Source organism: Typopeltis vanoorti, chromosome 16 (genome assembly GCF_054136105.1).
Source record: "Typopeltis vanoorti isolate ZY-2024b chromosome 16, IOZ_Tvanoo_1.0, whole genome shotgun sequence".
Taxonomy (NCBI): Eukaryota; Metazoa; Arthropoda; class Arachnida; order Uropygi; family Thelyphonidae; genus Typopeltis; species Typopeltis vanoorti.
The window spans coordinates 95,050,497-95,194,675 of record NC_143564.1 but is presented as its reverse complement, the minus strand read 5'-3'; the positions used below and the strand labels follow the sequence as shown (position 1 = coordinate 95,194,675).

Genomic DNA, 144,179 nt, shown 5'->3' with positions numbered 1-144,179 from the left:
ACAATTTTAAAGCGTAAAACAGGAAAGAAAACATTTAGGGAAGAACATTTGAATATTTAAAATGCTTCAAGCATATACATTTGATATTTTAAACTCCTTTTTTCTACCATTGGCAACAACCACGAGGAAACCACTACGATTGTTTCCTATGAAAAGCATCTTTGGACACTCCTGCTCCTCCGTAGTAAATTCGCGATATTTGCCTTTTAGGAAAGATGTAGTTTCCAATCCCGTTTAGCGTGTGAAGAACCCTTATCAAGATCTTTCAAATGAACACGAGTTAGCTGATTTTATAAGGCGGTGGGGGAGTTTCCCCTTTCGTTAACTCGGGTTTTTCATCCCACAAACATGCACAATTTATAGATAAATATATTGACCTCATACCTTAGCTATTTCGGTCCTTTAGCTCAACCCAAATTCATTGACATCCATTTCGCTCAATACCTTTGTTTAGAGAGAGACAGAAAGGGGGAGGGGGATAGAAATTCCTAATTTTCACAGACTGTTTCCAATTTAATTATAAAATGTTCAGTTAAAATTTTACAATTAAATTTTATAATGATATTAACATATTAATTAATGAAACCTTTTATTTAATTAGAAAGAATACAATTTTAAATTGAAATGATTGTAGCTTTAATTAAAATTCAATTTTAATTAAAGCTATAATTAAAATTAATAACAGTTAACTTTACACTCGTTAGTAACATTTTTGACGGAACTTGCAAAAAAAAGAATCCTATTGGGCGTCACTTTCTTTGCGTTCTGTCTCTCTCTCTCTCTCTCTCTCTCTCTCTCGCTTGAAAGATTCATGAGGCTTGTCATTAATTTCGAAATGTTTGGTATGAAATAACTTTTTTTTTAATCAAGTAAGGTCTCATGCTGTCCGCAGCTAATATATCAACAGCATCTCACATCCACCCACACATCGAAGCCGTTACTCATCGCCAATCACTAAACTTGTGAAGCCGAAAAATAAATATGATTTATGTTTAGGCTATTTTTCATAAAATATCGAGTATTGAACTAAATAAATGTACAGTTCAATACCTTATTACATTTTCAACAGAAATAAAGATGGAAAAGTCTCTATGCTTATGATATGTTCCTTCTCTTACATACACAATTTCTCGTATTAATCATTTGAATCCCTGGAGAACATTACGAGCGTTCTAGTTATCATTCTCGTATGTTCTTCTTAATGTTCTCCAGGGATTCAAATGATTAATATAAATACAATGCAACTGCAGATACCAGAATGATACTGGTATCCGCAGTTGCACTGTATTCTCCCTATCAGTGGCGGCTCGTGGCTTGAAATCGTGGGGGGTGCTGAAACTTTCGAAATATACATACACACTGTAAGTACAGTGTATAAGTGTTTGGATAAAATATCAAAATTATGGTAAAAATTAAAAAAAAATTAAATATGAAAAAATATAGTTGATTATCGATAAAATTATACAGTTTAGTATAATTCAAAATTACTTAAAAATAAAATCCATTATCATAATCCCAATAATGTTCTAAAATAAAAACTATAACAAATGTTATGTCATTAATTGTAATGTCCAAATATTTAAAGAGACGGAGTAAACACGATAAGCATTACGAACACTCTAATACTGGCACAAACTGCATATAAACAACAGTGGAACTGCGCGACGGACAGTGCCGCATTACGCTAATAGCTCGCATCTCACTATAATGCATATGCTTGCGCGCGTAGCAGTATGACACTGTGGTAAACACAGTGCGTGCTGCTAGAGTCCTTCTTCCTCCTACGCACTACAAGATGGATTTTTATTACTTTTTATACAAAATAAGAGAATTGTACAAGATTGTTGATGATAAAATTAAATATTACAAGCAAATATAAATAAATTAATAAATATATTTATATATCGAGAAAAATTGGGGGTGCTGCAGTTCCGCAGTGCCTATGCACGAGCTGCCCATGCTTCCTATATACATCTACTTCCTTTTATTTACAAAAGACATTAAACTCAGTTAAATTTATGAATGTAGATAGCGAAATCTTAATGAAATATCATCTGTTGTCACATACAAATTAACGAAATGATATTGAGAATAATAAACTAGAAAAGTGAAAAAAAAAAAAAAAAAAACTGAACACACACACAAAGGGGGAAAAAAAATAGGAATCAAATCTCTGTAATATAATAGCCAAGAATGAATTTGTAAAAAATAAAACTATAAATAATTAAAAATGGACATAAATACGACATTTAATAAAAAAATAAATCCTAAAAAAACTAGGGTAATCCAGCATTTCGAAATTTTATTGAAAAAATTCGAGATCCGTTTATTTGATACTTACGAAAGATGCAAGCATCTATTCCATTCATTTTGTCCGTCTATTCGATTGAAAGCAAGTTTAGTTTTGTTTTTAATCGGATCATTTTTAGTGGTAAAATTATTTGAACTGGTATTAACAATTCCGCACCGATTGGATGGATTTGAATGAAATTTGGTATTTAGTAACTGTATTAGACCACAATCTATACTGCACAATGTATAAAATAGACTGTACAATCTATAGCTAACAATTGAAAGATCAACAATGGAGAATTAGAGAGAATCACGTGTTTCGATCGACTTTTTGGATGGAGACATTACTCATTTACATCAATTATATTATAACATTATGTTTTATTGATAAAAATGGAATTATACATAAAAAGAAAACAAATTCTTCAAATAGTGACGCAGTATATTGACAACGATTTTTCATAGAGTCATACTTGCAACTTTATGATGATTATAATAATATCACAGCAATATTTTAATATTCACCACCTTCTGGAAGTGTTATAACGCACGTATCAATACAAGTATTGATATCTGCGCATTATTTGGCCTTTTTAAAAGAGTTTAATAAAGTTGGAAAATTCTGTATTGATATTTAGAACTTTTTTTTTTCCTTTCAACTAAGTAGCGTTTTTCTCCTTTCTTAGATTTCCAGATACGTCCTAATTCTACCCAGGAAAGAAACATTCAGGGAAATATCAACCTAGCATTACACCCCTAAGCCATAGACTGAATGTAGCCTTTTAAATGATGTAATTACTACAGCTCGCTCAAAAATTACAGATTACATACATCGCAATATCCCCGTGCACATAATCACCAGTCTACTGATCTGACCACTGGCTATTGAATTCTGTACATGTCTACGGAGACATCCCACGCACATCAGCCGATTTATGGAATGTGAATGCACTTGAAGGTCGTGATCTATGACAGTGGTTTCCAAACGTCATGTAGTAGCGCCTCCCACCTGGGATTTTTTATTATTATTTTTTTTTTTTTTTATGACGACTCCCAAATTGGTATTTTTTTTTCATTTTTCTTGTTCTTTTTTTCCCCAATAAATTATTACATTTCAAAGTGTTGGATATCACTTCGAGCCTCCCTGACACAGCTCCCAATCCAAAGGACGCATTCCACATGAGTGAGTTCCAAAATATGGGAGCCAATGATTTATAATATGCCTTCATCTATTTTCTAAATTTCAAAATATTTAAAGTGATAATTAAACGCACCTAATTATTATTTTGAAATGTTATAACTATCGCACAGCAAAACTCAGAAGTTGGGAGGGGGGGATATACTGTTTGGGGGGAGGGCAGGAAAAGCTTTCGATCGTTTTCAATAAAGACTCTCATTAGGTCAAATGAAGGTTTGGTATGATGGTCCACAGGTGTGCCTACACCAGTATTTCTCCTCCAAGACTACTGCGCCTGGTCAGGATACGTTACATGTCGTATTTCATCCTTACTTGAAATGTAAAATTCATGTTTATTATTAACTGTTGTTAATTATATTAATTACAATAGAGGACATTTTCGTAGCGATCCGGGTATTTGACAGTAGGTGCGACAAAAAACAAATAAATAGAAATAAATACAATCCTATGTTTAAACAGCTTATTTATATATATTTATATCTCTTCTTCTTTGGTGCATCAATCCGAAAATTGGTAAATATAGCAGCACATCACAACATCCTGTCTTGTGACTTCCTTTTTATCTCTTCATAATTCTTAGCGCCAGTTAGCATCATGTGGGTGTATATATATATATATATATACCCACACAATAAACCCTCGATTTAACGGACTAATAGGGGCTAAGGGATGTCCGTTAAATCACGATTTTTTTTAAATAAAAATATCTGTAACATTATACTGCAATTTTATCAATATTAGCACTGTAATAACAAAAAAATTGTTTTACACACAATTTTTAACACCATTTTCACACTTTTAGGTAAGTTAATGTTCGATGTTGAGAAGCTTGGTTTAGGTAATCCTGCTTTGAAAAAACTATCAAGTTTTTTTTTTTGAACTTTTGAATTCCGTTTTTTTTTTTTTTTAATAAAATTAACTCCCTAAAATTACGAAAATGTGTGCAATAAAACTGGCACAGAAAGTCCCCGCCACGCGATTACAGCGTGCGATTGGTGTGATCACTTGCTAATCATTCGCCGAACATGTTTTATGAGCGGTGACTCATTTATGTCGGTTAAATTACTATAGTGTTTTTCCAACATATGATGGCCTATTCGCCAAAATTTGTTAAAAATAATAGAAAATTAATAACAAAAAATAACCTGTTAATTTAATTATAAGCAAATCTTGGTTAAAAGCATTTTAAAATTAACAGAATGTTAATTTTCACATGCGACATATGGACGGAAATTTTGTCCTTTAAATCCGAAGTCCGTTAAATCGAGGGTTTACTGTATATATATATACTCTATAATATAAAATGCTAAGCTTTTTTTTTGTAACGTTTATGTGTCACGTTTGGAAACTCAGGGGCTACCCTGAGTGTCGAGTCTTCAAAATTCGAGTCATCAGAATTCAAGGAGAACCGGCCTACCAGTCCGTAGGCGCAGGGGGGGAGGTGGAACCCCCCTTTCCAGTCTTCAAAATTCGGGTATCAGAATTCGAGGATAACCGGCCTACCATCCGGAACTTGGGGGGGGGGGGGATTGGGTAATTCTTAAGTCAAATGCTGTAATGAATCATTGGCTTCTTCTTGGCGTATGATGAGAAGTAAACACTCTTTATTAGAATTAGATTGCTATTAATCGAAATGTACTTTTACCTGTTAAATACTTTCTCAGATTGATTTACTTGTTTTATGTTGAGGGAAACCTGAGTTTTGGATCAGCGAACTCGGTTTCGTTGAAAAAGTGTTTTCATCACCTTACACGTGCTCTTTGGTTTGGTAAAATCATATGCTGTTTGATTGGATGAACTACGTTACTAGTAAAAGGCCTTACTAATAACGGAAAAACGAGTCAATTTCACTTGAAGGTTTTTTTTTTAATGGTCGAAAACTTTTTTTTACGCGTGGTGATACTTCGAAGTTGTTTGGGAAATAGTTTGTGTTGAGCTTTCTTGCGAACAGATTGCTCTAAGTCAATCTTTATCAAAATGTACATCGACTAGGAATGTCCAAATACTTTTATTTAATAGCCGAGTTACTTAAACTGTAAATATTCCTCTTCCTCCTCTATTATTCAATTTTATCTACTATTCCCAAAACAAGTTCAAAATAACTGGTACCAGGATTTGAAAACAAGAACGGTTTTCCACGTCACTTCGATGTTATTGATCAATAGGCTAATAATAACAAAGCGAGCCATCTAGTTGAATGGTTTCTGTCAAAATATTATCTCGATTAAAATATCTCTGATCATTCTATTCTAATAAGCATGAATGGTCAAATTAGGTATACTCAATGACCACGTTTCTTTTATTCGAATAGTTAAGGTATACGACACGATAATGTAAGATTACAAAAGAAAATAAAGTAAGACAATTATTGTAAAGTAAAGGAACGGTTAAAAGTTTCAAAATGATTTAAATACAAGATATTTTTCTTTTCAAAAAAAAAAGTAATTTTTCGCATATTTTTTCAGCCTTAAACAATAATAAAGGCAATAATTTTTGGATATAAAGAAGAGAGAAGCACAGTAGAAATCAGTATGAGATAAAGTTAATGAATTTTGATTAGAAACTTGATGAAATTTAAGAAAACAGCAAAAGTTAAAGGAATAAAAATGTGCACATAGATGATCTCGCCATGAAAGGTTGGAAAACTATAGTACGTGTATTTAATATTATACACCCTCTGTCCAAAACGAAACCGAACTTTTGATAGAAAAAAAAAAAAAACACAGGCCAATTATAATTATTCAAATCATTTATTTCAATCAATATACTCTCCCTCAGCTTCGATTCAGCGTTTGGCACGGTCGATTAATTCGTTAAATGAGTTTTTTATATCGGTTTTTGGGATACTGTTGAGTATCGTGGTTACTGCCTCTGTAACGTTTTCAATGGTGTCGTGTCGCTTTCCTTTCATCGACAAATGAAGTCGGGGGAAGAGAAAGAAGTCACAAGGTGTTAAATCAGGTGAATACGGCGAGTGATCCAACACACAAGCTTAGTTTTTCTCAAAAACTGTCTCACAATGTTCGAATGATGAGATGGTGCAAATCGCGAATTCAATTTACGAAGGACCAAACTCTCGGTCAAAATGTCGTGCACAGTTGATTTTGGAATCCCCAATTCATCTTCAATCTTAGACAATTTTGGGTTTTATTTGATGAAATCACGCACTTTTTGGATGTTAACTTCGCTCAGTCCAGTTTCTGGACGACCCGGCTTATCGTCGTCCTCAACGTCTCACGACCACTTTGAAATCGATTAAACCACTCGTAAACTTGAGTACGGGATAAGCATTCATCACCGTATGCTTTTTGAAGCATTTGATGCGTTTCGGTAAAACGTTTACCAAGTTTAGCACAAAAATCAATCGCAGCTCTCTGTTTGAAACTCATTTTTCGACCGTTCGTCAAAACACACTGTCACTCTTGACACTGTAACTCGGCTTCTAATGAAACAAATGTCATAAACAATTGACACAACACTAATGAAGGTTGCCACTTTCGACAATAAAAAGATACGATAGGTGGCGCCACTAGTTTCTTCTATTTTCGAAAAGCTCGGTTTCTTTTTGAACAGAGGGTGTATGTTAGCGTCCTTTTTCATAGCACTTTAGACCTCCAACAAGAAGTGGAGGATATTGATCTTATACCGAGCGATGTACTTCATCTAGCGCCTGAAGATATTCACAAAATATTCATGCCTACTGCAGGATATTCATGCCTAATAGGGCAGTAGTCAGCGATAAGCTAAAGAATTCGGAAATAAAGTCCGTGTTCTGTTGATATGCAATTTAGAAAAATATAAGGGAAAGCCAACAGAAATGTACCTCACATCATTGATCGACCTTTGACTGTAATGTCAATGTTTACTTTTTAAAAGAACAAAGACCGAGTTTTTATTTGGTAACCATATTAAGCATTTGCGAGAAGGAGCGAAAAGTGCCCCGATAGCTTTATATTTATAATGTTGCTGCTCTACGGAGCTCAGTTTGAATCACAACCGAAGATAATTTCGCAGGGATTTTCTAACTCTGCCCAGGCATGAAGAACAATGCAGATTCCACATCATAGCTGGCCTCATCGATCAAAACGATGGACAGAGTTGATTAGGGTGAAGTAAGGAATGGCAAATCTAGACGTGGATTACAATGTTATGAAGTGACGAATCATGCCTCAAGCTATCTCTCAGTCGGAAGCATTCACGTGGGTGTAGAGCAACAGCGGGATAGATACTACAACCTCGTGGTATCGTTGTGGTTACTACAGTTTCCTCACATTTGAGAAGTCTTGTTTTTATTTTTATTTTTTTTTTATTTGCTTAGTTAGATTCATCAAAGTATGTTCCACCCCTGTAATTTATTTTGACTTATCGAATAAGGATACCCTGCTGGCAGAAAATTTTGCTTATTAGTTCGATGGTACACAATAAGTAAGTCCATACATCCTTGCGTAGAATTATTGTACAAGCCAATAATTCCATGCAGGATGTATGGCATGAAACGAAATGGAATTCGGCATCTTAAAATTTTCATCTGAGGTGCGCAGAACACTGAAATGTGTTCTATTCTCTTAAATGTTGGTTCTAATCAGATCAGTGAAATTCGGCATCTTAAAATTTTCATCTGAGGTGCGCAGAACACTGAAATGTGTTCTATTCTCTTAAATGTTGGTTCTAATCAGATCAGTGAAATTCGGCATCTTAAAATTTTCATCTGAGGTGCGCAGTGTTTCTGCGCACCTCAGATGAAATGTTTAAGATGATATTTTGGTTCGAATCAGATCGTTTTTATAGGAAGAATGTTAAAATTGATAGCAATAATTCTGATCTGACTGATGAAATTTTATCAGTTTGATATTTCGAACATCGACTACAATTTTTCCGATCATTGCAATTTCGATTTCGGTCAGATTGATTTAATGGCAAAATGTATGTCAACAAACAAAGAAATAATTACATCATTCTTCTTATAGCGACACTATTATCACCACAAGCGAACTTAGAGCCTTGTTTGACATATGCACTATCGTCAATAACCTTAAATCCAGCCCTGAGTGTATGGCCAATCCTTTTATTGCATATAAAGTATGTAGGGGGGGGGGGGGGAGAAGAAGGCAGATACACGTATCTGTGTTTCTTTTCTTTATTCTACATATGCAACGTAAAAAACGACAATGGAGTGTAATGTGCAGTTATGATACTAGAACAATTGAGCTAATACATAGTTGTGGATTTGTTGATATGATATCCCATGTTAAACAGCTCATGAAGAAATCTGAGAAAGCTAAACGAATTAAAAATATGGGAATCCAGTCTTAGAGATTAAAATGTATAAATCTTTCGATTTTATTCTTTTAATACTCATGCTTATTGATATTATTTTTGCCCTTAAAGTATTTCTTTTTTGAAGATTTTCCTTCGCTGACATTTTTAAAATTTTCCAAATTTCTCAATAAAATTATTAATTATTTACTAAACGAAAAATATCCTATTTTTCACCCTTATAGTGATCCCTTTAAATGAGATACACTACTGGAAAATTTTCTTTCATTTTCTTGAGGAAGAGGCAAGGATGTTTTATTAGAAATATTCATAATCCATACAATTTTCAATGGTGAATCTGATACACAAAAATTAACGTTAATTGCACATTGAAAGAATCAGTCGGAAGCATTTTAGTAGTTGGTTTAAGACCTAGTATTTGCTCTTGGCTAAGTGTGAACAATATTATTAAGCATTTTGCATTCTTAAGCGGTACTTTTGTCGTATTAAAAATTTTTAATGACATTTTTAATTTTTAACTTAATTTCAAACCGAACATTTTCATGTAAACATTACCTCATTTAATTTTAGGTGTTTCTCAAAATGCTTTGCGTCTATTAGGAACCGTGTGTAAAATCTATATTGCATGAAATGTATTCCACTTTTTTAACTTAATGAAATGTCAGCATGTATTTTTTACATATATTTTAGTTCTCTTTATTATTCACTGAAAAAATGGAGACATACTATCTCTACTTCATATATCATTTCACATATCTTTATTTTATGCTATGTCACATACAATATTATTAGGAGCGGCTCGTGCATAGGCACTGCAGCTCCCAATTTTTCTCGATATATAAATATATTTATATTTGCTTGTAATATTTAATTTTATCATCAACAATCCTATATAATTCTCTTATTTTGTATAAAAATAATAAAAATCCATCTTGTAGCACTTTGGAGGGCGAAGGACGCTAGCAGCACTGTGTTTACCACAGTGTCATATTGCTACGCCCGCAAGCATATGCACGTCATAGTGAGATATGAGCTATTAGCATAATGCGCCACTGTCCATCGTTCAGTTCCACTGTTGTTTACATGCAGTTTGCGGCTGTAGTAGAGTGTTCGTAGTGCTTATCGTGTTTACTCCGTCTCTTTAAATATTTGAACATTACAATTAAAGACATAACATTTGTTATAATTTTTATTTTAGAACATTATTGGGATTATGATAATGGATTTTATTTTAAGTAATTTTGAATTATACTAAACTGTATAATTTTATCGATAATAAACAATATTTTTTCATGAAACAAAACAAGAAGAATATATTTTATTTTTAAGTAATTTTGAATGAATCATGAGCTTCCTCAATGAATTTTGAATAAATCATGAGCTATCATATATGAGAGAGAGAGAAACCAAGGGGTCCCACAGTAATGTCCCCCTCTCAGCAACTCTTTTTAATATTTAGCTAAATGAAATAATAATAAAATTCAATAAAAATTTACACCAAGGAATTAAACTTTCTCCTACTGTGAACTTAAACACTCTCCTCTTTGCAGACGACCAAATAATAATTACAAATTCTGAAGATAACTTACAGAAAGCTATTTTAGATCTAAATGAGATATCCAAAGATTATGGTATGATAATATCAACGGAAAAATCAAAAACTATGGCCTTTGAAGGACAAGATCCAGCAAGAACTAAAATAGTAATAGATAACAAGATATTAGAACATGTGAATTCATTTAACTCCCTAGGATGTATGATCATACATGAAAATGATAAAGATATAAACGTAAAAATTGCAAAATATTTAAAAATAACAGGTGTAATTAACTCTCTATTTAAATTAAATGAACCAAACCTAGTTCAAAAACAAATCGGACTAAAAGTATACAATATATTAGCCCTACCAGTCTTATTGTATGGAAGTGAAATCTGGACAATAAAATAAAAAGACAAACGAAGATTAATAACAGCAGAAATGAAGTTTATGAGAAAAACTGCAAAGTGTACTCTATTTGATCGCAAAAGAAACGAAGAAATTATGAAAGAATTACACCAACAATCAGTAATAGAAAAAAATTAAAAAATATAAACATAAATGGATGGAACACGTTCAAGGAATAAAAATAGAAAGATTACCAAAACAAGCCTTAAAGTACAAGCCATTAGGAAAAAGAAAACCAGGACATCCTCTTAAAAGATTCAACGATGACTTCTAAGGCCAGAACAGGCCACGCTAGGCCTAAATCCTTGATATGAATGATGATGATGAGTAATTTTGAATTATACCAAACTTTATAATTTTATCGATAATAAACAATATTTTTTCATGTTTATTTATTTTTATTTTTTTAATTTTTACCATAATTTTGATATTTTATCCAAACACGTATACGCTGTACTTACAGAGTGTATGTTATTTCGAAAGTTGCAGCACCCCCACGATTTCAAGCCACGAGCCGCCACCGGGTGAACAGATACGAGTTAACTGATTTATCGAGAAGTGTATCACAAGCTGCCATATTAGAAGCGGTTGCATTAAAAAAAAAAAAAAAAAAAAAACCTTTGGATATTCTATAGGTGATAAGTGGTTTTCAACGACAAGTATGATGAATGTCACTCATTTTATTGATAACATACATGATATTCCTTTATTATGACCAATTAATAGTTACGTGAAATTAAACTGAAAAAAAAAATTAATTTATAGTGCTTAGAATACTGAAGTAACCGATAATATCATGGACGCCACTATAACTATATAATCATACACGTTCAGTTATCTTATAAATCATAGTAATGCACTAATTTTATTTAACATTTTAGCCTTTTTTTTAGTAATAATTACAAGTAAACAACAACAACATCCTCTGGCTAGTGAAAGAATTCGCTCCAAACTGAAACTACAGCTGGGGAGCACGCGCCAGCAGTACAAGAAGCTATATAAAAAGCGGGGGTGGAGTCGAGATAGTCATCTGCCAGAACCCTCTACTGAATGCTCTAATTGAGTGGCTCCGGCCTTCCGGTCACAAGGCGGGATGTCAGTGATATAATCAGAGAAAGATGGATAACATGGTGTTGGCATTTAGGCCCTAAGCATCATTTAGTTAGTAAGCACCAACAAAGTTCTCCGCACACTGTCCCACTTATAGGACATCCGAAAGAAAGATGGTTGGCAGGCTGGATGCCACTAGTCACGGTGCGTTTCGTGTTTTTTTTTTTTCCTTTTTTTTTTTTTTAAGTAATGTTGAAATTTTGATTCTTATATACTACAGCATTCCGTATGTCTACCCTGTAAGTAAGCCATAATGAGAATCTCACTTGAAAGAAGTGAATGGCCTTTTTACATTCCTTTCTAGCTGACGAAAGCTAGTTTGCTTTACAGTATTTGGCTGCCTGCAGCTATTGCAACTCTGATAAAGGTAACGAATGGTTGGGCTTGATATTGGAAAGGACAAATTCTTTGTATTTTACTAAATGACTCTCTCAACCTTGAATAAGAACATTTGACGAGTTAAATATAGACCAAGATGGTGGTCCTTCTCATGCGGTTATACTTGAATTCTCGTTCCATTTATTATTTTACGCTTCAGTTCAGTTTCTCCAGTTAAGTCAGATAAATAGAGACAATTATGAGTCAAGCCAGTAACCATTATCTAGATGGATTAGATTTCTATAAAATCTCTCTGTCTTTCTCTCTCTCCACATCCGTTTTTAGGACATAGCCTTATACAGCAAAAGTTACATTATATTTTATATATTAGATTCCATGATCGCTTAGAATCGAACTCTTTTGAAAATTCTCGTTTTAAGTGTTCCTCGCGACCTACAAGGAATTCGAATCCAGGTATATCCCAATCAAACGGCCCCGCTTTGTAGGATACTGCTAGTTTACTTGCAAAAAAGCATGCTTATTTTAAATATTTATATTTAGAATTCAGTTTAATATATAAAAAAATACAGATCAGCATCAATAATCCAACACATCACTGTTTTTTCCCACTCCTTTATGTTTTGTTTTAGTGAGAAAATGTTAATCGATTTTATTTTGCAATTAATTGTTCCAAAGTCTCTTATAACGTTAAATATATATTCATGTAAGTTGTTTCTTACAACTAACTGCAATATACTTTTACCAAAAATTATACAGCGGTCTTCAACCTAAACTTATGGATGAGATTTTCTTCATTCTAATAATGTCAAATTTTCTATGCTGATTAAAAAAAAAAATACAGCATTTTAAAGAATATATAAAGATATTTTTGCAAATCCAGTGAATAATACGAATGCTTTGAAATACATCCAGACTATTTACGTAAACTCTTGATTTCATAATACATAAACTGCAAATCAAACACAGAAATAAAGACGATATACACCAAACGACATATGTACTGACAAAAATACAGAAACAATATTTATACTAGAACTTTCTGGCTGTGTTTCTAATGATCATGCGCAATGCTTCCATAGCATACACACACGTACTTTCACTATTAACACCTTGTGAGATCCTCATAACTATGTGGTTTATGCTGTTAAAGTGCAGAACCTTGTTATACAGCATCATCTGTACATACGCTACAAAAAAGCCGAAGAAGATAAACGATCTACTGATTCCGACTGTTGCTCCTGTGAATTTTTAATGATTATTGCAAATACGAGACATATAAGAGCTTGAAGGTCAAATCGATTTGCTATAAAACATACTCTTCTTCGGGGAGAAACATTACTAATAAGTTGTAAATCAAAACATTTGTTGCATTTGAATTCCTGTGTAAGAGGACACCAAAAGAGAAACATTAAAGCTCGAACTTGGCTTTTATTTATGATCCTTTCCACCACTTATGTTTCTTAATTAAACAGAAAGTATTCTAAAAGGAACCCGTTAATGCTTCTTTATAAATTTATCTCAAAGTCTTCATTCTTTTGGCTGCTGGTCAGGCAAAAGAAAGAATTCACACTTCACTTCTGGAGAAGGACAGCAGTTGAGATTTTAGAGGATAATTATCGTCCCCTTAAGGGGAAAACTGAAAAAGATGTATCGGTATTTCTTACATTTAGTTCATTAATATAATTTAATTCAGTTTGTCATTAATATCGTTAAATTTAAATTCTTTTTTATTTGTAAAATATATTTTAAAAGTAGATTGCATATATCGTAAAAACAGATCGATTTTTATTATTTAACTGAATCCTTAGGGACATCTGGCTAGATGTTTTGGGCAGTGGCGGCTCGTGGCTTGAAATCGTGGGGGTGCTGCAACTTTCGAAATATACATACACACTGTAAGTACAGCGTATACATGTTTGGATAAAATATCAAAAATTATGGTAAAAATTAAACATGAAAAAATGTTGTTTATTATCGATAAAATTATATACAGTTTAGTATAATTCAAAATTACTTAAAAATAAATCCATTCTTCTTGTTTTGTTTCGAACGAAAAGGTTTAAATAAAAAGCTTTAATTGTAATGTTCAAATATTTAAAGAGACGGAGTAAACTCAATAAGCACTACGAACACTCTACTACTGGCGCAAACTCCATATAAACAACAGTGGAACTGCATGACGGACAGTGCCGCATTACGTTAATATCTCGCATCTCACTGTGACGTGCATATGTTTGAGCGAGTAGCAATATGACACTGCTAAACACAGTGGTGTTAGCGTCCTTCGCCCCTCCTAAGTGCTACAAGATGGATTTTTATTATTTTTTATACAAAATAAGAGAATTGTATAGGATTGTTGATGATAAAATTAAATATTACAAGCAAATATAAATATATTTATATATCGAGAAAAATTGGGGGTGCTTCATTATTCATTATTCATGTCTAGGAGCGTCTTAAATAACAGCTGCAATAATTGTATAGCATTAATAATTTCAATTCTGATATTCGGTTTCTTCTTTTAATGGCCAAAATAAATATATAAAATTAAGTATCTTATATTTCCTTAAATATAATAAAGAGGTTATCAACAACTAATAAATGAACGGTGAATGTAATAAAACATTATTTTCTTACCTTTTCGTATGCTTAGAGGATTAGAATTATTCGCTTTTTATCTGTTTTATGCAAATTAATGATGAGAGACTCACGAAATTTCCTGGAGAAAAGCCATTCTTCTGATATGAAAAATAAGATTCACCTTCAGCAATTCGATTTACAAAAGTATAAAGAGACCAATTATAAACATAATAATGTTTTAATACGATGTAATAATCTATTAATGGTCAATTAAGCGTTTACGATTATATTTCAACCTATTTTCAAGAAGTTACATTTATTCAGGTGGAAAAAATAAAATGATGTGCAACACACAGAAATTGACAACGAATACACTAACTTTCCATTTACTTTCACTGAAAAGAAAAAAAAAAAGCTCAAATTATCCGTGTCCTTCTTTTGCACAATATACACATCCACTTTTATACGTCCCAGGCTACATGAAATTTTCTTCAATGTAGCCTTGGGACGTATGAAATTCCTCATAGTAAATGTTTTAAGATAGAGATCAGCTCTCTGCGACAAATCAAAGCTTCCAAACTTTATTTTTCTCCGGCTGCCTCGCCGATCTATATTTCAATAAAAGGATTTGCATAATAGATATTTGAAATATGTTTATTATTAAGAGAACCAAAGACGTTCGCTCCTTCAGTTGGTATTAAGAGTCTTCGTAGCTCAGTCAGTATAGACGAAGCCCTTTGGTTGGAAAGACCTGAATTCGATTCCCGTCAGTGACGTGTGGAACCTTCATCTGGTCTGTTTCGACTAAAGGCGAGTTAACCAGTCTCATAAGGAGGTAGGGGACTTTTTTTTTTTATTCGGAATCGCGAGTTTTTCGTCTTCCAGAACAGGCAAACAGGCCCCGTGAACACACATGGATTACAGTCAGGAATACGTCTCAGCCATATGCCGGTCTCGAGCCCCGATAAATGTGGGGGTTTGGGGAAAACAATGGTGAACTACTCTGTAAAAATCTCGCCAGGAATACTTTGTGGACAATACTTACAAAGTCACCTCGGAAACGACTGAAAGGGAAAACTAGCACTAGTAGATGGTATTTAAGTGGTGCGTACTACTTTTATAAATTTTCTATCACTTTCCTAAATGATGGTTTTCCTGCTTGATGAGAATGTATGTGTTTCGTAGAGCATAATGTATATTTGTATATACTAAATGTATATACTAAAATGAATAAAACAAAGAAAACACGCACTTTTGCATCTGTTAGTTTCCTCTATATATATAATTTTGCATCTGTTAGTTTCCTCTATATATATATATATATATATATATATATTTATTTATTTATTTATTTATTTCTTCACATAGAACTTTAAATACACATGAAAGTGTGATGGAGTACAATACATTCACTTGAATATAAAAAACGGAGGTTGCTAATGAATTTGGTAGTCACAATTTGCCATTCTGTTCTCAGATAGCAGACGTTTAACAAATACAAGATACTGGAAACTAGGTCAGTAGATTTATGTCTATTAACTAAGTATATTCTCCGGAAACAGAGTTTGTCTGTTTTGCAAAAGGAAAATTTCTACCACCTCTGTACTTGAGCGGTAAGTCGCTTCCAGATGAGAAGTCCTTGTAAAGGTTCCTCCCATCCCAAGACGGATTAAAACAAAGTTCTTTCCAACTGAAGATCAAATGCCAAGAAGTCCTCGGGACTGTACTAAATAGCAGCTCCATGTTAAAGAGAATTCATACTGTACAGTTTGCAAAAACGAGAGAGAGAGAGAGAGGTACATAGAAAATAAATAAAAAACTATCATTAATTCTCTCTCTGTCAATAATTGCTTCAAACTATTACATACGAGATGGTCTGTAACTATAAGATGTACAGTATAATGACGATTCATGAGCAAAAAGGATCACAACCCTTCCCCCCCCCCCTTTAATTGTTTTTAGGCAGCATCGTATAAATATTCAGTTTATTCCTTATTTAGAAAGGGTTTTAATAAACATCTAAGTCACAGAAAGAATGAATTTTTTTCCTGACAGAGAAATTATTTTTTTTACTCATTACTTTACACAAGGGGAAAACCCAGGAGACAAATTTTAATTTGACGAAATTTTCTAATGTTGTCAAATGTTCTCAGGACTTAAAAGTCGACTGCTACTGTTCTTGAATGCCAAATGACTCACATAAGTTTCTATAAAGTTTTTTTTGAATTGGTCCCATAACTGTTTAGCACAAGAAATGAAGCACTATTTGATATCAAATAATTTTATATTTGAAGTCTACAGCAGCGGTACCCAGAGTTAGACATCTCCTATTCCGTCAAGTTAGCTAAATTGACGAACCATGGACTAAAATCTAATACAATCTAAAGGATGAAATTATCTTCCTGTCATCCAATCACAGCAGTTCAAGTGTCCTAAGCAGATTTTATTTTTGGAGCTCGATGGATTTAAAAATTGTGTATTGTTGTACGTGAATTATTTGGTATCTAAGATTATCATTTATTATTATTATTATTATTATTTACTTTAATATACTTTAAAGTATATTAATCACTAGATGAGTGAAATTTGACATTTTATGTTTTTGTGTGATATTTAATGCAAGTAGCACTTTTGTCTCTTATTGTATGCTTTTAATCTCTATTTCTTTAAATGTATGCTTTTAATCATTTATATGCATTATCTTATATTTTCTATAGTTCGCACACGAAATAAATAAATAAATTATTTACTTTTTTTTCTCCAAAAACCCGATAATCAGGAAGTTCTAGTCGTTTTGTTTATTGAAAATATAATGGACTTTAAAATAATGGAAAAAAATAATCAACAGTTAACTTCTGCATTCCTTAATTCACTTTTGGGATAAATCCAATGAACATTACAGAAATTCCAGTAGCTATTTGATGCTCGATTAAGAAATTTAATTTTAATTGGTATAGAATAAGGGCTTCTAAGCATTCTTTAATCTTAAGGCTTTTTTTCTTTAATAACAACTGGATTTCTTTTGTCCTCTCTGGTTTTACAATGCCCGGACAATGATGGAATCAATATCCTTAAACTTCCCAATTAATGCTGGAGTACCACAGAGCTCCGCTTTTTTATCCATTTTCCATATATATTAACGATTTTCTCTTAACTGCAATCCAAGGTTTTGCGTCACACAACGATATAGATCACTCTTCTGTCTTATTTGACAGAACTTTCACTACATAAATCAACAAGATATGTATCATATCTACTTTTACAACTTCAGAAAAGGATCTTCAGGCTATTTTTGGTCACAGCCTGAAAATCTTGCTACTAAAACGTTAGTAGCAAGATTTAATACTCGCTACTAATATTAGCATCCTCAGAGAATAATACATTTCTCCATTTGAGATGACTTTAATTTGCAATATTTTAGCATCAACATGGAACATGCATCGTAATGCGTATTGTGTATTATAATATTCATCACATCTTACTCTCTCTTACATCCGAAATGAAAGAGGTTTTCTTTTTCGATCCAGATGGAAGGCTATTTCTGAACAACTACTAATTACAAATTCATCCATCGCTATAAAAGTATGTTCTTATTTGGACAGTGTTCCTGAGGCTGCCTAAAAGTTCTATATATTATCCGAAGGAGCAAGTAGATTGATTCAAAATCGTTTCCAAATGATTCACTCAGCTTACTTTTATACCTTCAGTTTCTGCTTCTTGCATTTTCTCCAAATTGACATCAATAGTTTCTTGATTTTCCTCTAAATCTTAGATACAAGCATCGGCAGTCATCTATCCCTTGAGGGTTCAATTCCAAACCTGCAGAACATTTATATTTCTTTTTCATTCATCTCCTGTAATGTCATTCCTTTTCGAAACAACCTGTCTTCTATTTATTTCAAAATAAATAAAAATAAAATTAAAGTAAAATAATATTAACACATTTCTTCTTTCTTTCTGACTTTTTACCCATCCACAGTATATCGTAATATTGTAAGTTGAACAATCTGGCGTTATCTTCATCAAAAATAAAAATAAATTTGTAATGCAAAGGAATTTCACTTGCGCCTCTTTATACACGAGTGACTCAATATAGGTATTCTTCACTGATTTTTGTTACACTTTTTTATTTTTTCGTCGTTCTGATTATTGGAAATCGTCTATTAACTAAAACACTTTTATAAATATTCATGTTATATTGGGATTAGCACGCATATCCTATTGGATGGAGAACACAGAAGCCCAGCAGGCATATAGAGATGTTGTTCAGTTGAATTTTATCTATTTGTTAAAAAAAATATGTAATTTAAAATCCGCTCAGCCAGTAATAGACTGAAATACAGAAAAGTAGGTTCCATAAAATATAATCAAGTGTTTAATGTTTAGATGACTCCCAGATCGAAAGAACATAGAATAATGGCTTCTACTTCAGCTTGTAATGTTTGAGGGTTGTTATTCATACTCGTACGGCATGATTATTTAGGATTAATACTAATATGTTACTACTTATTTATTCTAACAGTAAAATTACTTCATCTATGAATAATAGCAGATGATTCTTGCTATTAAAAATATAAACGTGATCCAGCAGGAAAGGATAATTCACAGAGGCCTCCCCTAAAATCATGGAATGTAGAATATAACGATGATGGATCCTCCTCCCGGATTCAGTATAAAAAAAAATACCCCCTACCGAAAAGATTCCTAGTTATTAAAACAAATTACTTTCTGGTAGTCTTTTGTTTTTTACCCCCTTTCATCTTGAAGAATCCTATTGTGTAAGGATTTCAATAATAATAAGGTTAGAAGTCAGCTTTTTTATATACAGGGGGTGGAGATTCTCTATTATCATATGGGATCGTTAATATCATCATAGAGTTGTCGTGACTTCCGGGTATGGGGGGCCCAAAAATGTTCTCTTTCATATTAGACCTTGAGTAGCAACAAGCAGCCGTATTGAGTAGTATATATTTAAAGTTATAATGTACTTAAGTACTGGACGGAATGAGAGTATCTTAATAAGAAGGGGTTGGCTGTTTTGAAATTACAGCCGAAGCAACTGACTGAGGCCAGTCTTAATAAAAAAACAGTAAAGAAATAATCTTTGATTATTTTACGATGTTACCTTTTTATCTTCCTACATTATGTATATATTACATCGATCTCTGTTATCAAAGAACCTGCTAATTAAAATATCTATTGACAACACAATTGGTAGTTTCTTCGACAACTACCTTCTCAGGTTTTCAACAATTTTATTCCCAAACATTGATTCGGCATCCTGAAACAACAGTAACATCTCGTTTTCTATACTTAAAAATATCCATATTATGATATCGTATAATCAATAATGTTCCTTTTATATTTGATCATTAAATGATAACCTATTCAATGTTGAAACTAGTGAAGAAAACTTTAATGTCGATAACAATAAAGGATAGAGAGGGAAAGTCAGAGTGCAATACCCAAACAAGCACGTGCAAGTTATGCATTCATAGCAGATTGTGTGGTTATGTGTTCCGATTTGCGAGGTAGTTCGAGTTGTTTCGAATTATTTCCTAAGCAACAACTCTTGTTATGAAGCCAGTGTGGTATGTCTGTTTAATTTCGTGTGTTTTTTAGCTGGTTTGAGGGATGAAAAGTCATTTTTTATCAGGAGAAAAATACCCTGTCATCAACTATGAAAAGGCTGACTCACTTTTAGCTAAAAATCCCTTATAAAAGTATTTCTCATCATATACGGGATTTGATCTCTGGTCTTCTAATCAAAGGGCATCGCTGTTACCGACTGAGCTAAGAAAACTTCCCGTAGGAGACAGAAAAGACTCTATTGATGCTATGTGAATTCACCAAGTACTTTTTTTTTTTTGTTGTTGTTATGCGTGTCCGGATACCTTACGCAATGTTCATCTATAATAAAAGCGACAAAACACGACTAATGTTTGTATTTTAGTTGTCATTTGGTAGATCAAGATCAAATTTGGAAATAGTGACTTCCATGTATGCTGGATGCTGCCTAGTTTATCATGTAAACCAGACGGAAATGGATGGAAAGACGAAACGCATGCAGTTTGTGGTTCCAATCGGGTGTGAACAGCCAGCCACATTGAAGATCGTCATTTCTCTTTGATCAAAATTGAGGGTTGTTCGAGTAAAAGTAAAAATAAATACATTATACAAGTATCTTGTCTACAATGAAGCCAGAGTCGCACGGAGAAGATTATACTCTCGCTCCATCATCCCATTTAGAGGAAGTAAGACAAATTCGCTGACTAAAGGTGGGAGAATATCCATATTTAGAAAACGAACTGTGAAACAGACTTTTATATGATATGCAGGATTTCTTTATGTATGTGTGTATAGCATCAACGAACTGACCCAAGAAATGGAAATGAACTTTCCAGGGAAGAATTTACTAGGAACACTTTTACATATTCACTTTTACAAGGGACACTGTTGCTAAATACAAGATGATTTCAAGATTATCACACTTTTGCTTATATCAAGGGGTGGAGGATTTCGTTAAGTATTGCTGCTTTCTTATGGGATATTCCAGTAAGAGAATACTGTCCAACCACATTTTCGAAACCCTCGGCTGGCACTGTGCCAAGAAGAGTCAACTCACGTTGAAGGGGAGAAAGGAATAAGGCGATGTACGAATTTGTTATCAACAAGCGAAATCACGTGATTTAAACGTAAATTTTCCGACTGTTGTATAAGCAAAATAGTTGCCACTTTAAAAACTAGAATTTTCATAAAAGAAAAGCAAATTTTCCGACGTATAATAATAAACACATCCACGAACCGCATTGATTACCCTATTATCAGAATGGATTCGCCTTCTTCTGCCATGCGCAGAAGTGTGGAGGAGTCTCGCATCTGTGGTCACACAGTAATAGTATATCGTAAAGGAATGGAAGAAGAAAAATTGTTTATTTAATTTATTCAGTTATTAATTTATTGTTTATTTCATTTATTTCAAGCGGCGAAATCTAGTATGTTAATGTATTTTACTGTAATTTACGACCAATAAAAATCTAGTTATTTTCAACATTGAATTTCACTGGTCGAAAGTCTTCTTATAAAAATTAATATTTTCTTTTTGGAAGGGTTAAAATGACATTCAAGGAACCCACAGATGAAAATCTACCGTATATTTTATTTTGCTTAATACAGTATTAAGTATTCATAAAGAATTTATCATATCACAAATGTGGCTTAATTAGATTTAATTAACCCTGAGTTATAGAGGAATACAAAAGTTAAGAATACTTATGTTTATAAAAAAACAACAACAACGGGGGAAAAAAAACCCAGTTAAACCGCTTAAATTTTGATATCTCACACGCGTTGTCATGGCAGCAGTGCAGAGCAACTCAAGTCTTATCAAACAACATGCAAATATATGCAATATAAGGATGTTGTTTTCTTTATAGTTTAGGAGAAAAGTCAATGACACGAGACAATTAAATATTTTATGTCCGTCAACTGGATGCGTTCTCCAGCTACTGTAGTTTATCTGTTTCATAGGGAGTGGAACAACAATTTCAAGGAGGAAAAACCTTATATGTACTTATTAATTCATCTTCAGTTGAAGAGCCCTTACAGAAGGCCATCAGTATCTAGAACGGAATGAGAATCAGATCTTTCCAGACAACAAACACACACAGTAATTAGCGGGGGGAAAAATGGGAACGCAATTTTCCAAACAGATCAAAACGTTTAGGGAACGTGCATTCAGCTATTAACTTCCACCTTCTTCCCCCCCCCCCCACCTCAGACCCACATTCCTCAGTAAACAAACTATAGAAGAACAAAGTTCACATTAAACTTAATAGTAAATTTTCCGAAAAAGAAAATTCTTTGTTATTCAATTCATTGTTATGTAGTGTTATCAAAGAAAACCTAGTGGAATGGTCAATATTATCACACGCTAGAATGCCATCTACTATCAATGAATGGATGGTTTATCTATTTTGCTTTGGGGAGAGGGGAGACTAACCGCTTTACGAGAACCCTTGTAAGGACTCAAAAGCGCTTACAAGGATTTCTTGCATTTTTAGGATTTGAAGTCTGGTTTTTTAACCAAATAGCGCTGTCACTGTTGATTGCGATACGAAAGTGCTTTAAAAAAAAAAAAAAAAAAATATAAAATAAACAGCGTACTGATCATTTTACATTTTCAACATTATGCTAAACCGGAGAAGTCATTTGTCTGATTTTAGATGGTTTTTTCTTGAAGAAAATAGCAGTTCTAAAATGTATTCTTAAAATGGTTGCTGGTATAAGCGATTCAAGGAGAAAGATAGTTGAAAACATTTCCATGATCTAAATTACCTTTGAATTGTACTGCTTATACCAGTAACCGTTTTAAGTAAAATTTAGAACTGTCCAAGCGTATTTTCAAGGTAAAGAAAATTTTAAATATTGAGAGTGGTATGATAAATTGATAGTCACAAGGTTTTCAAACTAAAATTCGATGAGTTGATAAATATATAAAAAACACATAATAAAAGTACACGATTTGAAACAGATTTTAAATATTACTATTTTTATTTATAACACAAATAATAACATGAAAAAAAATTGCCGTACTCACTTTCGGGGAATAAAAATAAACAATAAAAAACTTAAAAAAAAAAAAGAAAGAGCTCAGATAGCTTAGCTGAGTGACTGTTTCAAATATGACGCACTAACTCACACAGTTGATTACCATATACCACACTGTAGGCATACACAAATTGCTAGCGTGTGTGTGTGTGGGGGGGGGGGGATATCTACCGCACAAAATTTAAATTAGAATTCCTGAATTGCAACTCTTAGATTTGCGCACAACTAGCCCTCTTGATTATTCATATCTCCAGTGGCTGAATGTGTGTGTGGATTGGTGAATATATTTTCTGCTTCTACAGTCTCATATTATACACCATCAGAAATACTGGTAAATATTATTCGAAAGCGAGAAAACAAAGGTCTATCACTTCATACAGCAGTATGCATTTCTTGATATAATGTTATCACGAGGATTTTTCTCTCTTCTTCCCGAGGCTACGCTGATTGCTAACTTTTTTTTTTTAAATATATCTTTGTTATATCTAAACCATGGTAATAATATATCTAAACCTTTTGCACTGCGCTAAAAATAATTTGCTATGATGATAATCAACTATACATACATACAAACTAGATCCAGTGGCGGCTCGTGGCTTGAGATCGTGGGGTGCTGCAACTTTCGAAATATACATACACACTGTAAGTACAGTGTATACGTGTTTAGATAAAATAAAATTATGGTAAAAATTAAAAAAAAAAATTAAACATGAAAAATATTGTTTATTGATAAACAATATTTTTTAACAATATTCAATTAGATAAAATTATACAGTTTAGTATAATTCAAAATTACTTAAAAAATAAAATCCATTCCTTTAATTGTAATTAAAGGAATGGATTTACAATTTTTGGACATCACAATTAAATCATTTAATTGTAATGTCCAAATATTTAAAGAGACGGAGTAAACACGATAAGCACTACGAACACTCTACTACTGGCGCAAATTGCATATAAACAACAGTGGAACTGCGCGACGGACAGTGCCGCATTACGCTAATAGCTCTCACTATCAGTGCATATGCTTGCGCGCGTAACAATATGGCACTGTGGTAAACACAGTGCTGCTAGCGTCCTTCGCTCTCCTCATTGCTACTAGATGGATTTTTATTATTTTTTATACAAAATAAGAGAATTGTATAGGATTGTTGATGATAAAATTAAATATTACAAGCAAATATAAATAAATTAATAAATTTATTTATATATCGAGAAAAATTGGGGGTGCTACAGTTCCGCAGTGCCTATGCACGAGCCGCCCCTGCATACAGCCTATATCTTCAGGGGGATGCTATGCATTGATTTTGAATTCTCTCCGTAACCAGAATATTCAAAGTTGTCATATTCTGGACATATGAAATCTGTTTTTATCGTAATTCTCATACATTATATACCAAATCTGTATGATGATAAAATCGCTTTCCTGTTGCTAGCACTAAATTAAATAAAAACCAATGATGAGTATTACTTCATTACAGTCTGTGGGACGTAAAGAACTTTCCAACGTTACAAGAATTCTGATTACCCACTTCCGAATGAATTTTCGCTATTCTCTCAACATGCTGACCCCTCCCTGAAGATATAAATTATTAATTTACGCATTAATAACAGTTTTATTAATATGTACATTAATTTTACTAATGATTACGAAAGTTGAATGTGTTTAATATTCTTTTGTTGTTGGTCATTAATTCTTTGATTAATTCCTATGCTTTTAAATGATAATAAGTGTTCGTATTAAATCATCAAATCATTGAGAAAGTAAAAAGGGAGGAGCGCGAAGGTACGGCGAATCTTTTAATATGGGGGGGGGGTATCTATAGAGAAACATTTTCAATTAGCCCTGAGTTATTATTATTTCAGTCAGCTTGCTATAAATATTCGCAATTCAGTTCCGAAAATAAATTTTATCAGAACATAAAAATAGTTGACTGAATGACAACACACTAGCTGTTAACAATTACAGCGCTTTGGTCTCGAGGGTAACACGCTTACTTAGGAAAATTAAATTTGAAAACAAAGCAACATTATTAAAATTGCATATGCATATTTGATTGCGTGATAAGAGTCCGTTTGTTCATTAAAGAGCTGCAGTATATATCACGTTGTTTGTATTCATTACAAAATTACAGTTCGTTACGGGTATAGGTGCATTAAATCACTCGAAAGGCCAGCTTCATCTATTTAGATACCACACTGCAAAAATTAATGACTGATATCTAGTACTTATTTTTGTTAGGTATATGTTTGCATTAAAGTGGCTTCTACAAATGCCAAATGGTCTGATTAATATTTTAAAGTAATGCTACGCAGTAATTATCTATGTCCCTTAGTCATTTTAATCACTTCAGTTATACTGGCCTGCAGATACCCAATTATAACAGATTGTATAATTTTATTCATATAAACAATAATGTAGGATGGGGTGACTAGTTTAGCTTTGTGAATGTGCCCTTTATAATATCAGGAGTTGTGATCATTAACACATAAATATGCGGAAATTGCAAACGTTCAAAGTGATGTGCAGACTGTATATAATTATTAATTCACAGATAATTTTGCCTTGCTCTGGTCCGTCTATTTTTTTTTAAATTTTTTTATTTTTTTTACAGTATAATCGTATAATAATAATAATAATAATAATAATAATAATAATAATAATAATAATAATAATTAATACCAAACATTATTTCATTTGGGAGTATCGTCATACTAGAATCCTAAATATTTAAAAATAATTAATTATGCTAATTACCAAATTTCTCACTAATTACAATAAATTAATTTTGAAACTATTTTAACTAAATCTGTAGCGTCATAATGAACTTCCGTCAAAAGAGAATTAAAACTACAGTGCACTGGTAATAAACAAGAAGAAAATGACCGCCATTTATTTTAAATCAATGCAGATTTAAAGTTCTGGTAAAGATGGGTGGACGTTTGTTGCGTATAACAAAAGGGAAAAAAAAAATAGATAAATGAAAAGTACGATGGGTAGAATGGATAGTAATTGACTGCTGCTGTAGTTGTAATACATTTTGAGGAAATTGGAGGAACAATAAAATCAAGTTTAGATCTAAGTTCACTAAAATCAGCTTAGAAACAACTGAGATGATAATTTGGAAATGGTGTGAAATTCTCACTTAACAGAAGACTTTTGCAATCCAACTTCAGTAAACCCTATCATTCAAATAGTTAAGTGTCTGTATACCAGAGTGCTATGTTGCATTTCAAGAACGTTTGCCATGAAATTAGGATTAGTGTGCAGTAAAATGAGTAAATCAGTAAAGTAACTGAAGTTTATAAAGGGGACTAAGAGGGAAAAATTTAAGCAAGTAACACTGTCATGAATGAAACAGTGCCGAAAATCAACAGAATCTTCGTAACTCATTCGGATGACCTTTGGTGTCATATACAGAGGTAGCAGGATTATTCGTTACAGAAAATTCGGTTTCACATATGGCCTGTGTGGCCCTATGGAAATAACGAAAAGAGCGTTTATACCCATAGTACTAGACCACTCCAAAGCCGTTCTAACTTTGATTCGAAGAACTCTGACTAGAAGAACTTTTTGTCTAAGCTTTCCCTCAACGACTACCGTACATTCCTGGACTAAATCGATGTCTGGCATGGGCAAGTTTGATTTTTCTCGGAAACTCTGGTTTTTAATCACAGAAACTGAAGAAAATGGACAGTAGAACTCATAGTATTTCAGACAGTAACATATCGTCTCAGGGTTAAGGATCACGAGAGAGAAGCAGTTGACTGCTGTACTCTCTTCGCTCAATGCCATTTACAATCAATAGTCTTGGGCAAACTATCAGTAATTGGCTAAGGGTGGAAGATTGCTACCTTCAGTTTCCAAAATAAATAAATAAATAAATAACCTTAATTGTATGTAAGGGTAAGGTAATTTAGAACAGATAAGGTTTAAATAACCTTATCTCCTACCAGACAAAAGCTATGACAAGAAGAACAAATGCATTTAACAGATATAGGAAATACTGTCCTCATCACCTTACTTACTTCCAAAACAATCTAGCCCAGCTGATAATACGGTGTAGCCCAATTTTGAAATTTCACAATTTTGCCAGAAATGATCAAAAGTATAAATAGTATGTCGAAAATATGACCCCCAAATGAGAGTTTAATAATTCAAGACGATTGTCATTCAAAAATGAAAGATCCCCAGTATAAGAACTGGTGAGTAGTTTTTTTTATTTTATTTTAAAAAAAACCTGTTTCAAGATGTAACATTTGATTGAGGTTAGTCATCAGCAACTTATTGATAGCTGCATACATTCATTATGCTTAGATGACCAAGTAATGAATTTCTGACTATTTTGGTTTTGCCACAACATGCAGCCGAACTCAAAATATCTGATTATTTCTGCAAAGATTTGAAATTAATACTGTATTTCAATCTGTGCAAGGGGAAGAAAACATGTCTGGGCTTAATATGGGCAATACTAGTTACATTAGTGAAGTAAATAGTACAATATATTTAGCAGGATAGCTGGATATTTCGAAGTATACGGAAAATATTAATTACGCGTTCTCCTCCGCTGGATCGACTATTAAACAAATGCTGTTTTTGCTAACTCCATCGTATGGAACATACTGGTTTGGTTTTGATGTCTAGCAGGCCAAATCCACAGTAGGGTACCCGTCAGTAAAATGGATAACTCACTATCAGAAAATGTAATCGTCAAGTTATAATAGTCACATGTCTCAAGTTAAAAAACTGAATTAAATATCGGTAGAATGAATAAGACTCATCTCTAAGCTGTAGCTATTGGAAGTAGTAACCACTACTACATCCTTATTTCTGCTTCTGGCACCGAGATGTTACCATATTAAAATCACCCAAACTAAGGTAGTTCTTTTGTCATCAGTTTTCTTCCAACTATTGTATAGACAGTTAATACGAATGATCTCATGTTCACACCATGCTTTCTCTGATTATTTGCCCAAAGCACGGAAAAATCCTAATTAATTTTTATACCAATATATCTTAGTCCAGATGGTATTATCCATCCAATAATAATAATAATAAGCCAATGCCTTTATTCCTTCAAAGAGAGTAAGTGAGGCCTTTTAACCCTAACTGCCTTTTGGTGACTGAGTAGGGAGATAAATTTCAACTGGTAGCCAATCAGAGATAGCTGGCACATGACTATCACTAATTATAAGTGGCACCAGATGAAACATTGGGCAAACAAGTGCTGCCATTTCTTGATACCTAATCCTAAGATGATATGATACTGTTTGAAATAATGTGGTTCTAAGGTCGATTTGCTTGCGTTTATGAGAGAAAAAACTCGTGTTTCCGGGAGAAAATACCGCTTGCCCATGCCAGAGATCGACTAACTCGAGAATCGGTGGAAGATGGCCTTATGAAAAGTTTCTCCAGTCGGCGACTAGACTTGAACTGAAGTCTATCTTCGGGCAGCCTAGGGCAGAGGATGTAAGCACCACTTCCACTGTGCTACATTTGTGCTCACTAATTAACACACTACATGTATCATCTATATAAGCTGTTGTATTCTTATCCAGCCTATCCATAAAATAGGATATAAAAGACAGCTATTAGTGGCATAGGGATAACTTTATCCTCGATATGGTAGCAGTTAAGTGAACAGGAAATCCTTGACAGCGCAAGATAAAAGAGGAGGGAAGGAATAATAATAAGTTGGCTATCAAGCTTTTATCAAATTTATCATCCCCATTGCCCTCACCTTAATAGTCTCGAAGGAGATGAAGCTCTTCAGTAGACAGCTTCTTGACTACCTGAAAATTGATCAGTTAATTAGTGATAATCAATAATTTTATAAATCAAAGTATAGCCTGTGTATCTCAGCGGAAATGGCATGTGCAGTTTATGTTGCTAGACCGCCCAATGGAAGAGCGCCACAAGTTCTATTCTAGTCGCCTTCTAGAGGAACTTTTACTAAGCCCTTTTTCGACCAGTTCCCAAGTTAGTCGATTTCTGGTACCGTCGAAAAGATTTTTTTCTCCAACTCGGGTTTTTCGTCGCGTAAACTCAAGAACATCGACCGTAGAAGTCACACTGTTCTCAGACAGTAAAACATAGTGTTAGATTCAGGGAGCACGAATTGACCGTACTCGTCAGCCACATCTCTTTACCGGTGCCATGTATAATTAGTGATAGTCTTAGTCCAGCTATCTCTGATTGCTGACTAGCTGCTCCCTCAGTCTCCAAATGTTAGATAGGAACTAAAATGACCTCCCCCAGTCACTATAGGGGAATAAAAGGCATCAGCTGATTTTTTTAGATCTTTAAAGTTGTCGTTACGTTCTACAGATCTTCTCCCTAACCCTACCTACGTTTGAACATGGGCCATGGAAACATTTGAAAAAACTCATACGTGGACGTTATGTATATTCCAAGGGATTTGACGTGTCGAGCATTGAGACCAACTAAAGAAGCGACTATTTTGTGGTCTCCCTTCTGGATTGATCATTTATTGTGACTAGAACGCGAATCTTATTCTCGAAACATTATCGAAAGATAATGTTTCAATTTCTAATCAAAATCAGGTTTTCATTTCTGGGCTGACTTTCTTTTGTCCTAGAATAACCACAAGCGAAACTCAGCCCAGACATGGAAACCTACTGTTTTTAATTATATTATGATTATTTTGATTAAATTACAGTTTTTGAACATAAAAGAACACGAAACTTTTCGGAGGCTGGGTTGGCTATGGATGTTTGTCCAAAAACAGTAATTTTCTTCTTTCAAATGCAGCAATCCCTTTCAAATACTCTCCAAATGCAGCAATCTCTCGATTAATGTGCCTAATGTGTTCTTTAAAATAGGCGCATTAATCGTAAGCTCACTAATCGAATATAACCTATGGAAGACTATGTAGCTCAGTGGATGTAGCGTTTGCACACTGCGCTTGACCGCATGAAGGAAGACTTGTTTTCAAATCTAGTTGGCGAGTAGTGGAAATTTTTCTAAGCCGTTTTTCGACCAGTTCCTAAGTTAGTCGATCTCTGGTATGAGTAAGTGGTTTTTTTTCCCCAGGATCTCGGGTTTATCGTCCAGTAAACTCAAGAAAATCGAACGTAGAACCCACACTATTTCAGATATTAAATATATTGTATTAGGATTTGGGACCACGAGATTACAGCACTTGTTGAGCAGTCTCTTCACTGCATGCCACTTAATTAGTGATAGCCTTGGGCCAGCTATCTCTGATTGGCTACCAGTGGAGATTAAACTGCACACTCAGTCTCCAAAAGCTAGATAAGACTAAAAGGGCCTCGCTTACTCCTTATACGGGAATAAACGGTGTTAGTTGATTTTGATGGGAAAATGTATAATTTATTGCTCAAATTTCTTTTTTGAACCCTTATTTTTTTAATAAAAGAATTCGGGTATATCTCATGGCATAATTAAAGGAAAACCATGAGGCTGAAAGACAATAATATTCAGAATATAAATTTGTTATTCTATACTTAACAAAGATTTGAGCTAAAGTAGGCGGCGGCCATTCTGATTTTTTTTTTCATCCAACTGACGATATGGCCATATTGTCTCTTCTACTACTACTGCAAATTTTATTGCTTCTCTCTTCATTAGGGTTTGCCTCTAAGAAATGCTGCTTAAAAACTTCGACTGTACGAAAAATATTTTGAAATTGTTTCTGTGAAATCTATTTGGGCTTGTCAGTGATTAAATTTTCTTCATATTCCTCAGGATCTTCACGCTGTGCATCTAAATTTGCCAGGTCGGAATCACTCAGTTTCTCAGAATGAGATTTAATTAACTTAAATTCATTTGAAAATCCTCTAAAATCATTTACACAATGTCAAAGAATTTGCCCAAACGGCTCGCATATTGCTATTGGAAATAAGAACCCTGCGTATGTATAACCAGGAAGAGAATTTATTAGCAAGAAAAAACATGGGAACTAAAATGTATTTTTTAAAGATGCTTGAAAATGATCGATTCCTGCAATATATGGAAATGGAAATTGTCATATAGGGCAGAGTTCTTAGAAGACAAGGTTCTTGTTCTGCTTTAAGATCAGGGTTGAAGCAGAAAACATGTGCTCTATTTCTGATTTGGCCAGATAAGTCTTAGAAGGCATTCGATTCCAAAAAAGGCTGGTTTCTTGACCTTAAATAATTGTTAGTCACAATAGCTTTCTTCTTCCACAATTTTCTTCAAAATCTCTGAAAAATGTGTGGCTATCCCTTATGCCCTTGCAGTTTCGCCTGTGATTCGAACATTATAGAGGCTATTTTCTTTTTGAAACGCTCAAATCACCCAGCACTAGCGTGGAATTCTTCTTTTCCATCATTGATAGCCCTTTCTTTCAAGGTTGCAAAGAGACTTGATGCTTTTTGATTTAATGAGATCAGTGCTTCACGGGATCTGTTTTGGGATACAATCGTCGATCCATGTAAAAAGAAAGAAATTATCAATGCATTTCTTATTTTATCAAATACCCAATGGCGTCAAATTTAATAGCACACAAAGCTTTTACGTTACCCTTGATTAATGTTTTCTGTTCCTGATGATGTTTTCTTGTTTCTAATCACCAATTTATTTGTAGTAAATCAAAACGTCATATCTCAACGTAAATTCAATATATAAATAATGTTCATTTCTTGCATTCATCCTTAATTGTACCTTCAAATTTTAATTCTTACTGCAGTTCGACACTAATAATTGCTGAAAGTTGACCAATTTACTACTGTTCAAATGTGACCTGCACATTACTTTTACATGAAAAGTACAATGTTTTTTTCAAAGAGGAGTAAAGAGTGATTTTCCGCGATGAGTCCTCGGACTTCATGGAGGTGCTATGTAACATTAATAATAATAAAACAGAAATACTGTATACAGGCCTCATTAGTTTTTGTTATTTAATTATAAAGTAATAATATATTTTTGTTAGAATAAATAGGCAATCTTTCTCCCTGAATCAAACATCAGTGCCCATAAGCATTTTGATGAGTAATATATAGGAACATGTTTATTTCAGAAGAGGGCATGTCGTTTCCTCAAAAACGTTCATGTGAATTCTTTTGGTATGAGTATCTCAGTTATGAATATCTGAGATACAAAAGAAGTTACATTTTAATATATATGATGCTGAAAAAAGTTATATGGAAACCATTGTTTCTGTGTCATTTCTTTATCTTTCCACTAATGTATTTTGAATATATTGATCTTTTTCTCATACAACTTACTCTTACCAGAGCTACTTAGAGGGTTTCAGTTCCAAATCCCTCTGCTTTCTCAGTTTTAAACGACAACAACAACCAATCAGATAGTGCCTTTTATTCTCTTATAGGGATTAGGCAAGGCCAAGAAAAAAAAAATATATACATAAGCAGTCGTGGAAATGACAGTTGCATCCACAGTACTATGCCGCCCGAAGAAAGGTAGTTTTAAATCGACTAGTATATATTAGCATAGAGGAACATTTCTAAGAAAAGAACACTAAGGTATCTGGTAATCTGGTAACTCAAGATATATAGTTGTTAGAACAATATATTGTTGTTAGAATTAGGGATCATGAGATGGTAGCCATTGTCTATCATATTCTGTCTCTTCCCGGATGACAGTTAAAATAACTCATATTCTTGAGTCTGCTAGTTGTGATGATTGCTAAATGAGCTAGAGCTCATTTAGCCTAACAGCCAGTTAGGCTAAACGAGCTCTCCAAATCCATTTGAGGAATAAAAGACATTAACAGATATTTATTTATTGCTATTTATTTATATATGTAGCAATACCGTTTCCTCACAAGACATTTTCACAGCCTTTATAAAATGAAACGAAGCATCATATTGATAACCAACTATAGTTACCATATAAGTCATTTTTCTGGGACGATTCGGTATTAGGAATAGTCCAACACCGACGCGACATCCAGAAAAGAGAAGTGATCATACGCTTGTAAAACACATTTTCTTAACAAACGGGATGCAGAAAGATTTGATTCAAGTGAGTATTGTGAAGAAAACCATCTCTGGGAAATGCAGTGCAGAATTCTGATGTAAATGTTAATATAGCTATGCTGCCTCCTTCCTTGGGAAGTGATCATGTCGTCTTTACCTCGAAGATTGCTAAACATACAGAAGTTTCTGTTATGAAGGGGTATATGTGGAATTACAGGGCAGGTGATTATGACAAGCAGAGGAGTCAGCTTTCAGCAATGCCATGGCATAAGAATTAGGAAGGGAATGATATTGGTGGTGGTTGATCATGAGAGGTGGCCCCTGAAAGTAGAATCAGAAAGCATACCCAGACTCAGAAATATAAATCACTTAGAAGTTAGATTGATGAATAGCTTCATTAAGCAGGAGTTGCAGACAAGGAAATGTTGTGGAGGGATTGTAAAGATAAAAGTAACCATCATGCTCATGAGCAATACAAGACACGAGCAAGAAGGGCGACCCATATGGTAAGGAAGGAAGGCCAAAAGTAAATATGAGGGAAATAAAAGGAGAAATGTTTATGAAAGGATGACTTTAAAATGTGTTGATGGTGGGTGGGTGGCAACAGAAACAAACCAAACAGTTGAATCACTGAGTGTACATTTTTTCGGGGTACCATTTAGATGGTGATGTTGCCATGCCAGATGTGATATTGGCTATAGGAGAACAGAGGTTAAAGAAATGGAGGTGCTTAAAATATTGCAGAACCTAAATGCGAACACAACCATGGGATTAGATGGCATATTGGCCCATGTATTATGAGAGTTGTGCAAGGGATTTATCAACTCCTGTGCCCAAGCTGGTTAATTTAAGGCCCAATACTGGGAAAGTTTCAATGGAGAAGAAGCCCAAAACAGTCCCACAACAGTAGCAAATTATAGGCCAATTAGCATCTAGGGAGTGGTAGTTAAGGTAATGGAATACTCCCTGAAGAAATGGGTTCAAGACAGATTTCAGCAGGGTGAATAGTAAAATGTACTCTATGAGGGACAATCTGGTTTTGTCCCTTCTAGACAAAATGGATAAAATGGAACAAATCGAGATGGATATGAATCTGGTGATTTGAATTAGAGAGTGGCTGATGGACAGATATCAGAGAGTGGTTTATAAAGGAGTTGAGTCCAGGAGAAGGCAGGTGACCAGTTGTGCACTACAGGGCTCAGTATTTTTCCTCTGTTGTTTAATTTATACATGAATGATATGTGAAATGATTTGACAGAAAATATTCTGCCATTAAGGCCTGTGAAGCTCAGTAGAAGTGGCACTTGCATCATCTACGCTTGGTTGCACGAAGTGTGACTTAAGTTCAAGTCTAGTCGCCGACTGAAGGAACTTTTTCTAAGCCTTTCTTCGACCGGCTTCGGAATTAGTCAATCTCTGGCATGGGCAAGCGGGTTTTTCTTCCCCTAAACTCAAGAAAATCGACCGTAGTACCCACATTATTTCATACAGTGACATATCATGTTAGGGTTAGGTACTAAGAGATGGCAGCACTTGTTTGCCAGCTTCTTCATCGGTGGCTGCTATAATTAGTGATAGACATGGGCCAGCTATCTCTGATTGGATACTGGTGAAGATTTAACTGTCCACTCAGTCTACAAAAGCTAGATGGGGATATAGAGACATCGCCTACTCCCTATAAGGGAATAAAAGGCATTAGCTTATTTATTTATTTTATTTTATTTTATTCTGCCGTTTGCTGGTGATGATGCTAAAACTGGAAAGAGTGATGATAAATGAAGGTGATGTACAGATACTGAAGAAAGATTAAATAGAAAAAGTTTCTTCAGTTGGTGTCTAGACTTGAACTTAAATCTATCTTCAGGTGGCGTAGCACAGAGGTTGCAAGCACCACCTCCACCGGGCTACACAAGTCTCCTCTATGGAGGTGGGCGTCTCGAATTCCTGGTAGATAGAGTTCCCATTTGCAGGAGTGCAAGAAAGCAAATTTTTTTGCAGTACTCCGCTATCCCCTCTGCGCTAGGCAGCCATAAGATAGACTTAAGTTCAAGTCTAGACACCGACTAGAGGAACTTTTTCTATATAAGTCTTCCTGCAGGATCTGTACATCACCTTCATTTATCATCGCTCTTTCCAGTTTTAGCATCATCATCATCATCAGCAGCAAATGACAGAATATTTTCTGTCACATCATTTCACATATTATTCATGTATAAATATAAACAACAGAGGACAAAATACTGAGCCCTGTGGTACAACACCGGTCGCCTGCTTTTTCCTGGACTCAACTACTGTATAAACCATTCTCTGATATCTGTTCATCAGCCACGCTTTAATCCAAATCACCAGATTCATATCCATTTCTTTACAGTTTCTTATATATCCTTCTGCCATGATATTTCTATCTCATAATTACGTCAGTCAGAAATCATTTGAGATAAAGTGTTTCAGTTTTGATACAATTGCAAAATAACTGATTGTTTACTAATAATTGCGCATCTTTGAGTTTCACAAATCTCATTATGCTGTTAGGGTCATACGTGCCCAAAATCCCGTGTCTTTATTATATAATGCACAACAATAGTGCACTCAGGGTTTAATCTTGTGAGGTGGGGCAGAGTTGAGTAGACGATTTGAGAATACACACTAGGCATCGCATACGATCTATGACTGAGCATCTGCAATGATTGCTAATTCATAAGTAGTATAGAAATAGAAGACACGACGCAACATAAATAAAAAAAAAAGAATTTTAATTAGAAAATGATTTTTGGAAAATTTTCTAGTTTTCTTTCCTTTTTTTTGGGGGGGGGGGATCTTCCCCCCTCTGGGTGAGTCACTGGTGCACAACTATGGTTACTTCGTACGTTTATCTGATGTTTATCTCCGGTGTTCTTTATCTTGTCAGATAAAGAACACCGGAGAGAATGCAATCCAGCTAAATTTAACATGCAGAAAAATTACATTTTAGTTACTTAAATAAAGAGCCAATAGGCTTAATTTCGGCGATTACATTTTAGTTTATTTCTGTTTTAGCTCGGTAGGTGGCTCGCTTGGATATGAAAATGTGTTGAGTGTTTTTAACTCAATGTTGCTTAATTATCGCGATTATGGTTTGTTTATTGAAATTTGCAATTCACGAAAATTCACCATCGTAGGAGAAAAATAATTATTTTCAATATTTTGTTTTATAATTATTTTTAATTTAGGTGATCTCTTATTCTCAAGCGTGGGATGTAATGGCAGTGGATTGAGATAGTTTCAACAAGCATTTGGTATAGAATTATGAGGTTTGTTTTGACATTTGTAAAACGAAAATGCAAGAGAAATTTTTAATAACCCACCTCCCTGGTTACTATACTTTCATAGTTATATGTGCTGTGGATAATGCATAATATCAATATAGATTTTTGTAACTTGGCTTATCATATTGCCATGGCATTCAGAGCCTGTTATGAATATCATGTGCGTTACATGCATGCTTAGATTTAATACTTATTTATGAGTGTTTTCATGTATTGGAAAGTCAATCTTTTAGTTAATGGAGAATTCAAGTCGATTGATAGAGCCTCTGTTACTAATGGCTCACGCAAAAAGTTATGTTTGAGCGCGGTTAGTAGTTGGAAGGAGATTAATCGTACGATGCTGTTGGCACACTCTCCCTCCATGAGTCTTTGGATTTCCCTGGAGGTGTCAAATAATAATAATAATGTTTTGTCTTTAGGCAGGAATTTTCATCTTGAGGTTCATGCCCTCTGGCGGTAAGGATTTGTAGTGTATCCCACATAGGTTTTGATGCAAGGGGTAAAGGCATAGAATGCAAATTATTAATACCATCATTGATGCCCAGAGTTGATGAGAGAGATTCTGTCACCTACTACTTTGCATTTTGCTGATTGCTATCCTGCCTGTTAATTTTTATCTGACAAACCAGTGAAGACTGCAATAAACACAGCAATGCTGCCATCATAGCCTTATTTGCTTCTGTTTTAATCCCAATCACACCAGAAGTCTGCTTATTAAATGCATTTTATGTTAACTACTTGAGTTTTCAGATGGATTGGCAAGTGGGAGAAACCATTACCATATAATTTTGAATGGTGATATGCAGTTGTTTGCAGATGATGCAAAGTTGGGGAGAGCTATCAGGAGTAGAGTGGATACTGTAGCTTTGCAAGAGGACTTGAATACACAGGATGAATGGGTAAATGAGTGGGGATGTCATGTCAATGTTTCAGAGGGTAAGGTTTTGAAATTTGGGAAGCAGGGATGGGATGTAAAGTACACAATCGGTGGAAATATCTTCGTAGAGGAGATGAGAGATCTTGGAGTGATTGTAGACAAGGACCTTAAATTTCGGGGACATGTTACTAAAATTGTGAAGACAACACAACGGATAATGGAAATGATGTGGAGGATATTGACTTGTAGAAGTAAGGATGTTATGGTTCCTTTGTATAAGGCTTTGATCAGGCCACATATGTATTACTGTGCACAGATCTGGTCACCTGGTTTTCAAAAAGATGAAAATGCGTTAAAAGTTCGGAGGCGATTGGCTAAGTTGGTTTCTGGTCTCTGGAATGTAGAGTATGAAGACAGATTGACAAAATGCAATTTGCAGAAATTGGTGGATAGAAGGAGGAGGGGGGGAATATGATGTGGAGGACATTAGACATATAAGCTGTTAAGAGGTTATTACCAGATTAATGTCAGGAAGGTTTTGCACAGAATGGGTGAGGATAGCAAGAAAACAAGAGGTCATCCCTGGAAGCTGTATAAAGAGGGTGTGAGCAAGGGAGTGAGGAGCAGTTTTTTTGCATGGAGAGTGGTGAGAGATTGGAATTCATTGCCCAAGAGTGTGGTGAGTGCAGAGACAGTGAATACATTTAAGGTACCGTATGATAAACTCTGTGTATAACAGTGGACCTCCCACGATGAGCTTTGACTCCATGGAGGTTTTTATAATAATAATATAAAACTGGCTACCTTTTGTCGAAAAAAATAAATAAATAAAAATAAATAAAGGTCCTCCCAGCTCTTTCAATGATAATTATTAATCATCATCAGCTTTTAACTGGTTATTAACAAAAATTAATAAGCAGTGAGTAAAACATTAAAACACATGCATGGATCAAACAAGAATATCATTTCATCTAGCTATAATGTACTTTTCAAGCATTTATGTATAGGAACAGTAAACTTCTTATATCTACTCAGCAATGGTCTTCCGGCATTCTTACTAATTTTGAATTGTCTCTATCTGTTTGAAGTTTCAATTGAAGGGGGGTATCGTAATTATAATTTAATCAATATTTGCTTTCTTGAATAAAGAATGGTAAACATCCCCTGTTCTGTATTTTAAACATAAGCATTACTAATTTTAAGAGAATTTTTAAAATATTTTTTCTCCTCATATATAAGAATAAGAAAAATATAGCATAAAAATGCATTTCAAGGAAGGTCGTAATCATTAATATTTAAATAGATACAACTTGCAAACCTATATCTATTAGCACAATTTTCAATCAGGTCTCTTCTCATCCCGAACAAGGTTCACAAGCTTAGACTCAGTGCTGGAATACCAAATAGGCAGAGTAGGCACATGGGGCCCCCATTTATGGGACCCCATGACAATGGATCAAAATAATATTGATTTGATCTTGAAAGAAAATTACAATCAAGCTTTCTTAAATTGTTTCCAAAAGATAGAAAAAATGAATTAACTCAAAGAAATGAAAACTTTACATTAAAGACTCAATAGAGAAAATATTGTATTAATGTAATGTAATGTACCCATTAACAACTCAAAAGTACATAAACCATAGACATCAGGTTCACATTACAGTTCATCTCTTAAAAGCTCATTTTCTGTCAGCTGTCAGTTAGGGCGGGGGGGCTGAGATTTCCACTACCTAAGGGCCGCCACAAGGTTTAATCTGGCACTGCTTAGACTGCAGTTGTAAGTTAATTGTATTTGAAAGCAAGACCAGTATATTTGAACATCCATCTTATATGTCACTGGCTCAACATCCCATTTCAGTATTAACTGTTTAAAAGATAATCATAGGTGCTATCCTTGAGCAGGCTTTAGTCACTTTTTTCAGTTCTCTTATTTGCTTGAAGTCAGCATGGATTTTGTTAGCTGGAACACCTATTCAATTCATCATTTGGTGGATTATTTGAATTAATTACTCAACTAGTGAGATTGTTGTGTGATGAAGGGAATTAATTGATTTGTCCAAATGAAAGATGTGAGGATAAAAAAAATCCTCTTAATACCTTTTGATTCTTTATTTATTCTTTTAGTCATAACATTCTTAGAATATCAGAAGGCTGGTCTTCACTCAGTGCATGATTGAATGCAACTTTACTTTAGTACTGATGTATGTATGCCATGATTTTGCTGAATAGGATTAAAAACCTAAGTTTTTTTCAGGTGTGTGTGTGTGTGAGGGAGGAACCTTGCCTACATTGAAACTGACTCTAGAATTAAAATAAGAAAATCTGCTAACACCTTTTATTCCACAATAGGGAGTAGTTGAGGCTATTTAGCCCATTGTTTTTTGGAGGTTGAGGGAGAAATTCCATCTCCACTGGTAAGCCAATCAGAGATAGCTGGCCTAAGACTATCACTAATTGTAAATGGCATCTGGTGAAGGGATGGCAAGCAATGTTGTTGTCTTGAGTTTCTTTCCTAACCCTAATGTAATACATTTATTGTCTGAAATAATGTGGGTTTTATGGTTGATTTTCTTGAATTTCCTGGAGAAAAGACTTGTTTGCCTTTGAGAGCTCAACTAATTTGGGAATAGGTTGAAGAGTGGTTAGTGAAGGTTCCTCTAGTCAGCAGTTACATTCAAACCAAGAATGGCTTTCTTGGGCAGCCTAGTGCTATGGGTGCAAATGCCACTTCCACAGGACTACACAGGCCTTAACTTTGCTGAAATATCTATACATAAAAATATAACGGAAAAACTCACGTAGAAAAATTATTTAATGGTATAATTTTCGCCCGTGTGTCACAGGCATCTTCAGTACAATTAGGCACAAAAATTAAACATTAACTGACAATTCCATTAAATAATTTTTCTACGTGAGTTTTTCCGTTATATTTTTATGTATAGTTATGTCTACTCACGGTTTACCTCTTTTAAAACTTTTTGCTGAAATATGGCATTTGTTAAAAAAATATTTTCTGTAGAATCACTTGAATTTTTGTCCATTTCTTCTCCTGCAAACTTAACACACATGGAAGTCACCACAGGCATATTAAAATATTAAAGAAAAGTTACTGAAGCCCTAAGGCAAAAAAAAAACCTGGATTTAAGAGCATATGGGAATCAGAATCTTATAGGAAGTTTATAAGTTACATATCTTAATAACTTCCTGTTTTTATATGTGCAGAGAAAGAAATATTAACATACATGAGAAAGAATCGTCTGCGCGGTTAGCCTAGTGGCTATGCGCTTCACAACCATATGCCTGGGGAAGGAGTGTCCTAGGTTCGATTCCCGTCGGTGACGTGAGGAGCTGAAGGATCTTCCTCAGCCATAGCCAAGTTAGCCAGTCTTGGGCATGGACAGCAGGGTTTTTTTCCCCAGTTTATTCTGGGGTTTTTCATCCCACAAAGCAGGCAAACTGGCCTTGAGAACTTAACACTACAGGCCATAGGATATACCGGGGCATAGGGCTGACCACCTTATCCTGTAAACGGATTGAGGTCCGATGATCAATGGACCCTCGACACCGCAAGGTAAAAGAGGGTATAAAGAAGATGATGATGATGAGAAAGAATCAGAAATTTGGTAGGGGGTGGAAGAGAAATATTTAACTACAATATAATCCCAGTGATTTATCTGGAGGTCTCCATATTTTCTATTTATTTCCTAACATTTTCCATGTTTCCTTTTCCTAGACTGCTGATTTAATTTCTTAGTTTGCCACAGAATTTTTTTTTTTTTAGAAAACTTTGTCACATGCCTTGTTGACTGCATGTGATACTGTTTACTTCAAATTTTTGTACAGGATCTAGTGCTGTTTTTGTTTTCAATTTATTTTTATTTTTTTTCCCAGTAATGCATTTTTGTTTAAATGTCTCTCCCATCCACAAAAGTTTGTAATCTTATAGTATACATCAGTACCATGAGTGGACTAAAGCATTTCTTAATAATTTTTTATTTTATATATATATATATATATAATATTCATCCAAGCTTAATTTGCTTCCTCAGTCTTAAGTAAAAGGTTGATTATATTTCACTAATTTGAGCCCTTCCCTAGGGCCTATGAGTTGTGGAAATACTTTCTGAATATGAATGCTGTGCCGAGCAAAGCGGCCTTTTGCAGCTGCCCAATTTTTAATCCATCTAACTCGAGTGCTTCTAGATGTTTTTTCAATGTTTTAGGGATGGTGCCTAAAGCACCTATTATTATGGGAACAACTTTCGTTTACTTTTGCCAGATTCGTTCAACTTCGACTAGCAAATTGCGATACTTTGTCATTTTTTCAGTTTCTTTGTTGTCAATCCGACTATCTCCTGATACTGATATTTCGATAAACTTAACAGCCTTGTTTTCGCTTTTTTCAACCATTGTGATATTGGGTGTATTACATTCCAAGCTTTTGTCAGTCTGGATTTTAAAATCCCAGAGTATTTTAGCTTTTTCATTCTCAACCACTTTCTGGTGAACTTTATGCTTCCAATAGTCTTCAGATACTTTAAACCATACTTTTTACATAAATTCCAGTGAATTATCTTAGCTACGTTATCAGATAAGTGGGTGCAACAAAAAAGATTTTGCTGCACCCACTTATAATGTGGTCTACTGTGTCTACCTTTTCTTTGCACGATCTACATTTACTGTCTTCTTGAATTTTTTGTATTTTTGCCTTCATAACATTGGTTTTAATAGCCTGCTGCAAAAATTACTGATTCTGTTTCTTTCTTTAGTGCTCCATTTCTCAAGGTCCAGGTCAAGTTGCTGTCAACGCTGTCCTCTATGCTGTGAAGGTATTTTCCATTCAATGCCTTATTTTTCCGTCTTTCAGTTCTCACTTTTACTTGGTTTTGTATTCCAATTTTGTCTCCATGGGTTTAAATAAATCCTCTTTCCTCAATTAGAAATTATTTATAAATCCTCAATTAGAAATTTTTCCATTGTTTGCTGCAGATAATCATTCAAATTTCGTTTTTCTTCTTCAATAACTTGCTTTACTTGTAATAATCCTCTACCTCCTTTTTTGTGTGATAGGTAGAGCCTATCAATGTCACTGTAAGGATTGAGGGCATGGTGCATTGTCATTAATTTTTGAGTTTTTCTAAATCTTCCATCTCTAGCTGGGTCCATTCAACAATGCCTGCTGAATATCTCAGAACAGGTATGACCCAGGTGTTAATTGCTTTTATCAAATTTCCAGCATTAAGCATTGACTTAAAAAGTTTCCTTAGTCATGTTATGTATTCTGCTCTGGTTGTTTCTTTGATCTTATTGTGTCGAATTTCTGATGCTTCTAAAATTCCCAAATATTTATAGCTATCTCTGAATTTTATTGCCTTGATTATTTCACCATTGAGCAGCTCGATTTTGTTCAGATTTTCAAACTTTCCTCTTGTTATTCCAGCAATTGCACATTTCTCTAAGCCAAAATCTATTGATATATCTTGACTGAATTTGTGCACAGTATTAAGCAATTAACTGAGTTCATTCTCTGATTTTGCATACAACTTCAGATCGTCCATGTGTAAAGGTGAGATAACTTTGCACTTTTTTTGCACAGTTTGATAACCATGAGCAGTTTTATTTAAAATTCTAGTGATATAATTTTATATATATATATATGTATGTATAAAATTGGTATTATTTATTTATTTTTTACATAGTTTTGGAAGTGCTGCACTAGAAACCAAACATAGAACTTTTTCAAGCTACTTCAGGCCTCTAATGGCGCAGTAATCTGACATCAGGTGATGAAATTCATCTCCAGATTTACTCCAGATAAGCTTGCGAAGAAATTATATTCTTGGTTGATCTATTTATCAAAGTGTAAGCAAACAACGTTCGCACATCAAGTACTTTCATGCCTAGGGTACTTGTACATAGATACTGATGATATCACATCAATTGCCTTAGTATCCCATTATGCAAAGCACATTTCTCTTTGGTTGTGCATTATGGGAAGGGCCACTACCCAGACATTTGTATAAGTAAAGAGTCATTTCCAAAAACTAGGTTTCAACATTTGTGTAAGTAAAGAGTCATTTCCAAAAACTAGGTGATACCTCAAATCACTCTACCCTCAATAAGTGACCCAAAAGATCAACTCATTAATTCTTGATTACTCAAAGCTCAATGACAGCAAACCCTACCACCAAGCAGAATCACTCGTCTCCCAGGAAAAAAGCATCCACCAGAGGGCCCTGATAAAGGCCATGGCAGTAGAAACTATACCATAGACAAACATTTAATGAAATGCAGTGATCAACACCACTTCAGAGATCCCACATCCATGGAAAACTATGCGAGTGGGAACCAGACCCAGAAGAGATGCCAAGGTTTAATTAATGCAGAAGTCATATATAACTTGTATATCCTGGGCCATTCTCAAGATATCCCTATCAGCAATAATGTAACTGAGAGGACGTTGTTTCTTAGGCAAATATTTATGCCAGAACATATTGTTAGTATGTAGTCTGCACGGTTAGCCTAGTGGCTGTGTGCTTCACAACAATATGCCTGGGTCAGGAGTGTCCTAGGTTCGATTCCCGTCACCGATGGGAATCGAACCTAGGACACTCCTTCCAAGTAGGGTTTTTCCCCCAGTTTATCTTGGGATTTTTCATCCCGCAAAGTAGGCAAACTGCCCTTGAGAACCCAACAATACAGGACATAGGATACACCGAGGTGTAGGGCTGACCACCTTATCCTGTGAATGGTTTGAGGTCCGATGATTATTAAACCCTCGACACTGCAAGGTAAAAGCGAGTAAAAAGAAAATGAAATGAGTAGTTCATGTTCAAAATGGACATCATGCAGATATTTATGATAATTGCTAGCATTGCCCCTTTTATTTATTATTATTTTTTCCCCAACGTTTCTATGCGTATATCTGGGATTATTTTCCTACTCTGCTGCTTTGGTTCAACAACAACTTTTTTTTGTTGTCTAATATCAGCTACTGCTCATTTTGATTATTATATACTTTCTCTACTTTCGAGAGTGCAAGTTCAAATAAGTTGCATTGGCTAATTTCTCATTTTGAAATTTGTCCACAGTACTTTGAGATTACCATCATTTCAAGAAATTTATCTCTTTTTTTTTAAATATTTTATTTATTTATTATTTTTTTTATGTTGACCCCACATGTGAAAAGTCACAAGACCTATAACACTACAATGCTATGTGTGGGCAAGTGATTGAGGAGTAAAAATGTAGCCTGTTGATATGTTTCTTAAAGAATGAGAAGTTGTACTTAGTGGGGAAAAACAGTATGGGGAGATTGTTCCAAAGAATAGAGGTAGATGGAATGAATGAAGCTGAGAAGTTAGTTTAGTATGTTTGAAGCTGGACAGTGTATTAGTGTTTGCAAGAGGCTGCTCTAGTTCTGTGGTTACAAGTGGAGGAATGGTAGCAGCCAATTCAGAGGAGCCATGTCCATGATAGTACTTATAGAACAGACAGTGCTGAAACAGAGCATCTATGATAAAGTGACTGAAGAGAGTCTGTGAGGAAAGGATTATCTGTTAAGTGGCATGCTCCCTACTGAATAATATCAAGTATTCTTAGAGAGGTCTTGGGTGCTCTACCCCAAATGTGGGAACAATACTTGAAAGTTGGACAGATCTGATCTGAGACTTATAAAGTGTTTGAGTTGAGACGAAGAGAAGTAATGTTTAGAACAGAAAAGAACACACTTTGCAGAGGCTGAGGAGGCTGTGTTAGTAAAATGCTTTTGCCAGGATAAACTGGATGTGATGATCAACCCAAGAAGAGGAAGTTGATCTTGAAAGGAAATATCAAAAAAAAAAAAAAAAGCATTATCAAAAATGAGAGGGGACGAGGTAGGATTTTTTTGTAATAAGGCAGGCTTGAGTTTTTTTTAGCATTGAAATTTACTAAGTTGTCTTCACCCCATTTCAGGATGTTAAGGAGGCCAATATTCAAGTCACTGGTGATGGAAGAGCTAGAAGCATTTAACATTAGAGTACTGCAGGGTTTATCAAATAAAGAAGAGAAAAATGAAGATTACTATCATTGGTGAAGCTGTGAATACGGTTTGAAGTCAGAGAAAGGAAGATGAGTGTGGGTGAGAGCACAGAACCCCGAGGCACTCGAGCACTGATGGAGAAATCTGATGAGAGGAAGCCATCTGCCATGACACACAATGAATGATCAGTGAGGAAGCTGACAATCCAGTCACAGAGTGTAGAAGGGAGACCATATGGTGGTGGTTTGTTCAGGAGGCCTTGGATGCCACACACTGTCAAATGCCTTTAGAAATATTGAGAACAATGCCATGAGTTTCTCCATGTCTTTCCATGGTCTGAGTCCAGAGGTGGGTGAGGTTAGCTAGGAGGTCAGCTGTAGAACAAAAATGGTGGAATCTATATTGGTGATTACTAATTAACTGATGAGTCTCCAGATAATGAAGAAGCTGGTTGTTGATAACCTTCTCTATCACTTTTGAAAGTACTGAAGTAAAAGCAATAGGACGATAGTTAGATGGCTGACTTTTATCTCCCCTTTTTGGGTATAACACTTTTTGGCTTGGGTTTGCTTTCATGCTGTCAGGTAGATGCCAGTAGAATATGAAAGTTTATATAGATGATACAGAATGGGTGTCAATTCTGGAGCACATCTTGAGTACAACTGGAGGAATACCATCTGGACCAGGAATCATATTAGTATCAAGATTAATTAAGGTTTTTCTGATGTCCTTTTGGCAAAAGTTCAGAGAAGGAATGCAGCGGGCAATTTATGGAAGTATGGGAGATGATTTGCTTTGGTTATCCAGGCAGGAGTCGAGGGAAAAAACAGATGCCAGGAGGCCTGCCTTTACCTTGGATGAGGTTACCGTAGTGTCATCAGGATGCAAGAGAGGCGGCAACGTGGAAGGGCAGAAGTTATGCCCAACATCTTAGCTAGGAGATCAGCTGTAGAACAAGAATGGTGGAATCTATATTGGTGATTGCTAATTAACTGATGAGTCTCCAGATAATGAAGAAGCTGGTTGTTGATAACCTTCTCCATCACTTTTGAAATTACTGAGGTGAAAGTACTTCTGGTTCTTGCTCTTAGCAAGGACTAGAAGGCTTGACTGCCAGTTGAGCAGACGGCGAGTTTATTGCATTTTATTCTTCTGAAGTATGCTTTGGAATCATTGGTAACTTTTTTACACATGTTTCTGGCTGTTGAGTAAGCTGAATGAGAAGCTGGAGTTTTTAATTTAAGCCATTGAATATAAGCTTCATTTTTATCATGAACTGCAGATGCACATTTGAGATTGACTGGAAGGAAGATGAACTGTAGAGAAGGAGACTTGAATAAGATTGTGGTCAGAGTAAACAATCTGAGAGAAGGCATTATGAAATATTGTATTCGATAGGGAGGTACTCTACTCTACTAGAATTAAAGAAAGACAAGAAAATAATAATCACAAAGCGGATAAAGGGAATGCCACAATATTGCTTAACCAAAAAGATTACATAGGTAAGCTGAATGCTCTATTGTTAGATCGGGCTACTTACCTCCCTATCGAATACAATCCCACCAACTCACAAATTAGAAAACTGCACAGGCTCCTTAAGAAGGTCACTTCTTGGCCTGTGGAAGTCACTAACAAATTAAAACCATTTAACTCCATACTCCCCCATATTTATGGACTCCCAAAAATACATAAAGAAAATGTGCCATTACGTCCCATAGTGGATGGCATTGATTCCCCCACATGCGAACTAGCTAAACATTTGGCCAAAGCTCTCACACACTATACTGGCAACACATCTTCACACAAAAAAAAACTCAGCTGACTTCAAAGCCAGCATAGAAAACCTTACACTCAAACACACTGACCTAATGGTCAGTTTTGATGTCTCCTCCTTATTCACAAATGTCCCACTCAAAGAATCCTTAGAGCTAATCCAAGCTATATTTCCCCCCGATATCACAGGCCTATTTCAGTTCACAATGAACTCAGGCTATTTCGTTTGGCAGGGAAAATTCTACAAACAAATAGAGGGGACAGCCATGGGTTCACCACTCTCCCCACTCTTGGCCAATTTCTGTATGGAGACCCTTGAAGAAAAAGCCTTGGCCTCTGCTCCACAAAAACTAACTATATGGCTTCGCTGTTGATGATGTGTTCGCTATTTGGCTACATGGCTCTGATGCACTCCTCGCCTTCCTAACACACTTAAACAACCAACACCCCAGAATCAAATTCACCCTGGAAGAAGAAAAAAAACAACTGCCTTCCTTCCTTTCTTAGATACTAGTGACCTGCCAGCCTGATGGAAACTTGGTTTTCTCAGTCTATAGAAAACCCACCCATACAGGCAAATACGTTCATTCACCAACAATCTCCCCCCCCACACACACACACAACAGTATGGAGTCATTAAGACACTACACAACAGGGCTAAACTTATCAGTTCAAATGACAATGCCCTAATCACAGAACACTAAACCACATTCTCAACACTTTCTCAGCCAATGGCTACCCCCCCCCCAGAAAAAAATTCCCAAAATATTGAAACCAATAAACCACAATCCCCCCCCCCCATCACAAAAAGGATTACTCTAAATCAGGGTCACTAAACTTCTTTGACCGTCGACCCCTTCAAGAGTTTCTTGATGTTTTATCGACCTCCTCTATTTTACTATTACGTAATTATAATAGGACAAGCGAAAAAGACACTTATGTGAGTTTTTAGATTGTTTATTTTATAGTTACAGTGTTTATTGTATGTATTATATAGTATATAATATTGATTGCATTGATTATTATATTATTATATTACTATTGCTACTACTATTACTGTACTAGTAATATCACTGGTATTACTAGTGATATTAATATACTGGTTTTAATAAACTACTGGTTTTAATATCACTGGTATTACTACCAGCCCTTCTCAATTCTTCAACATAGAGAAATTCATGAATGAATAACAATTGAATTATAATATGTATGTTGATGAATTTTAGAACATTAATGCTCACTTGTATGTCGATGGCAAAAATGAGACTGGGATCGAATACGTGTAAGTATAAGTAAATAAGCAACCATGCACGTGTTGCCATCTCACTCCTGCCGTGCCAGCCGGGTGGGAACCACGGCATTCGTTTATTGGTAAATACATCATTTTGGTCTACTTGATTGGCCTCCGTAACTATTTTCATGACCTTGCTCCATCTTACAGGTCTATTTCATGTCAATGTTCCTACGATTCACTCTTAATTGCGTTCTCATTCAGGATAGAGGTAATCCAAGTTAACCGAATTAAATATTACCCGTACAATGATGTCTTATATTTTTCTGTCGACCCCTATCAATGTTATATCGACCACTTTGGCGACCACTGCTCTAAATCCATCACCATACCCTATATCCGAGGGACCTCGGAAAAAATTACAAAAATCCTAAAAAAACATGACTTAACTTCTTGTTACAGACCATATAAAAAATTGGCATCTCTTATCCGCTCTACTAAAGACCAACCTCCCCCCCCCCCCCCCCCGACCTACTTGGTGTATACCAGGTCCCTTGCAGCTGTAAGCTGTCCTACTTTGGCTAAACAGGCAGGACAGCTAATATCAGAATTTCAGAACACAAGGACTACATCCAGTACACCAGTACAGCCACTCTGGTCTTGCAGAGTGGCTGTACTGGATGATGTAGTCCTTGTGTTCTGATGCAGGCCATGCGCTAGATACCCGCCATAGAATACGGTGGAAGAAAGCCACGATAATACACCGTAGTAAATTCAAATACGAAAGGCTTTTCATGAAATCGGCCTCAGCCTTAAGAAACAATCCAAACCTCAACAAATTTGGTTGCATTAGACTGCCCCAAATTTGGGAAACCTACATCAAAAGACCTTCAGCCCAATTGTCCAAGAATACCAACATTGCCTGCTAGGGGGCACCATCAGGACTTTTAGGAGAAAGAATAACTTCCTGCTTCATCCTCATTTACTGTTTGTTTGCTTGCATGCACGTGTCTTGTTTTTAAGTTCCTGTGAAAATGGCAACGTGACGTTGCCGAAATATTGGAAGTGTATTAAAATTTATTTTAATGTATATCCTAGTATACGTTGTAATTTCCTTAAGCAATTTAGTAAAAAAAACTGTGATAATGGTAAACTCTGGAATAAAGTAGTGTATATAGAACATTAACGATAAATAATCTTCAAATTATTAATAGTTTTATATCATACTTTTTTTCAAAATTCTTAATTTATTAGTTTCATTCAAAATGCATGTTTATAAACTTAAATTACTAATAATTATTTCCTTCCTTAAGCAGAAATGTTGCTCTGTTTTCTGCTAAGGAAGGATAGTGATAATGCTAAGCTATGTGAAGCTTCCAGATAAGAATACAATTTTCAGTCAATCATATAGAATAATAGAAGAATAATAATGTATTTGCAAGCTGCAAAGATGTCTCAAGTGCTAATGTAGAACTGATAATCCATTACCATCTTCCCTTTCATGTTAAGCTCAATGGACTGCTGTTGCTAAGTAACTCTGCTTCTTAGAATCCCACTTACTGCTTATGATAGGGTGATCAATCTTATCTGCATTGTCTTTATGTCAGTAAATCAGATGTATTCTGGCTTGGCAGTCTGTTTTGCAAAATGAAAATCTTGAGTATAAGGAGAAATGAGGAATGGAATGCCATGATAAAGGTTATTCACATCCTAGAAGGGATTCAAACTCAGGTATTAGCCCAACCTCTCAAGGGTGGGAGTCATATAATTTTTTTTTTTTTGAACAATCATCATCATTATCATCATACATACATATCAAGGATTTAGGCCTAGCATGGCCTGTTCTGGCATTAGAATTCATTGTTGAATCGTTTAAGAGGACGTCCTGGTTTTCTTTTTCCTAATGGCTTGTGCTTCAAGGCTTGTTTTGGTAATCTTTCTGTTTTCATTCTTTGAACGTGTTCCATCCATTTATGTTTATATTTTTTAATTTTTTCTGTTACTGGTTCTTGGTTTAATTCTTTCATAATATCTTTGTTTCTTTTGTGATCAAATAGGGTATACTTTGCAGTTTTTCTCATAAACTTCATTTCTGCTGTTGTTAATCTTTGTTTGTCTTTTTGTTTTATTGTCCAGATTTCGCTTCCATACATCAAGACTGGTAAGGCTAATGTATTGTATACTTTTAGCCTGGTTTGTTTTTGAACTAGGTTTGGTTTAAATATAGAGTTAATTACACCTGTTATTTTTAAATATTTTGCAATTTTTACGTTTATATCTTTTTCATTTTCATATGTGATCATACATCCTAGGTAGTTAAATGAATTCACCTGTTCTAAGATCTTGTTATCTATTACTATTTTAGTTCTTGCTGGATCTTGTTCTTTAAAGGCCATAGTTTTTGATTTTTCCGTTGATATTATCATACCGTAATCTTTGAATATCTCATTTAGATTTAAAATAGCTTTCTGTAAGTTATCTTCAGAATTGGTAATTATTATTTGGTCGTCTGCAAAGAGGAGAGTGTTTAAGTTAACTGTAGGTGAAAGTTTAATTCCTTGATGTAAATTTTTACTCCATTTTATTATTATTTCATTTAAGTAGATATTAAAAAGAGTTTGCTGAGAGGGGACATTCCTGTCGGTCCCCTTGGTTTATCTCTCTTGTATATGATAGCTCGTGATTTAATCTTATTTGTATTTGATTATTTTCATATATACTTGTGATAACTTTTAGGATATTATTTGGTATTTGTCTTTCTTTTAATATGTTAAATAATGTTTCTTTTAACTTTGTCAAATGCTTTTTCAAAGTCAATAAATGCAATATGTGTTTCTAAATTATATTCTCTTCTTTTCTCTGTTATTAATTTTAGGCAAAAGGCTGGGTCTATACATGATCGTCCTTTTCTAAATCCATTCTGTACCTCTAGAATAAAGTTTTCGGAATATTTCATTAGTTTGTTATTTAAGATTCTGCTATATATTTTGTAACAGGAATTTAGTATACTGATACCTCTATAGTTTTTAGGGTCATCTCTATTACCTTTCTTAAAGATAGGAATCACAATTGCTTTTTTCCATTCTATTGAGGAGATACCAGTTGAGTAAATTTTATTTAAAAATAATAAGAATCTTTCCTTGAATCTTGTTCCTGCGTATTTATATAGTTCTGAACCTAGCTTATCTTCTCTAGGTGATTTTCCATTTCTTGTTTCTTTCAGGCTGATTTCTAATTCTTCTTCAGTTATTTCCTTTTCATTTTCGTTAATTGTTTGCCAGTTGGCTTTTTTAAAATATTTGTATGTCCACAGTTCTGTGTAGTAATTTAGAAATTCTTCTAATTTCAATTCAGTGTTTAATTTTGTTTTCTTTGGTATCTGCATTTAGGTGTTTCAAAATCTTATATACATTGGGTCTTATTTTATATAAATCATGTTCTAAATTAGAAACAAATTTATTCCATGATTCTCTGTCTTTTTCTGACTTCTCTTTTAGCTATGGCTCTTATTCTTTTATATTCTATTTCATCTTCTAATCTTTTACTGCTTAACCATTTGTGATAGGCTTCTTTTTTCTTTTTGATTATTTCTTTGATTGTATCATCCCAGATCTTCAGTTTTTTTTCTTTTATTGAATTTTTTGGTCTTTCCTAACTTCATTTGCTGCTGCATTTAGTATCGTTTTTATATTAAGCCATTCTATTTCTATTTCTTCATTTTGTTTTATTTTATCTAGATATTGGTTAATTCTTTGTTCATATAGCCATTGTACATTTGTGTCATTCAATAGTCTAGTTTTATAAACAAATGTTTCAATTTTTCTTTCTGTTCTTGTTACTTGTGGCCATTTAGGTGGTAATCCATTTTTTGAACAATGAGAGCAAGAATTTTTCTAGAAATAAATATGTCACCAGTGATAATCCAACGATGAGCCTCTGTAGCTCAGTCAGTATAGATGAAGCCCTTTGGTCGGAAAGATCTGGGTTTGATTCCTGTCAGTGACGTGAGGAACCTTTATCTGGTCTCTTTCAACTGAAGGTGAGTTAGCTGGTCTCATATGGAGGTAGGGTTTTTTTTTAACCTGGAAACGTGGGTTTTTCGTCTCCCAGAACAGGCAAACTGACACCATTTTACATCCATGAACACACATGGATTACACTCATGAATATGTCCCAGCCATATGCTGGCCCCAAGCCCAAATAAAATGGGGGGGGAGCAATGGTGAACTACCCTGTAAAAATCTCCCCAGGAATACTTTGTGGGCAATGCCTACAAAGGTCACCTATGGTTGGAAACGACTGAAAGGCAAAAACCAGTATAATCCAATGTGAATGATAAAAAATGTAAAATTGAGACATCAAATGGTAATCCAATCACTCATTAATTTGATGACTGCAATGCTTTAATAAAAACATGCAAAGCTGCATGAAACAATTCTCTGAGTAACATCAACCAACAGAACAGGACTAGGAGTGTGAAATGAAGCTTGGATAGAAATAATGAAAATGTGAGTGATATCATTTGGTTTAACTTTTAAACAATGTCCCAGGGTTAAAAAGAGGAAATACTAAATATTTTGCACACTGCACATATTTTTGCCCAGCATGAATCATATCATGGCTTCACTTGATATTCAACATGAATGTAAAATCTATATTATGCTCATATAGGAATTGCCATCACCACGCTATATGATGCTTCTAGGTCAATAGATTGGTTTTTGTTACATGAGGAAGGAATAATAACATTTAAAATTTCAGGAGTATTAATAAACTTAATAGAACTAATAGTCTGATGCAAGGAATAAAAAGATCTGGAAAATATAGAATAAAGTTGGAGAATAAAAATTACGGGAAAACATCATATGATAGTAAATATTTGTAATATAAGAAGTAGTTATCAAATTAAAAACTCATTTTTTAAGATGCTAAACACTGCTCATGAAGTGCACCAAATGATAAAACGTGACAGTTTCTGCAAGCTTACTAAATGCCACTGGACAATATTAATATTTTCAACTTAATAACTCGAACAAAAGTAGCAGAAATATAAGTCAAATGATATGACCAATTCTTACACAGCATTTGCAGCATTGGAGAAGGTATCATTAATACAGTTGTTTCAGCTAATGTAAATCTATAACTACAACATTCTGTAGCAGCCATAGCTCATCAGAAAGTAAAGACATGAACTTGATAGAAGCTTCATGTTTACCATGAAAATAGCACCAGATATGCAAAGTTGAAGATGTTTATTAATCTAACAGATAAGCTTAGGTGTTGACAGTTATTCAGTTACTTATTTTTAACAGTATTAACAAGACAAAACAATTTTATCAAAAAGATGTTTTATTAACTGCTTATATTTTGCTGAATTTGAAATCGGCATCATCAGAGCACAACACAGCACAACTTACTCACTGTAGTATACATGACAGTAAGTGAAACAGTACAATTGTAATGGACAATAGATCTAAAGTCCTATTTTGGCACCCTCTAAAGTTGTATAAAAAATAAAAAAAAAACTATTACAGGTATGTGAAAGTTGTTTTTACAATAACAGTCTCCCAGATTTTTGGCAAATTAATGCAACCATATTTGTTTAGCTTAGGAGAATTCTTCAAAGCCATGGCTGACTCAAAAAATACAGTAAAAAGTAACAAGAATGAATGCAAATAAGACAAAGTATGGATTAGGAAAATATTTTCTTATATTGAAGCTCTAAGAATAATCCCCAAAGGACCAAACATATTTGTTAGAATGCATACAAGCTTTGGAAAGATAGAAATCTTGCTACTGTTATTATATTGTGTTGTGCTGCCACATACTTCTGAATGTCATAAACACTGATATCAGCATCCTTTCTGCCACAATTTCAACATGGAAAACAGAAAAAGATTGCTGAAGCCAAGTCAGGGGAGAAAGGAGGGTGCTTGAGCACTGGGATCTGCTAATGAGCCAGAAGCACCCTGCATGTTAATCATATGGTGAGGAGGCACATCATTATTCAAAAACTATCAATATCAGCTGATGGTATCTCCACCTTAACATGGTGGTGGGGCTTGTGTGCTTTGACAACTCCAAGAGCTATGCCAGCTGTCTTCCTTAATAGTTGCTGCCTTGGTAGTGGGTAGCAGCAACTACCAGTACTGGCCTGAGGCTGAAGACAAGTGATGCTAGAAAGGCTCATAACCAGAAACTTACAAGCCAGACCAATTTATAGGACTAAGGTTGTAACACTGCGATGTGGAAAGCAAGTGGAAACTACCACATTAATATCGCTAGCAACAATCAAAAGGAGATCAGTGATGGAGCCTCCAAGAGAGGAATCGTGCCCAGCAGGGTGAAGAAATCAGGCTTCTCAGGTCATAAAATAGCAAAACCTTATACAGACAGAAAGAAGCAGAAAAATTATACAAATGTAGGAACATGGAATGTGAAACCCTATTAGAAATAGGAAAACTTGAAAACATCAACAAGGAAATGAAAAGGCTTAATATAGACATACTGGGAATATGTGAAACAAGATGGTAAGCCTTTTCAAGGTGACAACTACAGGATAATATTCTCAGGAAGAGAGAAAGGAAAAGCAGGGGTAGCAATAATACTTAAGACACACTTATGCAAAAAAGTAACCACAACAATTAAACACAGTGATAGAATCATGGCAATTAGCATTCAATCTGAACCAGTAAACCTGAACATTATAATGGTCTATATGCCTATGACTGGACACAAAGATGAAGAAATAAATGAAATGTATGAGCAAATTATATGGAACATATTTAAACAAAGAGACAACACAATAATAATGGGAGATTGGAATGCAATTGTAGGAGAAGAAAAGGAGGATAATACTGTAGGAAAATTTGGCTTAGGACAGAGAAATGACAGAGGACAACATCTAGTATATTTCTGCAAACAGATGGAATTAATAATCACAAACATAATATTCCAAACACAAAAGAAGAAGATACACCTGGAAGGCACAAATAGATACCAAATTGATTATATAATAGGTAGAGCAAGATTTAAAAACCAAGTCAAATTAGTAAAGCCTTCCCAGAAGCAGATGTTGATAGCAACCACAATCTTGTATTAATGAAAACACAATTGAAATTCAAACAACCAAAACTAAAAAATGAAAACAACAAAAGACAATTCCATGAAACAACCAAAAAACTAACACAAGAAAATGAAAAGGAAAACACAAACAATAATGATGAGTGGAATCAAATAAAAGATAATATCATAAAAGCTAGTAACAAAATACTAAGAAGAGAAGAGCAAAATATAAGAAAACCATGGATAACTGAAGACATAGGGGAGGGCGCTAGTGGGTCAAGCGTACGAACGTGTTTTGAAGAGCTCCTGATTCAGATAAGTTTTACTAGGAATAATTAAGTATATATGCATAATTGTTTAAGTAAGAGCGGCTGTAAATGTTGTACGCTACCGATATTATTAGTGTGGGGTTTTTGGCGGCATTGTCATTCCATGATTTTAATTTGGATTTCAGTCGGTTCGTTAAGTGTGAGGTCTGTTATATGTATTCCTTCGATTACATAAATGATTTGTGGATGTTTAGTGCGGATGGAAGAAGGGTGTGTGCGAAATGTGACCTGAACGAGGAATTGATGAATGCGAATATGAAGTTGATGACAGAAAGTGCTAGTACCGATTGTGTCGCGAGTGCACATTTGAAAGAGAAGGATGGCGAGAAAGACAGCCGAAAAAATGTTAAAAAATCAGGAAAAAAGAAAAAGAGCGATTTGACAACCATAACGGATGTTAAAAGGGACGAAAGTGAGGCGGAAAGAAACGAAATTGAGAGAACGAATGAAAGTAGAAATGGCATGGTGCAGAAATCGCAAGTAAAAAAAAATCGAAAGAATGAATGATAGCGAAAAAAGAATGACTGATGGCGAAAGTTGGACGCATGTTGGAACGAAAGTACTGAACCAAAGAAAGATGAATGACAGTAAAAGTGAGAAGAATGATAGCGAAAGTTGGATGCATGTTAGTCCGAAAGTACGGAAACAAAGAAAGATATGTGAGAGTGAAAGTGAGAAGAATGATAGTGAAAGTTGGACGTATGTTGGACCGAAAGTACGGAAACAAAGAAGGATGAATGAGAGGGAAAGTGAGAAGAGGGTGTCGAGAGTTAGAAAGTTAGAAAGATTTAATGATAGAGTGAATGTGTCACGAGGTTCAGAAGGTGAATTGGATTGGATGAAGCAAGAAATAAAATGGATGCGGAATGAAATTAAGAGAATTCAGGTCAAAACTATTAAAATAAATCATGATGGCATGAAAGAGTTAACAAAAGATGAGCGAGTGGCGTTGTATGGCGACTCCATTATTAAAGGTGTGCTAGAGGATAAAATGCACAAGGTATGTTTTCCAGGCGGTAAAATGAGTAGAGTGATTGAGGCATTGAATATGAGGTGGGAACGAGCAAAAGAGTTAATTGTATTAATTGGTACGAATGATTTGAGAGAGAACAAAGAGCATGTCAAAATGAATGTCAGGAGACTGCTTGGAAAGATAAAGGAGAATAGTGTGACAGGAAGGGTGGTCAGTGTGTTGCCTAGGTATGATTGTGGTGAAATGAGGTGGAGAGCAAGGATTATGAATGATATTCTGGCTGAAATGTGTGAGGAGATGGGAGTACAGTTTGTTAATGTGTGGAATGAGTTTGAGGGACGAAGTGAGCTGTATGGAAGCGATGGACTGCATTTGAGTGGTTATGGTGTGAGTCGCTTGGAGAGACTGCTGCTGGAAGGTAGAGAAGTGAATAGAGAGAATGAATCAGATCGAGAGGGGAGTGATGTGGAAGAGCAGGAGAATAAGACAGGAGAGATTGAAGGAGTGGAAATGAATGTGGAAGTGAGTGGTATGAGTATAGAAAATGAGAGAATGGGTGTGCAAGAGGAGCAGGGAAACGGGGAGGCTCAGGGTGGACAGGGATACACAGCATGAGAAAGGTGGATGCTCCAAGAGGAGGTGAGAGAATGTGTAGGCAGGAAAGTAATGGGATGATCAGGGATCAAAAGGAAACAGATGGAATTGCAAAGGGTTCTAAAATGAAGAAGCAGAAAGGGAAATGGCCCCAGTCCAGCATGGAGAGATCACATTGAGTGAGTGGTATCAGTGGAACTAACTGTAGATCCAGAAATGAGTTGTTGTGTTTGTATACCAATGCTAGAAGTATAAGAAACAAGGCGGATGAAATGGTTGCACTAATTGCATCTGTGCACCCAGAGATTGTCGGAATAAGTGAGACATGGTTAGATGAGGATGACATCCTGACAGGAATAGAGATGGAAAGGTATGATGTGTTTCGTGAGGATAGAAGGGGTAAAAAGGGAGGGGGAGTGCTATTGATGATAGAGAAAGAGTTATGTCCATACAAGGTAGAGATGCAAGAGGGAAATGGGGCCAGTGGTTTTGAGGCAGTATGGTATGAGATAGAGGTGAATAGAATCAAATACTTGGTGGGATGTTGTTATAGACCTGGTAATGTGGATGGTGGTGATAGTGAAATGTATAGTCAAATAAGCCAAGCAAATAAGAAAAGGGTGATCATTATGGGTGATTTTAATTATGGCAATATAGACTGGAATGAAGAGATAGCAACTGGAAGTAAAGAAAATGAGTTTCTTGAGTTTTTGAGGGATAACTACCTCAGACAGTATGTAACAGAGGGCACAAGAGGATTAAGGGTCTTGGATTTGGTCATCTCATCGGAGGATGTAATTATCAATGAGGTATCAAATCATCCACCAATTGGTGAAAGTGACCATGAGGTGATTACTTGGGTGGTTGCCAGCAGTGCAAGGACCCCTGTGAAAAAAGGGTATATGTGGAACTACAAGGGGGGTGATTATGAAGAGCTCAGGAGACAGCTTGCAGGTGTAGCATGGAATGAGGAGTTAGCTGGAAAAGAGATCAATGCAGCTTGGGGGATTTTCAAAAAATATTTAGTGGCTGCAATGTCTAAATGTATACCACGGGTGAGAAGGTTAAATATGTTAGGTGTGAGATGGATGAATAAAGAGATTAAGCATGCAATACAGAGAAAAAGGGCATTGTGGAGGCAGCATAAGAGAAGTGGAAGTAACCAATTTCATGAGTTCTACAAAGACCAGGCAAGAAGAGTGACTTGGTTGGTGAGAGTAGCTAAAGAGAGGTATGAACAGCAGTTAGCTAATGAAGCTAAAAAGAATCCTAGGGAGTTCTTTCGATATGTAGCCAGCAAAAGAAAGAATGATTATGGAAGGATGACATTGATTGGAGGAAATGGTATAAAGACAGCTGTTGCAGAATGTGTGGTGGAGATACTTAATGAGCAGTTCATAAAGATCTTTCAATCTTGTGAATGTGACTTCATGGAGAGATTAAGAGCAGTTGATGATGGGGAGGAGAGACTGACTGTAAGTGAGCAAGAGGTGTTTGGGGAGTTGAGTAAACTAGATGTAAATAAGGCTGTGGGACTTGATAATATATCACCGCGTATTCTGAAGGAATGTGCCAGAGAGTTGACACCTGCCTTGACATATTTTTTTAATACGAGTCTTGCACTTGGTCAAGTCCCTAAAGAGTGGAAGGAGGGCAAGATTGTGCCACTTCATAAAGGAGGTGATCGAACTCAAGCATCAAACTATAGGCCTATCTGTGTGTCAGGTGTTGTGGTTAAGTTGTTGGAGAAGCTTGTGAGAACTAGGATCCAGAGTTGGGTTGACAACAATGGTATAATCTTTGATGGACAGCATGGATTTGCTAAAGGGAGGTCGTGTTTTAGTAATCTACTTACTTATTACAATAAAGTGACTGCTTCCTTGGACAGAGGACAAGGATACACAGTAATATACTTGGATTTTGCAAAAGCTTTTGATAGAGTACCTCATGATAAGTTGACAGTCAAACTAGAGCAGATGGGGTTGGATATTAGATTAGTGCATTGGATTGGAGACTGGCTATCTGATAGGTATCAACAAGTTGTGTATGGGGGTGCAATATCCAGGAAAAGGAAAGTCACTAGTGGAGTGCCTCAGGGATCTGTTTTAGGGCCATTACTATTTAACTTGTATATTAATGATATTGGCGAAGATTTGGATGGAGATATTCAGTTGTTTGCAGATGATGCAAAGTTGGGACGAACCATAAAGAGTAGTGAAGATGTTGTGGCCTTGCAAGAAGACTTGAATAAATTGAGTGATTGGGCAAGCAAATGGGGATGTGAGTTCAATGTTGCAAAATGTAAGGTTTTAAAATTTGGAAAACAAAGATGGGATGCAGAATTTATGCTTGGTGAGAATATATTGTTGGAAGTAGAGGAAATAAGAGATCTGGGAGTGATAGTGGATAAGGATCTAAAATTTAGGGGACACATCGCCAAAATTGTGAAGACAACACAAAGACTTCTGGGAATGATGAGGAGGACAATGACGTGTAGAAGTAGGGAGATTCTTGTTCCATTGTATAAGGCTTTGATTAGGCCACACATGGACTATTGTGCCCAGATTTGGTCACCGGGTTTTCAGAAGGATGAAGAGATGTTGGAAAGGGTCCAAAGGCGACTGACTAAGGTAGTTTCTGACCTCTGGAATGTCGAGTATGAGGAAAGATTGAAAAGATGTAATTTGCAGAATCTAGTGGAGAGAAGGAAGAGGGGAGATATGATAGAGACCTACAAGTTGGTAAGGGGTTGTTATAGGATCAATGGTGGAGAAGTTCTACAGAGAATAGTGGGAGATCAGGGGAGAACCAGAGGTCATCCCTGGAAACTGTATAAAGAGGGTGTGAGAGCAGGTTTTTTTCGTGCAGAGTTGTGAATGATTGGAATGCCTTGCCTGAGAGTGTGGTGTCTGCAAGGAGTTTGAATGTGTTTAAGACCCGGTATGATGAGATGTGTGTGAGATAAAAGGACCTCCTAGATGAGTCTTTGACTCCATGAGGTCTTGTTTAATAATAATAATAATAATATTAGATTTAATGGATACAAGAATACAAAAAAAGTAGAACAGAAAGAAAACTACAACAATTTAAAAAATCTGATAATAAGAAAATGTAAGCAAGCAAAAGAAGAATACCGCCATGAAGAAGGTAAGAAGACAGAAGAAATGTTTAATAAAGAAATTCTAGAAGCCGCATATAACTGAATAACAAAAATCAGCAACAAACTGAAAAAGGCCACACATATTAACACCTTAACAGATGAGAATGGTAAAATAATTATTTATTCTGAAGAAATATTACAATAATGGAAAAAAAATCTTGAACACCTCTATCAAAGAAACACTATATCAAAGAGAAGAACAGGAAGAAAAAGATGACACAGAAGCTGAAGACAATAGTGGACCATCAATAATAAAAGATGAGTTTGAAAAGCATTTAAAGAAAGGCCCAGGAATTGATAACATTCCAAGTGAAGCCCTTTAAAATCTGGATGAGGAAGCAAATAATGATATATTTGAACTAATAGCTAAAAGATCAAAAGAAGACACAAAGATAAGAATAGGCATAACAAAAACCAGTTCAATAAAATGGAAAAGGTATTAAAAGGAAACTGAGTCTACAACTAAGGAAAAAACTTCTAAAAAACTATGTATGGAGTATAGCACTTTATACCAGCAAAACATGGACAATGGGAACTGGAGGCATTTGAAATGTGGTGTTGGAGACAGATGCAAAAGATAAAATGGACAGACAAAAAATCAATGAAGAAGTACTTAAGGAAGTAAATGAACCCAGAAAACTGAAAAAAACATTAATTACAAGAGGAGACAGATGGATTGGACATATCTTATGACATGAAAGTCTGATGAGAAGAATAATGGAAGGCAAAATCAATGGAAAAAGAGAAAGAGGAAGACCAAGGAAAAGATACTTTGATCAAATAAAACAAAAGCACTGGACTAAAGACATACTATAAAATAAAGAGGAAAGAATGGAAGGAAATGCTGCTGAGCTACCAGTTATAAGACTGATATAATAGAAGATTAACATCAGAATGTTTCAAATCTGTCCACATTGGCTGGATTCTGACTAACAAATATTCTGATACCCAGGGCTTGAAAAGGTGTTCCTTTGCTCATCTGTGACAAGGCAGAATTTCTGGTTGACAAGTAAAAAATAAATAAAATAATAATCAAAATAGGGACTTCAGTTTAATTGTTAATTTTATTTACAATGTAGATTCTCTGATAAAGTGGTAAAAACTACAAAAAGATAAAATAAATAAATTAATATTTATGACAAATGTTGTTGCAAATATATATACATATTTGCAACATTATCTGTTGGACATTACAAATGCCTATTTTGTTGATTATCACTGATAATTATACTGCAAGTACTAACTCTCATCTCCAATAATAATGCTATTTAGGAAATGAGGTCCATTACTGCTATCTGAATGAAGTTTCTGCATGCATACAACCATCTGAATATTTCTATAAACTTTGTCAAAATTTTCTTTTTCTAGCATTAATCTCAACGTTGCTTGAGTTGCTTGCTGGTAAACTGTACGCTTTGTATTGGTAAAGATGGTCAAATCACAGATAGTCATTTTGATACATGAAGTCCTCCACTTCATGTATCATCTGCTACATCCTCTCTTTCACACACCCACACACACACAGCAGAACAACTGGCCATTAGAACAAACAATTAACAAACATAATACATTGCCCTCATAGCCTAAGTTTCTTCGGTTGTCAATCCAAATACACCAAATGTATTTGGATTGACAACTACAAAATTTCCTCAAATAAACATAAACCAAATCCTGTTTCAAATACTTATTATTATTATTCAGGCCTCCATGGAGTCAAAAGACTCATCGCGGGAGGTCCTTCCTAGGAAACACAAAGTCTATCATACCACTCCTTGAACTCATTGACCGTTCTTGCTCTCACCACTCTATCAGGCAATGAATTCCATGGTTCAACCACCCTCCACACAAAGAAACCACTCCTCACCCTCTTGCTCACAGCGTCCTTTCTAACTTCCTGGGATAGCCATCATTATGTTCATGCTGGGAACAAAGCTTTATCCCCATAATGTGATTGCAACATTTCGTGTGTTTCAGTAGGACATTTCCACAAAGTTTACCCTGCTCTACCAATATGTATCAACTTGGATACTGAACAAATAGAATGGACCATTGCAGTTATTACTTTATGATATTATGATATTAATGAACTGCATTCAGTAAAAACTGAAACTAAAACATGCACTATTAGAATATAAGATGAAAGAACTATGCACTGAGGTGTCACTAAATAAACAAGACCCTTACTATTTCCATCAGGGAATCTGAGCAAACAGTAAAAGGTTAACTAACAAAACATACAAACTGAAAATAGGAACTATCAATGTACACAGTATGAGGAGGGGCAAATAAACAGAGAAAATAGAAAAATACCATGGCAGCATAAATATGCTTATGGAGAAGGAAGATTAAAACAGGTAAAATCCTTTTAAATAACACAATTTTGCATGACAGCATAGATCGGAGAAAGGAGAGAGAAGCTGGATTATACTTTAAATGAGGAAATGTGAAGTGAGGAAATACCAACTAGACCTCTAGGCAGAGGCGTAGCTAGGGAGGGGAGGGTGGCACTTTGAACTTTTTTGAACTTTTGCAGTTAATTCTAAAATACAGTCTCGAGAACTCATTTCCAAATATTGTAATACTACTCCGAATTTTCCTCACAATTGCTGTAAGTGTTGCTAGTTGTGAGAGGAGTTTTTCTAAATTAAAATTGATTATGAATTACCTACATTACTATGAAATAGACTTTGAAAATGTCATTGCTAATTTTGCTAACAGAAAAGCAAGAAAAATAACATTTTAGATTGTTAAAATTAAGGTTTTACTTCAAAAATAAACATAGTGTTTTAATTTATTTCCCTATATGTGGTGTTTGACTTTTTGTAGTTTTTGGTGTGTATTGAGAGGTTCAGCAAACTCGGGAACCTCCCCAGGCGGCAAAAGCTCTAGCTATACTACTGCCTCTAGGTGGTAGATGTCTTTCATTGCCCAGTGAAACACCACACCTTGCTTTTTTTAGGTGTGAAGTGGCTTTTGCTATGTTTCATCCCCAGAGTAGGGTTTCCAGTTTCTGCACCCCCCTTTCTTTTCACTTGCATTTGGGCGACCTTGCTGGGCATACTCATTACACCATTATCATTTTCACTGGGGAGCCAGTTTCTGGTACATTTGAGGGAACAGTTTTCTGCAGGTAATGCATTGGGTTCAGTCCTGTGAACCCAATGCATTACTATTGGGTTCACAGGACTGAACCTAATGGTAATGCATCTGTTGGAAGCTTTCCTAATCAAGGCCATGCATGGACTGGAGTCTGGGCACTCCCCATGTGCATATGTACACAAGTCCCTCACCCAAGCTACATGTCCCTTCTTTTTGTTTTCCAAATTAACCACCCTACACATGAAAGTTGATCATAAAAATACTAGTTTTAACTGTGGATACAAAAAATCTCCAACAAAAAATAAAAAATAAATATGAAAATATGAAAAATATAACAAAAAATTTGAACAAATAATAAAATGATGCCCCAACCCACTCTAAATAATACCAAAACTTTTTCCAATAAAGAACACTTCCATATAGGAGGTAGCAGGGTTTTTCTTCCGGAAACTCGGATTTTTCATCCCACATTCAGACAAATCGGCCCTTCAGAACACACACAATTTACAGACAGAATACCAGTTGTGGTGGAGGTGGGCGGTAGATGGCATTGATGGAGATGATTCTTAGGAACGGTTCGGTGTAGTGGTTGAGAGTTGAGTTGTAGGTGTCCTCCCGTGATGAGTCTTCGGACTCCTTGGAATTGTCAGGAATGATAAAAAAAATAATAATAATAATATTCATTTCACCAACATTTGAGGCATTAATACAAACATTAGTGACAGACATCAAACCTGATATCTTTTTTTAACAGAATCTCAGGTGGTATCTGCAGCCACATTCCACCTCGACTTCCCCAACTAGGGATAGTGGAACATGCTTTTGTGAAATATCAGATTTCACAAAAGCACATTACACCCCTTTTGTGAAATGCATCATGTAGTTGGGATAGTTGAGGTGGACTGTGGTTGTGGAGGATACCACCTGAAGTTCTGTTAGGAAAAAGAGAGATCACTGATGTTTGTTTTAATACCTGAAATGTTGGTGAAATGAAATATAGAAGTGTTTTTTACTGGAAAAAGTTTTGGTATCATTTTGAGTGGGTTGGGCATCTTTTTATTATTTTATTTTATTTTGACAAGAGATAGACAGTATTTAATACTAACAAACCATTTACCTATAACTTTATTAAAACTACTTGCAGCCTATATGAGAAAACAGTAATAAGCATAAAAAGAGGTGAGAATAGAACGAAAACATTTGAAGCAGCGAGATGATTTAGATAATCATTTCCCATATTTCCAATATTATTTGGAATATATATGAATAATCATAGAATGGAGGTTAACCAACATTGAAGGAATTGAAATAGAAAATAATTTTATCTTAGATACCTTACTTTTTAATGATGACCAAGTGAAATTTGAACAACTGAGGACAATTTACAAAAATGGTGTGTATAAACTGAATGTATGTGGCACATTTGTTGGAAAACCAAAGCTTGGAGAAGGGTTAGGGGTTTTGACTGGAGTGGCAGTAATTCAACCATGGAAAAGAAGCACAGAAATCCCACTGGTCATCAGAATTGAGAGAGAAGTGAAGACGGCAAATGGAGGTAAGAAAATGAGGCATGGAAACTTTGATCTTAAAGATCATACAAACGAGACTCCATGTGTGATAACTTTTGTCATGAGATATTATCATCATCAGATTCCTGTTATGTACTCTCAGGAGGTGTACAGGATATTATTATAGTATTACATGAAAAGTTACACCATTACTAACATTCAATCAACAATTTTCCTCCAAATTAATCTGTTATCTGTCAAGACTCCAACGTTATCAGATTTTATATTTCTGTCTTCTAAGTCGCCTTTTTACTTGAGTTTGGCTCCATTAACACATTCCTGAATGCTAACAATGGCAACTTCTTTCCTTATATCCTCATTTTTTAAATATGATACTGCCATTGATGCCATCTGTTCTCTCCCCTGTTTTTTCCAGAACTCTCATATCTGTGTTTCCAGTCTTTGATCAAGTGTTTTATTTCTAACCCATCTTTCAGATCCATAAGTTCAAACTGGTTTGAGCACTGTCTTGTGTACAGGATATTATTATAGTATTACATGAAAAAGAAGTTACTATTACTAACATCCAATCAACAATTTTCCTCCATATTAATCTGTTATCTGTCAGCCTGGTTGGCCATGTGTTTAGCATATGCACTCTCCAGCCAAAAGGCTGCAGGTTCAAATCCTGCTGTGGGCATGAATGTTTGTGATTGTCTGTGAAAATACAAATGATGGTGGATAGTAGATGATGTGGTTGGTGGATGAGGTTGAGTGGTGGAGATGGAAAGTTGTAGGTGTCCTCCCTCAATGAGTCTTGGACTCCCTGGAGGTGTCAAATAATAATAATAATAATAACAATCTGTCAAGACTCCAACATCATCAGATTTTATATTTCTGTCTTCTAAGGCACTTTTTACTATATCAATCCACCTATATCTTGGTTTTCCTTAGTTTTTTCCTACCAACCTGGCAAAAACACTTATTTTGCTAGTCCTACCTTTCCCATTCTGTTTAAGTGACCATACCATCAGAGATTAGCTCTACTCACATATTCCTGAATGCTAACAATGGCAAGTCCTTTCCTAATATCCTCATTTATGATGTGATACTGCCATTGATGGTATCTGTTTGCTCCACTAATTTTTCTCAGAACTTTCATATCAGAGGTCTTTGACCAAGTGTATTATTTCTAACCCAGCTCTCAGATCCATAAGTTCAAATTGGTTTGAGCACTGTCTTGTATACAGCTAATTTAGTGTTTTGACTAATTTCTTTCTTATTCCATATAAATTTATTCAGCTGACTTGCTACCACATCACCTTAATAATTTTGTTGTCTCTATTTCCATATTTAATTTGCCCTCTTCACTAAAAATTGTGCCTAAATAGCCGAAATGTTTTACTTATTCTATAGGTTCTCTCCATTCAGGATACAGTTGATATTTTCAATGTTTCTGCCAAATTTCATTGTCTTTGTTCTGCCATTCTTATGAAAGATATGATGTAATTATGGTAAGTTTAGATGAAATGTAGTTGTAGTGGATGCCAGTTGAAGTTCAATGATGTGTAACAGATTACGTTTGGATGTCCATAGTGGTAGTATACATCACATATGTATTAAGTTCCTAGATGTGGGCAAAGTCTGTGTGGAGTTGTTTATATTATTATTCAGGCCTCCATGGAGTCAAAAGCCTCATTGTGGGAGGGCCTTCCTAGGAAACACAAAGTCTATCATACCACTCCTTGAACTCATTGACCATTCTTGCTCTCACCACACTATCAGGCAGTGCATTCCACTGTTCATCCACCCTCCATGCAAAGAAACCACTCCTCACCCTCTTGCTCACAGCCTCCTTTCATAACTTCCAGGTATGGCCCCTTGTCATTGCTCCTTCCTACTATTCCACCAAGCGAAAGAACTTCCCAGTGTCAAATTTGAGAACAATAGTCTAAGTGTGGTCTGATCAGAGTCTTATGCAATGGAACGATAACTCTTTTATCTTTGCAGGTCAGTGTCCTTTTCAGTATTGCAGCAATCCTCTGGGTTACCTTCACTACCGTTGCAATATGTTCCCCGAATTTCAGTTTTCTATCAATCATCACCCTGTGGAAGTTTGTTGTTTTGTTTTTTGCAATTTTTTGTTAAATTTTTTATATTAATTTTTTTTTATGCTGACCTTTATGGTAGCGAAATATTGGAAAATTTATAGAGTTTATAGAATTTATTAACTTTCTTATATTTTGCTGGATTTCAAACCAGCATCTTCAAATCAGAGCAGATAGGAAACAATTAATTGTAATGTAGACAGAACAAATGAAGTATTTTGAAAGTTTATTTTTCACTTGGTTAGACTATAATAAATTTAGTTTAATCCCTTATCCAAGTGGGAGCAAACAAAGTTTGCGCCTGAAAATATCTTCAGGACTGGGGTAAGGTGGTACAACACCGGGAAACTCGTTGCAAAGGTGGAGCAAGATAACATCACTCCTATCTCAGTATCTCCCATAATGCAAAATACATCTCCTTGTGGATATGTATAATGTTATGCATTAAGGGAAGGGCCAGTACTCAGACTAGTTTCGACCTTTATTGAGGTCTCTTCAGTGGGAGCCAGGCCCAAGTGGAGATACCGGGCAGAAGCATTAGCAAGGTCATCTCTACCTATAGGAGTTGCCAAATGGTGTGCCACCTTTTTATTAAATTACTCTGGATTTAGAGAAAGATGTTGAAAGTTTATTTTTCACTTGGTTAGACTATAATAAATTTAGTTTAATCCTTTATCCAAGTGTCAGCAAACAGAGTTTGCACCTGAAAGTATCTTCAGGACTGGGGTAAGGTAGTACAACACCGAGCAACTCTAGTGGAGCAAGCTAACAGCTTGCTCCACCTTTGCAACGAGTTGCCCGGTGTTGTACTACCTTACTCCAGTCCTGAAGATACTTTCAGGCACACCAACTTTATTATTATTATTATTATATTTTATTATCATCCGTGCAAGGTGATGCCCCTAAGAACTTCAGGATGTTCAATCCATTGTTGAACATCCTGGTAATGCTTGATTAGCAGCTTCCGCAGGAGTGAACATCCTGCGGAAGCTGCTTTACTCATGAAAATATCTGTTAAAATGACAGTACATAAACAGAGCATCTGTGAGAAAGTAATTTGAAGGAATTTGTGATTGAAGAGTCATCTGTTAAATGGATTTCCTTTTTCTGGATAATATGATAGGCTTTTATTGCACTACTTCAAATATTAGTGTGACAGATTTGGGATTTATAGTGTTAGGAGTTGTTCAGGGGTGAAATAGTGTTTTGATTGAAAGAGGACCAAATTTTTTGGGGGTTGAGGGGGCTGTGGAGTTAATTTGTGCCAGAATAGGCTAGATGTGAAAATTTTCTTCTTGAAATTATTAGTGTAACAGCTGTTTCCTCCTTGTCATCCAAAAAATTATTATTTTTCTTTCACTCAAGGCATTACTTTTTTTCATGTGTGTGACTTGGCATGTTATAGCACATTAGTATCATGGGTGCCAAATTGTTGCCTTCTTTTTGAGGTAAATTTGAGAAGATATTTGGCTTACTTCCAAACAGCTCTTAACTTTGTACAAATCACAAATCTGCCTAACCAGTGAATGCTGTTCTTACATTTGGGGTGATACCCCTAAGAGCTCCCTTAAAAATATTTGACTCTATAAAAAAGAGAACAGTTAAGTTAATTAATGATTTTTTTCTTACCACTTCACTCCACCCACTTTCACACAGGCATTTAGTTTCCATTGCATGTAACTTTTATGAATATTTCCATGGTAAGTGTTCATCTGAATTAGTATCAGTAATTCTCCTACTCACTTCTAAATCCATTAAAATGCATGCAGTATATACCTAACACTCCTTCACAGTTAACTTTAAAACTCGCAGAATTAATTGTTCTTTTTCCTCTTTTATTCCTTCCACTCTGTCCATTGAAACAACCTCCCCCCCCCTATATGTGTGTTCCCAAGGAATATATTATACAGATCTGCAAAATAAACATAATAAGATTTCTTCTTCACCTCTGTCCATTCATAACACTAATATTCTATAGGTTGACCAACCAACCTCTTGTATGTGGATTAACATAAATTGATCTTAACCAAAGATTGGAATGTTATCAGAAGTAAGGTGGACTAAAATAAGATCTTTTTACCTGGAAGAAAGGATTGTATTTGCTAGCATTAAAATTCACTTGATCTTCTTCACTCCATTTTCAAATGGTGAGGAGATCAGTGTTCTAAGACATTGGTTATAGAAGATTTTGAATCACCTCACCACTACATGATTTGTCAAATGAAGAAGAGGACTTTCATTGTCAGAACTATGTATAAGATTTGAAGTAAATGTGAGAAGGTCATTAATTTATAGGAAAAAGAGTGTGGGAAGAAGAACACAGTCCTTGCATACTCTGGCATTGATAAAGAAATGTAATGAGACTATCCACCATGACACTTGACCTGTGTGTGTGTTGTTTTCAACCAATGAAAAGTCATAAATCCACTGTCACTGTGCTTTTCTGTCAAGCCACTTGTAACCACCAGCAAGCAAGTGAAGGTGGTGGTCTTGCAGAAAGTGACAGCAAGTGACTACCACCAAAAGATTTTGATTTAAATCCACAGCCCTAATAAGTAGAGGTGCTCTCTGTTTGGCCAATCAGGCCAGCATGTGAAGATTTTATGCAATACAGATTTTATTTGTATCCTGTTAACATTTTTTATTTTCTTTTGGTGATAATTAGTAATTAGAGATATAAATAGTGTTACTTTTCTAGGATTCAGATGAATAGATGAATCTCATTTTGAGAAGCATATCGCATCTCTTCAGGGATCAAAATTATTTTCCTACTACTCTCACAATGCCAAAAATAAAGAAGTCACCATTTGGAGCAGAATGTTCCCAAAGTATTAATAAGAAGATTAGTGAGGTAAACATCCTTCTTTAATAAATTAGTAGTATTAATTTAATGTTTTACAACAGTTCTCTTTAAATTTTTCAGACTGTGACACTTAAATAGAAACAATGTAAACCCAACTTCTAATTGTGTGCTGTTATATTACATCTACTTCCATTGAGTCATTAGCCTCATCATTGGAGCAATGATTCTGTTAACTCCATGGTTCAGTATGATAAATATATTAAATTCGAAATGTTTCATTTCATTAAGACTTTTTTTTGGGGGGGGGGATGTTCATTTCCATTAATTTTCTTTAAAAAGTATTATTTGTTTCAGATCTCTTTCTGTTTAAAGGAATCTTCAGCTTTAGAAACAGTGAGTAGTATGAATATCTTCTGGCTGTTAAATTTTTTCCTGGAATTGCTGTAAACTGAATTTCCTTCTGATTTACATGGATGCCAATCATCAGAAAATCTTCTTACATTGTATAAGGTCTGGCTCATTGTATATCTGTTGTAATATCCACCACATTATAACTGCCTTGAACATTCCTTTGGCTAATATTTACTCTACAGAAACACACCTGTGTGACATGCATATTTCTTGCCAAATTTTAAGCATTCCTAAGTGCCTGTACTTGCTTTACTAAGTTTCACACAAAATGTGTGTGTGTGTGTTGAGCACATGCACCTCTCCTCTACACACAAAGTAGACAAAAGCAGTACCAAAACAAAACAACTCTATTGCAAGCACCATATAAGGATTATATATTCCAATATAATTACAGGGTGTTCGGGATAAATTTGACAGTTTCGTAAGGAAAAAGAAAATCTTCTTTGTATCTATTAAATTTAATGAATTGACAAAAAAACATTACAGGCAGAGTTAATTACAATACTATCAACAAGATTTACTCAAAATAACCACCATTAGCATCGATCACAGCTTCAATTCTGCTTCGGAACCTCGAACAAGCTGATGCTACAGTCTCCCTGGGAAGGGCCGCAAAAACTGTTTTAATTTTATCCATTAACTGGGCTTTTGTATTACTGGAAGTGCGATTGGTGTCTTTTTCAACTGCGCCCCATACAAAATAATCCATGGGGTTAAGGTCTGGGGAGTTTGGAGGCCAAACATTTGGACTGGTGAAGTCGTAGAAATTTTCAGACAACCATTTTTGACTTTTCCCAGAGGTGTGGCAAGGGGCCGAATCCTGCTGCCATACATACGGCCTACCATTGGCTACCCTTGTTATCCAGGGCTTGACTACAGTTAGCAACTCCACGAACAAAGCCCGAATTCCAATGCCAGGGTTCTTCAACACCTGTTCCTGCAGATTTGCGAGGAATTCTGCTGTACGAACGCAATCAGATCGTCTGCTAGGGATCTTTCTTCTTGCTACATCCTCGTAGTCACCATTGCAAGTCTCTAGTTCATGCCTGATTGTTTTTACTGTATTCAGGGAGCATTGGGCAGCAGTCGTAATATCCTTATTTTGATGGCGGGCACGAATCATCATGATACAAGTTATTCTCTTCCATGATTCAGGTGGGTTCCAGCTATCCATCCTTTCTGACATCTTGTATATGAATGAAGAAGGGTCCAAACTTTTAAATGAAGAGAAGTGTGTGTTAATACATGTAACTTACGGAAAAATATAATTAATTATAAATATGTCAAATTTATCCCGAACACCCTGTATATGATTCTTGTCATCTTTAATTTAAAGTATAACCAAGTGAAAAAATATTAAACAAAAAACTTTGATCCAGAGTAATTTAATAATAAGGTGATACCTTTTCACTACTTGTATATGGGAAATATATGACTTCTGCATTTCAGGAAGTTCTGCTACAATGTGGCAGGACTTCTTGATGTCCTTGGCATAGCGATACTACAAAATATTGTGCATCAATACCAAATAAATACGATAGACTTCAGCTCTGACCACAGCCCAGTTTTGCTCCAACTGGGCTTACAATATGAAAATATCTCATATTGGGTCCCACCTGTCAGCCGGACAAATCTAAAAACTGGTCTACACAAATCTGTTGGCCCAGTTCCAGCCATAGACTCAAAGGAAAAAAATCACTGACTCACTCAAGCTTAGAAAAGCAGATAACAACTACATTAATAGCTGCCATTGCAGATGTACCCTGCACAAACTCTGACCAACTCTGGATGAGATTAAAAACCTGATCCATGAAAAGAACAGAGCCAGGCACCAGTTCCACAGAATGCTGGCTTCATAATACAGGTTCTCAATGGGAGCTACAAAGGAAGTTTGATATACTCTTAAAAATTATTGAAATCAACAGTGGAAGATAAAATTTCAGTCCTTAAAGACAGAGGATCAGCTTTCGAAAATGACCCAAGCCCTAGGCACAGACAATAAACCTCTTCCACCACTCCATGGTGAATGTAGTTTGGTTTGACATAGGCAAAGCTGAAATCTTTGCTGACAGCCTACAGAAGCAGTGTAGTCCAAACTACATCCATGGGAATCTAGACTTCATCAGCATACACACCTGGGTATACTGAATGCTAAAACACACAGAGTACATAAACCCAATCCAACTGACATCACCTGCTGAGGTACGTAAAATAATCACTAAATTTAAGAATAGGAAAGCACTAGGGGCCTGATGGGATTTCTAATAAAATCATCAAATACACATCATATTGTTGCTATTATTAATGCAATATTAAGATATCACTACTTCCCTGCACGATGGAAAGTAGCAGTTGTAATCTTAATCCCCAAACCAGGAAAAGTAGCACACCTTTCCCAGAATTATGCCCAGTTAGCCTGCTTTCCTGCCTAGGAACAGTAGTTGAGAGGATGATACTAATAAGACTGCAGAAAGTCACTAAAGAATTAAATATCATCCCCTAATGAGCAATTTGGATTCCAATAGAACCATTCCAGACTCTGAGAACCATTCATGACTCTGAGAGAAGACGCTGAGAACAGGTTCTCAGAGACATGGAAACATCAGTGTAGGATTCCGCCGGAAGCAGTACAGACAGTTTTCCTGGATATTGCCAAAGCATTCAACAAAATATGGCACAATGGGCTTCATTTCAAACTCCTGCAGGCCAAGTTCCTACTAGGACTGGTCAAACTTACCAAATTGAACCTCAGCATTTGCAAACCCCTAGTGAAGCTACGGAGAATTAGATTGTCTGAATGCAACATCATTGTAGGTGTCCCCTAGGGCTCCCTGCTATCACCTCTGCTTTTTGTCATCTATATGGCTGACATCCCACACAGAGTTGCCACCCCAATAACCCTATATGGAGATGATACTCCAATAATGGTCTACTCCATGCAACTTAGATTGGCAACCAAAAAACTGCAAAACACAATTTCAGTACTAGAACAGTGGTTCCAAATGGCAAATTGATGTTAATGCAGACAAGAGCACACTGCAATGCTATTCACAAGAAGATGAGTGACCCTGAAAGGCAAAGTTGTCATGTTTGACCCCATGGCATTCCATTAGCCAAATGCTTAGGGGATATAACTGATATCAATCATGTCTGCTCAGAAGCAGATAGGACAATTAGGCAGCTATAGCTATTACTGAATTGTCATAGGCAGCTAAGCACAGCACTTAAACTGCTGCTGTACAAAATGCTGATCAGACCAGTCCTGATGTGTGGCTCACCTGTGTGGAATCATACAGCATATGCAAATGTTAGTAAACTCCAGACAATTAAACACATGTTTACGAATAGTGATTAATGCACCATGGTTTATAAGAAACTTAAAGCTTCACCAAGAAGTCGATATCCCTGAGATCAAAACTTTCCTACTCGAAAAGGCTGCAAAAATTAGGGTTAGCCTCCCTAACCCTAATCGAGTGGAAAATGAGTTTCATTGCCCAGTGTGGGACTGCATGCTTATTGGAGGCCTGAAGTGCCTTGAAAGAGTTCCATGTTTGGTCTTTAGAGCAGGGAGTGTGTAAAATATAAATTAAAAATACAACAAAATGCATACAAGGGACATCTGGAAAGTAAGTTTCGATGAGCTGTTAGAGAAACAAAAATATACTTACAAAAAAAAACTTTATTGGAAATTAAAGTAGACATCTGTCATTACTTTTCTACATAATTCCCCATTGTTCAGGCACTTATAACGGGGCACCAAGAGTTGTATACCTTCATCTTAGAAGATTGCTGCGTGTGATGCAAACCACATATTGACCACTTCTATGACCTTGTCATCATCTTGAAACTGCCGGCCACTAAGGAAAGATTTCAGATGTTTGATCAGGTGAAAGTCGCTTGGCACGAGGTCAGGACTACATGGGAGGATGATGGAATTGTTCCCAGCCGAAGGTGGCAAGAAGTTGTTGTGTTATGCCAGCCATGTGTGGGTAGGTATTATCATGAATCAAAACAACATCCCTGGTAAGCATGCCACATCGTTTATTCTGGATCGCACAACGCAGTTTCTTAAGGGTTTGGTGGTATATACTCGTGTTGATTGTGGAGCCTTGACCCAAGAAGTCTACCAGCAAAATTTCTTGTCTGTCCCAAAACACAGTGCACATGATTTTCTGAGTGAAAACCATTGTCTTCAATTTCGTCTTGACTAGTGATGAGGTGTGCTTCCACTCCATGGACTGTTGTTTGAATTCAGGGGTTGTATGCAACACCCAAAAGTCTCGTCCCTGGTGACAAGTATGCTCAGGAAAGCATCGCTATCCTCATGGTCGCGTGTCAAGAATTCCAACTCACTGCCCAGCCAATTCACTTTGTGTTGTTTCGTAAGCAACTTCGACACCCAGCATACACACAATTTCCGATAATTCAGTTTCTCTGACACAATTTCATGAAGACATGAACGTAAAACTTCTGGAAATTGCAGCGAGAGTGACGTCCTAGTGAATCCCCTATTCTATCGAATCTTCTCTTCAACTGAACGCACCAAATCGTCAGTCACTAAAGATGGTCACCCGCTTCGTTCATCATCGTGCACACCTGTCCTTCCTTCATTAAAAAGTCTTACCTATCTTCATACCATTGAATCACTCATTGCGTGTTCTCCATAAACCTCAATAATTTGCTGATGAATTTCAGCTGCTTTAACATTCCTTGCATTCAAGAAACTGATAACTGACCTAATTTCACATGTGGTGGGTGATTTGATTTTCTTAGACATTATAAACACACACCAAGAAGTGTACGCACTGTGAAAATGTCTGAAAATGGCACCAGCGCTTTGCTAAGGAGTCAACAAACTCAGCACACATGCACCATTGCAATCGCAGCACTGCAGTGAAAATATTTAAAAACGGAACTTACTTTCTGGATGCCCCTCATATAAAATTGAGAAAAATATAAAAAAAATTAAAAATGCTAAACCTGTCCTGGTACAAGATGTTCTATAGATTTACAAATAACCGTTTGTGGGTGAGAGCAATATTAAAACAGTAATCCATCAAGCAATAGACTACAGTGAGCATGACCCTGCAAAACACAACCATCTCAAAACCATACCGAACAGGTAAGTTTTTTTTTTTTTAATCATCATCATCGAATTCTTGACATGTACCCTCAAGGGGTGTACAGGATATTATGATAATACTACATGAAGAACTTACATCATTACTAACTTCCTATCAACAATTTTCCTTCAAATCAATCTGTTACCTGTCATGACTCCAACATTATTAGATCTTATATTTCTGTCTTCTAAGGCACTTTTTACTGTATCAATCCACCTATATCTTGGTCTTCCTCTGAGTCTTTTTCCTGCCAAACTGGCAAAGAACACTTGTTTTGCTAATCTTTCCTCTCCCATTCTGTTTAAGTGACCATACCATCAGAGATTAGCTCCACTAACATATTCCTGAATGCTAACAATGGCAGGTGCTTTCCTAATATCCTCATTTATGATGTGATACTGCCATTGATGGCATCTTGTCGCTCCACTAATTTTTCTCAGAATTTTCATATCAGAGGTCTTTGATCAAGTGTGTTATTTCTAACTCAGATTCATAAGTTAAAATTGGTTTGAGCACTGTCTTGTATACACCTAATTCAGTGTTTTGACTAATTTCTCTCTTATTCCATATAAATTTATTTAGTTGACTTCCTACCTTACCGGCTTTGTTGATTCTGTTGTCTATTTCCATATTTAATTTACCGTCTTCATAAAAATTATGCCTAAATAGCTGAAATATTTTACTTGTTCTATAGGTTGTCCACTCATGATGCAGTTGATATTTTCAATGTTTCTGCCTATTTTCATTGTCTTTGTCTTGTTATTGCTGATTTTCATACCAAATTTATTACAACAGTTATTCAGTTAGATTTGTAATGGAATTTTTTAAAATCTGCCTGTAATAATAATATTCCAAGCCCATTATGGTCTAGCACTTAGTAGTAGCTAAAACAAATAACTCAGGAAAAACACAAAAAAAATCATACTAAACAAGTAGTTGCGCATGCACACACTCACAAAGGAAAAGAAAAAAAAAGACTCACTGGTAGTCTATAGCCCACAAATGGGCAAGTCAAGTGCTCAATAATGAAAAATTTCTGGATTCCTTAATTCAGAAATTTCACTGCAAATCTGACAATTTATAAAGGACCACAGGTCCAATCAATTCATCCTGCCAGAAAAGTTGACAGTTAACATTGGTATCCCTTCTGGGTCTGTCTCCCATAGATGAGACTCAATAAAGGTTGTAACAGTCTGGGTAGTGGACATTAAACCCCCAACCAGCCATGACGTCCATAGACGTCCAGCTAAATCTGGATATGATTCTGTAACACCATGTTCAATAACATGGATAAGAAGTGCAATTTGGTCTCACTATTTCATCCACCTGCGCCAGTAGGGAGGTTAGTGCATAGCATTATGCACACCTGAAAGGATATGTGATTTGCATTATGGGATAATAAGGCAAGTGATGTTAACTGTAACTTAAATGGCATGATGGATGTCAATCCGTTGGATTTTTATCCCTTCATCGCTAAATTGTGATTATTAATAATGAGAAATTTTTGAGCGCCTGGCTCGCCTGAATTAGGGCTGTGTAGAATCATTTGAAGTGATGATCAGAGCTGTCTTCGGGCGTTTGTGTCTCCATCTGTCGTTTTCATCATAATTTGATGCATCACGAATGAGTTGGTTGGGATGGAGTACTTGGCAGCAGTCTGGTTGAGATACGAAGGTATGTCTGGCATGTTTCCGTCTTGGTGGAGGAGAGCATTCCTAACAAACCACGGGGCGTCAAAGATCATTCGGAGGCATTTATTTTGTAGTACCTGTAGTCTTTTGATGTTGCTGGGGAGGTGTGGCTCCATACCGGTGATCCATACGTTAGTATGGGTCTGATGATTGTATTGTATATTGTTAGTTTGTTTTCTGTACTGACTTTGCTTCTTCGGTTGAGTAGCGGGTAGAGTTGAGCTATTGCTGAGTTGGCTTTGTTGCAGGCATGTGAGATGTGGGGGGTTGAAGCTGAGTCAGTTATCCAGTTTGATTCCCAGGTATTTTACTTCTTTTTGCAATGGGATATCAGTGTCGAACATCGTGACTGCTCCGTGGTGGGTTGCTTTCCTTCTTGTAAAGAGTATGGCCGTGCTCTTGTCGGCGTTGACATCTGTCCTCCATTTCTGAAACCATTCTTCAAGATTTGTTGCTGCGTCTTGTAGTCATTGTGTGGCTAAGTGTGGCCTGAGTGATCTGGTCAGTATTGCCATGTCGTCTGCATAGAAAGCCATGGTGGTTGATGCTTTGCTTGGTACGTCTGAGATGAAAATGTTGAAGAGTAGCTGTGATAGGAAGGAGCCTTGTGGGACACCTGCTGTACTGCATGGAGGATCTGAGGTCACGTAGCTTAACTTGAAATTTTCGGTCTTTCAGATAGGATTTATGATTTTGGCGAGGTTTAGTGGGTATTTTGCAGCTCTTAGTTTGTGGATGAGGCCTTTGTGCCATACTTTGTCAAAGGCTTTTGCCACATCCAGGAAGATTGCACCTGTGTGTTCTTTCCAGTTGTATCCAGTAGTTATGAATTCTATAAGTCTGTGGACCTGTTGGGTTGTACAGTGGCCTTTCCGAAATCTGAATTGTTCTTTTGGGATTAGGTTGATCTTATCCGTTTCGTTTTGTAGGCGGTTCAGAATTATCTTTTCTGCGATTTTTCCCAGATTTGATAGAAGGCTAATAGGTCTGTAGTTCTGGGGGAATTGAGATGCTTTTCCTGGTTTGTGGATGAGGATTACATCTGCTTGCTTCCAGCAAGTGGGGAATTAGTTGAGTCTTAGCATCGCGTTGATGATAGCCACTAGATGCATAACTGTTTTATGGGGGAATGCTTTTATGGTATGGTTTGAAATCTCGTCAGTACCTGGGGCCTTTCTGTTGTTGAGGCTCTTGATGATTTGGTGTACTTCCTTTGGTGTAGCATAGCTTGTGTTTTCTTGGCTGCTGGTTTGATGGAGTGCACAGCGGACATGCCTGTGTATTTTTTCAATGAAGTGCAAGTCCACATGTGCATAGTTTGGGCTGAATTGCAGTTCCAGGGTGTCTGCGAAGGCTTCTGCTTTCTTGTCGTCTCGGTAGGCTATGTCCCTTTCTCTGTGGATTGGCTGAATGTTGGGGCGGTCACTGCGAAGGGCTTTAGTCATTTTCCACAATGAGTTGTCTTCGGTGTTTAAGGAGCCTAGCTTCTTCTTTCACAGCTGGTTCTTGTGATCTTTGATCGCATATCGGACTAGGTTTGTTGCCTTAGCTCTTGTCTATCCTGGGGGATAGTGTTGTATGGTAACGCCGTCTGATCCTGTTTTTGCTGCGGATGAGCTTTAGAATCTCTTCTGGGAGCAGGTTGGCTTGAGCGGTAACGGTGGAAGCTGCTGCTAGGCCAGCTTGGATTGTGCTTTCCAGTTTTCTGATCGCTGTATCTATTTCTTTAGGTGAGGAGATGGTTGGAATGGGTCCTGTGAGGTTGCGGAGAGTAGCATTCAGCTTTTTGAAATTTGTGGAGGACTGTCTGGGAATGATTTCTGTTTCCCCGCCTAGGCTTAGTAGTACCGGATTGTGGTCAGAGCTAAGATCATTGACTTCCTGTTACTGGAATTGGTGCGAGGTGTTCCTGAAAATGGCTATTCCAGCACATCAGATCTTCCCAGCGGTCTGTAGTGTCTTGGTTCGGTGGGACCTGCTATGATGATGTTTCTTGTCATAGCGAACGTGTGTAGGCTCTTCCCGTTGTTGTTGTTGGAGTTCCTACTGTTCCATGCGGGATGTTTTGCGTTTAGGTCTCCCTCCACAATTGTTGCTTCGTTTGTGTCGAGGAGCTGGGAGAGATCCGAGGCTATTAGTGGTTTGCCTGGAGGGTTGTAGACTGAATATAGCTTTAGGTTACCTGCATTGTTGTTGTGTATCTCAATTCCAGTTTCTTCCAGGTTTGTAGTCATTGTCTTCTTGATCTCGTTGTATCTTATGTCTTTTTTGACAAAGATTGCTGTTCCACCCCCTCTGGCATTGAGTCTGTCATTCCTAAGTAGTGTGTGGTTCCTTAGTTTGGGGTTGTTGCAAGGCTGAAGGTGCATCTCGTTGATTAAGAGGATGTCTGTTCTATGTCTTGCTGTAAATTCTTGTAGTTCCAGGAGTTTGTTGCTTAGGCTGTTGGCATTAGAAAATGCAATCTGTATGAAGTTGTTCGAACCAGGTGTATTACTCATTGCTTATCATTGTGAAGATGACCTGAGTGTTTTTTAAGAACTTGTTTGTATCATTCTGATTGGGGTTAGTCTTGCTGAAAGCCGTTAGCATCTCCCGTAGGGTGGCAGCTAGGATAGCAGCTGTGTTTTGACTGTTGGGCATAGGTTCTGCTGATTTAGCCTTTGAGGTGACTATTGCAGCATATGGGCTATGTGATGTTAGCTGATGGATTCCTTCTTCAAGGGGTGTTGCACGTTTTTGAGCTAGTGGAGTGCCTGCTTTTCTGTTTCTTGCCAGGTTATCTGGGTGGAACGTGCAGCCTCTATAGTTGGCTGGGTGTGGGCCGTCACAGTTTGCACATGTGGCTGGAGTTGTGCGTGGTTTGGAGCATCTGTGAGTAGGGTGACTGTCCCCACACTTCACACATTTGTACTCCACTCTGCACAGTTTCTGAGCGTGCTCATATCTCTGGTAGCTTTGGCATTGTCCTGCTGTTGCTTTCTTTCTGAGTGGTTCTGTTTTAATCCTGAGTTAACCAACTGTTTTGAGATCGTAAATCTCTCTTTGCTCCTTACTAATTTCCACGAGAACCAGTGGCATGGGATGTTTGTCTGCTCGGTACATTTTTGATATTTTTATGGGCTCCAGTCCTTGAGATCTAAGATCGATGGCTATTTTTTCTACGTCCTCTAATGACAACTTTTAGGTTTTTTCGCTTTTCAGTTCGAAAGCATGGTATGGGGTCTTTAGCTCGTCCATTAACTTTGTTAGCCGACGGTAGTCTGATGTCCCTTCGGACTGGATACGGACTCCTTCGTCAGAGTTTTTGGCTGTTTTGAATTTAATCTTGGAGTTTTTCATGGCCTCCGAGATTGTCGACCATTGTTTTTTTGTCTCTTAAGATCACTGGTGGGACTCGTTGATTTGTGCCACTGTGTCCATTGACTGGTGTTCCGGTTCTTCGAGTGGTGTAAATTTTCGTCACTTTTTTCTGCTCACCGTTTGGTAGTCGTCCAGTTCTTTCGGGGTCTGAGTATCTGTGGCTGGGTTGTTGTCTCTTGTGTCATCTTGAGAAGTGCTGGGGAGAGGTTCTGAAAGTTGATAGTCCTCAGATTCGACTTCCATGATTTGATGGATCTCTACTTTGCCCGGCCATTTTTTATGTAACAGGTTTCCTACATGTCGGAAAATTGCAAGCAGTTGCTTAAAGTCTAGTTCATCGTACGGACTGTTCATGATGATTAAACCTAGTCTGTAGTTTGCTATACAATCTTCAGAATCACTATACTCTGTTCTGTGATCACCTGTCTCAATCTTTACCTTTACCTTACCTTACTTTACTTTACTTTTTGTAGAAAGTATTTTACCTTGGGTATAATAAATGTTAAAGATACCAAACTATTTTAAACCTGGTTTTACTCCATTTCCCAAGTAAGCAAACAGACAAATAAGTCAAGTTTGCACCTGCACATAATGCAAGTCTAGCTGACCCTGCAGGTAGTGCAAGACCAAGGTAACTCATGGTAAAAGTAGAATAAGTAGAATAGTAAAACCAGGTTTAAAATAGCTTGGTATCTTTAACATTTATTATACCCAAGGTAAAATACTTTCTACATTTATATCTCCTCCTGAGATTTTTTTTAATAAGGTTAAAACACCTTATGGTAACTTGTTCTGGTAAAATACTTATAAGCTCTGTATTACTAAAATCTTGATATTTCTAGCCTGGCTCCCACTGATGAGACCTCAATAAAGGTCCAAACCTGTCTGGGTAGTGACCCCCTTGCCTTTAATACAAAGCATCATACATCTCCTCCAGGAGATGTGCTTTGCATTATGGATAAATATTAAGATTAGTGATCAGAGCTTATTCTACTTTTACCATGAGTTACCTTGATCTTGCACTACCTGCAGGGTCAGCTAGACTTGCATTACTTGCAGGTGCAAACTTGACTTATTTGTCTGTTTGCTTACTTGTAAAACCAGGTTTAAAATAGCTTGGTATCTTTAACATTTACTTTACCTTACCTTACCTTTTCTATCCTTCCTTATCTATTACCAGTTCCCCTCCACTTTCTCTCTCTTATCTTATCCCGGGCCTCTGGGATAAGATAAGAGAGGAAGGATGATATTATGGGATAATAAGGCAAGTGATATGAAGTCAATCAATTTGTGATTATAGTTCCATGATCCTGTTTCATATTATTTATATATTATGAATTATAGTACCAGTCTGCAAAATTTTGAAACACACCTCATTAACTGGTTGCTGCTATTTCATAATTTTTGGTATTTCTAGTATATATTATCATCATCATAATGCTAATTACGGGTATAGACCATATCGGTCTGTTCCGGTCTCATTACTCATCCAATATCTTTTTTTGAGGTCTATCCTGCCTTCTCTTTCCAATTGGCTTATATTTTATTTTATTTATTATTTTTTTTATATTATATATATATTAGTATATATTATACAACTAATATTACTTAGCTTCAGATCATTGCTCTGTTGTAGAATGCCTCTAACTCACTAATCCTTTTTTTTACCTAAATGTAAGTTAGTAGGTCTTATACAGAGTTGGAAGAATTTTTCTCTGACATAACATGCAGCTTACAGACCTAATATACTTTCCTTATAGCATTAATTGCTTGAGTATAATTGAAACCACCCAACCACTCTCTGTTGCATCAGCAAATAAATAACCCTTAATGAATTAATTTTTGTTATTTATAATTTCAAATTTTTGCATGAAAAAATATGTTAACTAGTATAATCTATGATATTTTAGATAGTAAAGGACAGAGAAAATATTTCTTTGTATATAGGCATCTTAGAGGCAGTACAGAGTAATTATGTATATTATTGTCCCCCCCCCCATTTTTATTTTTTAAATCTTTCTGCAATTATTTTTACTGCAGAGTGCCTCTATAGTGCAATCAGTGTTTGCCCTTAAGTCTAAAAGACCTGGGTTTAAATCCTGTTCTCTGCAGGAGACTTCATTCTTAACTTACCTTTCACCTGAAAGGCGAGTTAAGGTTTCATAAAGAAATGCAGAAATACGAAACTAGTCTGGGTAGTGGCCCTTCCCTTAATGCATAACATTAGACATATCCGCAAGGAGATGTGTTTTGCATTATAGGAGATACTGGGACAGGAGTGTTGGTAGCTTGCTACACCTTTGCAATGAGTTGCTCTGGTGTTGTATCACCTTACCCTAGTCCTGAAGATACTTTCAGGTGCAAACTTTGTTTGCTCACACTTGGATAAAGGATTAAACTTAACGTATTATACTGAATGAAGTTAGTTATTTTTGAATTTTATGGTGCAAAGACATCAAGGGTCATACTGTGCCAGGACACAGGTTAGAGCAGTATATATGATAAACGGTTAGTAGCACAATCACAGACATTCATGCCCTTGGCAAGATGTTTTAATAAAGGAATACCTCGAGCAGTATAATAGATACAAAATTAACAACGGAAAACTCACGTACAAAGATTATTTAATAGTATAATTTTCGCCTGCGTGTCACAGGCATCTTCAGTTCATTTTAAGCTCAAATTAAATAATAACTGATAATTCCAAAAAGCGCCACCTAAGTAGCTGGTGTAAGATAACTAAAAAGGTCAATAAATTTCCTAACAAAAAAAAAAAAAAAATATATATATATATATATATATATATATATATATATATATATATATATATATATATATATATATATACACAATAAAAAGTTAGGAAAGATTAGCTGATTTATAAAGTCCTATTTCCCATAAAGGTAGACGTAACCCATCGGATCTGTTTAAGTTAGGAGAATGAAGTAAAGTTTCACATGTTTCTTTATAAAGCCGTTCGATGAGGAACCAACTTTTGTGAAGGACTCTTGTCTTTTTCCAGTGAACTCTATGTCTAGTGATGATGGCATGTTCTGCAAGTTCAGACTGTTCAGGTTTAAGGTATTCAATATAAGATTGGTGTTCTTCTAGCTGAATAGAAGCAGATCTTCCTGTTTGTCTGAAATTAGATAATCCACAAGAGCAAATAATCAAAAAAATAAAGTAAAATATTGGTGTAGTTGATTAAGTTAGTTGCAGTTGGTGGAGATGGAGAGTTGTAGAGTAAGTACTCTCCCTTGATGAGTCTTTAGACTACCTGGAAGTGTTATGTAATAATAAATAAATAAATCAAAGTAGCAAAAAAACCCAATAAAAAGGCCCCAAAAATACTTGCAAAAAAAAAAGAAAAAATGTTTCCTTATCCACTTTACTAGCATTCGTAGCCTTAACAGCAAAAAAGGATGCACACCTACAGGGCTGGCGGAAACGGGCATTCAGAGCATGTGGGCACCGCCATGAAGGGGGTGCCACTGCCGGGGCACGGTTCATAAGTTCATTTTTAAGAAACAAAATTTTTATCATAAAAACAAAAAAATTCTTACAATGATCAATATTAAAATAAATAAGGCCAGATACACCGAATAAAAATTAAAAAAAAATTGTATATTGCCGCCTCTTTGATCAGCCTGCTGTTTACAATTTTGCAGCGAGAGCAGGCTAAATTTGTATCATTTTCAAAATGTAACCCCAGTTGAATAAGGTGGGGATTTTGCAAACCTATAGTACATTATTTTGGTAGGAATGCTTAGACATAGGTTATCCAGTTGGTTATTTCTTTATTAAACTTCAATATGAACAATAGTGCATTAGTACCTCCTGGGCCAAGGATTTTTTTCTGTTTTTAGTGATTTTATATTTATTAATTTTATATATATATATATATATATATATATTTGTATTTTTTATTTATTTTTTACATAGTCCCAAGTTTTACAAAAGACCAAACATGGAACTTTTTCAAGCCACTTCAGGCCTCCAGTAAGTGTGGCGGTGGTTTAACATCAATTGATGGAATTCATCACCTGCCTAAGAACAATCGCAAACATTCATGCCCACCACAGAATCGAAACCTACAGACTGGTTGATTGGAGAGCAGATACACTTAACCACTTGGTTGGCAAGTCTTTTCATTAATTCTGTTTGGAGATTTCTCATAATGATAAGTACACTTTTTTGTTTATTGACAAAAGGAGATCCTCTCTGAACGATGACTTGAGACAATCTACTGGATTTCTAGGTATAGATGCATTTCTATAGAATACAGAATGTATACAATATAGAATCACACTTGACATTATTAATTCAGAATCCAGAAGTGAGTATCTGCATCCAGTAATGAATGAAATCATTTTACATTCTTTTGTTTTATAAAAACCTTCTTAAAATTATACATATAAATATTATTTCAAATTATGTTATGAGAGAGAAATAATATGAAAGAAACATTTTATATTATTATTATGCTGATGCATTATCTCATGTAGTAATTACAAAAACAGTATTATTGAATTACTTAAGGAATTCACAACGTAAACTGGAATTTAAATTAAAATAAACTTTAATATATACTTCCTATATTTCGGCAACGTCACGTTGCCATCTTCATGGGAACTTAAGATTAAGATACATGCACGCAGGCACTAGAACAGCAAATGAGGTCGAAGAGGAGACTACTTATTCCTAAAGTCCTGATGGTGCCCCTTTAGTGGGCTATATTAGGTATTCTTGGCCATTGGGCTGAAGTTGTCATGATGTACGTTTTCCAAATTTGTTGAGGTTGGGCACGTTTTTTAGGGCTGAGGCTGATTCTATCAATAGTCTTTCAAATTTATACTTGCTGCAGTGTATTACTGTGGCTTTCTTCCAATGTATTCTGTGGCGAGTATCCAGAGCATGGTCTGCAAGCCCAGGTGGCTGTACTGGTGAAACCGGATGTAGTCCTTGTGTTCTGAAATTCTGATATTCGCTGTCCTGCCTGTTTGACCAAAATAGGACAGTTTACAGCTGCAAGGATGTAGTCCTTGTGTTCTGAAATTCTGATATTCGCTGTCCTGCCTGTTTGACCAAAATAGCACAGTTTACAGCTGCAAGGGACCTGGTAAACACCAGGTAGGTTTAGGGGAAGTAGTTGGTCTTTTGTGGAGCAGATAAGGGATGCCAATTTTCTATATGGTTTGTAACAAGAGGTCAGGTCATATTGTTTTAGGATTTTGGTTATTTTCTCAGAGGTGCCCCAGATGTAAGGAATAGTGATTGATTTAGAGTAATCTTTATTGTGTGTGTATGGGGGGGGGTTGTGGTTTACAGGTTTTAGTATTTTTTGGCCAAACAGGCAGGACAGCGAATATCAGAATTTCAGAACACAAGGACTACACCAGGTTTCACCAGTACAACCCCTCTGGGCTTGCAGACCATGCCCTGGATACTCACCACAGAATACATTGGAAGAAAGCCACGGTAATAAACCTCAACAAATTCGGATGCATGAGACTGCCCCAAATTTGGGAAATGTACATCATGAGAACTTCAGCCCAACGGCAAAGAATACCTAATATAGCCCACTAGGGGGCACCATCATGTTCTGGTGTTCTAGTGCCTGCTTGCACGTGTCTTAATCTTAAGTTCTTCCCATGAAGATGGCAACGTGATGTTGCCGAAATATAGGAAGTATATATTAAAGTTTATTTTAATTTATATTCCAGTTTACGTTGTGAATTCCTTAAGTAATTCAATAATCATGTATAGCCAATGTATAAGCCTTTCTACAAGAATTACAAAAACAGTAACATAAAGTAATTTTGTTCGTGTCACTTTTGAATTCCAAATTAATTGAATTTGGGCTCTGTTATTTATTGAAAAGTATTTATGTATGCTACCTACAAGTCAGCTGTTGTTACAGACACTTAGTTGATTGTTATATGGGAGTAGAGAATAATCACAGCCCTCTAGTTATCTCTAATTTTACCTGCCTGAGCGCATTTTTGTTCAAGAATGATATTTTACAGCCTCTAAAATCCAGGTTTCCCAACATTTTCTCAGCATCAATCATCCAGATTTCACGTTGACAATCCTCTAGATCCAGATCTTTTATTTAACCTTGACTGAATTTTGCTGTATGTTCATAGGCCAGTTTATGGAATGAAAAATCTTTATTTGGAAGGAAAAATCCTGCAACCTCTGTATGAGACAAGCTAACTGGCTCCCAATTATAAGAGCCCTTTTATTTTACAGATGCATTTCTCAAATCATTGACAAGAATGAAAGCTAGTTCTTTTCCAGTTAAAGAATCTGTTCACGTCGAGCCTTCCAAATGCATTAGAGATGCAACATGTAATAGTAATTATTAAAATAAAAAGCCAAAAGGCTTCAGTTCAGTGATGCAAAATTATATAACCAAAGTGGATGTTAGATAATTAAATAATTGGGAATGGTTAGGGGTGGGGAAATCATAACCTACAAGTAGCATGGGCAGGACTGGTAGACCTAAAAGTGAGTTGCTGTGTTTATTTACAAATGCCAGGAACATCAGATATAAAGGAGAGGAAATGGTTTTGTTGATTGAGTTTACTTGCCCAAAAATTGTTGGATAATGATGATATCTTGATAGGAATGGTTTTGAGTCAGTATGATGTGAGGTGGAGGTTGATAGGAAGAAATATTTAGCTGGATTCTGTTATAAGTCAGGAAATGAAGTGATAGTAATGAAGAAATGTATAGGCAATTTCAAGGGAACGGTGATTTTAATTATGGCAGTATAAATTGGAATGAAGAGATAGAGCATTTGGGAATAAGGAAAATGAATTTGAGTTTTTTAAAGAGAAGACTATCTTAGGCAGTCTGATCAGACGACACTTGGACTATTGTTCTCAGATTTGGTCCCCAGGATTTGAAGGGGATAAATTAACTGTGGAACAGGTACAAAGGCAGATAACAAAGATGGTTTCAGGACTGTACAATGATAGTTATGAGGATCGGCTGAAGGAATGTGGACTGCAGAGTTTTGGTGGATAGAAGAAAGAGATGTGATATAATTGAGACTTTTAAACTGTTGAGAGGTGGTTACAGGGTTGACACTGGGGAGTTCTTTCGCTTGGTTGAACAGCGGGAAGAAGTGATGACAAGAGGCCATCCCTGGAAGTTACGAAAGGAAACTGAGCAAGAGGGTGAGGAGTGGTTTCTTTGCATGGAGGGTGGTTGAACTATGGAATGCATTGCCTGATGGAGTGGCGAAAGCAAGAACAGTCAATGAGGTTTAAGGAGCGGTATGATAGACTTTGTGTTTCTTAGGGAGACCTCCCCTCGATGAGTCTTGATAGACTTTGTGTTTCTTAGGAAGGACCTCCCACGATGAGTCTTTTGACTCCATGGAGGCCTGAATAATCCATGGAAACTGGGCAAAAGTGTGGTTAGTAAAGGTGTTATAGCTGGGTTCTTTACTTTTAGAGTAGTGAATGAGTGGAATGCGCTCCCTGAGTCTGTGGTGGATGCTGTGACAGTGAATGAGTTTAAGGCGAGGTATGATAGATACTCTATGAATGTCGAATAGTTGTGATGAATATGATTTGGGGCCTCCCTCCATGAGTCTAATGACTCCCTGGAGTTGCCCGTAATAATAGTAATAATAATAATGTAAAGGAGAGCACATGAGGATCAAAAGTTTTAGACCTGATCATTTCATCAGAGGATGTGATTGTGAGTGGGGTTTTGCACTTTCGTCCAGTTGGTGAAAGTGATCATGAAGTGATTACCTGGGTTGTTGTTAACCATATTGAAGACTTCTGTGAGGAAAGTATATATGTGGAATTAAAAAGCTGGTGATTATGAAAAGCTTAGAGTTATAGAATGAATGAGGTGTTAAGTTGGAGGGAAATAAATGCTGTGTGGAAACTGACCAAAAGATATTTAACAACATCAATGTGCAAATTTATTCCAAAGGTCAAAAGACTGAATAAAGTTGGTATCAAATGGATGAATAAAGGGATTAAGCTTGAAATTTGGAAAAGAGGATACCGTGGAGGCATCACAAAATGAATAATGGTAACAATCAATTACATGAAGAGTATAAAGAGCAGGCCAGAAAGGTGACTCAGTTGTAAGAACAGTACAAGCAGAAATTAGCAAATCAGGACAAGAAAAAAAACCCTTGAGTTTTTCAGATATGTGGCAAGTAGAAGGAAGAATGATTAAGGAAAATGATGTTAATGGATGAAAATGTAATTAGAATGGTACCTGCTGCAGAAGACATCATTCAGGTATTCAGTTAACAATTTATAAGGGTCCTCCTGATCAGGGTGAAATTATGAAAAACCTCAAGTGTAGAGGACATAGGAGAAGGATGGCTTAATTGTGAGTGAGCAGGAGGTATACGAGAAAATAAACTTTATCAATAAGGCAATAGGATTTGATGACATAGCACCACATGTCTTAAGGGAATGTTCCAGGGAATTGGCAGTAGCATTGGCATACCTGTTTAATAAGTCTTACAATAGCACAGGTTTCAAGAGAGTGGAAAGAGGGTAAAATTGTTCCACTGCATAAAGGTGGTGATAAGGCTATGGCTACAAATTGTAGCCATAGTTTAACCACAATGGGGTTTGTGGTTAAGGCACTGGAGAGATTGGTGAAAACTAGAATACAGAAATGGGTGATAACAGCAGTATTCTCTGTGGTTGTCAGCATAAGTTTGTTAAAGGGTTATGTTTTACTTTACTTGTGTATCATAACAAGGTGACGAATGGCTTGGACAAGGGAGATACATATATAGTGGTATACTTCGATTTTGCAAAAAAAAGCTTTTGATTGACTGCCACATGATAAGCTGTTAAATAAACTGAAAGGGATGGGATTGGATAACAGACAAGTGAGTTGGATCAGTAACTGGCTGTCATATAGGTCTCAGAAAGTTGTATTTGGGTTTGCAGCATTCTGAAAGAGGAAAGTCACTAATGGTGTGCCACAAGGGCCTGTATTGGAGCCATTGTGGTTCAGTTTATATATTAATGATATTGGGATGAGTTTTACTGGTGATATATAACTGTTTGCAGATGATGCAAAATTGGGGAGAGCAGATATTATGACCTAACAGGAGGACTTTAATAGATTGCATGAGTGGGTAGGTAAGTGGAACTGTCTGTTCAGTCTTGTAAAGTGTAATGATTTGAAATTTGATAAGCAGTAATGGGATGCAAATGTTTTCATGGAGATGAAGATATGTTAGAAAGGGTCCAGAGAAGATTCACAAAGGTATTAAGTGTCTTAGAAATGTGGAGTATGAAGACAGAACGAAAGAATGCAAATTGCAAAGCCTTGTGAGGAGGAGATCTCTTTGAAGAAAAACAATAACAGACTTGGCTGTAGTGAATGTAAGGGAACTTGTTGAAATGCATGGGAATTCTCTGCAGTCCAGATGCAGCAGTTTTGAGTGTTTACTGTTCCACGAAACATGAAAATGTGCTTCATCACTCCATAGAATGTTCCAAGGTCAATTCTCAACCATCTCCACGAGTGCCAGAAATGCCAATTACCATTGTGTATGACAGATATAATTTGTATAATTTGACAAAAATAAATTGTCTTGCTACAATGTACACTGGATGAACCTACAACATTCTCATGTTGTAGGTTCAGCAACTGCAGTTGCAACATCTTCACTCATTTGCAGAATTTCAGATTTATGCCCTCTTTCTAGTTGGACAAATGCCTATCTCTTGAAATCGACAAATCATGGATTTCACTGTATTGGGTATCATTTTTGTAAAGTCTAAGCATCTGTGCTCACAAAGTGCTGCTGCAGCATTTTCCTCATTCCTATAGAAATACTTCACGAATAGGTATAATCAAACAAATTGATACTCATCACATCGAGTGACTGTAGAGTAAGTTTCGCTCCTTTGTTTATACAGCCTTATGGCTCATATGCTGGCCTGGTTGGCTGAATGGTTAGTGTATATCTGCTCTCCAGCCAAGAGGCTGCAGATTCAAATCCCATTTTCACATGGATGTTTGTGATTGTCCACCTTTGTACATTCATACAAGTGAATAAACACTCTCCTAAGATGGACTGGGTCACCATGGGAGAAGTGTACCCAACCCTTCCACAATAGGGTAGGCCTTCACCCTGCAGTGGGTAGAAAACAGGCTGAACATCATCATCATGGCTCACATGGTATGCAAAATTCACTATCTTTTCTCATTCTCTGTGCCAGATTTTTCCTATCAACAGTTTTTTTGAACTAATTTTTTTTATTGTCAAATTTCTTCTTCATGATATAATTAGGGTACCCACCAAGTTCAAAGGCATTTTGTCTACTGGTCCTCTCTACAGATTGCTCTGAATGGGGGTACTTTAATTTGAAATATCCTGTATAAGGATGATTCTTCATGATGATGAAAAATTAAACACAGGTCTTTTTTAACCAAAGGGCATATGCTACACCATTTCTCTAATTGCACTATAGTTATGTGTATATGGGTTAAATATTGGTTTTGAAACTGAATAATACAACCTCATATTTAATCTTAAGTGTTTTCGGCCTCATTACATTTTCTTGCAGTTCGTGAAAGTGAACATGAAGTGATTACTTTGGTGCTAGCCAGCCATACCAAACTTTTTTGAGAAAGGAACTATAGGGCAGATGATTATTGCAAGCTCAGGAGGTGGCATGCAGCAGTATCATGAATGAAGAATTGCATGAGATGGAAATCAATGCTGTTTGGTCTCTATTCAGAAAGTATCCGGCAGAGCAATGGCTGAGTATATTCTAAAGGTCAGGATATTAAATAAGGTAGGTGTAAAATGGATGAATGAAGAGGTGAAGCATGCAATCTGGAAGAAAAAAGCATTGTGGCGGTGGCACAAGATGAGTAGCACAAAGAGCAAGAAAGAGAGGTGACTCGCTTAGTAAGATTAGCAAAAGTGCACGATGAGCAGCAGTTAGCAATTGACATTAAAAGATATTCTAGGGAGTTTTTCTGATATATAGCCAGTAGAAGGAAGAATGATTATGGGAAGATAATATTGGTCACTGATAATGGGAGAATGATAAACACTGAGGAGGATATTGTAGAGGAGTTTAATAAGCAGTTCATTAAATTATTCCATCCTTGTGATTGTAACATAATGCAGAACTTGAGAGCAGTGGGAATGGGGGGAGGAACCAATGATGATGAGTGAGGAATTGAGTAAACTAGATGTTAACGTGGCCATGAGACTTGATGGTATATCACTGCATGTGTTGAGGGAATGTTTCAGGGAGTTAACAACAGCTTTAATTTACAATAATAAATTTAGTTTAATCCTTTATCCAAGTGTAAGCATATAAAGTTTGAGCCCGAAGTAACTTCAGGACTGAAGCAACTCGTGGTAAAGGTGGACTAAGCTCTCATCACTACTTGTCTTAGTATCTCCCATAATGCAAAGCACATCTCGTTGCAGACATGTATAATGCTATGCATTAAGGGAAGGGCCACTACCTAGACCGGTTTCGACCTTTATTGAGATCTCGTCAGTGGGAGTCAGACCCAGAGGTGGTGATACTAAGGTGGAAGCAATAGAGAAGTCATATTTACCTATACGAGTTGCCAAAAGGTGTCTCATATTATTAAATTAATCTGGATTTATAGAAAGATGTTGGAATTTTTTTCTCACTTGGTTAGACTATAATAAATTTAGTTGAATCCTTTATCCAAGTGTAAGCAAACAAAATATATGCCTGAAGTAACTTCAGGACTGAGGCAACTCGTGGTAAAGGTGGACCAAGCAAGATGTGCTTTGCGTTATGGGAGATACTAAGACAAATAGTGATGAGAGCTTGGTCCACCTTTACCACGAGTTGCCTCAGTCCTGAAGTTAATTCAGGTGCAAACGTTGTTTGCTTACACTTGGATAAAGGATTAAACTAAATTTATTATAGTCTAACCAAGTGAAAAAACTTCCAACATCTTTCTCTAAATCCAGAGTAATTTAATAATAAGGTGAGACACCTTTTGGCAACTCATATAGGTAAATATGACTTCTTCATTACTTCCACCTTAGTATCACTACCTCTGGGTCTGGCTCTCACTCACGAGACCTCAATGAAGATCGAAACTGGTCTCTGGGTAGTGGCCCTTCCCTTAATGCGTAGCATTATACATGTCTGCAAAGAGATGTGCTTTGCATTATGGGAGACACTAAGACAAGTAGTAGTGATGAGAGCTTGGTCCACCTTTACCACGAGTTGCCTCAGTCCTGAAGTTATTTCAGGCACAAACTTTGTTTGCTTACACTTGGATAAAGGATTAAACTGAATTTATATAGTCTAACAAAGTGAAAAAAAAACTTCCATCAGTTTAATTTACATTTTTAGTATGAATCTTAGATTAGCCAGTTTCCAAAGGAGTGCCAAGATGGAAAAATTGTTCCCTTCATAAAGGGGATTGGCCTATGATTCCAAGCTAAGGCTTGGAATCATAGGCCAATCTGCTTGTCTGGAGTTGTGGTCAAGGTGTTGGAGAAGCTAGTGAGGACAAGGATTCAGAACTGGGTTGACAGCAGTAGAATTCTCTTTAATGGACAACATGGGTTTGCTAAAGGAAGATCATGTTTTAGCAATCTGCTTACTTATTATAATAAGGATGAATACAATGGACAAGAGGGATGCATATGCAGTAGTATATTTAGATTTTGCAAAGGCTTTTGATAGATTGCCATATGACAGACTAGTAGTTAAATTAGAACAGATGGGGTTGGATAGTAGATTAGTGTTGAATTGGAGATTGGCTGACTGATAGGTATCAGCATGTTGTATATAGGGAAGTGATATCCCAAAAGAGGAAGTCACTAGTGGCATATCCCAGGGGTCTGTTTTGGGGCCATCTGTTTAATTTATATGTAAATGACATTGGAAAGGGCTTAAATGGTGATATAAAGTTGTTTGCAGATAATACAAAGTTGGGAAGCATTATAGAGTAGTATAGTAGAGTAGGCTGTCTGAATGGGCAAGTTTGTGGGGGATGTTGGTTCAATGTTGCAAAATGTAAGGTTTTAAAATTTGGGAGGCAAAGATGGGATGCAGAGTATAGGATTAGCGGGGATATTTTATAGGAGGTGGAGGAGATGAAAGATCTTGGGGTGATGGTAGATAGGAACTTGAAATTTCATGGACATTTTGCTAAGTGAGGACAACACAGCAAATTATGAGAATGATGCAGAGAACACTGACATGTAGAAGTAAGGATGTTTTGACTCCATTGTACAAGGCTTTGATCAGGCCACATATGAATTACCATGCACAGATTTGGTTGCCAGGTTTTCAAAAGAAAGATGATTAACAGGAGAGGGTTTAGAGAGAATTGACTAAGTTGGTTTCTGGTCTCTGGAATGTGGAATATGAGGATAGATTGAGAGAATGCAAATTACAGAGCCTAATGGATAGAAAGAAGAGGGAAGACATGATCGAGATGTATAGGCTTGTAAGGGGTAATTACCAGCCAGATTAACGTGGATGTGATTTTTTCATAGAATATCTGAAGAGGAAGAGAATGAGAGACCATCTCTGGAAGCTGCATGAGATAGGTGTGAGCAAGGGGGGGGGGGGAGAGGAGTAGATTTTTTGCACGGAGAGTGGTGAGTGATTGGAATGCATTGCCTGAGAGTATAGTGAGTGCAGGAACAGTGAATGCATGTAAGTCGAGGTATGATGAGCTGTGCATGTGAGAGTGGGACCTCCCATGATGAGTCTCTTGACTCCATGGAAGTCTGTTGATATTAACAATATTCACATGTAACACTTTTCACACATTTGCTCAATTCTCACCAAGTTTTTCACACAGACTGTTATTTTCTGTTCTCTTGTCCCCCCTACCACCACCATCATTATCTCTTGCCACTGTTTTCATACATTGCTCATACTATTGTCTTTTGCATAATTATATATTGAGATAATAGTATCACTATATTTCTTGAAGAAATCATTTCTGTTATATATGAGTATTTTGTTATTTCAGGATAACACTAAATTAAAATCACCAGTGTCAGTTGGAAAAGGGAACAGAATTTTACTGAGAATCCATGCTAAACCAGGTGCTAAACAAAGTATGATAACAGGTCAGTCTGTAATTGGGGTATAATCATATATGTATGAATATCATCATTCCAATTGAACACATCCATGTTGTGTATTTCTGAAACGAATGATGATCTAAACAAATGAAAATGTGTGACATAAAAATTGAAGTCCAGTGTCCAAAAATTATCTTTTCATCTTTTATCCAATATAAAGAGTCAACCAGTTGTAGAAATACTAGTTATCCCATTTTATAGGGGAACTCATTAAGTTTTTTTGAATATCAAGTTTTGACTAATTTTTTTTTTTAATTTCTCAAAAGTTAATGTGTGGTGTCGCTTGTTACATGTCCATATTGCCTCCAACACCTATCTAGACTTGCTACAATACTTTGTCTATCCACAATTGGAAGAACTGCAATCATGTATCACCTTTTAGCAATTAGTGCACCACCACATTGGGCTTTGAACATCCGTGAATAAGACATTCTCAAACAGATGGAGTGACTGTGGAGGTGCTATTAATTGACTGCCTAGATCACCTGACATTACACCCTGTGATTTCTTTCTTGGGATTCATCTACGATCATGTGTACAAAATTAAGGTGACAGATATTGATGATCTGAAGGTGATGACCACAGCTGCCATTGAAAGTGTTGATGTGAATATGTTGCAGTATACATAGCAGCATTTGGATTATTGCCTGGATGTTTTCTGAATCACTAATGGTGCTCATATTGAATGTTTGTAACTTTGTTACTTTAATTTAAAAAAAAAAAAAAAAAAAGAAAGAAAATTTGATTTTTGTGTCATTTTGCTATGTTGTATGGTGAAATACACGACAAGAAATTTACATGTGAAGACATCGAGAAAATTATTATTATTATTACGGGCAACTCCAGGGAGTCCTTAGACTCATCGAGGGAGGCCCCAAATCATGTTCATCACAACTATTCGACATTCATACAGTATCTATCATACCTCACCTTAAACTCATTCACTGTCACAGCACCCACCACAGACTCTGGCAGCCCATTCCACTCATTTACCACTCTAAAAGTAAACAACCCAGCTCTAACACCCTTACTAACCACACTCTTGCCCAGCTTCCATGGATGTCCCCTAGTCCTTCTACAACCAGCCCTGTTCTCAAAAATATCTTCTGAATTAATTTTATAGAAACCCTTTCTATAAAAGTTGAAACAATGAAACAGCCGTTGCATTTGCAGCACGACAACAGGAAGCTGTGCATGAGTGTTCACTTCAACACCTATTAGAGATTGGATTTAAAGTTTAGAACATATTCCTTACTACATCTGCTGCAATGGACTTCTGGATATTTGCTTAGCTAAAGACACATTTTGGGGTTATCCATTTTGAAAATGATGAACAGATCAAAATAAGAAAATTTTTCCAAAAACAACTGAAGAGTTTTACTATGGTGGTTTCAAAAACTTGTTACATAGTGGAAAAATGTATTGAAAGGGAAAGATTATGTTCAGAAATAGTATATAAAAATAAAGTCTTATCTTTTGTTTTTATTTTGCTGATATATCTCTTTAGTGTTGAGTTATCACAGTGGAGGCATTATATTCTGAACATCCTATGTATGTAGTGATAAAGTTCAGGAATTAAGTAATTTCAGTCTTTAATCTATAATTGTGAGGTCTTCTTGTGATGAGTCTTGCAACTCCTTGGAGATTATTATTATTATTATTCAGGCCTCCATGGAGTCAAAAGACCCATCATGGGAGGTCCTTTCTAAGAAACACAAGTCTATCAAGACTCATTGAGGGAGGTCCCTCCTAGGAAACACAAAGTCTATCATACCACTTCTTAAATGCATTGACCATTCTCACTGTCACTACTCCATCAGGCAATGCATTCCATGGTTCAACTACTCTCCATGCAAATTAACCACTCCTCGCCCTCTTTCTCACAGTTTCCTTTCGTAACTTTCGAGTTATGACAAGGGGCCATCCAGGGATGGCCCCTTGTCATAACTCCCTCCCGCTGTTCAACCAAGCGAAAGAACTCCCCAGTGTCAACCCTGTAAACACCTCTCAACAGTTTAAGAGTCTCAATCATATCACCCCTCCTTCTTCTATCCACCAAACTCTGCAGTCCACACTCCCTCAGCCGATCCTCATAACTAACAATTTACAGTCCCGACACCATCTTTGTTATCCGCCTTTGTACCCTTTCCACAGTTAATTTATCCCCTTCAAATTCTGGGGACCAGATCTGAGAACAGTAGTCTGAGTGTGGTCTGATCAGAGTCTTATACAACTGAAATAACCATTTTATCTCTGCAGGTCAGTATCCTTCTCATTATTGCATCAATCCTCTGTGTTACCTTCACTACTTTTGCAATATGTCCTCTAAATTTCAGGTTTCTTTCAATCATCAATCCCAAATCTCTTGTCTCTCCTACTTCCTCCAGTTTAACTCCTCCCATAGAGTATGCAGCGTCCCATCGAAGTGTCCCAAACCTCAAGACTTTACATTTTGCTGCATTAAACTGACACCAACATTCATTTGCCCATCTATCTAGCTTATTCAAATCCTCTTGCAGGGCTACCACATCTACACTATCACTAATAACTCTTCCCAGCTTTGCATCATCCGCAAACAACCAAATTCCCTTGCAATCCACGTACAATGTCATTGATATAAAGCTTAAACAATATAGGTCCCAGTACTAAGCCCTATGGAACTCCACTTGTAACCTTCTGCCTCTTTGATATTGCTCCACCATCCACAACTCTCTGATACCTATCGAACAGCCAATCCTGAATCCAATTGAACAATCTGAGATCCATGTGCTGCAACTTGAATATCAGCTTAACATGTGGCACCCTGTCAAATGCCCTTGCTAAGTCTAGGAAAATGGCAATAATTGCCTTTCCCTGTCTAATGCTCTTGTAACTTTATCATAAAAGGCTAGCATATTGCTAAAATAAGAGCGCCCCTTCACAAATCCATGTTGACTCTCACTGATAACATTACCCTCATCTGCCCAATAGAACAAATGGCGCAGATGATGTCAATTAACAATTAAATTATAAACAAATATTATAATTTAACAACATCTTATCTTATACTTGTAATTATCACCCTCTTCCAGACTCAAGCTGTGTAAAGGTTTGGAGAAACTGATATAATTCCTTTTGACATCTCTGATGTATTTAATTGGGTCTGGCACAGAGGTCTGCTCAGCAAAGTACTATCCTATGGTCTGCCTTCAACTGTTTGCAAATAAGTCATCAGCTTCCTCTCTGAATACTCACTACATGTCTTGATTTTTTCTCCTTAGAAATGTAGAAAAGATTAGGTGTGGTGGCAGTTGTTCATGTTTTTTTTTTGTTTTTTTTAACAGTTTAATTCAAAACATAAAGAAAATAAATAAGAAAATCATCATCATCATGCATATCAAGGATTTAGGCCTAGCATGGCCTGTTCTGTCCTTAGAAGTCATCGTTGAATCTTTTAAGAGGACGTCCTGGTTTTCTTTTTCCTAATGGCTTATATTTTAAGGCTTGTTTTGGTAATCTTTCTATTTTCATTCTTTGAACGTGTTCCATCCATTTATGTTTATATTTTTTAATTTTTTCTATTACTGATTCTTCGTTTAATTCTTTCATAATTTCTTTGTTTCTTTTGTGATCAAATAGAGTATACTTTGCAGTTTTTCTCATAAACTTAATTTCTGCTGTTATTAATCTTCGTTGCCTTTTTGTTTTATTGTCCAGATTTCACTTCCATACAATAAGACTAGTAGGGCTAATGTATTGTATACTTTTAGCCTGGTTTGTTTTTGAACTAGGTTTGGTTTAAATATAGAGTTAATTACACCTGTTATTTTTAAATATTTTGCAATTTTTAGGTTTATATCTTTTTTATTTACACATGTGATCATACATCCTGGGTAGTTAAATGAATTCACCTGTGATCTTGTTATCTATTACTATTTTAGTTCTTACTGGATCTTGTCCTTTAAAGGCCATAGTTTTTGATTTTTCTGTTGATATTATCGTACCATAATCTTTGGCTCTCATTTAGATCTAAAATTGCTTTCTGTAAGTTATCTTCAGAATTTGTAATTATTATTTGGTCGTCGGCAAAAAAGGAGAGTGTTTAAGTTCACAGTAGGAGAAAGTTTAATACCTTGATGTAAATTTTTATTCCATTTTATTATTATTTCATTTAGGTAAATATTAAAGAGAGTTTCTGAGAGGGGGCATCCCTGTTGGACCCCTTGGTTTATCTCTCTCGTATATGATAGCTCGCGATTTAATGTTATTTGTATTTGATTATTTTCATATATACTTATGGTAGCTAATGCTTCTTTTAACTTTGTCAAATGCTTTTTCAAAGTCAATAAATGCAATATGTGTTTCTAAATTGTAATCTCTTCTTTTCTCTTTTATTAATTTTAGGCAAAAGGCTAGGTCTATACGTCCTTTTCTAAATCTATTCTGTACTTCTAAAATAAAGTTTTCGGAATAGTTCATTAGCTTGCTATTTAAAATTCTGCTATATATTTTGTAACAGGAATTTAGTATACTTATATCTCTATAGTTTTTAGGGTCATCTCTATTACCTATTTTAAAGATAGGAATCACAATTGCTTTTTTCCATTCTATTGGGGGATTACCAGTTGTATAAATTTTATTTAAAAATAATAGGAGTCTTTCTTTGAATCTTGTTCCTGCATATAACCACTTGACCAGCTGGCCTGGCTGGTCTAGTGGTTAGCGTACCGCTCTCCAGCCAAAAGGCTGCGGGATCGAATCCCTCCATGGGCATGGATGTTTGTGGTTGTGGAAATACTAGTGGTGGTGGTGGGCGGTAGATCGCGTTAGTGTTGTTGCAGTTAGTTGTAGTTGGTGGAATGAGTGGTGGAGTCTGAGTTGTAGAGTATGTACCCTCCCTCGATGAGTCTTTGGACTCCCTGGAGATGTCAAATAATAATAACAGTAATAATATTTATATAGTTCTGAGCCTAGCTTATCTTCTCCAGGTGATTTTCCATTTCTTATTTCTTTCAGGCTGATTTCTAATTCTTCTTTAGTTATTTCCTTTTCATTTTCATTAAATGTTTGCCTGAAAATAAGAAAATAAGATATTTAATTATTTATCTGCTAATATTTTGTTGATTTATACTCAGCATCTCAGTACTGCTTATGATAAGTGATGACTTATGTCCTCTCATAATGGAGAATTTGGAAGGCAGTGGTGCTAATGGTTTTGAAAGCATATGATGAGGTAGAGGCAGAGGTGTAGCTGGGGGAGGGGGGGGGTCCACCCTGGGCGGCACTTTGAACCTTTTTGAACTTTTGCTGTTAATTCTAAAATAGTCTTGAGAACTCATTTCCAAATATTGTAATACTACTGTGAATTTTCCTCACAATTGCTGTAAGTTTGCTAGTTGTGAGAGGAGTTTTTCTAAATAAAATTGATTAAGAATTACCCACATTACTATGAATTAGACTTCGCCAATGTCATCAACGATTTTGCTAACAGAAAAGCAAGAAAAATAACGTTTTTGCATGTTGAAATTAACGTTTTACTTCAAAAATAAACATAGCGTTGTAATTTATTTCCCTATACGTCATTTTGACTTTTTGTAATATTTTTGGTGTGTATTGAGATGGGTGGCAAAAGCTCTAGCTACACCTCTGGGTAGAGACGGGAAGGACAGGATGTTTAGTGGGGTTTTGCTACAAGCCAGGGAGCATAGAGGGTGAAAAGCAGGAGATGTTTAGGCTGTTGAGCTTGGTAAGTGCAAGTGGGATGATCGTGATGGAAAAATCTTAACTACAGCAGTATAAATTGGGAAGAGGAAACTGCATGTATAATAAGGAAATGGAATTTCTGGGATTCTTGAGGGACAAATATCTTAGACATCATATATTAGAAGGAACACAAGGTTCAAGAGTTTTAGATTTGGTTATCACATCAGAATAGCTGATTTTAACTGAGATGGCATCTCTGCTCCTAGTTAGAGAGAGTGACCATGTGGTTTTGACTTGGAAGAGGAATAGACATGCAGAAGTATCAAAGAGAAAGGAATATAGTATGTGGAATTATAAGGCAGATGATTATAATAATCTTAGATATCAACTAGGGGAAGTTCCATGGAGAGAGGAATTGGAAGGGTGAGATAATCATCAGTGCTTGGGAACTTGTGAAGTAATATTTATTAGCAGCAATAGCAAGCTGTATACTATGATTGAAGAAGTGAATACAATTTTGTGTAAAGTGGATCACAAACAATATCAAACAGGAACTGCAGGTGAAAAAGAGGTTACGGAAGAGATATAAGGAGACAGGTGGAGAGCAGATGCATGAAGAATATAAGACTCAAGCCAGGAGAGTGACTAGTATGGTAAGGAAGGCAAAACTGGAAGAGATTGAGAAGGGATTGTCCCTGAAATCCAAAGAAAATGCTAGGAAATCATATAAGAGGAATAATGACTTCCTTATCTTTACTTGTTAGTGTGTTTTTCAACATCCAAGTAATTCTTTGAGCTATTTTACCAACTTTTGCAATATGCCCTCTGAACTTCAACTCTTTATCCACCATTATCCCCAAATCCCTAGTCTCATCAATATGATACACCATAATGCAACTTCTTCAACCTGAAGTGCATAACCTTATATTTTGCAGCATTAAATTGGCAATCATTATCCTTTACCTACAATACTAGTTTATTTAAATCGTTCTGCAGGATATCTACATTAGCAAACAACTGAACGTCCCCTCTTAAATCATTCCCTATGTCATTGATATACAAATTAAAGAGTAATGGTCTTAACACCAAACCCTGAGGTACTCCACTCCACCATATGATACTCTCTGGTGTCTGTCTGTCAGTCACTCCCATATCCATGCTGCTAGCCTCATAATCCATTCCCATCCTCTCCAGTTTTTGTAATAGTTTTTCATGTGGTATTTTGTCAAATGCCTTGGCAAAGTCAAGCAGTATCATGGTGTAGTCATTATCTTTATCTAATTCTGCTGTCACTTTATTATAAAATGCGGATAAGTTACTAAGACAGGACCTACTTTACACAACCATGCTGCCCACCGTAGAGTATCACATCGCTATCCACCCACTGTTGTATTTTACCTTTCACCAAGTTTTCCAATACTTTAACAGCCACTCCTGATATATTAATTGGTCTGTAGCTTGCTACTGCTGTCTTGGAGTCACCTTTATGCAATGGCACTATCTTACCCTCTTTCCACTCCCTTGGAACTCTGCCAGAGCTGAGACTTGAATTGAATAACTTTGTCAGAGGCAGTGCCAATTCTCTTGCACATTCATGTACTACATGGGTTGATATGCCATCCACTCCTCTGCTGTGTTCACATTCATATTTTTTAACGCTGAACACCTCCTGTTCATCTACCTCAATGTTGACATGTATCTCGGTAACATCAGCAACTGTAGAATCACCACCTGGATGATTATTATTATTATTCAGGCCTCCATGGAGTCAAAAGACTCATCGAGGGAGGTCTCTCCTATGATAGACTTTGTGTTTCTCGCTCTCACCACTCTATCAGGCAATGCATTCCATGGTTCAACCACCTTCCATGCAAAGAAACCACTCCTCACCCTCTTTCTCACAGTTTTTTCGTAACTTCCAGGGATGGCCCCTTGTCATGACTCCCTCCTGCTGTTCAACCAAGCAAAAGAACTCCCCAGTGTCAACCCTGTAACCACCTCTCAACAGTTTAAAAGTCTCAATCATATCACCTCTCCCTCTTCTATCCACCAAACTCTGCAGTCCACACTCCCTCAGCCGATCCTCATAACTAACATTGTACAGTCCTGACACCATCTTTGTTATCCACCTTTGTACCCTTTCACAGTTAATTTATCACCTTCAAATCCTGGGGACCAGATCTGAGAACAATAGTCTAAGTGTGGTCTGATCAGAGTCTTATACATTCACCTTTGCAAAATGATCACTCAGTAACTCAACTATTTCTTTTGGTCCAGTCACCTTCTTATCATGAGCATTGTTTAAAGTCATTATACCATAGTCATTTCCCCTCTTACTTGCTACATAACAAAAAAAAATTATTTTGGGTTTACTTTGGGCTGTTTGGCTAATTCTCTCTCTCTCTGTCTCTCTCATAATCTGATTTGGCATTCCTTATACTTACTCACCCTTCTTGCTTGCACTTTGTATTGCTCATGAGTATGCTGATTACTTTTTTCTTTATATTTCCTCCACAATGTTTTTTTTTTTGCAGTTCTTGATTTAAATCCCTACTCATGCACTTAATTCCAACTAATTCCAAGATCAGGAGGATAAACTAAGTATGCAGTCAGATACTGCTACTCTGAAGCTATCTCTGACCACTTGCCATGCACTACTGACATTCTTTCCTTGTAGCCTCTCAAGCCATGCCACTGTTCCAAGATGACTCCTTAGTCGCTCATAATCACCAGCCTTATAGTTGAACATAAACCCCCTTCTTCACAGAGAACTCCACATGTTTGGCAACTTCCTAGAACACAACTACACGGTCACTCTTCCCAATTGAAAGCAGAGTGTCTACATTGGTTATGGATACATCTTCTGATGCTAATATCAGATCCAACACCCTCAAATCCCTTGTCCACTCTATAACATGTTGTTTCATGTAATTATCCCGTAGCAACTGTATAAATCCCACTTCTGTCTTGCCGTGCCCCTCTCCTCCCTCCAATCGATGTCCCCATGGTTAAAGTCTCCCATAATAATTGTTTGGCCTACACTCTTTATGCTAATCTGCTGATACATGGCATCTACATCTTCCTGTGGATCCTCCAGGTCTATAGTAGCATCCGATAATGTATTTTGTCCTATTTGCCTCTATCTCACACCAGACAGCCTCAAATGAACCATATCCCTCAGACTTAATATCCTCTTTAACTTCTAATTTTGTTAGTTGTAATTCTGCATCTATCATCAGCAATACCCCACCTGCTGTCCTGTTCCTTCTGTCTTCTCTGAAAATACAATACCCTTTACATTCTATCCCTGTGATTATATCATTTTCGGTCAACTAGGTCTCACTGATGCCTTATAATTTTTGGCCAAGTTGAACTTACCAATGCCAAAAACTTCTCACTCTTATTCCTGATACTACTCTCATTTGTGTACATTCGTTTCACCACCCCTTTGTACCCATAGTTACCCTTGTGTAATGTCATTACCAACCTATTTGAATTGGAGACCTGTGAAATCCCATTTGGCATTTCATAATCATTACTGTACCCATGCTCATTTATCACAGGGATGACCAGACACATGCTTGATTTCATCCTGCCTAATATCTCTAGTTTTCCTAGTTTTACACTACCACACTCTCACTAAACAATGCTTTCTCCAAACATCTAACTCTAAAACCATTTAAATGTAGTCCGTTGGGCATTATAAGTCCTTTTGTCCATCAAATTCACTCCATTTATCAAAAAACTGCATATCATTCTTCCTGCACAATCTTTTCATTGACTCATTGCAATCGTTGTCCATCTTCATCTTCTCAGTTCTGTCCTATCATACTGAGGCAGCAGACTCACAGTCTTTACTTTCTTGCTCTTCATTTTTGCTTCCACTAACAACACTTTCATATCTTCTCTCATTGCATATTTCTCACCTTTCAAATCATTTGTACCAGCCAATACAATCAACTCTTTTGCTCCATTCTTCTGCGTACTTGCAGGCGTCACTAATATCCTTTATCTTCGTGCCTGGAAAACATGCTTTCATTACTTTCTAATTAAGTACACCTCTTATCAGTGAATCTCCCTACAGTGCTATCTCTTTTCTCCCTGTCTCTCACACTTTTATGGAAAGAATGTTGATGCAGATAACAAAGATGGTATCAGGTGTACAATGTTAGTTATGAAGATATGCTGAGGGAATGTGAACTGCAGAATTTGGTAGATAGAAGGTGATGTGATTTAGACTTTTAAACTGTTGAGAGGTAGTTACAGGGTTGACACTGGAAGTTCTTTCGTTTGGTGGAACAGGAGGAAGGACAAGGGCCCATCCCTAGAAGTTACAAAAGGAAGTTGTGAGCAAGAGGGTAAGGAGTGGTTTCTTTGCACGGACGGTGGTTGAACCATGGAATGCATTGCCTGATAGATATAATATTAATAATCTGAGCACAGGTTGTTTCATTAAGAAAAAAGAACCATATATCTATTTTGAAAGCAGATAAAGGAAAAGCTATAGTTGTAATGGATAAGGCTGAGTATGGGAAGAAGATAGACTGTCATTTACAGGATACCTCCACCTATCAAGAAATTAGTTATAACTCTACAAAAACACAAATTAAACAATTAAATAACCTCCTTGATGAAGTTGTTATCTGGGATCAAAATACTTTAGATAAGTTATGCACCATTTTGGAAGGACTTCTCGTTTATATGATTACCCAAAAATTCATAAAGAAGGTTGTCCAGTAAGACCTGTTGTGAATTGTATTGGCTCCCCTACCTATAGAATTGCTAAATTTCTTTCACATTTATTAACTGCCCATATTGGACAATACAGATCATTACATAATGATCTGTATTGTCCTACTTCATGAAGCATAACTCCACCAATAGTTGCCCCACCTTAATATCTCTGCACCCTAAAGTGCAGCACCTAGCTATTAATTTAAAACTACAACTCCACTCATTTGTCCAATCTGCAAGTCTCTTCAGTTCTTCCTATAGAGAATTAACACAGCAACACTCCTGATAATTCTAACTTTGCATTGTCAGCAAACATTTGAAGATTCCCAGTCTATATCCACATGAAATATCATTAACAAATAAGTTAAACAATAAACAAAAAGGTCATTTTTTATTGTTGTTGAAGAAACTTTACTATTGAAGAAAGTGCAGGAATATGGTTTGATAAAATCAGGTGTAAAACAAGGGTGCACCCATCTCCACTGTTATTCATCATCTACTGTATTTACTCGAATATAACTTGCACTTTTTCCCCAAAAATTAAAGCTAAAAAATTGTGTTGTGAGATATATGTGGGGATTTTCAGATACTAAAGTTTTTCGTGAAAAAATTACAAGTGATGTTTATAATTAAGTTCTCAGTATTCATTATAATTTATAATTGCTCACATAATTTATAAAATGAATGTATTTAAATTTTAATTATCAATGTTATTTATGCGATCGGCCACTCTCCTTCATCACGCGACGTATTTGAATATTTAGTGACAATGCTTTGGTAATTAAATTAAAACAAACAGTTTCATTATTGCTTGTCCTTTTATCATTTAGGAATCATAAGATCACCATGATTTAAAAAAAACAACTGAAAGTGGGTGTGACTTACCAAGAATCTACTATTCGCTATCGCTACTACCGGTCTTGCATGCGATTGGTGCGGTATTAACAAAGGATCGTGTGACTCAACAACAAAGGCAAGCTGATGATTGTTCAGTTGAAATGCTGATTCTATTCAACTGAATTCCAAAATATCTGAAACTTCCATAATAACATTCGTTATCTATTTCTTAAAGTTTTAACCTTTTTTTGTGTGCAAAGTATATGCAAAACTTTTTAATTTTTTTTTTCGTAAAGTAAGAGGGGCACGAGATATATTCAAGGATGAATTATAGTTGAGTAAATATGGTATATAGATCAAATTATGAAAGAAAGTAGCATGAAACCTGATATAAGAATCAGAAATATTAGACCTAGAGCTTTGCTTGTCCTGGTTGACCTAGTGGTTAGCATATCCACTCTCCAGCCAAAAGGCTGAAAGTTCAAATCCTGCCGTGGGCATGGATGTTTGTGATTGTCTGTGAAAATACTAATGGTAGTGGACAGTAGATGGTGTTGGTGTAGATGATGCAGATAATTGGTGGATGAGGTTGAGTGGTGGAGACGGAGAGTAGGTGAGTCTTTGATGAGTCTTTGGACTCCTTGGAGATGTCAAATAATAAAAATAATAATAATAATAGATGATGTTGTAATCCCAAATGAATCCAGTACAAGTCTCCAGTTGAATGACAATTGAATTTTGCATGAAAATCAGCAATTAAAATGACCAACCAGTGAACATAGGCAGGAACATAGAAGATTGTAACTGCATTTTCAGTGGATAATCTATAGAACAAGTAAAACATTTCAGCAATTAAGGCACAATTTTTATGAAGATGGCATATTAAATATGGAAATATACAATACAATAAGCAAAGCTAGTATGGTTGGGAGCCAGCTGAACAAATTTATATGTAAGAAGAGAGAAATTAGCCTAAACACTAACCTATACAAGATAGTCTTCAAATCAACTTTTAACTTATGATCTGAGATTTGAGATTCTCAAAAACTAGAGACCATAGACCATAATTATATGAAGATAATTTAACATTGGTGGCATTCAGGAATGTGTGAGAAAAGCTAATCTAAAATGGTAGTATGGTCATTTAAATTGATGGCAGGAAAAAGAACCAGAGAAGATTAAGATTCTAGGTGAATTTGATGCAGATGCAACCAAAAGTGCCCTCAGACAGAAATATGACAATATTGGAGTACTAACATGTGACAGACTAATTTGGAGTAAAATTATTGATAGAAATTAGTAATAATCTTTAATCATGTAGTACTGTCATAGAATTCTGTACATCCTTCCTCCTTTGAAGGGTACCCAAAGATTACAACCTCCTGTTCAGAAAAACATCACTAAGTTGTATGTAATGTTCATTATATTTTTTGAGGGATGGAATACATAGCTTGTTCTCTTCAAAATCACTTGTTGAAATATTTTGCCATTCCAGAATTTTCAAGGGAGAAGCCACTTTTAGCATTATTCTTGATATAAGCATGTACTGTTTTTATTGCATCAAACAAATAAATTATATTCTGTTTTAATCCTATATCCAAGTATAAGCAGACAAAGTTTTACTCATGAAGCATCTTCACAATTAAGCTATTTGTACATAGAGGCTGGTGACATGAGGCCAGCAGTCTCTATCTGTTTCTATGAATTATAGAAAGGATCACTATCCAGACTAATTTCAATGTCTGTTCAGGGCTCCTCAGTGAGAAATAATTTATGCTGTACTCGTTCATCTTAGTAGACATTATAAAGACCTGCCCATTAGACATAGCATAATTTTTTAAATAATGGCTTCACACATGTAAGAGAAAACTAAATAGAATTTATTATTCCTATATATTTCACTCAATATGCCATGAGCTTCATTCATGGGGAAGGCAGAAGAACTGGTAACACCATTTGAAGCTCATGATGTATTGAGCAAAATATATAGGAGTAATAAATTTATTTAGTTCTCTCTTACATGTGTGAAGCCATTATTTAAAAAATTATACTATTCATCTTAGAATTACTATATTCATTTCAGATCAAAATCAATGAAGGTTATTTAGATGTTTGCATTTTGTCATGTAAAAACAAAATTGCTTCTGAATTTTTTAAATTTGCTCTCTTAATTGTTTTAAGAATTTTAACTTGCTTTATGTTAAAATTGTGTGGGATTACAAAGCCAAATTTACAGATTTATTAAAAATATCATTTCCATGAATTCAAAGCAATCATGTGGTAAGAAATTAAAAATAGCCATTACTCACAGTGGTCTCCATAAGTTATTTTTTAAAATAAATGTTAAATGCTGTGTAGCAAGAAAATTGGTTTAATGTCACACATCATAATTGATAACTGAGTGGATTTTGTACAATTGTACATGTACAACAAATTTTCATTTATTGATTACATGTATAATCAGCATTACCACCAAAGTGTATGAGAAATTGGGGAATTCACATGTGTAACAGTGATGTACAATATGGGAATTTCAATAATATCAGGATATTAAAAAAAAAACCTACATATTTTTAAAGAAGATGGAAATAACCTGACATAATAAAGGTATGTCCCAAGTCAAATCAAGTTTGGGTCACTGTTTGACTCCACCCATAGATGCTGAGATTCCAATAAAGACTCTCACTATAGTAAACATGGGGCCACATGGGTTTGCTATAATGAGTTTCTTTTATGGAGTTTTTGGTTAGACTTCAGTAGGTTATTATAGTCAGTGAGTTTGTAGTGGTACTTACTAAAGTGAGAGTCTGCCCTGCTAGTGGTAACTGTTAAGTACACTTTATGGTATTTAATTTACTTGTGTTTAACTTAGAGCATAATTTGAATATTACTTCATATTGTTGTATTTTGCTATAGGTGTAAACGAAGAAAATGTAGAAATACAAATAGGAGCTGTTCCAGTTGATGGAGAAGCTAACAGTGAGTTAATTAGGTTCCTGGCTGATGTACTCAATGTTAAGAAAAATGAACTTTCTCTAGATAAAGTAAGTATATATTATGATGTATGGCTCCTTTCATCTTTTTAAAAGTGGTTCATAAATCCTCTGCAAGTGAACAATTACTTAAGCATTGTCGATATTTTTGTTTCGAAGTTTAAGCTACAAATTAAGATCAGAAATGGATTGAAAGAGAATCCATACATTGCAATGAACAGCATGGGCTTACTAAAAGAGCAAGTTACCCATGTTTGAGTAATTTGCTCACATTTTATAATGTGACAGTTCAGACCAGAGGAATGGATATACGATGATACTTTTGGACTTTGGTAAAGCTTTTGACTGGATTCAGCATGTAAGGAGGATGTGGAATCGGATTATAAAAATAATTAGTTTGTTTAAGAGGATAGCTGATTGACAGATAACAAAAAAAAAGTGTATAGTGTAATGTGATTCTGCAAGATTTAAGGCCTGTGGTATGCCCAGGGATCAGTTCATCGTCCATTGTTATTCAATCATTACATTAATGACATGGGCAGGATTTAACAGGAGATAACAGCTATTTTCCGATGATGCAAAAATAGGCAGGATAATCAGGAATGCCATTGACATGAAGTACTTGAATGATTTGAATAAGTAAGTGAGAATTGACAGCCATGTGAAAATGGCTATCAGTTCGATGTGCATTGCCTGATGGAGTTGTTAATAATTGGTGGATTTTTATATATAGGATAGTCATAGATATTATCATAATATTAATCCTACCATAGAGATGATCTCTTTTCAACAATTATTTTTAATTTATTTCCGAGTGTACCTATATATTATTATATGCACAAGGGTTCACTCCAATTGGTGCAATGATCTTAACTCTTTCTTTCAGAATCCAAATAATCACTGACTCAAGACCAAAATACAAAATAAACACATTTAATAAAACAAACACAATATATATACATTTCAAACAATATTACATAACTAATTACAAAATTAATTGGATCCAAGGCCTTTTAAAAATAAACTTACACTTAAGACTAGACTAAACACTTTGTTTGCACAATCACAAAATGTTCATAGCTAGTTTCTTTCTCTGTCAAGGCCCTTGTCTGAAGATACTTTATTTTTCATTTTCACAAAATCCTTTACCATCACTTATGTAGCACATATTAATTCTTCCTAACTTAATTCTGTCTCTTTTCTTCAGTAGAAATAATAGTCAGATCCAGCGTCTTTAATACAAATGAAACTTCCTAATCAGAGTTTTTTCGAACATTCCTTTAGAACGTAAATAGCAAATTCTTCTTTTATTCACTAAATGCTTATTGACAATTAAATTAAAACTTCCAGTTAAAAAAAACTTACAGTTCTACAATTCCCTTTTCGGAATCTACTATAAATTTTTCAATTAGTGTTTCCTCCAATATTCCGTTTAAAACGCATATAGCAATATTTTTTTTTATTTATCCACGTACTTATTCCACATTAAAACTTAATAGTTCCACGATTCCTTTTGGAATATACTATTAATTTTCCTCTGACTGTCATAAAAACTTAAGTTCCTCCGAACCTAAATATCTGCTGGCCTGTGTTCTAAATTTTCCGAACGCTCTCTTGTTTACTCTCTCGTTGCTTCGATACCAAACTTGTCAGCTGTCAATCACACATCAAACTTCTCGGCAAGCATGCACACTCCACGAAACTGGTAAGCAAGAAGTTAGGTATAAATAATGGCTGACACAACAGATATCAACCATGTCATTCAAGATGAACAATTCGGCTTTAGGAAATATCACTCCACAATGCTACAAATTTATAGAGTTATCGAATATAACCCAAGGGTATGAATGGCACCAACACTCTGTCACAGTTTTCCTGGACAGCATTTGATAGAGTGTGGCATCACGGACTAATTTTTAAACTACACGAAGTTGGTATTCCATTACCACTAGTTCTACTTATCAAATCATATCTAAATAACAGAAAATTTAAAATAAAACTCAACGGTATCAGATCCACAGAGAGGAGAATCACGGCAAGAGTCCCTCAAGGCTCTCTGCTATCTCCCCTACTCTTCTCCATATACATGGCAGATCTCCCCAAACTGTCCCCAGCTATCACCGCTCTATATGCTGATGACATAATCATTATAGCCAGATCCCTCCGTCCACACCTGGCCACAATCAAGCTGCAGAGAACAGTCAATGAATTGTAGGATTGGTACACCAAGTGGCGTATCGCAATTAATCCAAATAAAAGCTCTGCAGTACTTTTCACCAGATGTAAAGCGAACCGAATACAAGCATACAAATGTTTGGTAAAATCATCCTTTGGCGCAATTCTACCAAATATCTGGGAGTTCATCTTGATAGACATCTAAACTTCAAGTCATATATGGATAGTGTCGCCACTAAGCAAGTCAGACCATAGTACAGCTATATCCACTTTTGAATAGGAACAGCTTCCTAAGCATAAGCAACAAAATCCTCCTTTTCAAATCGGTAATCAGACCGCAACTAACTTACGCCTCTCCAACCTGGAGTCACACGACTAAAAGCAACATCAACAGACTTCAGATAATACAGAATAAATGCCTAAGAATGGCATTTAATGCCCCATGGTTCGTCAGAAACATCCAGTTACATTAAGAAGCCAATCTTCCAGATATTAAGACCTACATGACAGGCATTGTGGAGAAATTCTTCACAATCACGGATAATCACCCAAATCAGCTAGTTCGACAGGCAGTGGACTACAAGCCCTCAGATCGTTTCAAACATAAAAAACTGAAATCCTCCATCACAAGAGAAAGCTGATACAGCCTCAATGCTCACAATGACCTGGTAAATTACCCACAATAATCTCATCACACACAATCTAAAATCCAGATGAAGGGATAAAGAGTCAAGGACTCAGTCCATCAACCAATTAAGTTCAAAGTCTCCGTTAGTGACAAGAGAGAATGTCTTCATAAAAACACAAAACTTAATATTTTAAATTACAATAAAATTCCTGTAAGTAATACAAATATCAAATCCAGTAAGTACATCAATTTTTTAACTTCTTTACATATCATTTTTGACAAAACAATTTCAATAACGGGCACGTCGCAAGTGCCGACAATGCGTGTTATGAAACTAAAACTAATAAATAATTTAACATAAACAATTCATAAAAATATTCAGAATTTTAATTATGATTATTTTTACATCAGTTTCATCTTTCTCTGAAAAATTTTTTTAAAAAAAATTTTAAATATTTAACCTATATCTAACCAAACTTTTAATGCTTATTCCTTGATCTTAAAAAATAACGCGATTCTTGCTCATCATTATTTACACAATCGGAATCACTAGTTTCAGAATCATCTGATGCTAGAGATGATTCAGAATTTACATCTTCTAATTTACTATACTTACAAATTTCATTTCTATACTTTTCAAATATATCATTTAAACTATTTGAATTATGCTCTAAATCTACAGAATCATCACTATCAGAATCAATTTCTACAGGTGTCTGAGATTCTACAGGTTTCTGAGATTCTTTATCCTTATTAACTAAATTAGAGGTATTTTCACATTTCTCTGGCTTATTTAACTCTATATTAACTAACCTATGATATTCTGCTATATTTTCATCCATGTTAGAGTCAGTTTGATCATCATCACTCTTATATTGTACATTATCTGAATTATGTACCCTGGGATTTCTAAAATTTCCTGCATTAGGTTTTGTTTTACCAAAATTTAATTTTCTCCTTTGCTGCATATTTGAATTATGAGCTTTAAAACTATTCCCTTTCCCATTATTTGATTGTGAATGAGATGCACAATTAGTACTAGGAAAACAACTCTCATCTTTCAATATTTTATTCATATTGTCTCCTAATGTAACTAAATTTCTATTCCCGAAAAAGTACCTTTTTAACCTATCAGAGTGTACACTTAAAATTTTACTAGGATTTTTGACATCTTGAATCCTAAAATTCACAGGAGAAAAATTATCTAAAATTCTATATGGGCCTAAAGCTTTCCTTCCTAATTTCCCAACTCTTTTTATACTAGATTTATCATCTTCTTCTTCTTCTTCTTCTGCAGCTTCTCCCACTTAAGTGGGGTCACTGTTTCTTATGAGTCTCCTCCACACCTTCCTGTCTTGGGCTGTCACCACATCCAAGTTCTTCATCTTCAAGTCCTCTTCTACCAGCTCCCTCCATCTCTTCTTTGGCTGCCCACGCTTCCGCCTTCCTTGCACATCCATCTGCATGACCCTTCTTCCCACATATTCGTCCTCCCTCCTCATCACATGACCAAACCATCTCAACCTTGCCTCCTGTATTTTCGCTCCTAAGTTCGTAACTTTCACTGTTCCCCTGACATAGTCATTTCTCAGATGATCCTTTCTGGTCACACCGCACATCCACCTAAGCATTCTCATCTCTGCCTTCCATCCTGCTAATGTTATTTTTCCTCAGGGCCACAGTTTCTATAGCATATGTCATAGCTGGCCTCACTACTGTCCTATAAATTTTGCCTTTCAGATTGATCGGCACCCTCTTATCACATAACACTCCAGCCATCTCCCTCCAGTTCCTCCAACCTGCTTGTATCCTGCATCCCACTTCCTTCTCACCTCCTCCATCTTCTTCCACTGTCGAACCTAAGTATCTAAAGTCTCTCACCTTCCTGATGACATTTCCTTCCAGCTCCAGGTCTGTCTCCTGGCCACCGCCCACTGCGCAACACATATACTCTGTCTTACTTCTGCTCAGTCTCATACCTCTCTCTTCCAGTACTTTTCTCCATCTTTCCAGTTTAGTTTCCGCTTCTTCTCTTGAATCTACACACAGCAAGATGTCATCTGCATACAACATTGTCCAAGGTGCATCTTCTCTCACCTCCTCTGTTACCACCTCCATCACAATATTAAACAGAAACGGACTTAATGCTGACCCTTGATGCAAGCCAACTGTTACTTGAAAACTTTCTGTCTGTCCCAAACAGGTCCGAACACTTGTCTTCACATTTCTATACATTTCCTGCACCAACCTGACATATTTCTCCGGCACCTTCTTCTCCCTCAGACACCTCCAGACTTCTTGCCTTGGCACTCTATCGTATGCTTTCTCCAGATCAATAAATACCAGATGTAGCTCCCTTTGTTTCTCTCGATATTTTTCCATCATCTGTCGTAACCCAAAGATAGCATCTGTTGTTGATCTACCAGGCATGAAGCCAAATTGTTCCTTTGCAATCTCCACCTCCTCCCTCAATCTACCATCAAGAACCCTTTCTAGGATCTTCATTGTGTGGGACATCAACTTTATTCCTCTGTAATTTTTACAGTCTTGTGCATCCCCTTTACCCTTGTAGATGGGAACAAGAGTACTCTCCCTCCATTCCTCGGGTATATTTTCCTGTTGGCAAACTTTCATGAACAGGTCCCACAGCAGGTCAATTCCCTCTTCCCCCAGTGCCTTCCATGCCTCCACTGGAATTCTGTCGGGGCCCACCGCTTTTCCATTCCTCATCCTCTTCATGGCCTCCGTCACTTCCATTCTACTGATGTTCTGCACCATCCCCTCAGAAGGCTGCCCATCTCCTCTGTGAGTCCTTGCATTTTCCTCATTCAGAAGTCCCTCAAAGTATATTTTCCATCTGTTTCTTATGTCCACATCCCTCTATAATACTCTTCCTTCAGCATCTTTGATCTGCCTCACATGTAAGATGTCCTTAGCTGCTTTATTTCTACATTTCGCTAGTTGGTAAATTTTTCTCTGTCCTTCCTTTGTTTCTAATTGATCATACAGATCTTGATATGCCATGGTCTTCGCCTGTGCCACAACTCTCTTGGCTTCTTGCTTTCTCTGTTTGTACACCTCTCTGTCCTCTTCCACTCTTGACTCATCCCACTTCTGCTTTGCCTTCCTCTTAGCTGTCACTGCCACTTGTACATCATTATTCCACCACCAACCCTCCTTCTGCTCTCTAATCTTTCCAGATGTCTCACCAAGCACCTCGATTGCACAGCTCAGGATTACTTTTGAATTATGTTTCCACCAATCTTGTACACTTTCCAGTCCATCCGAAATCCTCTCTAACACTCTCTCCCTAAAACGATTCCTCACACTCTCTTCTTTTAAGCGAAACCATCTAACATCATCATCATTGTTAGATTTATCATCTAACAATACTAAATCACCTGGTGCAAATGACGTATACTTTCTAAAACAATTTATATACTGCCTAGTTTTCTGAGAACTTAATCTACTTATTTCACCTACTAATCTGTGAGTAGTGGAAAATTTATCTACTACTGTTTCCAGATATTCATTTATGTCATTGTATCCTGTATTAGGAATGACTGAAACAAGTTCATTAGGAAAGATTGGATCAAAACCATATAAAGCAAAAGATGGTTTTTCTTTGATAGCAGAATGAAAAGCAGATCTACATGCAAATAATGCTTGAGAAATATATGTGTCCCAATCATTTATTTTAGTGTTTGCCAGATTGGAAAGTATTTGCTTTATATTTCTATTCAGCCTTTCACACATACCATTACACTGTGGGTGGTAAGGTGTTGTAAAAATTTTCCTAATGTTGAGTAATTTACATAACTGTAACAATAGTTCAGATGTGAAATTTGCTCCTTGATCTGAAAGTAAGGTCTGAGAAGTTCCATATCTACAAATAATCATATTCAAAAACTTTTTTGCAATAGTCTTTGCAGTTTGATCCTTCATTGACACTGCTTCAGGAAATCTAGTTAGCGTGTCTATGACTACTAGAATATACCTATTGCCTTTTTTAGTAATTGGTAGTGGACCTACTACATCAATAGCAACAGCATGAAAAGGTCTAGTTGGAATTGGAAATGGTTGTAATGGAGCTTTTCCTCTAAAAGGAGATCTTAATTGGCATTTATGGCATGATTTGACATATGTGAGTATGTCACTATTCATACCTTTCCAGATGTAACAATCCTTTATTCTTTTCAAAGTTCTAGAAAATCCTTGGTGTCCTGCCAAGTCTGAATCATGGAAAGTGTACATAATCCAAGAAATCATTTTAGTTGGTGCCAATATTTTCACTTTCAACCTTCCATCTTCCATTTGTCTAGATAAGAGTAACCCATCTTTATCTAAATACAAGTTTTCCAGGTTTAAAAATGTATCCAGTTGAGTTTCACCCTTCAATACTGCTTCATAGATAGTTTTGAGTACAGGATCATCTTTCTGAGCTTGGACAATCTTATCCTTTTCCCAAATCTGTGAACTAGGTTCCTTATTCTTTAGAGTCTCAATATTAAACACTTGATCATTATCATTAGTGTCTTTAAAAACTTCAGGAGACTGCTCTAATTTTCCATTGTCACCTGATTTCCTGTCTAAACAGCATTCTAGTCCACACAAGGATACTGTATTATCAACAAAATTACATGCAAAACCATTGCATTTCAGAAAATCAATTCCAAATATTACTTGTACATTTGGATTTGAGGATTCTGGAAGAACTATTAATGGATGACAAACTTTCAATGGAAAACAAGGAATTGAAATAAAAACATTTATTTGCTTATCAGCTGAAATTTCTGATTCAAATATTCCCTTTAATTTAATTGGATAACTTAAAACTGAAATATCATTTGGAATTAGAGATTTAATTTTGTTAAACAAGCTTTAAGAAATGAGTGAGATATGTGCACCTGTGTCAAGTAAGATTTCACAAGGTACATCTTCAATAAATCCTTGTAGAACTATCAAAGGATTGCCTCCATTAGCATAAGGAGCTAATGCTACATCAAACTCTCTTTTAGGGTTGGAGCTGTCTTTATGCCATTGCTTATCATAATTATCCTTCCTTCTATTTCCCACATATAAAAAAAGCTCATGAGAGTTTCTTGATCTGATTTGCTAATCTCTCCTCATACTGCACTTTTGTTGTCCTCACTAACTGAGCCACTCTCCTGGCCTGCTCTTTATACTCTTAATGCAACTGATTATTACCATTATTTATGTTCTTTCTTCTTCTTCAGCCTTTTGATCTTCAAAATATACATTCGCACATTAATGCTGTTATGTATTTCTTTTCAGTTCCCAAGCAGCATTTATTTCCTTACCATTCAACTCCTCATTCCATTCTATAACCCAAAGCTGTCTCCTAAGCTTATCATAATAATTATAAACTGATTATTACCATTATTTATGTTCTTTCTTCTTCAGCCTTTTGATCTTCAAAATATACATTCACACATTAATGATGTTATGTATTTCTTTTCAGTTCCCAAGCAGCATTTATTTCCTTACCATTCAACTCCTCATTCCATTCTATAACCCAAAGCTGTCTCCTAAGCTTATTATAATCACCAGTCGTCTTGTACTTCCACATATATCTTTTTCTCACAGAATGGCTAGCCACAACCCATGTGATCACATCTTGATCACTCTCACCAACTGAAGGAAAGTGTGAAACCCCACTTACAATTATATCCTCTGATGAAAAGATCAGATCTAAAACTCTTGATCCGCATGTGCCCTCCTTTATATGCTGTCTGAGATAGTTATCTCTCAAGAACTCAAGAAATTTTTTCCATATTTCCAAATTCATTCCATTCCATACCACCAAATTAATCACCCTTTCCATCCTCCACATTAATAATTAATAACCACCCTCCAACATTCCCTGGCATATTACAACATCCAACTAAATATCTCTTTCTATCAACCTCCACCTCACACCATACTGCCTCAAAACCATTGCCACTATTCCCCTCATTCATGACTGCCTTATCTGGACATAATTCCCCTACTATCATCAGTAGCACTCACCACCACCTTGTCCTTTCTATGCTCATGAAAAACATTGTACTCTTCTATTTCTATTCCTGTTAGGATATCATCTTCATTCAACCATGTTTCACTTATTCCAACGATTTTGGGGTGAACAAACTTAATCATTGAAACAATTTCATCTACGTTATTTCTGGTACTCTTGACATTTGTAAACAAACACAGTGGTTCCCTTTTATAACCAGTCCTACATGAGCCACTTGTTGATTGTGATTTTCCCCACCACACCTGTCCTTACTCGATCACCATTATCATCACTTACTGCATATATCTGCTGGGTCTCAACTACCTCACTAACATCCCGATCTATTCCATTTCTATGCTGATCATCCCTATACATACACTACTACTCCCATCATCCCCTTTACCTATCTGCCCTCTCACCCATTTACCTCTGTTCCTCTTGCATTCCTGTTCTCTCTTCATTTCTCACACTACTACTGTTTCTACTGTTAAGCACTTCACTCTCTTCAATACCATTCTCCTGATCATTCACTTGACCTCTTACTTCAGATCTCTTGCCTTCATCACCTACTGTACTTCCATCTATCACAGTTTCAGCCTGAATAGCAGACCTTATGGACTCTCTCTCTCTCATTAACCAATCGTTTAACAATGGAATCTCCATATACTGCTATTCTCGAATCACTTGTCACCTCTTTTACCCTTTTATTATTTATTATTATTATTATTATTATTATTATTATTATTATTTGAGACCTCCAGGGAGTCAAGGGCTCATCGAGGGAGGCTATAAATCATCCAAACTAGCTGTCCAAATTCATTCCCACTAGATGCAGTCACAACCTCCTAAAGTCAAACTATTCCACTCACTCACTGCTCTGTGGGAGAAAAATCTAGCTCTTACCCGTTTCTTGATTGTAAACAAACTTAACTTCCATGGATGCCCCCCCATCTTCTGTATAATGAAAAATTTCATCAGACGCTATCCTATAATACCCATTCAAAAGCTTATAGACCTCTCTTATATCACCCATCTTTCTCCTGTTAATCAGACTCTGTAATCCACATACTTGCAATCTGTCCTCATAATCTGGATATGAACTTTGTAACTCTTCTTTGCACCCTTTCTACAGCTTCTTTATCCCCTTGGAACATGGGAGACCAAATCTGCACACAGTAATCCAGCTGGAGGTAATCTGGTCTTATCAAAGCCTTATAAAGAGACAAAATGACTTGCTTACCTTTACATATCAAGGTTCTTTTCAACATCACACTTATCCTCTGAGTTGTATTTGCAACTTTTGCTATGTGACCTTTGAATTTCAAATTCCTATCCACCTGTATGTATGCCAGGATCCCTTACCTCTTCAGTTTATTGTAGCATCACTATGCTAACATAATATGCTGCTGGAAATCTAATCATGCCAAAGTGCATAACTTTACACATACTAACATTAAACTAATAACCATTTTCGTTTGCCCAATTTTCCAGCCTATTCAAATCATTTTGTAAGTGCTGAATATCAGTAGCATCCTCGAATGGCCTGCCTATCTTTGCAACATCGGCAAACAATTGCCTATCTGATGTTAGGCCCTGCCTGATGTCATTAATGTATAGATTGAACAATAATGGCCCAAGAACTGAACCCTGAGGTACATCATGGTCCCCTTAAATCTGGCAGATTCACACCCACTATATCCACTTTTTGATATCTGTCTGTCAATCATCCTCTAATCTAAGTCAAGAGTTTATACAGCAATCCCTCGATTAATGCGCCCCCCGATTAGTGCGTCATTTTTTTCCGATACCCAAATTCGATTAGTGCGCCTATATACATCTTAAAAATAAATGTTACCGATTTTAAAAATTTTCGATCTATACATTTTTTATGGCTAACTATTTTAAAAAATCACTCTCCAGGATGAAATAATTTAGTTACCGATTTGAAACATTTTCCAAAGTTATTTTTTAATGTATTATTTCCATGTACACTATGTTCCAAAATTTATGTCGTCTGCTTTGCATAGCATTTTGCTGATCATATCTCGTGCAATTGTTTTCCTTACTTTTTTATTTTAAATTATTTTCCTAACCTTTAATCATGAGTAAAAGAATGAGTGAGCAAAAAATAGAAGTGTGAAAATTATTCGAAAAGTAATCTGAATAGAAGAAAAACTTGAAATAATAAAAAATGAACAAGGCGAGTCCAGAACAAAGATAGGACAAGAACACAAAAATGGGTGAATCAATTGCTGAATACAAAGAGAAAGGTAAGGCTGCTTCAAGTTCATCATACATGCACTTGAAATCAAAATAATGATTCTTATTTTAGTATTATAATGATTATAATTTATTAGTATTGTAATGATTGAATTAGAGAGACTTCTTTTTACATGGATCGAAGATTGTAACCAAAAACGGATCCCGCTAAACACTGGCCTTATTAAATCAAAAATCTCTTTGTAACCTGGAAAGAAAGGGCTATCGATGATGGAAAAGAAGAAGAATCCAACGTTAGTGCTGGGTGATTTGAGCATTTCAAAAAGAGAAATAGCCTAAATAATGTTCTAATCACAGGCGAAGCTGCAAGTGCAGATAAACAGAAATTTTGAAGAAAATTGTGTAAGAAGGGGACTATTGTGATCAACAAATATTTAATGTCAATGAAACCGGCCTTTTTTTGGAAGTGAATGCCTTCCAAGACTTTTATGACCAAATAAGAAAAATCTCAGCCTGGTTATAAAGTCGCAAAGTCGAATGAAATTACTGCTAGCAATATGTGAGCCATTTGGAAGCACATTCTTCCACATTGCACAAACGATTTTAGAGGCTTTTCAAATGAATCTAAGTTAATTAAATCTCATTCTGAGAAGCTGAGTGATTCTGACCTGCTAAATTTAGTGGGGGGGGGGGGGTGGGGGGGGGGGGGGGTGGGGGGGGGGGGGGGTGGGGGGGGGGGGGGGTGGGGGGGGGGGGGGGTGGGGGGGGGGGGGGGTGGGGGGGGGGGGGGGTGGGGGGGGGGGGGGGTGGGGGGGGGGGGGGGTGGGGGGGGGGGGGGGTGGGGGGGGGGGGGGGTGGGGGGGGGGGGGGGTGGGGGGGGGGGGGGGTGGGGGGGGGGGGGGGTGGGGGGGGGGGGGGGTGGGGGGGGGGGGGGGTGGGGGGGGGGGGGGGTGGGGGGGGGGGGGGGTGGGGGGGGGGGGGGGTGGGGGGGGGGGGGGGTGGGGGGGGGGGGGGGTGGGGGGGGGGGGGGGTGGGGGGGGGGGGGGGTGGGGGGGGGGGGGGGTGGGGGGGGGGGGGGGTGGGGGGGGGGGGGGGTGGGGGGGGGGGGGGGTGGGGGGGGGGGGGGGTGGGGGGGGGGGGGGGTGGGGGGGGGGGGGGGTGGGGGGGGGGGGGGGTGGGGGATAGGGCTAGTTCACCTTATCCTTGGGATGGGTACGACTTAGAAGGGCTTAAGATAGCTCTGTAACAGGCCAGTAGGCTTAACACGTAGAAGGGAGGGAAAGAGAGTCATTTGATAAATCAATTGAGTTTAACTAATTTTTATAAATAAGAACTAGCATTAAAAAATAAAAAAAAATATTAATTAGAGATTGCAAAGAAAAAAGAAAATGTGAGTTATCAGTAACATTTTATTGAAAACATTATTTGAATTATTCGTAACTAGTTATGAATACTAAGATTAATCCAAAAGCTTTTATTGATATCAAAGAAAAGCAGTAAAGATAATTGAAACAGATTAATTATAACCATCCTTGTGAATGACTTGAAATGATCCAGGTATAATTGCAGAAGAATTTAATAAGTACTTTGCAAGTGCACATAAACATTGGTTAGTTCAGTGATTCCCAAACTTTTTCGATTCTCGGCGCCCTTTCTGAATTCAGGTTTTCCCAAGGCACCCTTGTCAAATTCTAACAAGTACACTTTGCGAAATAGCGAATATTTTTTTTTAATTAAAGAGTTAGGTAAAAATAAATAAAACACGTATTTAAGATCACAAAAAAAAGTAATTGAACAAATTCAACTAATTATCATTAGTGGGATGGATGAGCCTATTGATCACTGTACATTTTCTCAAGTCTTGGAATCAAACTGGACACAGCCGTCCTCATTTCCTTCTCCACATTGATTTTTGCGCGATACTTAGTTTTTATCATGGCGACCGCCGAAAATCCAGCTTTGCACAAATAAGAAGTCGCAAATGGAATTAAAATTCTCTGAGCTTTTTCACTCAGAAGGGGATATTATTCTTCTACTGATATCCAAAATTCAGTTAATTCCATGCTGCTAAATTTTGTTTTCAACGTATTGTCGCAAGACAACTCAATGAGATTCTCTTCTTTTGCAGCAGTAAATTTAGATGGAGCACTGGCATTAAATGGATCTTAAATCCATGCAAATTTATCGATATTATCATTTTGAAAATATTTCTCAAACCAGGTGATAAGTGTTCTTCAAAAATGGATTTCATACCTCGAGAAAAATCAACTCAATTGGAGGTCAAAAACTGTTGCAACAAGGGGAAAACATTCTTTACCTCCGTCCTCATTCATTTTTCTTTTCCATAGTTTTAGTTTTTTTTATAAAAGCTGAAATTTTCTCAATTGACTTTAAAAGGTGCAGCATGTTGCATCCCTGCAGGGATGCAACATGCACCTTTTAAAATCATTCATCTTTTCAAAAATATCACATAATTATGCTAGTTTTACCAAAAGATCTTCATTCAAAAAATTTTTGGTATACTCTTTAAGAAAAATATAAATTTCCTGTCGCAGTTCAAACGTACGAGACAAAACATTACCATGAGAGAGCCATTGCGAAGTACTGTGGTACAACAAAGACGTGTGCTTGGATCCCATATCCTCAGTTTTTTGAAAAACCTTCCTTCAACAGCCGAGTTTTTATGAAGTTTATTACATTCACTACATATTCTAAGATCTGGTTCAACGTAGGACTCAAATATTTTGACATGAGTGCTTCCCTGTGAATAACGCAATGGGTCCACAGTGCATCAGAGGCTTTGCTTTGAATAAGTGCCTGCAATCTTCCATAACAGCCAGACATAGAATAAGCACGATCAGTACAGACACCAACTCACTTAGTCCACTTCAAATTATTTTCGTATATAAAGGTATCAAGGATCTCGAACAAGTCTTGAGCCTTAGCACCAGCAGTGATACTTTTACAGAAGAGAAGGTCTTCTACAATGTTATTACCATCTATAAACCGTATATAGCAAATCAAGTGAGCATCATTATTATTATCTGAGGCCTCATCCAGCTGCAACTCAAATTCCTTCCCTGTTATTTTTTCAATTAATTGATCATTGAGGTCCTCCGCTATGTGCTGTATTCTGTGACTGATGGTGTTATTTGACAAAGGCACTTTTGAAAGCAGCTTCCCAGTAGACTCACCGATCATAATGTTCACCATATCTACAGCAGCCGGTAGAATGAGTTCTTCTGTGATGGTATGAGGCTTCTTATATTTTGTGATTCTATGTGCCACCTTGTAAGATGCTAGCAAAGCATTGCTTGGTATTGATGCCAGCTTATAAAAACTACCTTTTTTGTTGATTTAACTCTTTTAACTTTCTGGTAAAGTAGTCACGAGATGTACTAACCATGCTGGGATGATTGGTTTCTAAATGGCGTTTCAACTTACTTGGTAGCATGCACTCTGGTGCCCAAACTGTCATACACTATGGCCTCCTTTCACCATTGACTTCTGTCAACGTAAAACCAAAGTTCAAATAACTGTCATCATATTTTCAATATTTACGCTTCTTCACACTCTTGCCACCATTTGACGGTGTGCCCTCTTTATTTTCTCTCTCACAACGCTTATTACTATTTAGTAAAAACCGATCCATTTTTAAAAATGCATATGAGAAGAAATACTTCAAAAACTTCACTTGACTAAATCACAACAATATTCAATTGCCACAATCTCTGAAAACTAATTCAGCACTAAGACAGCGTGAAACTGACAGCTATTTATATATGAACACAAAGTACCGAGAAACTACTAAAATAATTGAGAAAATTAATTACTGTAGAGCGCTATCTAGTAACCATTTGTAGAGGCTTCTGTAAATAGTTATTACTAAGTGAGTTACTGGTTTGCACCAGGTCTGCTAGATGTCACATCCTATTGCACTGAATTGAAAATGGAAATAAAATTATGAAAATTTTGTAATCATGGCACCCCTTTGAGGAAGCTGCGGCTCCCCAGGGCACACACTTTGGGAACCACTGGGTTAGTTGGAATATAAAATACTGTTTGGGGAACAAGATTTTACTTAATGATGTAATACAGGAGGAAGAAACTGATGTCTAAAATCACTTGGCAATTCATAAAGTTGCAGGTAGGCATGATAGTGCCTTAAATGGAAATTTGCAAGTTATTCCAATTCATAAGGGGTGATTCATCATACAAAGTAGAGGATTATGGATTTGTGAATCTCTTAGTGTTAGAGTGTAATGGAAAAATTAATTAAAAATCATATCCAGGATATTCTTCTTAGGGAATTACTTGTTGAGTATTCCCTAAGAACCATGGTTTTGTTTAGAGGAGGTGATTATGACTAATATGCTTATTTTTTAGCAATGAAGTCATAATGGAAACAGACCACCAAGGTAATGTAATGGGCTATAATGTGATTTAATTAGATTTTATCAAAGCCTTTGATAGCATTGCACATAAGAACCTACTGATATTCCAAATAGATATTGATGATCACCTAGTGGAGTAGGGAAAGTTGGTTGATTCCTCAAAGAACTGACTTTCTCTGGCAACAACATTTCAGTGACCAGGAGTCTTGACTGTTCTTTTGAAGTATTCCAATATACTTCAAAAGAACAGTGAATAACAATTTCAACACAACAGCTCAATTTGTTTTCTAAGATCTGCATCACATTAAAGCTGGTTGGGGATGCACAGGTTGAGGATAAAATAATTTTCTTTATAGTGGAGTTTGATAGATTTTGCACTTCAGAAAGATGAATAGTGTTCAGTCACTGCAGTTTCACAAATAGAAGATGAAGCTAATTACCGACAAATTACTTGGTAAGTGAATTAATATTTTGTACATTGAAATAGTGCTCTTGGTTAAAAAATGATGGGTTACAAAACGTCAGCAGTCAGTTTTGTATGCATTTTCAATGCAGCGTTAGTCCCAACCGAAGGTCTATCAAACTATGAGTATTAACAGCAGGTGTATGATGCCCTTTCAAATTTGTATAAATATATATTTTAATCGGAAAAATTCACATGATTTAGTGTTGTCACATCAAATTGCAAGAATTTTCTTGGCTTCCAAATAAACATTCACAGCACTCTCCATTTTTATAAGATGCTAGTATATAGCCATGTGGATTAACTTTTGAAATATTTGCTAATGTAAGCACGTGGCTAAATATTTTTGTTTGGAAATGTTTTTCAGTGTTGTAAGTGCTGAGCATAATAACATTGCTTAATGCACAACAGATAAAAGAGGTTTATAAAGGAATTTTAAGTTGCTGTTGCTTTTTTGATGTAGAAAGTATTTTTAACTTGGGTATAATTATGTTAAAGATACCAAGTAATTTTAAACCTGGTTTTACTCCATTTTTCCCAAGTGAGCAAACAGACAAAATTTCAAGTTTGCGCCTGCAATAGATGCAAGACTGGCTGATCCCACAGGTAGTGCAAGACCAAGGCAACTCGTGGTAAAGGTGGAGCAAGCTCTGATCACTAATCTTAATATTTACCCTTAATGCCAAAACACATCTCCAAGAAGGGGATGTATGATGTTTTGTATTAAAGGCAGGGGGGCCACTACCCAGACCGGTTTCGACCTTTATTGAGGTCGAATGGGAGTTCATGCCTTTCATCACTGGCCTCTTTAGATTTAAAAAAAAGTTGTGCTGAGAGTCAGCTTGATAGTGAGAGAGGAGGAGAAAAGATAGAGTGGATAGTAGTAGATAGTTAAAAGAGGCCTCAGTCGATCTACTTGGCCTGACTTAAATGTCAGCACCAAGCAAATCTCCGACATTATCTCCCTCCATCCGTTCTTTTCAGCTTTCCCCGGTCAGTCACCTCTTCAGGTGTCTGCCCGAGGAAAGTGGGGAAAAACAAATGAAAGAAGCACCACATGAAAAAGAGGAACTAGTAAATAACATTAAAAATTACATATAACAATTTGTAAGAAACTAGGTAAATTCTGAAATTTCAACCTGAATGACCAGTTTAATACTGAGAAGAGCGGGGCAGAGCCTGGCCTGGGTGATGCAGCCCACAAGGAGCTGCACCGCCTCGGTGTAAGCCTTCGCAGCCCAGGTTCTCAGGATACCCCCTCCTGTGTGGAATAGACATAGACCTTTTTTATAACAAAAATTCTAATCTGAAAGAGGACAAAAAGAAGAAAAAACAAACCAGAATTCCCCCCCCCCCCTCTGGCAGATCGATACTAGGAGTCGACTGACTTGTTAGGCGAGGTTTAAATCCTCCTGCTGTCTATTGTTGTGGGTTTTAATGATGAGATCTGCTAATTTGTCTCCACGGACGTGGTTTAGCATGTAGAGGCCTCTGTGCTAGTCCCACGTCGTCCTCTGCATCGATAAGACCAATGATCTTTTCAGGAGTGATTTCATCTATATTATCGACAAACACGTCGTTCCATTCTGCACTGACGACTCTTGGCCCGTTTTGTCTTGTGAGTATCAGTTGAATGTCTCTATTGCTTTTCGTAGTCTCGCCGCCTCCTCGGGGAAATATTTTAAGAGATGCAATATAGGTGCATTGGCCTTTGCGTGAGGGAACTTTGTGGGGTCTGAAGTTGACTTTATATTTCCAACTTGTGCTGGACTTCCTTGTTTCGATTTTTTAATATTTATTTCTTCAGGGCTGGCTGGCCTCTTTTGTGTGGTTTCTGCATTGTTGATTTCCATATCTACTGCCTCCGTGTCCTCGTCTATTGTGACTGCAGTGATAGTTCCGTTTTGTTGGTGCTGCTGGTTATTTTCGGTTGCTACGTCAGTAGTGGCGGTTTGATCGGTGGCCAGTTCCTCCTGCCCTTCATCTCTCCTGGTTGCAGGCTTCTCCACTGGTGTACTTGGCAGTGTTTCGGAGGTGGCGGCATGATTCTTTGTTGTTCCCCCATGCGCGGCCTTCAGGGTGGGGAAATCATTCGGTTCTGCGCCAATAACATTTTGGGCTGTTGTTTCCGTGTTGGGCGTAATAGTGCCTCCCAATTTTTCGGCCAGATTTCTGTCCAGACAGGTGTCTATTTTATGGCTGTTAATGCCGCATTTTAGGCATGCCGATTGGCACTGTGCTAGTGTATGACCCGCTGTTAGACAGTTCTTACACTTTAACTTCGGGCACTGGGCCCCGAGATGAGTCAGGGCTCCACATTTAAAACATTGCCTCTTTACTCCCAGGTAACTCACCATTACCCTGGCCGATCCGATCATTACAAAATTCGGAACTTCTGTTTTCATCGTTAACAAGAACGTGAATTCCCCCGACATCCATTCAGGGTAGTCAGCATCTTTGCCTACTTGGACATCTCGTACGAATCCCCATTTCGAAAAGACTTGATTAATTATGTCGTTGCCTCCTTCTAGGTATTCCAGAGGGAATCGCTCTATTCTCATCTTTTTAGAGATGCTACCAACGACAAAAGGATGGCAAAGTTTCCCTTCACACTCAACCCCTTTGAGTAGTTTCTCCCTTGTTGTTGTATTTTTACAAACTACTTGATATCTGCCACCCCCATAGGGGGTAAAGCCAGAAATATTATCTGCCCCTACGCAGTCAATTAGCGCTTTCGCAAACGTCCTCTTGTGTACACTTGCGTCGATTTCGAACCCGAGGGTTCTTACTCTCGGTAGATACGAAGACATACTTCAAAAAAAAAAGGGAAGAGTAGACCCTTGTACGATCCAAGTCCACAAAAAGACAGACCTGTAGAAAAGGCCAAGCTTTCCCTGTTTGCAGATAAGAAAAACCTGTTAAACTTAGGTACAGGGGGAACACAAAGAACCAAAGAAGAAAAAAAAAAAGACAAAGGGTTCTTACCAAGGCAGCAGGACTGTAATAGGAGCTCTCTCTCAGGGTCTTGAAACCCCGAGAGAGAGCTCCTATTGTTCCAGCTCTGCAGTGAAAGTATCCCAGCCTTGGATTCCAAGGCTGGGATACTTTCACTGCAGAGCTGGAACATGGAGCTTTCTCTCGGGGCCGCTAAATCTGGGATCTGGGACTTGTCTCATCAGTGGGAGCCAGGCTAGAAATACCAAGATTTAGTAATGCAGAGCTTATACGTATTTTACCAAAACAAGTTACCATAAGGTGTTTTAACCTTATTAAATAAAAATCTCAGGAGGAGATCTAAATGTAGAAAGTATTTTTAACTTGGGTATAATTATGTTAAAGATACCAAGTAATTTTAAACCTGTTTTTTTTCCATTTTTCCCAAGTGAGCAAACAGACAAAATGTCAAGTTTGCGCCTGCAATAGATGCAAGACTAGCTGATCCACCTTTACCACGAGTTGCCTTGGTCTTGCACTACCTGTGGGATCAGCTAGTCTTGCATCTATTGCAGGCGCAAACTTGACATTTTGTCTGTTTGCTCACTTGGGAAAAATGGAGTAAAACCAGGTTTAAAATTACTTGGTATCTTTAACATAATTATACCCAAGTTAAAAATACTTTCTACATTTAGATCTCCTCCTGAGATTTTTATTTAATAAGGTTAAAACACCTTGTGGTAACTTGTTTTGGTAAAATACGTATAAGCTCTGCATTACTAAATCTTGGTATTTCTAGCCTGGCTCCCACTGATGAGACCTCAATAAAGGTCGAAACCGGTCTGGGTAGTGGCTCCCTGCCTTTAATACAAAACATCATACATCCCCTTCTTGGAGATGTGTTTTGGCATTAAGGGTAAATATTAAGATTAGTGATCAGAGCTTGCTCCACCTTTACCACGAGTTGCCTTGGTCTTGCACTACCTGTGGGATCAGCTAGTCTTGCATCTATTGCAGGTGCAAACTTGACATTTTGTCTGTTTGCTCACTTGGGAAAAATGGAGTAAAACCAGGTTTAAAATTACTTGGTATCTTTAACGCTTTTTTGATGTCTTGAATGGAACTCATTCCTTTAGCAGCATTTCCAGCTCTGTTTCAGTTTATAGCATGGTAGTGGCCAAAATAACAATCTCAGGAAAAGCTTTATTAAAACTTACAAGTGTAATGATGAAGGGCTTCATCTGTAATAGAGTGCTTGCAATCACTTGTAGCTTACATTGCAGGATTTGTAGTGCAGTGGTTGGGAAGATTTTATATATATATATATATATATATATATACACATATACATACACACACATACTTTATATTATACCATAATTTGTTGTTTTAAGGATACTTGCGACATAAGACTGAATGATATAATCACGTAATCACAAGAAAGATATTTATTTAACCAAATATTTCGGTCTGGAAATAGCAGACCATCGTCGGTGGTATTACAAGAACAGTTTAAAAAAATATACAAGCTAGAATACTAACAATAGATCGTTGAAATTAGAACATGCCGCGTGATGTTATATCACTAAGTATGAAACGAAATATTTTGAAGTAGAAACATGATTGAATTTGCTATAAAAAAAAAAAAAAAAAAAAAAAAAAAAAAAAAAAAAAAATTAATGAGTAATCTTGATTAGGCTTTCCCAGATTTTTGATATAGATATGCAGTCATTACGATTCAGGTTGGGATGATGGAGCAAGGCCTCCACGCTTTCCTTGAACAAACGTTCGAACCTATAACGGGATCTATGTAAGAGGCGAGTTTTGGACCAAAGGATGCTGTGGTCAGTTTCAATCCCGTGTTGAGCCAAACCAGACTTTTCAGGTTTATTGTGAAGAATGGATGATTGATGTTCTTGGATTCTTTTTTCAAGAGAACGTCCAGTCTGTCCAAAGTAAGAGAGATCACAGTTGCAAGGAATTTGATAAACTCCAGGAAGAGATAAAGTTGAGCGTTTGTCTTTAGGAGAAGGAAAATGAGAAGACAATTTGTTAATAGGAGAATACGTAGCTGTTAAATCATATTTCTTCAAAATTCTTGCGATAGGTTCTGAAATACCGGAGATATAAGGAATAGGTACTCGACGTATTGAATCTTTGTTGTTTTGTGGAGGATTATAAGATGTAAGAAGACGTTGAATACTTTTTTCAGAAAAGCCTACTTTTGATTATCTACAGAAAGAACTTTCTACTATCCAGCAACACATGAAACTCAATGGCTTTTCTGAAAAAAGTATTCAACGTCTTCTTACATCTTATAATCCTCCACAAAACAACAAAGATTCAATACGTCGAGTACCTATTCCTTATATCTCCGGTATTTCAGAACCTATCGCAAGAATTTTGAAGAAATATGATTTAACAGCTACGTATTCTCCTATTAACAAATTGTCTTCTCATTTTCCTTCTCCTAAAGACAAACGCTCAACTTTATCTCTTCCTGGAGTTTATCAAATTCCTTGCAACTGTGATCTCTCTTACTTTGGACAGACTGGACGTTCTCTTGAAAAAAGAATCCAAGAACATCAATCATCCATTCTTCACAATAAACCTGAAAAGTCTGGTTTGGCTCAACACGGGATTGAAACTGACCACAGCATCCTTTGGTCCAAAACTCGCCTCTTACATAGATCCCGTTATAGGTTCGAACGTTTGTTCAAGGAAAGCGTGGAGGCCTTGCTCCATCATCCCAACCTGAATCGTAATGACTGCATATCTATATCAAAAATCTGGGAAAGCCTAATCAAGATTACTCATTAATTTTTTTTTTTTTTTTTTTTTTTTTTTTTTTTTTTTTTTTTTTTTTTATAGCAAATTCAATCATGTTTCTACTTCAAAATATTTCGTTTCATACTTAGTGATATAACATCACGCGGCATGTTCTAATTTCAACGATCTATTGTTAGTATTCTAGCTTGTATATTTTTTTAAACTGTTCTTGTAATACCACCGACGATGGTCTGCTATTTCCAGACCGAAATATTTGGTTAAATAAATATCTTTCTTGTGATTACGTGATTATATCATTCATTATACCATAATGTTTGAATGTATTGCTGGAGAAAGAAAATAGCAAATATGTGCATTGATATAAAATAAAGGTCATAATTTGCTTATTAGATGCAATTCAAATATGAATTGGATTTGAAAAAAAAAAGTATTTTGGAGAGGTGAGCAACAGACTGAGGAAGATCAGCTCAGTGAGCATCTGCATACTTTATATAACATGATGAAAGTCAGCCTTTCTTCAATTCACGAAAGTACAAGGAAATAGGTGAATAACACTTGTTTAAAAGGCCATATTGGAAACAGCTTGGAAATTACAGGCTATCATCAGTGGCAATAATAGTTAATTACTAGGTAGAACACAAACAATGGATTGATTTGAAAGATCTGTATACCAAAAAAACAAATAATAATAATATGTAGAGCAAGCAATTGTTATCCTACTCAGCAATCCATGTAAAATATTGTATTGTTGCATGCCAACTATGTAACATATCTTCAGATTAGAATGTGTTATGTATATAACCATCTGTGGGTGGGCTAAAGAATTATGAAGATTGCATGTTACTTTTTTCACCAGGTACATAATGTGGTTCTGTTTATGGACCAGTGAATTTAGTATATCATCTTCTGGTTCATTTCTTCCTTTTCACCTTCTTTTGAAATTTTACACCATTCTCACACCACTCTTCCTTGGTAGAACAGTTTATCCATACATATACCAAATTAATATTGTGGGTGGGCTAAAGAAGTTTTCTAGGATAGGAAAGTCAAAGCTACTATATATATATATATTTTTTTTTTTTTTTAATTTAAAAATTATTAATTGTCTGACTTACTAAGATGCTCTTCTTTTCTTCAGCATGTTCAGTTTTTAAATTGAACATATAATCTGATGATGAAATATGAATCCTAAATTTAGGGATGTACTGAGTAATAGCCTCCACACACATATCACATCAACAATTTCTTGATTGAAGCAGAAAGTAAGCTTTATGACATCATCTTCTGAGGTATACATTCAAGGGGTGTACCACATCTAGTCAACTCTTGCAATAGCAAACACCATTATAACAGATTTGTTTACTATTGTATCCAAAAATTCCCAAACAAAGCTCCATATGTATAACTCCATTATAAAAGAAATTCACCATAGTTTGAAGTGTACAAATAGTTTTTCTTATTTATACACTCTGAACTACACTACTCAAAACAATTAGAAGATATTTTAGTTCGTCGGATAATTATAAATTTCTGCAAATAATTATAACTATTGGGTATGTTATACATGAATAAATATTTCTTACTTATGGATAGAGTGTAATTGATGAGATATTTTTTAAATAATTGATATTTATTACAAATTTAACAAATTATACATTTTAGCGTGAAATAATTTTAACAATAGCCAAAAATGTTTTTGTTAATTTTTAATAGGGCATATGGTCTCCATTAACAGCGGTACATCTTGATTGCATGGACCGGATAAGATGATCAAACAGTTCTTGTGGGATATTTCCCCACTCTTCTGTGAGAGCAATTTCGAGCTCTTAAAGCGATCATGGTGGCACCAGTTGAGTAGAAAAGCACCTACCTAAAGCATCCCAGGCATGTTTGATTGGATTGGCAAGTAATGACAAATAATGATGGGCGACCTTGACCTTGTGTTCGGCAAACATTTCCTGTCTCCAGAAAGTGATTCCAAAGTCGCAAAATTACGCTTTGAGACACACGACATGCTCGAGCGACAACTTGCTGTATTTGTCCAGCTTCTAATCGACCAATCGTTTTCCAAGCCATGGATTACAGGATGTCATGTTGCTCTGCCATTTTTAACAAAATAATGGGTGGTAGGTGACACAAGTTTATAATTGAAGTGATAATTATGCACTGTGGAAGTGAGCATAACAAGCCATGCTTTTATATCCCCCACATGCTAATATGGCTAAGACACATTTCAACAAGTCTTACCATGTTTTTGTATGCAGTTGCATGTTCTACACTGTTGTATATTAAGAATATTTTAAAATATACGCGTTACATTTGTGAATTATTTTTATAACTTGCAAGAAAACCAAAATATCTCCTAATTGTTTTGAGCAGTATATTTCTGTGGTCCCTATAAGTTTACTATAGTGAGAGTACTATGACAATGCAACACAAATACTATGCTATTAATTAGTATCTTGTTAACAGTTTTCATTCAGATTGACATATTATTTACCTTTTAACTGTTTAAATCAATGTATCTCTTGGTTTTCCTCTGGGCTTCTTGCATACCAATCTCTGCTTTAAATATTTTCTTAATCTTCCATTTCCACTTTAAAATGCCTATGCCATGGATTAGCTCTGCTTCCACAATTTTAATGCTAATGCTAAGTTCATTTCTTATATCTTCATTTTTAATGTTCTGCCATCTGTACATTCATCACTTTCCTCAGAACTCGCATATTATAGTTTCTAGTCTTTGATCAACTGTTTTAATTGTAACCCAACTGATAGATCTGTATTTTAAAATGGGATTAATTTCTCTCCTATTCAGTGTATATTTATTCCACTAACTCCCTGTTTTCTAGTCAACTCTTTTAGCAAACTCAGGGACCATAGGAAAAGTTTATAAAGAAAGCTTAAACATTATTACATCATCCTAATTAGGAAATAATAATACTCATAGATAGTAGCATAGCATTGTACCTGTGAGGCTTTTCAGTAGCTTGACATAGTGAGTGAGTTTGTTATAGTGAGAGTCAATGGTATTATCTGCTAATGTGTCATCCTCACTGGAGATGCACATTATAAATCAGCATCGGATACAAATTACAACTGTGGTAAACACACAGTACCTTCATGTCGAAACAAGGTGCCCTCTAGCTCCTAGAAGGTGCCTTGTTAGGACATTAGTTCCTTTAAACTTTCTAGGCATCTACCAGTTTCCTTGTTCTTGTAATCTATCTTATTTTGGATGAAATCTGGAGGAATCTTTTGTTCTAAGTATTATGACTATGAACAATCTAGCCACACTTTTCGAAGGAACCTCTGTTCAGTAGGGATACCCATGCCATCTCTACTAACTAGTGCAGGGTCCTTTGGAAACACAAACATTGTGCATTAGAGCAGATTCCTTATGGAAAAAGTTTATAAAGAAAGCTTAAACATTATTACATCATCCTAATTGGGGAATAATACTTCCTCAATCTGCCAATCTTTCCTAGTTATTTATTTTTTAAATTCTAGAAATTTATTGTTCATTTATTATTATTTTACTGATGATGGCTGCAGGTAACAATTCTATTAATAGATTTAATTTTATGTTTTTCTGCCATATTTCTTTCATTAGGTTTACTTACATTCCTATTGAAAAAGATATAGTTTAAATAGTCAACTTGCATACCCTGATGTTGTAATCCTTAGGGAGTTACATAGAAATATTGTGTGTATGTGTTGTCTTATCATAGCAATTACACATTACATTGCTATATCATTGTAATGTATTACTGCTGTAATAGTGGCAGCCGTGTTATCTGTTAAGTTTTGCTTTGTACATGGTGGCATGCATGCACGCACAGTAGTTATGAATCTCAGAACAGCTATTACCTAGAAACAGGAATGCTAGTTAGAGAGCTGAGAGAGAAAAGAAAAGGGAAAAAATAAATAAACTGCCACATTGAATTCTGTGATCTTCGAAAATTTTTTTTTATATGGATCTTTATGTGGACTGCAGAGTTTGGTGGATAGAAGGAGAGGTGATTACAGGGTTGACACTGGGGAGTTCTTTCGCTTGGTTGAACAGCGGGAAGGAGTGATGACAAGAGGTCATCCCTGGAAGTTATGAAAGGAAACTGTGAGCAAGAGGGTGAGGAGTGGTTTCTTTGCATGGAGGGTGGTTGAACCATGGAATGCATCGCCTGATGGAGTGGTGAGAGCGAGAACGGTCAAGGAGTGGTATGATAGACTTTGTGTTTCTTAGGGGGGGAGGAAACTCCCCTCGATGAGTCTTGATAGATTTTGTGTTTCTTAGGAAGGACCTCCCACGATGAATCTTTTGACTCCATGGAGGCCTGAATAATAGTAGTAATAATTTATTTACTCATTAATTTCACAGCTGTGAAATTAATATTGAAGGACATAGAAAATATCAAGTCTTCATATATCATTGTGAGAAAATGAACTAAACTAGCCAAGAAATTCTACTGTTGTTTAATTCTTTATCCCAAAGGTAAGTGAACAGTTTGTGCATGAAGTATATCTTCATGACTAGGCTACTAGTATGTAGAAGCTGTTGACTTTGCATAATTTGCAAAGATATTTAATGTGCTTATGCTTGGTAAAAGATTAAACAAAAATATAATTTCTTTTCTAGTATAATTTACTTTGTAACCAAATAGAAAACAGTGCTACATTATTTTTTCTACATCATTTTAATCAATGCTGAAGTCATATTTTAAAATGACTTCAGCATTGATTTAACCAGCATCTGTGTAGTTCAGTGGAAGTGGCATGTGCCATTCACAGCACTAGACTGCCTGAAGAAAGGAGCATCATAAATACTCTTCTAGACACCAACTAGAGAAATTTTTTTACTAAGCTTTTTTTCGACCGGTGCCCAAGTTAGTCAGTCTCTGGCATGGGCAAGCAGGTTTTTTGTCTCCAGTAAACTCAAGAAAACTGACTGACAGCAAAAGCATAATGTTGAGATTAGGGACCATGAGATGGCAGCACTTTTCGCTGCCTCTCTTCACCAGAGACTATGTATAACTAGTGATAGGCTTGGGCCAGCCATCTCTGATACCAGTGGAGATTGAAATGAACTCCTTAGTCTCCAAAAGTTAGATAAGGATAAAACAGTCTTGCCGACTCCCCATATGGGAATAAAAGGCATTAGCTGAATTCATTGATTTAACCTTCAGTATCCTCACAGGTCTAACGTCAATTGATGTGATCTCAATAAAGGTCAAAACTGGACTTTATACTGACTATTTCTATAATGCCACTGTACACATCTGAAAGGAAGTGTGTTGTTCATTATGGTGACATGATGCGATTAATATGAAGTCTGCAGCATCTCTATACAAGTAGCCTTCGTCATGAAGATTCCTGCAAACTTTTCTGTGGAAACTTTGTTTGCTTACACTTGGATAAAGGATTAAACCAAAATATAAATTCTTGTCTAGTATAATTTAGTTGGAACCAGTCAGTTGGAAAAGCAGTTGTGAATATTAAAATTTCCAAGGAGAATGACTTTGTTATTAGGAAAGTTTGAGTGAATAAAATCAAGTTCATAATTTGATATTGGAATTAGCTTCATGTTTCAATGAAAGATGAAAACAAGAATTTATTAAGTATAATTTACTTTGGAACCTAGTGAAACTTATTACAAGTTTTGTAGAATGAAGTAAAGAGATTGTTTGCCAGAGAAGGTTTAAAAAAAAAAAAGTTAATAATGAATTGTTATACTCTGACATGGAATATCATAACAAATGTGTCATATACTAACGAAACAAATGATCACAATGTATATAACTGAGAAAAGTGAGATAAGTAGCAATCTAAAGAAGCTGCTGATTGTATTTCTGTTAAGAAAAACAGCTGTGATTTTAATTAAGCAAACATCACTAAGATTGGAAATTAGATCATGTTTAATTGTGAAATGAATCTGGATTTAGGAGTGTGCCTTTCACCACACACTTGATCTGTTTCTTTCTTTGATTTTTTATGGATGTTTAATTAATGTAACCAGAAATCAGGAAGGAATATGTAATAATGGATTCTGTACTAAGGCATACTTCTAAATAATTTCACCCAATTTCTCTACAGATTTTGAATTTGCAGAGTGGTGTCGTTGCAGTGGGTGATGAAATTCATCTACCACCATGTCCACCACAGCATTTTGGATTGTGTTCTGAGTAATGACGGTGTTATATCTTGATATTTGTTTGTCAGTTCATTTCTAGATAATTTCAGTCACTTATTTACACACAAGAACAAGGGATTATGAATCAACATTTACTTTTTATAAACATTATTTCATTTTATTGTTTTTAATTCATTATGTACATTTCGCAAAGTATCTATTAGATTTGTTTTTTGTGCACATTCAAATTATTTCACTGTGAAATAATTTATTTTCATTGGTATCATTCCTTATAAAAATTTTGTTGAGCCATCTCAGTTTTCATTTCCGTTTACTAAGTTACACGTGTAAAAATTAGTAAAATGTCTTGCAATGATACAAAGGAGTAACTATTTTGGCTTGATAGAATTTAAATGAAAGTTCAACACAATTTCAGGTACAATCATGTTCTTTTTTTATTTGCAAACCAGCTTGAAATTTTAGTAATAATTTTGCTCCAGCTGGGGAAAATTTAATGAAATTCAGCAGTTGGTTTAGTATATTGACTAAAATTGTTGATTCATCTCAGTAGTGGCTTTTAATTATATCATTTTAGTTGCAAAATAAAATTACGTGCCCCCAGAACAGTCTAAGTTTGTGATAATAAATATCACGGTTTAAGAATGCTATTGTAAAATGCAAATTTTTATATTGTCTTCGATCAATAATTTCTTTACTTGTTTCATTTGATTTCATTTAATTTTATAATAAAATAATGCTTAATAAGTTAAAATAATATCTATTAGACATTTATGGGCCCTGGATTGTGTATATTTCAAATTACAACAGGCTATTTTTAACAATAAGAAGTTTGAATGATTAACCCAGAAATAAGCTGAGGTTTGGAGAGAAATAATTTTACACACCAGTTAATAATTCTGAATGCTCAATTTTCAAACATCTAAAATTCTTTTTGGCATGTTGTTTTTCAAATCATTTTAGGATTAATGCATTCTTCCAGTTTAAAGCTGTCATGGTGGCAATATATATTTAAAAGAGTCTTTAGCATTATTCATATTTCTTTTACTTTATTTGCAGGGATCTAGATCACGAGATAAAACAGTTCTAATAGAAGCGGCACCAGGAAGAACAGCAGACTCTATTTTTGAAACAATTATTATTAATAAAAAGAAAGTGTAATTAAAATTTTCATTGGCAATTATTTATTTTCAATGTATAAATGAATTGTCTACCTTTTTTAAGAACATATTTATTCTGTGAATTAAAGATATGAATCATCAGAACTATAATTTCAAAAAGAAATCTGTGTCTGTATTTATTTTGGAATATGCTCAAGTCTTGTCCCTATTTAAATTACTCAAACTACAGAGATTTTCGGTAATATTAAAATTGCAACTTTGAATATGTGGATTTAACACCAGGAAATGGCTCATTTTGTAGAAATTAAATATGGAAACTAAAACTTCTGTGAAATAATGTTTAATAGATGCAGAATTCTAGCCTTAGTATGTTGACAGATAACAGAAGTACCTTTTTTAGAAAACATCATTGTAGCATAATAATTAAATTAAAAATAAAAAGAAATAAACACACACACTTATAAATAAGTGTTTTATATTTTATTTTCCCCAGATGGAAATAATATTTTCCATAAAGGAAATAACAGAAGGCTCTTTGATATGTTTAATTTTGGGTAATGTAGAAAGGCCTCACAGCTTTTTTTTACAGCCATTCTAGAAAGAAGGAATCTACTTTTGTGTAAAAGCTTTGTTATTTTCCAAAGTACTCTGTTTGATTGAAATATCATGTTCATCTAGGCACAGCTGCTCAGGTTCATGTTGGATATATGCTATTGGATATTTACGATCCTCCTGATGGGTAGCTGTAGATCCCCCCAGACTGTCTGAAGTAAGACAGGTCACAGGAGCAAGGGATTTGGTACACACCAAATGTGTATAGAATCAAAGTGGTAAAATCAGCATCAAACATAATGAAAAACTTCTTCATTGGAAGGCAATTTCACAGAGTTATGTGGACAAACTTCAAAAATGAAACTGGTTTGTGCTTATGTTGCCACAGAAGAGTCTTCTAAGAAAGAAGTACAGGAATTTTTTTAGTCATCAGAGAAGGCAACTGAAATGAACTTGTTCCAAAATTTTTTGAGTAGTTCTGCTACATATATGTTGGAATTTGAATAACTGCTTTTGGAGACTTTTTTTTTTTTGCAATTAGTACTATATCAACTTTTAATATCTAACCAAATTAAAATTTTTCTTTTTTTTGAATGTTTTTCAGTTTAATTTGCTATTTCATTCATAATTATGTTAAATAAACATTAACTAAAAGAAATGGCCTTGTCTGATTCTTTCCTTGGGACTTTTTGTGTCTTTATTATTATGATACTTATTATACATTCATTTTTTGTCTATATATCTTTGTTTGGATAACTTGAAGTTATTGAAAACAGAAACTGAACCCAGAAATTGAAGAATTTTATGAAATACTACAGCAAACTGTTAAAAGATATAATAATAATAATAAGAAGAAAAATCAGCTGAAATATAACTCAGAATTAGAGATAGATGTTGAAAGTATTTCCACTTGGTTACATTATAAATTAAATATGTCAGGAAATTATATTGTTGGTTTAATCCTTTATCCAAGTGTAAGCAAAGTTTGCACGTGAAGTAACTTAATGACTGGACAACTCGTATATAGAGGCTAATGACTCCACACAAACATCACTTTGCCTTAGTATCCCATAATACAAAGCACATAAGCCCAGTCATGAAGTTATTTCACATGCAAACTTTGTTTGCTTATCTTGGATAAAGGATTAAATCAAGAATATAATTTCTTGGTATCTTTAATTTATAGTTTAATCAAGTCTGAAAAAACTTTCAATATCTATCTCTAATCCAGAGTATTTTAGTAATAAGGTGCGACACCTTTTGGCTACTTGTATATGGAAATATGACTTCTGCATTATTTTAACCTTAGTATCACTTCTGGGTCTTACACCCATTGATGAGATCTGAATGAATGTTGAAACCAGTCTGGGTAGTGGCTCTTCCCATAATGCAAAGCATTATACATGTCTGTAAGGATATGTGATTTGCATTATGCAATACTAAGGCGATTGATGTGAAGTCAATAGCTATATACAAGTAACTTAGTCGTGAAATGACTTCATGAGCTAACTTTGTTTGCTTACACTTGGATAAAGGATCAAACCAAATATATAATTGATAGCAATAGCCAAGTGAAAAAACTTCCGTCCACCATTCCTAATCTAGAGAATTTTAATAATAAAGTGTTGACACCTTTTGGCAACTGGTATATGGTGATATGACTTCTGCATTACTTCCACCTTAGTATCGCCATCTCTGGGTCTGGCTCCCACTGACGAGATCTCAATAAAGGTTGAAACCAGTTTAGGTAATGACCCTTTCCATAATACATAGCATTATACATGTCCGCAAGGATATGTGCTTTGCATTATGGGATACTAAGGCAAGTGATCAGAACTTATACCACCTTTACCACGAGTTGCTCAGTCCTGAAAATACTTCGGTCACAAACTTTGTTTGCTTACACTGGGATAAATAATCAAACCAAATATATAACTGGTCTATTTAACATAATTGAGTATAAAAATTTTCCAAACTTTTGAGATAGTAAGGCAATCGTTATGATTAAATCTTGGAACTTGTATTGTGACCCCCCCCCACACACACACGTCGACTCTTAAGCATGTTAAGTTCACTCCAGTCTGATGGGTTAATGTCTACAAAATATATTCACTGCTCCTAACAGGATATTTCCCCCTTCGACAATAGGCATTCGACCAGGAGTTTATGAGGTCCACACTCCTCAGAGAAAACGTCAAAGAGCATTGACCTTTTCAGTTCTGTCAACACATCCAAGAGCATAACAAATAAGAAGGGGTTCAAAGCTGACCCTTGATTAACCCCAAATATTATTGGGAATGCACTGGTGGTTCTTGCTTTCCAATGTATGTGGGAAAACTTTCACATATATTGGAAGTTTTCCCACTTGGTTATACTATCAGTTAAAGATACCAAGAAATTATATACTTGGTTTAATCCTTGATCCAAGTGTAAGCAAACAAAGTTTGCACCTGAAGTATTTTCAGGACTGGGGCCAAGTCAGCAAATTTTTATCTGGAAGTAAGAATCTTTGCTCTTGATCCCAAAACAGCTATCTGGCTATGGTACATGGATGACATGTTTTACAGTATGGAATCACAGAACCAGAGCTCCATTTATTTTTACAAAAAATTATCAATTGAAATGCGAATTAAATTTTTCTTTTGTTATGCAAATTAAATTTGCATTAGAAAAAGAAACATCAGGTGGAATTTCCTTTTTTGACATTCATATCCTATGTATCCATAATGGATTGCTTTCTATTATTGTCTACCAAAAATCGACCTTTACAGGACACTATATCACAATACATCAGCACACCACCCATCTCAGAAATATGGCATCATAAAATCCTTAGTGACGAGAGCACATAAGACTTTTTCCGAAGGGCTGCTCAAACAGGAATTGGAAACCATTAAACAAATAGCTCTACTAAATGGATTTAATCCAGGAACAATACAAAAAACAGTGAATGCCACTCCAAGACAACATCTAAGAGAAGTAGAAATACACAAGACTTCCACACCTGACATCAAAGGCATCTTGGAATGAGTTGCAAAGAGTATAAAACAGCAACTTATCGCTACCTTCAAACATGTTAACCAAATTCATAATCTGTTACCCTCTCCAAAAGACAACTCTCAACAGTGATGCTACTTGGAGTATTATTATTATTCGTGACATCTCCAAGGAGTCTGAAGACTCATTGCGGGAGGACACCTACTGTGCAACTCTCCGTCTCCACTACTACTACATAGAACCTTACTACCACTCACCTACATCAACGGCATCTACTGCCCACAACCACCGTCACAGCTAGTATTTTTTGTCTGTAAATTGCGTGTTCTGAAGGGCCGATTTGTATGTGTGCGGGATGAAAAACCCAACTTTCCAGGAGAAAAAACCTTTGCTACCTCCGTATGAGATCAGCTAACTTGCCTTCTATTGAAAAAGTCCATATAAAGATTCCTACCGTATACTGTCCCATGTTTATGAAATCTGTCATATTACAGGCAAACAGGAAGTTGGCCTACAAAGCGTATTTCTGAATATCAAGACCACATCTGGCTTATAAAACCACTGAAATCAGGCTTGGCTCAGCATGGAATTGAAAATCCAAACCATAGGATCAAATGGGAAAACACTACTTTTACACAGATATGAAAGCTATTCAAAGAAATTACTGAAGTTTCATAGACCAAACCTTAATAGTAACGATTGCCTTACTATCTCAAAAGTTTGGGAAATTGTTATATTCAATTATGTTAAATAGATTGTTCCATTTCAGCCCTATAGTTTTAACTTAAACATGCAACTGCTTGTACAAAGGTATTCATATTTGGCACACATGCTGTACTGTTTTATTGCTCAAATTCCCATTTAAATGCATATACAGGTAACCCTCGCATAATGCAGTACTTATACAACGCGATTTCGATATAACACCGTTTATAAATTGTAGTAACCCTTTATCTTTTCATATATTTTTCACCGTGCGACTTTAAAATCAAATTTTATCTTCATTAAATTTGCATCTGTCCGTATCGTGGATGTAGCATATGGTGACAACCTCACCACATGCCTCTCTGGCTGAATCAATCGGGGTTTTCTTCAAGGCTTGCCACTGAATCTCCAAGGTTGGGTTCCTGTTCTCAAACTCTTTTCATTTTTTCTTCAATAATCTTTGTGTATTTTAGTCTACAGTTCACATTTGAGAGCTGCTCAACTTTTATTTGCTTTAAAACTTTCTTAAATGTTATTCTTTTCAATATGAAATTCAATTTTATCCTGCTCAAGACTAAACAGTGATTACTTCCAATTTCAAATCCTCTGTACACTGGTGTCCTGCACCAGGGAGAAAACATCACTATCAACAATAACATAGTCAATGAGACTTTTCTTATTCCTTGCCTCTTCTGTACATGTGAATTTGTGCACATTTTTATGTTGGAACATGGTGTTAGTAATAACCAGTCCATGTCCTGAGCAGAAATCCAACAGGTATTTGCCATTAATATTAGCTTTGCTCTTTTCTCGAAATTTTCCCAAAATATTTTTGTATGTTTTGCTTTAAGAAAGCATTTAACAGTCTGGCTATGAAAGAATTGTAGATACCACCAAAATTAATTAGATTAGTAATAACGATGGAAAAAGCAAAAGTTAAAATAAATAATAAATTTAGTGACCTCTTCGAATTTAATACAGGTGTAAAACAAGGAGATGCACTATCAACAACATTATTCATCATAGGTTTGCATCATGCAATTAAAGATTTAGATCAAAGAGAGACAATTTTTAACAAATCAAGTCAATTATGTGCTTATGCTGATGACATAGTCATCGTGTCAAGAACTAAGAAACAGTTAATTGAGGTCCTTTCCTTCATGAGGTGTATAATGAACTGGAAAGAAAAACTAATGATATGGGATTAGAGATCAATGTAAATAAAACTAAATATATGATGATGTCAACTTCAGAAATAAGAAAACCACAGAATTTACCATGCCAGCTAGCACCTCTAGGTCTGCCTCCCACTGATGAGACTTCAACAGAGGTTGAAACCAGTCTGGGTAGTGACCCTTCCCTTAATGCATAGCATTATACATGTCCGTAAGGATATGTGTTTTGCATTATGGGATATAAGGTAAGCGATGTGAAGTCATTTGCTTCTCTATATGAGTTGCCCCAGTCCTGAAAATACTTCATGTGCAAACTTTGTTTGCTTACACTTGGATAAAGGATTAAACCAAGTATATAATTTCTTGGTATCTTTAATTTATAGTACAACCAAGTGGAAAAACTTCCAACAACGACCACTACTCTTTAATTTGTATATTAATGATATAGGAGAAAATTTCAAGGACATTCAGTTATTTGCCAATGATGCAAAACTAGGAGGAGAGGGAATCCTCTCCTCAGATTACTTGGAGGATTAAGGCTATGCTTCAGCCACATGTTGACTCGTGCACAGATTTGGTCACCTGCATTTCTTGGGGATCAGGAGGTGGTGGACAGGATTCAGAGACGAGCGACCAAGCTGGCGACAGACCTCTGGAATGTTCTTTATGAGGATAGATTGAAGGATTACTGCATGATAAGTTGATAATCAAACTAGAACACATAGGGTTGGATATTATATTAGTGCATTGGATTGGAGATTAGC

At 36.0% G+C, this 144,179-nt stretch overlaps 1 protein-coding gene across 2 annotated transcripts; it reads left to right on the top strand.

Moving 5' to 3' along the window:
* The first annotated feature begins 36,362 nt into the window (after positions 1 to 36,362).
* LOC150098196 (UPF0235 protein C15orf40 homolog) lies at positions 36,363 to 138,149 on the top strand. Of its 2 annotated transcripts, XM_090406438.1 has the most exons (6): positions 36,363 to 36,586; positions 42,919 to 43,044; positions 70,040 to 70,192; positions 94,740 to 94,839; positions 109,024 to 109,151; positions 137,925 to 138,149. In XM_090406438.1, exons 3-6 carry the CDS (start codon positions 70,055 to 70,057, stop codon positions 138,024 to 138,026), a joined length of 468 nt encoding a protein of 155 aa, XP_090262564.1. In that variant the 5' UTR covers positions 36,363 to 36,586; positions 42,919 to 43,044; positions 70,040 to 70,054; the 3' UTR covers positions 138,027 to 138,149. The 2 variants fall into 2 exon arrangements, with proteins under 2 accessions (XP_090262564.1, XP_090262563.1); XM_090406437.1 differs by lacking the exon at positions 42,919 to 43,044.
* The last annotated feature ends 6,030 nt before the right edge of the window (positions 138,150 to 144,179 follow it).

Bases quoted from the DNA above. Each gene is read 5' to 3' on its own strand.
- LOC150098196 (XM_090406437.1), top strand. From the start codon at position 70,055: ATGAATCTCATTTTGAGAAGCATATCGCATCTCTTCAGGGATCAAAAT. The intron at 70,193-94,739 runs GTAAACATCCTT...TTGTTATTTCAG, and splicing joins TTAATAAGAAGATTAGTGAG to GATAACACTAAATTAAAATC. The intron at 109,152-137,924 runs GTAAGTATATAT...CTTTATTTGCAG, and splicing joins ATGAACTTTCTCTAGATAAA to GGATCTAGATCACGAGATAA.